The following is a 105770-nucleotide window of genomic DNA, read 5'->3' as shown; positions in this document are numbered from 1 at the left end:
ATGTTCAAGTTAGCATAGTTTATTTTGAATAGTAATATTGTAGTAAATCTTTTTCAATCATGTAATGTTATAGTATAAATTATTAATATATTGTAGTAAATCTTATTTTATTATACTAGTATAATTTTAAAGTATAAATTATTAATATAAAGTAGGGGTGGCAAAATGGGTAGCGGGTAATGGGTAATTCCCATCTCGACCCGCTACCCGCCGGGTATCGGGTACCCGATACCCGACGATAACGGGAAATGGGGCGGGATCGGATAGTGTGTTTTAGAGTTTTTCGGGTAGCGGGTATACCCACTACCCGTACGGGTATACCCGTTAGTCCCGTTAATACCCGTTATTATTAGTAGCCATATATCATTTTTAATACTCCCTCCATTCCATATTAATAGAGGCGTTTCAAATAGTTAAATTTGAGAAAACAAATAAATAGTTAAATAATAATAGCCATATACACATTCATTTTGAAAATTTAAAAATAAATAGTTAGAATGGAGAAAAAATAAAGTAAGAGAGATAATAATGTAGAGAAGAAGAGTATTTATATTATTATTTTTCCAAAATGAGTGAAGAAAATGAAATGTTTCTAAGAATTCTTTTGAAACATTTTTATATTCCGACGAACATACAATTGAAAACTCATCGGAACTAGCTATAGAGTCCCTTCACTTTTATTCTTAATCTATTCAAAGTTTACCACCAATATTAATTAAGTAAATTAGGGAACATTGACGATTATTATGGTTTTCAAATTTTTTATTCGAATTTTGGGTCGGGTACGGGTACCCGCAATGCTGGGTACGAGATACCCGACATGGGTATCGGGTAATCCCGGTATATCACGGGGCGGGTATTGGGACAACCAATTTAGCTAAAATCGGGTACGGGTACCCGACTTGTCGGGTGCGGGTATCCGCGGGTAACCCGTTTCGCCACCCCTAATATAAAGTGTTGTGGAGTTAGTACAATTAAAATGTAGGAGTATAAAAAAGTAGGCTATTATGAATTTTTTTTTTAATTTGAATTTAATATAAATGGTTAGGGATGTAATCAATTGCTAACTAATTACCAATCTCAAATTAAGATCAATTTTCAACCATTAGATTAGAAAATCTTATGGTTAATATAAGACAATGTGTAATATATTTTAAATTTAAATAATTATTAATTAAATTAAAAGGATATTAATGTCAAATCTTATACGTAGTAATTATAACTAACTGCTTTTGCTCTCCTCAAAATCATCTCAAATCTTTAAATTTACTTAACTCTCTCAATTTAAATTATTTTTTCGCAAAAATTATATCAAATTAAAGATAATTTAATAAGGATTCCAACGAGATCTCAATTGCATATGTTCCGACGATGTTCGGGTGATGAAATTTGATAAATTATATTTCAATTTTCGTACATGTTGATAAGCAGCTTTTATCAACAAATGCAACAAAAAATCTCAATATATTGTAGGCAAAATCTCAATATTATGCACGTCCAATCTCAATAAAAATATGTTGATATTTTCTTGTCCTTGTATTGAGATTCTAATGTCATATTGTTGATATTTGTAATACACAATGTTGATATAAAAAAACATCCACGAAAATTATCATATGATAACATAATGACGATATTACCATTTTGTTGATATTTTATCTACTATTTATTGAGATTTGTGAGCTTTAATCTCATCCATTCATTTTAAAATCCAATAGTAAAAATTTAGTCTTGATTTTGGATTAAGGTACTATAAGCATTAGAATAGGACCCACCATTATAGTAAAATATGGACGTAAGAATGTATACTTAAATTTTGATGCATAACCTTTCCCTTTTGTAAATTGTCATCCATAAAAAGTATTTTCTTTCCTTCATTTTTTAGTTTTCGTAGTATAGATGTATAGTTGTTTCTGTTTTCATATCTTGGTTACGTTCTGCCTATTTATTGGCCTTGGTTACACTTATTTGTAACTCTAGCCATTTATTAGTACATACCAATAAGTTATCATGTTGCTGAATTCAATCCAGCAAGAAGCTTCTCCTTCATCGATAGGGATTGGTAAAGGTAAGAGTGATAGCGGATTTTGGGCTATGTTTCCTGAGGATTTGATATTTGCTGAAATCTGAGTCTAAAGGTTGGAACTTTGAGATTTCCAGACTTTGTATTCCTAGAATGTCCCCTCCCTCCTCTGCTGCTCCCTTTTGGAGTTTCCTCCCGAAGAAGGCCGTGAAGACAGCGACCAATTCTTGAAACTTCACTACTTGCTCATGCACTACCACGTGTACGGACAGTTCATGCCTCCAAGGTTTTATTTAGACCGACCTGACCACTTAATTCCTTCTCTGCTTCCGGACAAGTGTAATCATTCCGGCATTCGAGACTGCTGTAATGGGGTGCTACTCTTAGCCTCCTCCTCCCGATATTATCTTGCCAACCCGGTCACAAAACAGTGTATTTCAATCCCAATTAACCCCCAACGCCAACACACCAACCTCAAAACTATCCATTCCTCATTAGTTTTTGACCCTCCCTTTCCCTTGACTTCAAGATTGTTGCCTTCACGGAAATTACTCTTCCGTTGGAATTAGATATCTTCTGTTCCGAGATGGGACAATGGCGTAGCCATGTCCTCCCGCTCGAGCCTCATGGCCTCCACGGCTCTGAGTGGCTTCCCCCCTCAGCTTACTTCAAACGGGGTCTCTATTCTCTCTCCTTGGCTATGTTCTTAGTGTGCATTGACAACCTCCTCCCCGGCCCTAATCTAAGAGCTTGGGCTATTGAGCTTCCGGATAAAGATGTGATCACACCTACTGAGTGTGGGTGCATAGGGGCGTCTTCAGGGTGTTTCTACTACTCCAATCGTGACACTGAAGGTTTGTGTGGATGTTGCTCTATAAAGGGAGAGATTCAGAATAGGTTCTGATGCACACCATAAGCATTGCTGATGATCTTGTTCAAAACACCATACGTGGTCTTAGACGCACCTTGTATTGGAAAATTTTCGATTGCTTTGGGCCTCGTGCCTTTTATCCCAAGGACGATACGTTGGTTATTGCAGCTCCTACAGTCGTGGCCTCATATAACTTAAAGACCAAATTGCTCGACCAGTTATTGCAGCTTACTTTTGAAGATTAGTCTATTGCTTTGGGATATCCATGATTGGGGAAATCGTATTAGTAAGTACTCCTATAAGATTAGTCAATCATGTAAAGTACCCCAAGGGTCTTGGGAACTCATCAGCTTTCGCTTTAGAATGTTATGTTCGTATTTAGAAGGTGATAGTCCATGTTCGTATGATTTGCCGCAGAATCCACATCTTCTCCACTCCAATCAAATGCTACACAACTCCTTGTGCTTTATTGATTCATTCATTTATTTTGGCTTCTTATATTTATTTTTGTTACTTACTACAATTGTTATATTTGACGTTAATTTACTACTGCTAATATTCAGACCTTGTTCAAGCTCGTTTCTCAAATCAGAGGAGCTGGTTATTAACTGAAAATGGGTGTTTGAGTAGTAAAGGATGACTTGCTAATGAAATTTTGGCATCGAAATTGGTCATAGTGGAGTAGACTGTGACAACACCAAATTCATTGTTCCCAACTATAGTAAACAAGTGTGTTTGGAAAAAGGGGAAGATCATATTGCCATGCAAAATTTAATTTCACTGAAATTTAAAACTACTATATTTATTAAAAAAAATAAAGCAATTTCCACGAATAAAGTATAGGATACTTATGATACTAGGTGAGAAATCTTTAAATGTCAATTTCCCATTGTCCTCAAAGATGAAAAGTAGTAAAATATCTCTTAAATTTTGTCATATTTTGACAGAGGACACGAGATTTAAGAAATATAATAAAAAATGAGTCATATTTATATATATTAGTTTTATAATAAAATGTGAGTTGGAATGAGTTAGTGGAACGAGGTCTACTATTAAAAATGATAAAAGGTGAAATGTGACAAATTTTGTGGTATATGTGAAAATGCAAAAATGTGAAAAAAATTAGTGAGTAATAATTAAAGCACCAGACGGTTTGTCAAAATTGCGGAATATTAGAAACTAGGGAGTAGGGAGATATTAACCAGATTCATTTATAGGGTTAACCAGATATTGACCCTAAATTCATTTATACGGAATATTAGAAATTATAAAAGAGTTTGATGGGCCAAATATGAAAATGAAAATATAACCGCGTTGTCGATAAATCTGACTTTGCTATTTAGAATTATTAAAATAAAGAATTATGGTGAAAAATTGAACTGCATTTAAATTGTAAGTAAGTATTAATTGGGAATAATTCCACAATGGGAATAACATCTGAAATTTGAGAATAATTCCACAATGGGAATCTCATTGTGTGGCTAAAAACCAGTAGTAAGTCGCTTAGTTTGTATTCCATCCTTCTGTTGGGCCTGATTTAAATATAATTCTACTTTGGGCCTAAATTTATTTCTATAAATTGATTTCAACTTTAAAGTGCTCTTATTGACAATTGGAACGAATAAGTCTGTCACACTAAAATAATCGCCGCTTTCTTTGATCGACAAATAAGCACATGTGTATGTTTTATTTATTTTTTAGAGGAAATAAGGTTTGAGATTGGTGACAGAGTGGATAAGTACTACTACGAAGCTATATATAATCACATATTCAACCAAAGCAAATTATTTGAAACATATAAGTATTAATACTAACCGCATCTTAAAGTTGACTTTGATATATTATTGAAATTAATAGCTTTGGTAATTAGTAGAAGCGATGATTAGGCAATAAATAAGCTACATGAACACGTCTATATAATTGAATAATAATAGGGATAGAAAAACATTCAATTAGAAAACAACATTGATCAAAACATTCGATTTGAAAATCTAATGCATATAGACAAAACACATAGAAATCTAATTATGCATTTAAAAGAAGAGATTAAAAATGTAAACATAGATTTAAACGACAGATCAATTTGTTCAATTCATCATGTTTCTGCCTGCCTATCAAGATCTATAAACATAATCAGCATCAAAATCAGTAATTTCCAAAATTAGTCAAGTTCCATGAATTAGTACAAGAAAATGAATTTAGTTAGAAAATTATATAGAATAAATTAGTAGATAAATATGAAAACTTCTAGAATCTTTCCACCTCACTATAACACTTGTCCAACACTTCTTCTTCCTCATATTTTGATAGGTACAGTCGTGGCCTCCATAGAGGAGGAGAACGGTGGGTTCTTAAGCTCTTTCTCCCTCTCGATTTCTCATCGCATCGTCATCCTAATTGCGTAAACTCTAATAAATCAAGTAAGTTTTAACTATCCATACTATTTTTATAGCTTGAAAATTGATACATATATATTGTGTTATGATATTAGAAAAATTAGGCCTCTTGGGGTTGGAATGATTAAACCATTTAAATTTCGATATGTTGGTGTTTACGCGACTGTGGGCCTTCGTTCACTATGATTTGATGTTTGAATTAGAAGTGGGATCACATGGTTATTGATGTGGATGAATATTGAACGTATAGGTGGCTGAATTGGTGAATTTTGAGGTGAAAAGATAGTTTTGGCTTGAATTGGATTTTAAAATACATTATTTGATGAGTTTTGAACGCTAGATCGAATCAAAATCGAAACTAATTGTGAGTTTCTTTTATAAATGAAATTCTGACTTCATAAGATCTTCTATTTGTGGATTTTTGTTGGTTAATTCCATAACGAATATGAAATCTATGTTGAAAATGAGGGATAATACGAATTTAACGGATTTCCCGACATCGAAAACCTAGTAGGGATTTATCTTAAAAATACCAATATTAAGTTTATATACTTGTGTTATAATGGAGATAATTAGGAATGGATAATCATGGATTTTGAGAAATCTAGTTAATATGTCTATGATATAAGTTATGTACCAGAATTTTTAACATCTTCTATCGGACGGTAAAGGAGGTTACAAATGCCAAATAATACTCACAATAAATAAACAAAAATTAGCCTGATTGCAAAATGCCAAGAGATCATGAAAGCATATAAAAATGTCTAATTTATAGGACAATAAATGAAAGAATACTCACAACGGTTTTGGCATTAGGGCAATCATTAGGATCGTCCCTCAACATCTATCTCAGTAGACTAATACAAATGACAGATGCTTTGTCTTGGGTAGGAAACAAATTTTGTGAGAATATATAAAACTACATGTCTACAAATTGATTCCTTATTTTTTGATAATATATATTTATATGCCATTACACTATGATATAGATTAAGTAATGTTTAATTAGCACAATAAATATTTTGAACTTGGCCCTGACCCACTTACCATCTGGGCCCGGGTTTGGACTGGGCTCATTATTTATACCAAGACCCAGGCCCGGCCTAGTCCTCCACAGACATAGGCTTGGGCTGGGCTGGGCTCAAATGTCATTGGGCCGGGCTGGGCTGGCCAGCCCACTTAACACCTCTATAAGCAACAAAGGAAGTCATACTTTACGATGATGCATGTTTTCGATTCTTTTTATGTAGTAGTGGACTGTCGATTTTCCGGCAACTGCGATGATCGTGAATGAAAATGGAATGGCATATAAGTGGAAGGGAGGAAAGGAGCATCAGGTTATTAATTGCAAGGATTTAATGTCAAGTTTTTACTTCTCCTATTTAACTTCCGGCAACTCTTATGTTTTATCGAGATTACTACTATGATGCAAATTTTAAAGTGTATGATGCAAATCGTGTTTGAAGTTTTGTGACAATCCAGGTGAAAATCTAGCGGATTAGATTAGGAGGATGTTATACACTTAGAAGTGGAAGGAAACTCTATTTGATAGTGTGATTATATTTTAATTATAATTATTTATCTACCAAAACTCAAAATTTGATTATTTAATTTTATTCAACTATAAGTGTCAATTCAGCTATTTGTAGCATTAAGACCAATTTAATCCGGCCCAAAGGGATTTGATTCAGACTTGTCCCAAATAGTAGTAGTATATTTTGCAATAATGCAATATAATGTGAGCCTAACAAATTCCAAAATTATAGTAAGTCAGGGGCGGTGGTGATGAAATTAACGGAATATTCTAATAACTCATGATATGGATATCCTTTTTATCTAATTACATTATCTAAACATGATCAGCTATACATTTTTCATGTATGAGAAAAGAGGAAACCAGGCTCTGTCAGTCAATTCTCACCGGCAGATCAAATTCCCTTCCGTAAACGCCTACATTAAAAAATTACTAGCATAATTAACCTAACTTCCAAAAGAATAAAGTGTAACTGTTATACTATGATATCTATGAAAAGTCAAAATTAAAGGAAAAGGAAATTCTTTTGACTTTGGGACTAACCGAAGGATTGGTCTACCACTCTACCCCGATCCCACTTGAATTTGACATCGATCTCAAGTCCACTAACAACACATGGAATTTTAGTAGTCGCGGACATTGAATGACAAACAAACAATAGAAATGAACCTAAATTCACTAGAGATGTACTAATAGAATTTGCCTTGGTCGTAGACTAGCTTCTAGAGCAAGTAAAGTGACGTATTTTCTAAGTGAGGTTATTGTTAAAAGATGTGATTATGTGAGTGGGGTGTGGAGGGGATGGAGATGATTTTTGGGTGAGGTCGTTTTAAAATAATGAAAGTAGATCTTGGATAGAAGAATTAAGGCGTCAGAACAAAGTCTTGTACTATGATTCAAAGTAAACCATGCAAGATTAAAGTGGAAGAAAATGTTATTCATATCGGATTAGAAAATTAACACAATTCATAAAATTTGTGATTTTCAATTGTACCACTTAATGTCAGTAAAAAAATAAAATACTCCTACATATAATAAAGGTTAACGAAAATAACAAAAAGATCAAAAAGATAATGCCAAAAAATTCTTCATCATAATGACTATATTATTTTATTATGCAATTCAAATTTCAATAACAAAAACATTTAAATTTTTTTATATTTTTTAGTATATATTAAGATAAATATTGATTTCATTGTTACACTAGCTATAACTTATTTTAGAAAATTTAACAAAAACACAAGGTATGAAAGTATAACACAAAAGACATAGAAAAAACTTAAAATTAAGCTGTAAAATGATTGAATAAAATTTTGTTTGAAAATGCATAACGTACTATATCAAGCATTCAACTTATTTTATAATAATTAATTATAACAATAGTTTTGAGTGTTTTATTAAGTACTATAATAATAATTCATTTATATTCTAAATTAATGGATTTTTCTAAAATAATAGTGTTAAATTGACATGATAAGAATTATGAAAAATTATGAAATCCGCTTAACTTTGACTTAACTTTGACGCATGAAATAATTTTGGGAAGAAGAAGACTATTGAATAATGTGTGGACTATTTGTGTTTTGGACCTGTATATTAATTGTGTTGGGCTTGCTCATTTAATTAATATGAGGCCCAATGCTGATAATAAGTCCAGCCCGGTTTTGCAGGCCTGTTACTTATTTGATGGCACAGATGCATGCCACGTAGCAGCTCCACAAGGATCGTGCTTCTGAGCCGTTGGATTAATGTGTGTGTTTGTTATGAGTCTAATGACTCTTCGGTTACACCCTAATTCAAAACCAGAACTCTCTCTCTCTCTTGCGCCTTTGCTCTGCCTTCTCTCTAACCTCTCTCTAGATTCCGGCCGCGTTCGCCGGCTGTCTTCTCCAGTCTTTTGTTCTCACCGTTGATACTTGGTTATATAGCTGTTCATCAGTTCAGATCTTGAGTGAAGTGAGACTTAGTGTATTCCTTCTCAGATCTAGGGTGTGGTCCAACTTCTGTGTTGGATTTGGTGGTGACTGGAGGTTTCTTCGAGGTTCTTGTGTTGCTGAGTAGTGATCCAAGAGTTTGGTGTTGATCCTTGTGTAAGGAGGCTACGTTGGTCGTGCACTCAGTGAAACTGAGGTTTCTGGTCCCTGAGTTCTTTTTCAACGGTTTCCCTCTTTGTGACTTGTGGTAGAAGTGAGTGGGGAGGTCCTTGGCCTAGTGAAGTCACTGTTGTGACCTGAGCCATATTGCTACTGTTTCTTTCTTAGTTGCTAAGTTTCATTCTGAATATTAGATCCTACGGGATCATTCTTGTGTTACTAGCGATTCTACTTAAGTGTGCAGGTTAACTTGAAGAAGATGAAGACTCAAGTTCTGTGTAGTACTTGATCTTAGTCTAGGGTTCTTCAATTGTATCTTCTTGTACTCGTGTAGAGTGTAATCTTAGTATCACACTTGTATTGGCTTGTATTCCTGAGACTAGCCATCTTAGACTTAATCAATAAAAGAGGTCCCGGTAATTAGCGAATCCCGAGTGGTCTGATCCCTACAGTGGTATCAGAGCCACGGGGGGATCACTTGGGCGCGCCGGCTCGCAAATTAAGGAGGTGGGCTCGTCAGAGTAAAGCTCGGCCTCCGGTATAGGCCCTGAGGTAAGACGGTTACACCTTAACGAAGGGTAACCGCTCTGGTAAATTGGCTAAACCTCTCTTTTCTGCTTTCTTAGAACCCTAGGCTTGGGCTTTTGTTGCTGGTAGTAACCGCTGGCCGCGGTCTAGGCTCGGTGCTCTTGTCTTCTTGCATGATCTTGGTGCTTATAGCTTTCTTTTCTTCCGCTGCTTGCTTGTCTTTCTTTTCTTACTCAAGGTGTGTATTTCAAAGCTCTGTTTCTGTGTCTTGAGTAAATTACCTATCCACCCTGTGCCTTAACCGCCTTGAGTGACCCCCTGCGCCCCCATATATTGGGTGATTGTGAACTGGGAAATCCTCTTGCCGGGGTACACGTGACAGATAGGGAGGAACTCACCTGGACTTGATCTTTGTGTGTCTGGGATCACCTTGAGTTGTTTTACCTGTGTGTGTGCTTGCTGCTAGCTGCATCTGTGATTATTGCATGAAAAATCTCTGCATCTTTGTTTCTAGTGGATTTTTTTACTGTTATTTGTTTAAATCCACTATCTGTGAAAGTAGAGTTGCTTGCTTTGCCCTTGGAGTGTTGAGTTCTTTTGTGTGTGTTAAAATCTTTCTCAAAATGACTCAGCCAGTTGGCATTGTCCCCTTCAATGGGAAAAATGATTTTGTTATATGGAAACAAAAGGTTAAATGTGTTCTGATTCAGCAAAAGGTTTTCAAAGCCATTGAAGGGGTCCTTCCTGAAAATATGTCTGCTGAGAAAAAGGCTGAAATGAATGAGTTAGCTAGGTCTTCAATTATCCTCAACCTTTCTGACTCTGTGATTAGAAAGGTTGGGGCTATTGAATCTGCCAGTGAGATGTGGGCTAAGCTGGATACCCTCTATACTGAAACTTCTATGTCCTCTATACATCCTGGAAAAGCTTTTTAAATTTAAATTAGATCTTTCAAAGGACATAGATGATAATATTGATATTTTTCAAAAACTGGTCCAGGACATTAAAAGGTCTGGAGATAAAACCATTGATGAGTATACCAGCATAGCCCTCATGAATGCTATCCCTGATACTTATGGTGATGTTAAGGCAGCTATAAAGTATGGAAGGGATAGTGCCCCTCTAGACATAATAATCAGTTCTTTAAAGTCAAAAGAATTGGAGCTTAAAGAAAACTTTAACCCTAAATCTTCTCAAACTAAGGCTTTGAATGTGAGAGGGAGGTCTAAATCTAGAGGGGATGGCAGTAATTCCTCTGGGAATGGTAAGAAGTCAAACAGAGGCAGGTCTAGGTCTAAAAGTAAAGACCCTAAGTTTAAAAGAAAATGTTTTAATTGTGGTGAAGTGGGTCATTACAAGGCAGAATGTAATAGACCCAAGAAAGGTAAGAATCCAAATGGTAATAATCAGTTGGAGGCTGTTGCTAATCTGGCCAGAGATGATGGTGCAGATGGTGTGTGTTTCATGAACCATGATGTTTTTTCTGTAAACTCTGCCTCTGAGTGTTTCTTTACCAAAAATGACTGGCTAATTGATTCAGGATGCACTTTTCACATATGTCCTTTCAAAGATTCTTTTACTTCTCTCAAACCTGTGGAAAATGCTTTTGTGTCCATGGCTAATGACAAGAAGTGTAAAATCCTTGGCATTGGTACTGTGCTTTTAAAGTTTGAGAATGGTTACTTGCTGCCTTTGAAAAATGTGAGATATGTGTCTGATCTGAATTACAATCTGCTATCTTGGTCTTGTCTTGAATTTGAGGGTTTTGAGGGTAAGTGGGGGCAGGGTATTATGATGATCTGTAAAGGTGTGCTATGCCTGTTTAAAGCTGTGAAAAAATGTAATCTGTATGTGTGTACTACTAAGCCTCTAACTAGTTATGATCATAGTGTAAATCTGGTTAAAATGGATAAGGCTTTACTGTGGCATAATAGATTTGGGCACATGAGTCAGAAGGGGTTAAAACTTTTGAAAAATTCTAAAATGTTGAGTGAGTTGGATTTCAAAAATGAGCTCCCCTTTTGTGAAACCTGTGTCATGGGAAAACAACATAGGGTGTCTTTTCCCACCCCTATGACTGAAAATGTTAGCCAAGCTGTCTTAGAGTACTTGCATATGGATGTTTGGGGCCCTGCCTCTGTTACTACCCACTCTGGATCTGTGTATTTCTTATCCATTGTGAATGATTTTTCAAGAAAAGTTTGGTGTTTTCTTTTAAAACATAAGTATGATGTCTTTCAAACCTGTTCAAATTAGAGAGTTTTAATTGAAAATCAAACTGGAAAATGTATCAAGACCATTAGGACAAATAAGGCCTTGAGTTTTGCAATGCTCAAATGGATTCTTTGTGTCAAAAATCTGGGATTAGGAGACATAAAACTACTCCTTACACCCCTCAGCAAAATGGTGTTGCTGAGAGGATGAATAGGACTTTACTTGAAAAGGTTAGGTGTCTCCTGTCCAAAAGTGGTTTGTCAAAAAAGTTTTGGGGTGAAGCTCTTTACACTGCTTGTTATTTGATAAATAGATCCCCTTCTGTTCCTCTTAAGGGCAGATGCCCTGAGCATGTTTTCACTGACCCAATCTGTCACACCTAAGGGTGTTTGGGTGTAGTGCTTTTATTCATTCAAAAACTGACAAGTTAGACCCAAGGTCTAGGAAGGGTGTTTTTGTTGGCTATCCAGATGGTGTTAAGGGTTATAGGATGTGGGTTAAGGATGAACCTGGTTTCAAGGTTGTAGTCAGTAGGGATGTTATCTTCAATGAAGATGACTTCCCCTGTGTTGTCCCCAGGTCCCCTGCTTCTCCATCCTCAGATGGTGAACCTCTTAGTGAGGTGGAGCAATCTGAGGAGAGGCCCTCAAGTGAGGTGGAGTCCCAGGGCAGTGATGCTTCCACTGAGGTGGAGCAGGTGTGGAACTCTTCCCCTATCAACCCAGATCCTATACCCCCTGAGCCTCTAGAAAACCAAGACCCTGACCATGAAAATGTTTTTGATGGTGAGCCACAACCCAGTAATAATCCAGATTTACACAATTATCAGTTAACTAGCGATAGAGCAAGAAGGGTTGGTAAAGTCCCTGATAGATTTGGTTCTTATGTGAATTTAGTTGCCCTAGCTTTTAATGTGTTTGAATCTGATGGAAATGAGCCTCAAACCTTTAAGCAGGCTCAAAAGTCCAAGTACTAGGATTTATGGTTTAAAGCTATGCAAGAGGAAATCCACTCTCTGTTTGTCAATAAAACTTGGATCCTTGTGCCTCTGCCCCCTGGTGCCTCTGTAGTTGATTGCAGGTGGCTGTTCAAATTAAAAGATGAGATTGAGGGGTTGAGGTACAAGGCTAGGTTGGTTGCCAAAGGTTTTACTCAGCAAGAGGGGATTGATCATACAGAAATTTTTGCTCCTGTGGTTAAGTTTACTACTGTAAGAGTGATGCTTGTCTTATGTGCTCATTTTAATTGGGAATTAAAGCAAATGAATGTCAAAACTGCTTTTCTTCATGGTGACTTGGATAAACCCATATACATGAAACAACCAGAGGATTTTGTGGACCCAAACTTTTCCAATCATGTGTGTTTGCTTAAAAAGGCTCTGTATGGTCTTAAACAATCTCCTAGGCAGTGGAATATTAAGTTTAATACATGCATGCAGAAGTTAGGTTTTATTATGAGTACCTTTGATGCCTGCTTGTATGTGAAAAACCTTGATAAAGTGCATGTGTTCTTGCTGTTGTATGTGGATGATATGTTGATTATGGGTCCTTGCATTAAGTCTATTAAACATGTGCAAAGTGTTTTATGTGGAAATTTTGACATGAAAGATCTTGGTGATGCTAAAAATATTTTGGGGATCAATATCCTTAGGGATAGGAAGTCCTCTTCTCTGGTCCTTCATCAGGAACCTTATGTGCAAAAAATTCTTGAAAAGTTTAATATGCTTGGTGCTAAAATTGCTTCTGTTCCTTTAGCTGCTCATTTTATGCTAAGTAAGGACCTTTGTCCTACAACTGAATCTGAGGTTAAAGCTATGCAAAAGGTCCCTTATTCTAATGCTATTGGCTTTGTGATGTATCTTATGGTTAGTACTGGACCTGATATTGCCTATGCTGTTTCTTGCTTGAGTAGATACATGTCTAACCCTGGGCCAGTGCATTGGGAAGCTCTTAAGTGGTTGCTTAGATATCTGAAAAATACTTCTAAGTATGGTTTGTGTTTTTCTAAGCATGATCAAGGTGTTGAGTTGTGTGGATTTGTTGATTCTAACTATGCAAATGATAGGGACAAGAGGAAGTCCACAACTTCCTATGTGTTTCAGGTTTGCAGGTCTTGTGTTAGTTGGAAATCACAACTCCAACACATTGTAGCTCTGTCTACAACAGAATCAGAGTATATAGCCATTACAGAGGCTATGAAGGAGGCAATCTGGTTAAAGGGAGTTCTCTCTGAGCTCAAGTTTATTAAGTTTGCTCCTGTGTTGTACTCTGATAGTCAGTCTGCCATTCAACTTTGTAAAAATCCTGTCTTCCATGATAGAACTAAGCATATAGATGTTAGGTTCCATTTTATTAGAGATGTTGCGGAAAAATGTGAAGTTCTTTTACAAAAGGTGCATACTGATCATAACCCTGCTGATATGGGTACTAAATGTCTCTCTGTGGATAAATTGTTGTCATGCATCAAAAAATTGCACTTTGATTTTGGTTGAGCATGTGCATTGCATGTCCCGGGGAAAGACCTTGTTGACTCTTTGAAGTCACAAGGCATGTGAAAGTCCTGCAAGACTAATTGGCCTAGCCATCTGGAGTCTTGCTCAGGCAACCTGGTTTCTCTCTTAACTAATGAGCTTTAAAACTCTTTGGTGTCTTGAGACAAACCTTGTAGGCTGTGATGAAAACAACAGTAGACTTAGGCTCTTCCCACATACTCCCAAAGTAGTCCAAGGTGGAGAATGTTGAATAATGTGTGGACTATTTGTGTTTTGGACCTGTATATTAATTGTGTTGGGCTTGCTCATTTAATTAATATGTGGCCCAATACTGATAATAAGTCCAGCCCGGTTTTGCAGGCCTGTTACTTATTTGATGGCACAGATGCATGCCACGTAGCAGCTCCACAAGGATCGTGCTTCTGAGCCGTTGGATTAATGTGTGTGTTTGTTACGAGTCTAATGACTCTTCGGTTACACCCTAATTCAAAACCAGAACTCTCTCTCTCTCTCTCTCTTGCGCCTTTGCTCTGCCTTCTCTCTAACCTCTCTCTAGATTCCGGCCGCGTTCGCCGGCTATCTTCTCCAGTCTTTTGTTCTCACCGTTGATACTTGGTTATATAGCTGTTCATCGGTTCAGATCTTGAGTCAAGTGAGACTTAGTGTATTCCTTCTCAGATCTAGGGTTTGGTCCAACTTCTGTGTTGGATTTGGTGGTGACTGGAGGTTTCTTCGAGGTTCTTGTGTTGCTGAGTAGTGATCCAAGAGTTTGGTGTTGATCCTTGTGTGAGGAGACTACGTTGGTCGTGCACTCAGTGAAACTGAGGTTTCTGGTCCCTGAGTTCTTTTTCAACGGTTTCCCTCTTTGTGACTTGTGGTAGAAGTGAGTAGGGAGGTCCTTGGCCCAGTGAAGTCACTGTTGTGACCTGAGCCATATTCCTACTGTTTCTTTCTTAGTTGCTAAGTTTCATTCTGAATATTAGATCTTACGGGATCATTCTTGTGTTACTAACGATTCTACTTAAGTGTGCAGGTTAATTTGAAGAAGATGAAGACTCAAGTTCTGTGTAGTACTTGATCTTAGTCTAGGGTTCTTCAATTGTATCTTCTTGTACTCGTGTAGAGTGTAATCTTAGTATCACACTTGTATTGGCTTGTATTCCTGAGATTAGCCATCTCAGACTTAATCAATAAAAGAGGTCCCGGTAATTAGCGAATCCCGAGTGGTCTGATCCCTACAAAGACAATATAGAGAATATTGTGACCTAACGGTAATTTAATTTTGTTAGAGCATCAGCAGCGCGGCTCGTCGCCGTCCCTATCTCGTTCCACCGAGACGAGACGACGACGAGACCGTGTTGCAAACACCATCTCGTCCCTGCCAGCTCGCCGTGTGTCTCGCAGAGAAGGGCATCGGCACGAGACAGCTCGCCACGCGCCTTGGCGACATGGCGTGCTCCGGTTCGTGCGTGACACACACTCGCCGGCCCGCGAGTGTGCGTCGTTTATATCTGTTTAAAATGTTTTTTTTTTAAATCAGGAAAATTTAAAAATAAAACAAATAAAAATATTGTAATTTTTAATTTTTGTATTTTTCAATATTGTAATAAAAATCAAAAATTAAAAAATTAAAATTAAAATAAAAAATACTCCATAGGATTTCAATTATGTATTTTCGTTTGGATGTTGTAATTTTTGTAGTTTTTAATGATTTAATGAATTATTAGTATTAATTTAATATTTTAATAAAATATTAATTGAATTTGTTGGAAATAAAAATAAAAAAAGAAATTAAATAAATAGTTAAGGGATGAGATGGTTAAGAGATGAAGGATGCAGGTGCTATTTTTTAGTTAAGAGATGAGCTGAAAAGTACAGTGAGGCCTATGTAGTTAAGAGATGAGATAGTTAAGGGATGAATAAGAGATAGTTTGATTCAGTGGGCAGTGAATACAAATTACCCCAATTTTGGTTTAGTGAAATTAATTATGATTAGTCATATTGAAAAATTATTTAATTATATTACTACAAGACTGGCTATTGCGGCTGCGACTATTTGAAAGGATAGGAATGCGAGAAAAAATTCCCTAGTCAAGGAATACTAAGTTGGCACCCTTATTTAGTATGTTACACTAACACATTTTCGACAAATGAAATATATATAACCCCAATTCTAACTAGATATATAGATTATGGAAATCTTTTAAATGTAAATATACACCATTTATTATATGAAAAGTTTGTCCCCATTCCATGTATATAATATACACCTTATATGGGGAGTGATCAATTGTTAATTCATCATTTAATTGCTAACTACAACTAATTTAAGGCCACATGATTTTAAAAAACGTGTGGTCTACAATTTGCCACGTGTAATTTTTGTTTTTATTAATTAAATCGAAAAAGATAAAAAAAAAACGCCAAATTAGGGTTTTGGATGAAAATGTCGATATAGTGTTTCGAAAATATCAACACAATGCTTTGAGAATGTCAACACAAATTTAGGATTGACATTGTATATGCTTTATATTGACATATTATCTTAGCTGCATTGACATTAACCTGTTTACGAAAAATACGAAAATTCTAGATTTTTTTTTTCAAATTTTGACGTCGGAACATATGCATGTAGTATATCGTTGGAATCCTTATAAAATTATCGTTAATTCTATATATGTTATATGAGGGATGTAATCAATTGCTAACTAATTACCAATCCCAAATTGAGACCAATTTTCAACCATTAGATTAGAAGATCACGTGGTTAATATGATGTCAAGTGTAATATATTTTAAATTTAAATAATTATTAATTAAATTAAAAGGGTATTAATGTCAAATCCTATATGTAGTAATTATAACTAACTACTTTCTCAATCCTCAAAATCATCTCAAATCTTTAAATTTACGTAACTCTCTCAATTTAAATTATTTTTTCGCAAAAAATATATCAAATTAAAGATAATTTAATAAGGATTCCAACGAGATCTCAATTGCATATGTTCCGACGATGTTCGGGTGATGAAATTTGATAAATTATATTTCAATTTTCGTACATGTTGATAAGCAGCTATTTTCAACAAAGGCAACAACAAATCTCAATATATTGTAGGCAAAATCTCAATATTATGCATGTCCAATCTCAATAAAAATGTGTTGATATTCTAATGTCATATTTTTTATATTTGTAATACACAATGTTGATATAAAAAAACACTCACGAAAATTATCATATGATAACATAATGACGATATTACCCTTTTGTTGATATTTTGTCTACTATTTATTGAGATTTTGTGAGCTTTAATCTCATCCACTCATTTTAAAATCCAAGGGTGGAGATTTAGTCTTGATTTTGGATTAGGGTGCTAAAAGCATTAGAATAGGACCCTGTTATATGAATTTAAAGTTTTGGGATTTCTTTTAAAAGTTAGTTATAACTAACTTGACATTAATATCCCTATTGATATTTTGGAATTAATCCTATGACCTTATTGACGTTTTTTGTTGATCGCATTGACATTTCGTGGTTAATGATCTAGGCCTTTAATTTAAATATCTAATGGCTATTATTGAGTTGGAGTTAGCAATTAAGCATTGAGTTAGCAATATAACACTCCCCCATTATACATATAGTTTCATCATTTCATGTTTTAAAATTATTAAATTATTTTTTCACTAGGTCATCTTATACGTAACTTAATATAAAAAAATTGATCACATCACTAATTTTAAGATATTTAGGAGATTACGTTTTTTCTTCTTTTATAAATACGAAAAATGAAGAGAATTAAAAAGTGCAATTATAACTTCAAATTTATTGGAATTAAATATACTACTCCATATAAATTAAATTAATAATACAAATAATTATGTAGTGTATAAATTAAATTAAATTAAATATATTGGTAGTTACATATAGTATAGACATTAACTGTATGAATATTATACATTCGATTAAATTATAAAAATTGTTAATAATAATAAGATAATCTAAAAAGTTAATTTTAATAATAATAATAATAATAATAATAATAATAATAATAATAATAATAATAATAATAATATGATGATGATGATGATCTAAAAAACTAATTTTATTACATTAATGAAAAAACATCATAAACAAAATACTCCTTAACACAAATGATTGTTGCATGATAAAGTAAATAAATTTAAAATTTAATGAACTAAAACTACTAGTATTGAAAAAGTGATCGTCATCCCAATTATTATATATTATGTGGGTATATATATTATTTAGCAAACTTTCCGTATAATAAATAGTGTATATTTACATTTAAAATGTTTCCATAATCTATATATCTAGTTGGAATTGGGGTTATATATATTTCCATTTGTCAAAAATGTATTAGTGTGACATACCAAATAGGATTACTAACTTGGTATTCCTTGATCAGGGAATTTTTTCTTAAGGAATGCTGCATGCATGAAGGTAGGATTTTTGGAGAGTAACTGTCACACTTATAGCTTTATATAGATCTATAGGATTATTTAACACTTTCTATTGAAGAAAAACGAGGAATCGCCTCTGCGAAGTAGACCTGTCCAAGGTTTAGCGAACCGGTGGTTAAAATCAAAACTGTAACCGTCGGTTATGGTTCCAAAGCGAAACCCGTGAGAATTTACTCGAACCAAAACCATTAATTTTTGAACCGTGGTTCGATTCCGATTCAAAAAATTTCAAACCGTAACCACCGGTTCCGAAATCGTGGGCACCTCTACTGCGAAGTAGTAATAATCACAAAACAATCGCTGTTAATGAACTGTGACCGTATACTCTTTCGAATATATATAAAGTTAGGTCCATAATATTCACTTTTTAAAAATCAACTCATAAACAAATAAAATTGTCGTTGTATTGGTTCTTTTTTCACAGTTACGTTAAAAATTAACGATCAACCGTAGATTAGTGATTAGTGAAATTTTGATTGGATTAGGCGATTTTAATTCTTATAGATAAATTTTTAATTTTTTTAATCAAATATTAAAAAATAGTATATTGTAGTATAAAAACCTGATTCACTTTATTCCTAAGTCTTCATCTTTATTTTTCTCTTTCTTTCTCCCACATCCGAGAACCCTGATTTCTCCTTCTATGCAACTTTATAAATGAACAATCATTCGTTCATATACTATTTAAATTTTTAACAATTGATCCGAACAATGCACACAATAACACAACAATTTGCTTAAATAATCATTCGTCATTCGTTCATACAAGACATAGTTTTAATAGGTTTAGATTCAAGATTAGTTGATCTACGAAACTTGATGAAATTTTATATCTTCCTGGTCTTAACTAAGATGAGTTATATTATCACAATTAAGTTAAGTTATTCTTTTATTAAAAAAAAGTATCTAATCAATTTTATTATATTCTATCACATATTTTACGTGTTCAAAAGTTTTGCTGCAACTTAATTAGGATGGGGAAAATATAAATTAACTAAGATTATACACTTTAACTTGTACTAACATTTTTTAGTATTCAAAAGTGTATATGGGTTAATGTTATTAACAACGATTGTTTTGTCATTATTATTGTACTTCGCAGAAGCCATTCCACGTTTTTCTTCAATACAAACTGTTAGTATAAAAAACCACATATCTATTTTTTACTCACAGCCCACTAAATCAAGGTTAAATAAATTAAATTATACTTAATAATTAAAATCTAAACTAAAATCGCCGCTTCGCAGTCTTCGTCCTCACAATATTCTCAAAATTATTCCCAAACTTAATTTCATTAAAGCTAAAATCATTTCTTCCTCTCGAAGGCGGCGGAGTTCCTTTTTCCGATCAGTTAGACGGAGCCCTCATTCTAGTTCTTCTCATCTTCAAGTTTGTTATTTTATCCAATTCCTCATTTCTTCGATCCTCTTAATTTGTTTATAACTTTAGCCAATAATTGTAATTTATTAATTAGTACATCCGAATAATTTATTATGTTGCTGAATTCAATCCAGCAAGAAGCTTCTCCTTCATCGATAGGGATTGGTAAAGGTAAGAGTGATTGGGGGTTTTGGGCGATGTTTCCTGAGGATTTGATATTTGAAATTCTACATAGGGTTGATGAAAAAGATTTGATTTTGCTGAAATCCGTATCGAAAGGTTGGAACTTTGTGATTTCTAGAATTTGCATCCCTAGAATGTCCCCTCCCTCCCCTGCTGCTCCCTTTTGGAGTTTGCTCCTTTTCAAGGACCCCCTTCCTCCCGAAGAAGGCCGTGAAGTCGGCGACCCATTCTTGAAACTTCACTACTTGCTTATGCACTACTACGTGTACGGACACTTCATGCCTCCAAGGTTTCGTTTGGACAACACTGACCACTTATATCCGGCTATGCTTCCGGACAAGTGTGATCATTCCGGCATTCGAGACTGCTGCAATGGGATGCTACTCTTAGCCTCCTCCTCCCGATATTATGTCGCCAACCCGGTCACAAAACAGCGTATTTCAATCCCAATTAACCCCCAACACCAACGTACCGACATCAAAACCATCCATTCCTCATTGATTTTCGATCCCTCCCTTTCCCTTGACTATAGGATTGTAACCTTCAAGGCGGTTAATCTTCCATTGGAATTATATATCTTCTGTTCCGAGATGGGACAATGGCGCAGCCATGTCCTCCCTCTCGAGCCTCATGGCCTCCACGGCTCTGAGTGGCTTCCCCGCTCCGTTTACTTCAACCAGGGTCTCTATTCTCTCTCCTTGGCTATGTTCTTAGTGTGCATTGACAACCTTCTCCCCGGCCCTAGTGATCTAAGAGCTTGGGCTATTGAGCTTCCTGATAAAGATGTGATCAAACTTAGAGATAAAGATGTGATCACACCTAGTGAGAGTGGGTGCATAGGTGTGTCTTCAGGGTGTTTCTACTACTCCAATCGTGACACTGGAGGTTCATACATGTATGTGTGGATGTTGCGCTATAATGGGAGAGATTCCAAATGGGTTCTGATGCACACCATAAGCATTGCTGATGATCTTGTTGAAAACACCATACGTGGTCTTAGACGCACCTTGTATTGGAAAAATTTTGATTGCTTTAGACCTCGTACCTTTTACCCCAAGGACAATGTATTGGTTATTGCAGCTCCTACAGTCGTGGCCTCATATAACTTAAAGACCAAATTTCTCGACCAGCTTTGCAGTTTAACCAAGTGGCACTGCGACCGGAAATCTTATCATTTGGATGGAAATTGGATATTTCCCTTCTCGCCATGCCTGCTCATACTCCCTTGTCAGAGTTTGGGAGAGTAAATCATTGTAAGTGGTTTTTCTCTAATAAAGCCCTAAGATTTTTTCCGTTTGAAAGATTCATATTTGTATGAATATCTATGTTTGAACTGCTCTGGGTTTATCCTTTCTTTGATACCATTACCACCAATGTATCATTATCGTCGGCATCTGCTTTCCTTCTTTAGAGGTTTTATTTGTACAATCACCTGAAACTCCCATGCTTCTTATCGTAAGCTGTAAAACTCAATTCTGTTCTTTTGTTCGAATTCGTAAGAGAGAATAATTGTGCTTCAAGTTTGGTTTTCTGCTCAAATACTTATAACAAAGGCTACATTTACCAAACAATATCTCACATGAATATGATTACAGGTAGCGCATTGAAAGTATGCAAACATGGAGATGTTGTGGCATAGCCCCCGCAGGTGGCTGGCGAGGATCAAGCATAATCAAGTTTGTGGTTAACAAACTCTCTCTCTTTGGGTTAATTTCATGAATGACTATGATAATTATATTGAGTAAGTTAGTAAAGTTGTAGTCTTGGTTGTGCACAAACATTAATTTAAACTGAACTTAGCTTCAGATTCAGATTCAGATTCAACTTTGCTAAAACTCTGTTGTAATTGTTTTTTTCATTTCTTCCAGAAGTTTACCATTTTCTCATTTTGGCCAATGATATGATAAATATAGATATGGTCTTCTATTGTCTAGAAACCATAAAGCATTCCCAAATATCGATATGGTTTCCTGGATCAAGTAATTGAAATTCGATGTATGTGTTGACATTGTTGTGCAACTTTGGGATGATAGAGAAGGAATTTTTATTGTTTTTGCAGCATATGAGATTATTAGCTTTTCTTGTAACTAGCCCGCTTCATTTTGAAGATTAGCCTTAATAGATAAATAAAAGTATAGGGTAATCTATTACTTTGGGATATCATATACCCTTGATAATTTCTATCATTTGAGCCAAGTTTGCTGGACTCATATCTCATTGGAGGAGTAGGATTGGAGAAATCATGTTAGTAAGGATAAGAATAGTCAATCATGTAAAGTAAACGTCCCAAAGGGGCTTGGAAACTCATCCGCTTTCGCTTTAGAATATGATGTTCATCTTTAGTTGGTTAGTTCATTATTAATTTGTTATCTAGCTTGTAGAAATGAAACTGAAACCATTTAGACCTTGTTTTGGATAAGCATAGGTTGATGCTTAGGCTAGTCCATGTTTGTATTGTTAAGATTTACTTGAAGAATCGGTCGCAAATGAATCTTGAAAATGAAGAAACTGATTAGATTGGTCCCATTTTGTTGTAAGTAATTATGCACTGGATCGATTTGCTCGAGGCCTTAAGGTAAGGTTATGCATTGGCTATTCATAAGTTTGTTTGTTAAGAAGAGATTAAGAGAATGAGATTGCTTAATGGTGTAGTTTGTTTCAACCGCTTATAGTTGTGGTTGAAGAGAATGAGAGTATGCTGAGTGATAAACCGGAAAAACTTGGGATTTCAGCAATAGGAGTGATTGCAGCCGGAATCGACGTCTTCTCCAATTCAATCATCTAGATTTTCTTATAAGAATTCTTGGTGATGCCTTAGATTATAATAGGAGCAATGTTGCAGTGTCATAGTGTGGTTTGTTTGTTGAATTAAGGAATGAAAAGTAGAAATATGTGTTTTAATTTTGGTCATGAATGAGTATGTTCATCACAGTAGAGAGTAACACAAACCTCTCATATATCATATGTTTTTGAATTTTTGACAAATGGAGTTGAGATCACAAACCTTAGTTTCCTCACTTCATCTTGTTAAGAGATCCCGCTATTTAAATTCATTAAACCACTATTTAAATCTAATGCTTTCTTAGCGGTTGAAGATGACTGTTTATGGCTTGAAGTCATCTTGTTCTGACCTTGGCGACGATATTGGTCTTAGTAGAGTAGACTGATGGTGTGTTACAACAGCAAGTTCATTGTTCCCATTTACGCTTTATAGGAGTATATGTACACGTAAGGCGTCTATTCCACCAACTTTTATCCGCCAAACATTTCTTCAAACTCGTGCCTCTAAGAAATGAGACTCCTAATGACGGCCGGAGTGAGTAACTACTATGAGTACAACATCATAAGTTTGTTTTTAATTTTCAAAAGAACTAAACAAATAAAATTTCATTTCATATGATATAAATTTAACTTTATAACAAATTTACGTAACAATTCATTTAATAAATATGATTTTAACTTGTTTATGAATGATTTATTAACTGTTTCGTATTAAACCAAAAAGTCAAAATAAGATCAATTAGTATTGAAAATTCCAATGAATATTTATTGAGCAAAAAAGAAAGAAAATGAAATTCAATTTTAAAACTCTTTTTAAACAAAATGCTAAATTTCAGAAGTCCTTTTATTATAAAAGAATTGTCAACATAAACAAGTCCAACCTACTATACTTGACACAACTCTTACACATATATGAATATTATTGTATTGTTGGTTTGTATTTTTGTGTATTTATTTAAATTTTTAGGTATTATTTGTTATATATCCAGATGTTGGATTATTATTTTGTTAGTATTGATTTATTTAAAATTATAAATAAATTCATATTAAAATTAAACATCAGTTTCGATTCCGAACCGAAATCGTCCGGTTCTTAACCGCCCGATTCTAAACCGGAACCGGTCAGATTCGGTCCCGGTTCCAATTCTGGGATTTATGAAAAATTGAAACCGGTTAACCGGTCCAGTAATATCAGAACCGGCCGAATAAGTAGGACTACTACTCGCAAATGGATCGACCTGACCATAAATAATATACATGCTTTTATTTATACATCCATCATGCCGGAAACCACCGGTTCCGATTCAATAACTAAGCAGATTTTTTTCTATTTCTCATATTTCTCTGCTTTGAATCGAAATAGATGGTTCACAGTTCTTAGGTCCTTATACTTTAGTCAAAATGTTCATTAGGTCCTTGTACAATTTTTTTCGTTTTAATAGGTCCTTATACTTTTCACAATATTTTTATCAAGTCCTCTTACAATTTATCGTTTTAGTAGGTCCTTGTACAATCTTTTATTTTAGGGACTTTTTTACATTTATCTTCGATAATAATCTAAATTTAATTAAACTTAATGAACTTTTTAATATTCCATTATTTAACTTAGCATAGTCTATAAAGATAATGTCATCTTGTTATCCAATAATCTCAATAAGTTGTAGAGAATAATAAAAAAGATTTGATGATTGAAGATTGAAATCGAAGTTTTTTTTTAGAATAACTATCCAAATTTTCAATTGATTATTTATATTTATATTGAAAATACGTTTCCCTGAATATTTATAATCATAAGATAAGTTAAATAATAAAATTAAAAGGTTCATTAAATTTAATTAAATATAAATTATTATCTAAGATAAAAGTAAAATAATATCTTAAAATAAAAAATTGTACAAGGACCTAATAAAAGTTATAATCAAAGTATAAGGACCTACTAAAACGAAAAAATTGTACGAGGATGTGATGAAATTTATGAGAAAGGTATAAAGACCTATTAAAACAAAAAAATTGTACGAGGACCTAATGAACATTTTGATTAAAGTATAAGAACCTAAGAATGTGTTTTACCATTATTTTATCCAAATAGTATTATTATGATTAAACAGTTGGGTAAATTATAGCATTAAAGTTAGGTCCAAAGAGTATTATGTTTAAATCAGGCCCAACAAAGGATGGAATACAAACTAATTGATTTAATACAATATTGAATATACTCCAGTATTCACTAGATTTTTGTCAAGCAATACGATTTCCAGTGTGGAATTATTTTAATATATTAATGAATATTGGAAATGTTTTGAATCACCTAATTCAAATTTCAGATGTCCTCGATTAAAATGTCAATTATTCACTGTAATCATTTAATAATTCCAAATAGCAAAGTCGGGTACGGGCACATAATCAAATCAATAATGTTTGCATATTTGGCCCATCAAGCTACTTTAGAATTACTATATAAATCAATCTGGTTAATGTCTGCTTTAATACGTGACAAACCGTGTAGTTTGTTTTGCCAAGCATAGGCAAGAATTCAGCGGGCACAGACCAATGTTACCAAAACGACATTTGAACTATCACTAAATTATTTCTTAGGTTTGTTCTTAAAATATACATTCATAGACTAATTGTTGCAAATACTGCGTTATTTTGAAGCATTATTCTTCCTCTATCATTTGTAATAATCGACCCTTATACTCAGGGGGTAGATTACGGTAAATCTAACTATGTTCTTCAAGAAAATGGTCCCATGGCTAGATAAAATCGTGACAAGATAATCTTGATAATAAAAGGCGCGATATATTTTAAATTTGCTTGTGGGGTTAATTTGAAATACTCCGCATTACTCTCTGCTAACATGAGTGAGACCACCCCTATAAAGCCTGTAAATGGGAACAATGAACTTGCTGTTGTACACACCATCAGTCTACTCTACTAAGAAAGCATTACATTTAAATAGTGGGACCTCTTAACAAGATGAAGTGAGGAAACTAAAGTTTTAGATCTCAACTCCATTTGTCCAAAAATTGCCATTTGATATATGAGAGGTTTGTGTTGCTCTCTAATGTGATGGAGCATACTCATTCGTGACCAAAATAAAAACGCAGATTTTGTACTACTTTAAGTTGCCTAATTCAACAAACAAACCACACTATGACAATGCAACATTGCTCCTCTTATAGTAATATTACTAAGGCATCACCAAGAATTCTTATAAGAAAATCTAGATGATTGCATCGGAGAAGACGTCAATTCCGGCTGCAATCACTCCTATTGCTGAAATCCCAAGTTTTTCCGGTGTATCACTCAGCACACCCAACACAATTACTTACAACGAAATGAGACTGATCTAATCAGTTTCTTCTTTTTCGAGATTCATTTGTGATCAACTCTTCAAATAAATCTTACCAAACAAGGTCTAATTGCTTTATACCCAGCAAGTTTCACTTCTAAAGATGAACCAACCAACAAATTAACAATGAAGCAACAAACTAAAGATGAACATCACATTCTAACGCGAAAGCTTATGAGTTTCTCGCCAGCCACAAACTTGATTATACTCGATCCTCGCCAGCCACCTGCGGGGGCTATGCCACAACATCTCCATCTTTGCACACTTTCTATGAGACACCTGTAATCATTTTCCGGTGAGATATTGTTTGGTAAAAATCAGGTAAATGTAGCCTTTGTTATAAGTATTTGAGCAGAAAACCAAATTTGAAGCACAATTATTCTCTCTTACAAATTCAAACAAAAGAACATAATTGAGTTTTACAGCTTACGATAAGAAGCATAGGAGTTTCAGGTGATTGTACAAATAAAACATCTAAAGAAGGATAGCAGACACCGACGAGAATGATACATTGGTGGTAATGGTATCAAAGAAAGGATAAACCTAAAGCAGTTCATACAAAGGCTACACACTAAAGCAGTTCATACAAAGGCTACACACCTACACATACACACACCTCCGTTCGGTTTCACGGAATTGGGCATGCGGACTTGGAATTAGAGCCTCCAATTCCAAGTCCAATGTTCGGTACTATAACATATTTGGATTTGGAATTGAATTACAATTCCAATTTCTCCCAATTCAACAATTTGAATTCCGTATGAAAAGTAAATAATTGGAATTTCAAGTAATAATAATAAAATTGCACTTTCACACACACACACAACACACTCCTACACATGCCAGCGCGCGCACACACACACACACACCCTGCACATACACACAACACACTCCTACACATGCCAGCGCGCACGCACACACACACACACCCTGCACATACACACAGCAGCCCACACACACGCAACACACACCTACACATACCTGCACATACCTGCACATACACACAGCAACCCACACACACACCCCCCTGCCCACACACATAGCACATACAGTCTCTCTCTCTCACACACACACACACAAAATTTTTTTGAATTCAAATTCTTATCATTTATCAATTTACCGAACAAAGGATTTGGAATTGAATTATAATTCAATTCTTTCAAACTCAATTCCGTATAATTCTAATTCCAATTTAATTTTAATTCCATGTACCGAACGGACCCTTAGAGAAAAACCACTTACAATGATTTACTCTCCCAAACTCTGGCAAGGGAGTATGAGCAGGCATGGCGAGAAGGGAAAGATCCAATTTCCATCAAAGTGAAGAGATTTCCGGTTGCAGTTCAACTTGGGTAAACTGTAAAGCTGGTCAAGCAATTTGGTCTTTAAGTTATATGAGGCCACGAGTGTAGGAGCTGCAATAACCAATACATCGTCCTTGGGGTAAAAGGCACGAGGCCTAAAGCAATCGAAAATTTTCATATACAAGATACGTCTAAGGCGGCGTGTGGGGCTATCAACAAGATCATCAGCAATGCTTATGGTATGCATCAGAACCCATTCTGAATCTCCCCCTTTATAGCGCAACGCCCACACATACATGTATGAACCTCCAGCATCACGATTGGAATAATAGAAAGACCCTGAAGACACCCCTATGCACCCACACTCACTAGGTGTGATCACATCTTTATCAGGAAGCTCAATAGCCCAAGCTATTAGATCGCTATCTCTTCCACTAGGGCTGGGGAGGAGGTTATCAATGCACACTAAGAACATAGCCAAAGAGAGAGAATAGAGACCCCGATTGAAGTAAACTGAGCGGCGAAGCCACTCAGAGCCGTGGAGACCATGAGGCTCGAGCGGGAGGACATGGCTGCGCCATTGTCCCATCTCGGAACAGAAGATATCTAATTCCAAGGGAAGATTAACTGCCGTGAAGGTAACAATCTTGAAGTTAAGGGAAAGGGAGGGATCGAAAACTAATGAGGAATGGATAGTTTTGATGTTGATATGTTGGTGTTGGGGGTTAATTAGGATTGAAATACGCTGTTTTGTGACCGGGTTGGCGACATAATATCGGGAGGAGGAGGCTAAGAGTAGCATCCCATTGCAGCAGTCTTGAATGCCGGAATGATCACACTTGTCCGGAAGCATAGCCGGATATAAGTGGTCAGTGTTGTCCAAACGAAACCTTGGAGGCATGAAGTGTCCGTACACGTAGTAGTGCATAAGCAAGTAGTGAAGTTTCAAGAATGGGTCGCCGACTTCACGGCCTTCTTCGGGAGGAAGGGGGTCCTTGAAAAGGAGCAAACTCCAAAAGGGAGCAGCAGGGGAGGGAGGGGACATTCTAGGGATGCAAATTCTAGAAATCACAAAGTTCCAACCTTTCGATACGGATTTCAGCAAAATCAAATCTTTTTCATCAACCCTATGTAGAATTTCAAATATCAAATCCTCAGGAAACATCGCCCAAAACCCCCAATCACTCTTACCTTTACCAATCCCTATCGATGAAGGAGAAGCTTCTTGCTGGATTGAATTCAGCAACATGATATGGCTAAAGTTAAAAACAAATTAAAAGGATCGAAGAAATGAGGAATTGGATAAAATTAACAAACTTGAAGATGAGCAGAACCAGAATGAGGGCTCCGTCTAAATGATCGGAAAGAGGAACTCCGCCGCCTTCGAGAGGAATAAACGATTGAAATAATTTTGGGAATAGTTTTGAGAATATTGTGAGGAGTGAGGACGAAGACTGCGAACTGCGAAGCGGCGCTTGTAATATGGACTACTAGATTTTAATCAGTACGTAATTTAATTTAGTTAACCTTTGATTTTGTGGGCTGTGAGTAAAATTAGGCCGATTTTGGTTTAGTGAGATTAATTCTGATTAATTTTGTCAGGTTTGGCCGGAAATCGGTAACCGGTCAAACCGGTTTAAAAATTTCAACTTCAATTTGAATGGGCAATTGTGCATGATTTGTGAGGTCCTCCTTTTAGAATAATATTCCTATACACATGCTAATTTTGCTCTCATTTAGTTAAGATGTGTTTTTTATTCTTTATTCTTTTTATATTGAAACCTGCCTTACATTTTGGATAACAGTTTTTATTTAGAAAAATATGCTCATAATTAGAAAAAATTTAATTATATTTATTATTCGGTAAATATTAATAATTTATCTATACAATTTTATTTTATCATTAACTTAATGTTATTGTATAGGAGTAAGTTTTCTTCGTATATTGTAGGATTATTGACATTGCATGTTATGAATACCATCAATTTATGCATTATAATGTTATTTTTGTTTATTATTGACATGATTTTAATTATTTCTATAATATATATGTCATTAAATATATATTATGTGTGTTATTGTGTTCTGGCTTGGCCAGTGGTTGGACCTGTTAAACCGTGAACCACTATGCAGGTTTGTCCACCGGTCCGATTTAAAACATTGACATTTAGAGATGTTAGTTTTTCGGTAACACCCTGTATTGAAGAAAAATGTGGAATAGCCTCTCCGAAGTAATAATGACAAAATAATTGTTGTTAATGAACAATAACTATACATGATACTTTTTCGTATATATACAAAATATTAAAAAATGTTAATTTGTATAATTGTTGTTAATTTTTATTTCCTTTGTTCCGACTAAATTATGCCAAAAATATTTGGGCACGTAATGTAGGTGATAGAATATAACAAAAGTGATTAAATATTTATTTTTATAAAAGAGAATGACTCAATTTATTTGTGATGTTTAACAGAAATATAATGCAACATAGTTGGGACACGGAGAGGATAAAATTCCATCCAAGTTTCGAAGATCAATTAATCTTGAATCTAAACGTAGTAAAACTGTCCATTTGTATTATTGTATAGCATAGTTGTGTGCATATCATTCGATACAATTGTTACAAAATTAAATTAACGTACTATGAACGAATGATTGTTTGTTTATAATTTTCTGAAATGATTTTTCCATCACCAGCCCAATGATTCGACAAAATAATTGTCAAGGTACCAAATAAGTTCGTCTCAATTGCTTGAGGGCCCTCTTTTGATCATTTCCCCCTTTTTATCATATATACATATTTTTTCTCTTATTTAAATCATTATACTATACTCTTGACATATGGCCATCTAAATGTGGAGTTGTTTTTATTGTCTCACTTTGATCCGGCACGGGTTTTAAGAAATATAATGAAAAGTAAATTGAAAAAGTTAGTGAAATGTGATCCTACTTTTGTGTATTAGTTTTATAATAAAATGTGAGCAGAAATGAGTTAATGGAATATGAAGTCTCACTACAAAATATTGTAAAAAGTGAAATGGGACAAATTTTGTAAGACGGACGAAAATAGAAAAATGGGACAAACTTTCTAGGACAGAGAGAGTACTAGTTTTCTTTTTAGTCCATCCGTCAATATTTGTCACACTTATTTTTAACTATTTTTAACTACTTTTTAATGCACTGACTCATTCTCACTCAAAATAGTGTCATATATTGTTTTAAAGATAATACAGGAAGGATTTAGAGCAAAACGATGATTCAACACTCACTATGAATCAACAATCGTAATCTCGATGGGTCGAGAATTAGATTGTGTAATGACATTGCCAAGGTCAATAATCACACCAATTATATCTAAAAATATAGAAGCCAAAATATTAATACACAAATAATAACAATAACAATAACAATAATAATATGATTGCAAAATATGCTAAAAAGTACCAAAGAGTGACTCTTCAACAATTTTTTTATCTGCTTAATCAGATCAATTGTTTTAAACGAATGCATAAATATTGAAAATCTGGAGTCGTTGCCTTCAGAAATCTATATTTTGGAGCACATAATAATTGTGAATTCATGATCCGTAATAGGAGTATGTACTCTATTTTTTCTTACAAAAAATGGCAAATAGTAATAACTGAACCATCCTCAATTTGGTCACGAAACTTATTTTATAATTGCGGGGGAACGTGCCTTGAATCCTAGTGTCATGCATGGAAAAATAAATAATTAAAAATTTTAGATAAATAACTAACAGATGTAATAAGGTAGGAAAGATACTCATACTACACTGACATGGAAAACACATTCAAAAGAGATTACATTGGATTTGGTTTCAACAAATTCTTTTTTATTTATAGAAAATTTGCACATGCTAAATATTTATAGACGTAGATAGATCGTATCGCCTGTAGCATGGAATCTTTAAAATGATACATCAATAATAATAATGGTTGATAGTGATATTTATGCACATATATTATTTATACTAATTGATTAGCAGTTAGTACTATTTTTCTATCCATCATTAGACTGTTCTCTTCTTTTGAATAATAGTGTAACTCATGTTTATATACATGCAACATTGGCTGAGTAACATTCATACTAAAAGGTAGTGAATGATTAGCTCTTACTTTACGTTCTATTAATTTAATGTTTAATTAAATTAATTATAGGTAGCAAATATTTAAAGTCATGCCCTAAATTTATAAATATTCAAATTATACCCAAAATTCATAAATATTTCATAAAGTCAAAACTCGCCTTTTATATATGTATAGATACACCTTACAAGAATTGGTACACATTTTTTTTGATATATAGAGAGAAGAAATTCAAATATCTATAGTTTTATCGATCAGAAAAGTACAAATCCGTGTAGGACATGAGAAATAATTATCTACGGAAGTGAATATTTAACAATTGCTGGCTACAAAAATAGTCTGTTGTACAAAAACCGCTAGGGGGCAAAATTGGATGAAATAGAAATGATGATATCTTCTTTATCCGGGTATTCGAATTCTCAGGACTCTGTTTAACAAATCAAGAGATGTATCTGCTGAGAGCCATAGTTTAGAATTAGAGGGCCCCATTGCTACCTGGTTTGATCTTAAATTTAAGAGTATTCGGTTGCCTCCTCAAAATGAATCTCATTGGATGGTTATCTGCATTTTATGCCACCTGAAGCACAGAGAATCAACTTAGGAAGTACTCCCTTCGTCCGAGCATAGGAGTCTCATTTTTCCATTTTAGTATGTCCACAAATAAGAGTCACGGTTCACTTTTGCCGTAAATGGTAATAGTGTCCCACCTTCCACTAAGTCATTTCACTCACATTTTATTTAAAATTAATACAAGTGAGGCTCCTATTCCACTAACTTATTTCCACCTGTTTTTTTAACATATCTTAAAACTCGTGTCGCCAAGAAATGAGAGTTCTAATGGCAAACGAGGGAGTAAGAACCAAGCCAACCTCAGTATACTTGAGGTTGCTAAAATTACACTGAAATTGGCCAAATATGCACCAGATTGCTAAAATTATGACTAATTCACAATTTTATAGTACTATTGAGTAACATAGAAAAATGGCCCAAGGGTTTGAACTTTTTTGCTTTTAAGCTCTATGAATGTCATATCCCTATGCAAAAGGACCTCTACAATTCTGCATTGGAAACCTATATTACATAGTATTAGCATATTCTATGGTCAATGTACATAGCATAATCATGTAAGATCTTACAAAGGAGTTGAAAAGATCCAAATAACAACCACATCACTCAACATTACACTCAATTTCCAACTATAAAGCCACTAACTAATGATAAACAGAGGTCTTTCATAAGATTATGAGCAATGAGGCAGCAAGTGGTTATTTCTACAATAAACTACGATTATTCCTTCACATGATCTCCTGCTTTCTCTTCGAATCGATTCTGCTGACTCGAATGTAATGCATAGTGACAAAGATCATAAACTGCTTTCTCCTTACAAGATCATTGAAATTTGGCTACTAGTCTACCACTAAGAAAAATGACTACTTATAGGTCAGACAAAATTGCCATTTCATTTTCTTATTTAAAAATAAATTGAGCCACAGCTTCTTGATTGGAAAGAAATTATTTTACCAGCTTAGTTGCACTTCTTTGTCGGACGAAACTGCCCTTCTTGATACCCATTTGAGAAACTAGCTATAACAAGGTCTGAACAATGGCAGACCTTGCAAGAACAAACAGGTTTTAGCCATCACCAAATACGCTTTCACCATATTTTCAAGTTCGTCACTACTAAATCTTCCCCAGTCCACTTGTCTATAGAGACCGATTTGTGCATTTCATTATACTTCAATCCTAGGTATCTTTTGGCTCCTAGACGCAGAACCATCAACGACATAGAGCATAACATCACAAGAAAGAGAAGCATGATGACAGCAGATGTAAACTGTTGGTGCAGCACTACATACAACATAGTTCCATTGTTTTCCATAAAGCTCACTCTCTCTCATCATCTCCTGATGTGAAAACTTCATTACAGATAGAGACTCGTGTAGAAAACTTTTAGCAAGAACGTTACCATGTGTGAAAATTCAGCAGTCCTAGTTATTGACAATTCCACCTCATAATTGCTAGTTGAAAAAGCTTGTGAAGACTACTGTTATTTGCAGAGATTGGAATCAATTTTTGCACATCACCTTTTTTTATGAACACACACGAACGATGACGCCCCTTGACCAAAAGAGTTGAGAAGCAGATTGGGAAGGAAGAAGACGTGACAGTAATGTCTCATTTTTTCAAGAGCATTGTCTCCCCTCTGTGGACGCGTGAAACTGCTTAATTGATGGAAGCAAAACCTCGGCCGTTCTGTAAGCATAACATCAAATGTCAGGTGTGGCTAGTTCAAGCAGAAGCCAGATGAAAGAGGTGGCTAGATGTCATATGAGGTAGCCACATGTAGCTAAATTAAGTTTGATATCATGTTTGTGCACAACCTAGACTACAACTTTAGTAACTAATTCAATCTAAACATCATACTCATTTATGAAATTAACCCAAAGAGAGTTTATCAATCACCAACTTGATTACTATGCTCGATCCTCGCCAACCACCTGCGGGGGCTATGCCACAACATCTCCGCTTGTATACTTTCAATGCAGCACCTGTAATCATATTCATGTGAGATTTTGTTTGTAAAAATCAAGTATACATCAAATATAGCCTTTGTTTTAAGTATTTGAGCAAAAAAACAGACTTGAAGCACAATCATTCTCTTTTACAAATAAGAATGAAACAACAGAATTGAGTTTTACAGCTAACAAAGCATTGGAGTTTCATGTGATTGTACAAACAAAACACCTAAAAAGGAAAGCAGAGACCGACGATAATGATACATTGGTGGTAATGGTATCAAAGAAAGGATAAACCCAGAGCAGTTCAAACATAGATATTCATACAAATATGAATCTTTCAAACGAAAAAAATCTTAGGGCTTTATTAGAGAAAAACCACTTACAATGATTTTCTCTCCCAAACTCTGACAAGGGAGTATGAGCAGGCATGGCGAGAAGGGAAAGATCCAATTTCCATCCAAATGATAAGATTTCCGGTTGCAGTTCAACATGGGTAAACTGCAAAGGTGGTCGAGAAATTTGGTCTTTAAGTTATACGAGGCCACGACTGTAGGAGCTGCAATAATCAATACATTGTCCTTGGGGTTAAAGGCACGAGGCCTAAAGCAATCGAAATTTTTCCAATACAAGACACGTTTAAGGCGGCATAAGGGGCTATCAACAAGATCAACAGCAATGCTTATGGTGTGCATCAGAACCCATTCTGAATCTCTCCCATTATAGCGCAACATCCACACATACATGTACGAACCTCCAGGGTCACGATTGGAGTAGTAGAAACACCCTGAAGACACCCCTATGCACCCACTCTCACTAGGTGTGATCACATCTTTATCACTAGGTGTGATCACATCTTTATCAGGAAGCTCAACAGCCCAAGCTCTTAGATCGCTAGGGCTGGGGAGGAGGTTGTCAATGCACACTAAGAACATAGCCAAAGAGAGAGAATAGAGGCCCCGATTGAAGTAAATTGAGCGGGGAAGCCACTCACAGCCATGGAGATCATGAGGCTCGAGTGGGAGGACATGGCTGCGCCATTGACCCATCTCGGAACAGAAGATATCTAATTCCAATGGAAGATTAACTGCCGTGAAGGCAACAATCTTAAAGTCAAGGGAAAGGGAGGGATCAAAAACAAATGAGGAATGCATAGTTTTGATGTCGGTATGGTGGTGTTGGGGGTTAATTGGGATTGAAATACGCTGTTTTGTGACAGGGTTAGCGACATAATATTGGGAGGAGGAAGCTAAGAGTAGAATCCCATTGCAGCAGTCTCGAATGCCGGAATGATCACGCTTGTCCGGAAGCAGAGAAGGAAATAAGTGACCAGTTTTGTCTAAACGAAACCTTGGAGGCCTGAACTGTTTGTACACGTAGTGGTACATAAGCAAGTAGTGAAGTTTCAAGAATGGGTCGCCGACTTCACGGCCCTCTTCGGGAGGAAGGGGGTCCTTGAAAAGGAGGAAACTCCAGAAGGGAGCAGCAGGGGAGGGAGGAGACATTCTAGGAATGCAAATTTTGGATATCACAAAGTTCCAACCTTTAGACACAGATTTCAGCAAAATCAAATCTTTTTCACCCACTCTACCTAGAATTTCAAAAATCAAATCCTCAGGAAACATAGCCCAAAATCCCCAATCACTCTTACCTTTACCTGTCCCTATCGATGAAGGAGAAGCTTCTTGCTGGATTGAATTCAGCAACATGATATGGCTAAAGTTAAAAACAAATTAAGAGGATCGAAGAAATGAGGAATTGGATATAAATAACAAACTTGAAGATGAGAAGAACCAGAATGAGGGATCCGTCTAACTGATTGGAAAAAGGAACTCCGCCGGTTCGAGAGGAAGAAACAGTTTAGATGGGGTGAAATAATTTTGGGAAGAAGAAGACTACGAAGCGGGGCGAGGGGGTTTTAATTTATTTTTAAGTTGAATTTAAATTCAAATTTAATTTAGTTAACCTTGATTTAATGTGCTGTGAGTAAAAATTAGGCCAATTTTGGTTAGTGAAATTAGTTATGATAAGTCATTAATTGATTAAATAGAAGAGTGCCTGTTGCGGCTGTGTGGTGGTTGTTTGTAAAGGTAGGAATGCTGCATGCATGATGTGGTAGGATATTTGCTCTTTTAGCTTTATAAGTACAGTACTGTATATGATTATTTGTTGTGTGGCGTTTTTAATAACGCTCAAGTATTGAAGAAAAAAAGTGGATTGGCCTCTGCGAAGTAATAATGAGAGAACCATCGTTGTTAATGAATTGTGACCATATACTCTTTCTAATGGAGTATACATGAGTTATTAACAAATGTTAGTACTAGTTTAATGTGTATAATCGTCGTTAATTTGTACTCTTTGTCTTTCCCAACCAAAATTAGCTCTCTCTTGTGAACATATTTATATATCAATGTTGACCTATTTATTGGTCAAACCTAATCGTACTATACTATAGTACTAGAATTAGTTTTTATCTTTCCAATTCATTTCTATGCACATCTTTATAATGTTTTCAATAACAAAAACAGAGTAAAGGCCAAGTAATTTAATTATAATTTAATTCATTTCGTGGGCTGTGAGGAAAAATTAGGACAATTTTGGTTTAGTGAAATTAATTATGATGAGTTATTAATTATTAATTAATTAAATAGAAGAGTGACTAATTATATAGAAATACTATGATTATTTGTTGCCTACATATAGATATGTGGTTTTAGTATCGAAGAAAAACGTGGAATGGCCTATGCGAAGTAATGATGGGAAAACAATTGTCTGTTAATGAAATCTTTCGAATATATACGAAATAGTATATGTTAGTACTGGTTTAATGTATACTCGCTAATTTATACTCTCTCCGTTCCCACTAAATTACGGTATAAGTACGTAAAATATGTGACTGAATATAATAAAAGTGTTTAGATATTTTTTTAAAAAAAAATTGACTTAATTTAGTTATGACATCTAAAAGAAATAAACTCAAATATAGTTGATACGTTGAGACTAAGAGAATATAAAATTCCATGAGTTTCGTAGATCAACTTATCTTGAATCTAAACCTACCAATTAAGACTACGCCTTGTATGAACAAATGATTATTTAAACTAATTGTTGTCTGCATAGTCCAGATACAATGTTAAAAAGTTAAATGTACAAATGAATGATTTTCTCTCAAAATTTATCACTTATTTTTATATCATAAATGTCCTTAAAAATTTGTTATATTTCATTTTTACTACTTCATTTTCGACAGTGAATCACACATTCCAATAACTTATTCTCACTCATATTTTATTATAAATCTAATGTGTAAAAACAGGATCAACATATCGCTAACTTTTTCAATTCATTTTTTATTACATTTTTTTAAAATTCATGCCGAGCCAAATAGTGACAAATTATTTGGAACGGAGAAATAATGACTTTTACTTTACCAGCCCAATTATTCGATAAAATAATTGTAAGGTACCAATAAAGTTCATCTCACTTCCTTGAGGACCCTCTTTTTAATCAATTCCCCCTTTTATTACATGTTTTTATTTTTTATTTAATTCATTATACTATATACTCTGACATATGGCCATATGTGGAGCTGTTTTTATATTTCCCCATTTTTATGTTTACACTTTCTTGAAATATTGTTACTATGTTTTAGTATCCATAAATTTGTTAAACTTAAAATCCCTTTGTCCCAACTTAAGAGCATCTCTAATGCCGGCTAGCCAACCGGCTAGCCGATTCGCGCCACTAGCTGGTCGGCTAGTCGAACCATTGGAGTAGGCGAGCAGCAAATCGGCAAAATTTTCGGTGTGGGCTAGTCGGTGGCGTGGCGCGGGCCGATGCGCTGGCCGCCATTGTGGCGGCCCGATCGGCCAGCGCCGATTTTCGATTTTTTTTTCTTTTTTTAAACCTATATAAACGCGATTTTAGTTTCATTTTCATTTGCACCACTTGTTTTAACGAGTTTTCTCTCTCTCTAACTTTCTGTACAAAAGCATCATCGAGCGATGAGTAACGCGGGTGGTAGCAGTGGTGGTTGTGGTGGGGATGCTGAGGAGTACGAACGGAGGATGAACGAGGCTATGGAGGCCTACATGAACCGCGAGATGGAGTGGTGCATGCGTAGGGTGGAACAGCAGGCGATACCTCGCCCTCCACGGGTTATCCACCGCCGAGCAGTAATTGATCGGGATCACGTAGCTGCACATCAGCGGCTGTATGACGACTACTTTTCAGAGAACCCGCGGTTTCCCGCAAATATGTTCCGGCGGCATTTTAGAATGCGCAGGGAGTTGTTTATGCGTATCGTTGACGCTTTGGAGCGTCGATATCTGTGTTTCTGCTTCAGGCACGATGCGGTTGGCAGACCCGGCCACACCCCTATTCAAAAGTGCACGGCGGCAATCGGGCAGTTGGCCTACGGAGGCGCGGCAGACATGTGGGATGAGTACCTCCACATCGGTGAGTCGACAGCCCTGGAATGTCTGAAGTATTTCTGTGAGGGCGTGATAAACATTTTCGGTGAGCAGTTCCTTCGAAGCCCTACTCCCGAAGATTGTCAAAATTTGATGCAGATGTACGGGGAGAAGCATGGGTTCCCCGGGATGTTATCCTCGAGGCCGTAGCTGATTGCCGGCTGTGGATCTGGCATGCGTATTTTGGGGTAGCCGGGTCGAACAACGACCTCAACGTCCTGAACTCGTCTCCCCTCTTCAATGAGAAGTGCCAGGGCGTCGGTCCAGCTGTCTCATTTGTGGCCAACGGCAACCGGCATGATATGGGCTACTACTTGGCGGATGAGATATACCCTAGGTGGCCTGTCTTTGTGAAGACGATCAGACACGCAAGTGATGAAAGGAAGGCCTACTTTGCGGAACAACAGGAGTCGGCGCGCAAGGACGTGGAGCGCGCATTTGGTGTGCTCCAGTCTCGATGGGCGGCAATTAAGGGTCCAACGCGTTTGTGGGATGTCAGATGCGTTTCCCAAATAATGTACGACTGCATTATCCCGCACAACATGATCGTCGAAGACGAAGGCGTACAACTGACTAGTTGGGCCAATGACGATGAAGCCGGTCCAAGCCACGGAACGGCCACCCCTAGCGTACGACGTGGGGTACCTCTCGATGAAGCCGGCCGCCTCAAGGAATTTGCCGACATGCGCCAAGTGGAAGCTCATATTCAACTCCAAAAGGATATAATTGAAGAGTTGTGGGCACGGAGGACTGCACGCCGATAGTTTTTTTTCTGTATTATGTAATTTTTTTTTTATCTATGTACCTTTTTTTTAATGCAATTAATGAATTTTCCCGTATATGTGTCGTAAATTTAATTCCGTAAATGTAGTATATTTTGAATTATTTTTATTGCGGCTGGCCTATGGCTAGCCTAAATCTGATGTGGCAGGTGGATTTTTAGTGCTGCTGACGTGGCAGGGAGATACTCTAAGTGGATTTTTAGTGCCATTTTTAGTGCCTATTTGCATTGGAGATGCTCTAAGTGATTGATTTTTTTTGTTGGTGTTTTGCAAAAATAATAAATACTCATTCCGTTCCATAATAAGAGTCATATTTTGCTATTTCGGTCGATCCCAAAACAATAATCTTATTTCACTTTTACCATAAATGGCAAGTACACTTCACATTGCACCAACTTATTCCACTCATATTTTGTTACTATAAAACTAATAGCACTATATACAAGTGGAATTCATATTTCGGTAGCTTATTCAATCAACTTTTCTTTACATTTCTTAAAATCCGTGTCATATGACTCCTATTTCTGGACGGAGGGAGTAGTTAAAATAGAAAGAAAGTAAAGTAAGAGACAATAATATAGAAGAAATCCAATTATTCAGTAGAGTAAAGGCCAAAATTGGTCTTGAACATTATCTTTTGGATTTTTTGGTCCTGCACATTGAAAATTTGATCATTTTGATCCTCCGTCAATATTTCCGTTAAAAACTTAACGGTCAACGAGTTTAATCCCAATTTTGACCAAATTAAACTTTTAATTCTGATTTTATACTCCCTAATTAATTCTCTAATTATTTTTATGAACAATTATTTCTCCCTAATTGAATTCACCATCCATTCATCTAAGCTTTCATCATCATCATATCCTCTCCAATTTCTCGGCTTTGACCACCGGATTGGCCTTCTGATGGCCTCCCGCCCCATCGACTTGAAATCAAAGCTTCAGCCGTGCTTCTCGAGGTACCTGTGGGTCTCGCAAAACGTCACACCGCACTGCACCGGAATCCGGTGCGGTGAAATTTACTTTGACCCGTTGACATTTCCGGTGCGGTGCGGGGGCGGGCGGTGCTGATTTCTTCAGGCGGTGAGTCTGCGGATCGACCTCCGGTGCTCCCTCCAGAATCACGGTAGAGGTTGCGCGGAGGCTGCGGCGCGAATTGAATTCGTGCTGGACGGATTTGGGGATTAGGAGCTTCTCAATGCCATGGATGATTCCGTCGGGGCGGACGATGTCGTCGGATTTAATAACCCTAGCCGTGCCGACGATTTTCTCTCCGTTTTTCTCGTGGATTTGAATCAATTAGCCGGCGGCGTCGCGGCAAAGGCTGGAGTGGTAAACTGGCTTCTTCCTCTAGTGATTGGACTGAATGCGGGTGGGAATCATGTGGAAGAGAAGAAGATTTTGGAGATACTTGAGATTCCGTGGCTCCAGCAGAAATTGCTTGAATTCGGGGTCCAAATCCTGCTCCAACGCCTCATTCCTGGGGGTGAATATGGAAATGTTGTGGTTGGCGACTGCGTCTTCGAGCGTTTGCAGGAGCAGCGCCTTCTCGACGAGCTCAGAGAGCTCGGTGTAATGCGAATCGAGGAGAGCTACGAGGACTGACTTGGAATTGATCTGAGCGGCGGAGTTTGCTGGTTTGGCCAGCAATGCAGTGGCGGAGGCGGCGAGAAGAGCGAGGAAGGCGAGAGAGAGGCCATAGATCTGAGAATCCATGGCGATTGATGAATTTGGTCAAAATCGGGATTAAACCCGTTGACCGTTAGTTTTTAACGGAAATGTTGACGGAGGACGAATATGATCAAATTTCCATATGTGCAGGACCAAAAAATCCAAAAGATAATGTTTAGGACCAAAAACGTAAAATGGTCATATGTCCAGGACCAATTTTGGCCTTTACTCTATTTAGTATTCTCGCTATTACTTTATTTTCTCTACAAATTTACTATTTATACTAAAATTATATAATTAAATAAGATTTACTACAATATATTAATAATTTATACTATAAAATTACATAATTAAATAAGATTTACTACAATATACTCCCTCCGTCCGCGAATAGGAGTCTCGTTTTTCCATTTTAGTCCGTCCGCGAATAAGAGTCCCGGTTCACTTTTACCATAAATGGTAATAGGGTCCCACCTTCTACTAACTCATTTCACTCACATTTCATTTAAAACTAATAGTATATATAAATGAGACCCCTATTCCACTAACTTTTTTCAATCCACTTTCCTTAACATTTCTTAAAACCCGTGTCGCCCATGAATGAGACTCCTAATGACAGATGAAGTGAGTATTAATAATCTATACTATAAAAATAAAAGGACGGAGCCAGGAATTTGTAGAGAGATAGGAAAGTTTATATACGAGGGAATTTTAAGAATTTGAGGAGAGAGGCATTTAGTGAGAAATTAAAAAAAAATTAAGTTGTAAAATACACTATATATATACTAGTATGAAAATATGAGGTGGGACAGTTGCCCCGCTGTTCTTGCATATAGATCCGCCCTGATAAAATTACATAATTAAATAAGATTTACTACAATATACTATTCAAAATAAACTATGCTAACTTGAACATATTAAATTTAAAATGCATGCTACAACGAATAATCATATAGCTCTATATGAAGCTAAAGGTATGACAGAGACTCTCTCCAAAAATCCTACCATCATACATGCAGCATTTCTCTTTTCTTGTCGCAATGGCCAGTCTTCTATTTATTTAATTAATTTTTCAACATGACCTGTCTTAATTAATTTCACTAAACCAAAATTGGCGTAATTTGTACTCACTGCCCACTAATTTGTTAACTAAATCTATAGGGAATTTTGAAGAAAATAACAAAAAATGGCATTATAAATATTACAATAAAATAACATAAAAAAGATTTAACTATAGAAGGTATCAAACGGTTTTAATTTGCAATCTTCATTCTACAATCAATGCTATTATAATTATTATTATAAATATTGTAATAATAGAAGAGAGTAGACGGTTTTCATTCTACAATCTTCATAGTGTCAATGCTAACATAGAAATAAGAAGAGTCATTTGTTGAAGCGAAGAGACTCATCTTTTCATATTACTTAATTAATACAGAAATACGTCAAATCGGTAGAAACAAAGCAAATTTCTATAAATACTCATTCGAAAAACAGCTTCTTTCAATCAAAACTTCAACAACAAAAATGATTAATCATGTAGCCAATGGGTTTTTGAGCAATGGAACTCCATATTTGCAGTTACACTGTTTACTAACATAATTTTTTGTCCGTTCCTTTGTCGTAGTAAGACAGTTTTATTGTAGCGCCAAAAACAAGCAAATTATTACTAATAAAAAAGTAAAAAATCAAATGATGATTAATACACATTTAACTCATGCTGAGACAAAGATCATCAATACCAAAGGAGAAGCCTCTATACTCATGTGCTCACCAATCTCCATTCAATATGTGTGATTGTCGCCTGAGCATGGTGATTTTATTATAATAATAAAAATTTCTCAAAAATGTAAATTTATTTTTAGTAACGATGAAATTATCTAGTTTCACAAAAATTTTCATTTTAAAAATAGCTAATAAATCTATTTAAATGCTTAACAGGTTTCTATTCAGTGAAATTATTGGTCAAATTCAATTTAATGATCTTTGATTTCATATTTGTAGAAACTAAGATAGTAATGGAATGATTAGATTTTAATTAGGATACTTAGTACAGTTACTTGAAGAACAATGGGCGAAATTGTTGTCATTTCAATAGTTTCATTAAGATGTAAAACTGCTGATTTGAATATTGAGCGATTGTTAGTGGGACTTGGATCCCTTGCTTTGAGTGATAGTTCAACAGGGATGCTGTTACACATACTTCGTATTTTAATTTATAAATTATAATATTAAAATATTAATATGTTTTATTATTGTGCACATTAGGGGATCCATTTATTCCATTGAAATCAATGCTAAATTTTTAAACCGGCTAATTTCACTAAACAATGATTTAATTCGTTTTAATTGTTATTATTAGCTGGATAAATGCATTTTCATTTCTATGATGTATGATAAAACTTGAGAGGTTTAACATTTCCATTATGTTTTTATAGCAAAGAGTGCGATCAAATTCAAACTATAAATATTATATAAACTCTAAATTTATTTTTATGTTGATTTAATTACAAGCTTATTTAATTTTATAGGAGTATTATAATTATTCAACATAGGTTTTAGTATATACAGTACAATTTTTTTATTCTTTAAACTTACGTGATATTGTTGTTATTTATTTTTGTTAAATTTATTCACAATGTTAGTAGAATGAATTTATTTTAAGCAACGCATAGCTCTGGGGTTAAAGTTAAATTAAATCTAAACTAAAAGCGCCGCTTCGCAGTCTTCGTCCTCATAATATTCTCAAATTTATTCCCAAAATTATTTTATTCGATATAAATCGTTTCTTCCTTTCGAAGGCGGCGGAGTTCCTTTTTCCGATCAGTTACACATAACGGAGCCCTTCAACCTGGCTCTTCTCACCTTCAAGTTTGTTATTTATCCAATTCCTCAATCCTCTTTCTCTTTATTTGTAACTTTAGCCAATAATTGTAATTTATCAGTACATACCATTTATTATGTTGCTGAATTCAATCCAGCAAGAAGCTTCTCCTTCATCGATAGGGACAGGTAAAGGTAAGAGTGATTGGGGATTTTGGGCTATGTTTCCTGAGGATTTGATTTTTGAAATTCTAGGTAGAGTGGGTGAAAAAGATTTGATTTTGCTGAAATCTGTGTCTAAAGGTTGGAACTTTGTGATATCCAAAATTTGCATTCCTAGAATGTCTCCTCCCTCCCCTGCTGCTCCCTTCTGGAGTTTCCTCCTTTTCAAGGACCCCCTTCCTCCCGAAGAGGGCCGTGAAGTCGGCGACCCATTCTTGAAACTTCACTACTTGCTTATGTACCACTACGTGTACAAACAGTTCAGGCCTCCAAGGTTTCGTTTAGACAAAACTGGTCACTTATTTCCTTCTCTGCTTCCGGACAAGCGTGATCATTCCGGCATTCGAGACTGCTGCAATGGGATTCTACTCTTAGCTTCCTCCTCCCAATATTATGTCGCTAACCCTGTCACAAAACAGCGTATTTCAATCCCAATTAACCCCCAACACCACCATACCGACATCAAAACTATGCATTCCTCATTTGTTTTTGATCCCTCCCTTTCCCTTGACTTTAAGATTGTTGCCTTCACGGCAGTTAATCTTCCATTGGAATTAGATATCTTCTGTTCCGAGATGGGTCAATGGCGCAGCCATGTCCTCCCACTCGAGCCTCATGATCTCCATGGCTGTGAGTGGCTTCCCCGCTCAATTTACTTCAATCGGGGCCTCTATTCTCTCTCTTTGGCTATGTTCTTAGTGTGCATTGACAACCTCCTCCCCAGCCCTAGCGATCTAAGAGCTTGGGCTGTTGAGCTTCCTGATAAAGATGTGATCACACCTAGTGATAAAGATGTGATCACACCTAGTGAGAGTGGGTGCATAGGGGTGTCTTCAGGGTGTTTCTACTACTCCAATCGTGACCCTGGAGGTTCGTACATGTATGTGTGGATGTTGCGCTATAATGGGAGAGATTCAGAATGGGTTCTGATGCACACCATAAGCATTGCTGTTGATCTTGTTGATAGCCCCTTATGCCGCCTTAAACGTGTCTTGTATTGGAAAAATTTCGATTGCTTTAGGCCTCGTGCCTTTAACCCCAAGGACAATGTATTGATTATTGCAGCTCCTACAGTCGTGGCCTCGTATAACTTAAAGACCAAATTTCTCGACCACCTTTGCAGTTTACCCATGTTGAACTGCAACCGGAAATCTTATCATTTGGATGGAAATTGGATCTTTCCCTTCTCGCCATGCCTGCTCATACTCCCTTGTCAGAGTTTGGGAGAGAAAATCATTGTAAGTGGTTTTTCTCTAATAAAGCCCTAAGATTTTTTTTCCATTGAAAGGTTCATATATGTATGATATGTGTGTATGAACTGCTTTAGGTTTATCCTTTCTTTTATCCATTACCACCAATGTACATTATCACCGGTTTCTGCTCACCTTCTTTAGATGTTTTATTTGTACAATCTCCTGAAACTCCCATGCTTCTTGTCGTAAGTTGTAAAACTCAATTCTGCTCTTTCGTTTGAATTCGTAAGGGAGAATAATTGTGCTTCAAGTTTGGTTTTCTGTTCAAATTCTTATAACAAAGGCTACATTTACTGTATACCTGATTTTTACCAAACAATATCTCACATGAATATGATTACAGGTATCGCATTGAAGATATACAAACATGGAGATGTCGAGGCATAGCCCCCGCAGGTAGCTGGCGTGGATCGAGCATAATCAAGTCTGTCGTTGACAAACTCTCTTTGGGTTCATTTCATGAATGACTATGATAATTATATAGAATTAGTTACTAAAGTTGTAGTCTTGGTTGTGCACAAACATTAATTCAAACTGAAGTTAAGCTTCAGAATCAACATTGCTAAAAGTCTGTTGTAATTGGTTTTTTTCATTTATTCTAGATATGGTCTTTCTATTGTCTAAAAACCATAAAGCGTTCCAAATATCGATATGGTTTCCTGGATTAAGCAATTGAAATTCGATGTATGTTTCATTTTGCTTTATGAATTATGCTCTAGTTGACATTGTTGAAGTGATTGCAGCCGGAATTGACGTCTTCTCCGATGCAATCATCTAGATTTTCTTATAAGAATTCTTGGTGATGCCTTAGTAATATTACTATAAGAGGAGCAATGTTGCATTGTCATAGTGTGGTTTGTTTGTTGAATTAGGCAACTTAAAGTAGTACAAAATCTGCGTTTTTATTTTGGTCACGAATGAGTATGCTCCATCACATTAGAGAGCAACACAAACCTCTCATATATCAAATGGCAATTTTTGGACAAATGGAGTTGAGATCTAAAACTTTAGTTTCCTCACTTCATCTTGTTAAGAGGTCCCACTATTTAAATGTAATGCTTTCTTAGTAGAGTAGACTGATGGTGTGTACAACAGCAAGTTCATTGTTCCCATTTACAGGCTTTATAGGGGTGGTCTCACTCATGTTAGCAGAGAGTAATGCGGAGTATTTCAAATTAACCCCACAAGCAAATTTAAAATATATCGCGCCTTTTATTATCAAGATTATCTTGTCACGATTTTATCTAGCCATGGGACCATTTTCTTGAAGAACATAGTTAGATTTACCGTAATCTACCCCCTGAGTATAAGGGTCGATTATTACAAATGATAGAGGAAGAATAATGCTTCAAAATAACGCAGTATTTGCAACAATTAGTCTATGAATGTATATTTTAAGAACAAACCTAAGAAATAATTTAGTGATAGTTCAAATGTCGTTTTGGTAACATTGGTCTGTGCCCGCTGAATTCTTGCCTATGCTTGGCAAAACAAACTACACGGTTTGTCACGTATTAAAGCAGACATTAACCAGATTGATTTATATAGTAATTCTAAAGTAGCTTGATGGGCCAAATATGCAAACATTATTGATTTGATTATGTGCCCGTACCCGACTTTTCCCTTTGTCCCAAGGAAGATGGCCTCTTCTTTGGACGGCATTGGATATTATGCACTTTTATTTGTGTATTAAGTGAAGAAAGTAAAGTAAGAGAGAGAATAAAGTAGAGATAAAGTATTTCTTTCTTAGTAATGAGTCACATTGGTTGAGACAAACAAAAAAGGAAGGTGAATCATCTTCGGTATGACAGATGAAGTTTAAGAGTCACTCTTTCACACCCTTAATATTAACCTCACAAGCAAATTAGAGGTGTAAAAAGACATCGGTCGTTTCCAGTGTCCAAGGTCTTATTGTGATAAGAGTCCCATGCCACACCATTAGCTGACAACGTATGCTAAGTTGAGTGCCATCAGGACAGCACGAATGATACACTGGACAAAACAATATTAGATGATTAGCCGAGTAACAATGCTAAGGAGTCCGACAAACGCTCGTCGCATAAGAAGACCTTCAATCCGTTTCCAAGACTACGTAGGCCGTTAGCTATATACCGTTTTACACCAGTAACTTATCTTTTGTAATAGGAGTAGAGAGTTGAGGGTACTTATAAACTCCATGTAGAATTTACTTTGTTGGTTCTTTCCCAATATGCAAAGAGATTATTTTGCGGACCTCCATAATATCACAATTCATTTGTATTTATCTTACTATGAAAATGTTGATAGTTATTTATATAAATATATTTGGTTGAATTCTATTTAATTTATTTGAACTCAAAATACTAAATTATTATTATTTTTTAATTTTCTCAACTATTACATTTATATACAAAATGTCTTCTTTTAGTGAAGTTAGTGTTTAATTAAATATTTTTTAAAGTGGTTGAGACTTGAGATCTAATGTTGCAAAGTAAATAAATCAATTAGTGTATTATTTTGATGAACTCGCACATTCGGAGGGCATGCTACCTAGAGATGCCCACGGTTCCGGATCCGGCAGTTATGGTTCAGAATTGTCGGTTTCGGTTTTGGAAATTGTCGAACCGGAATCGAACTGTGAGGGTATATCACGGTTCCGGTTTTAAAACCGGCGATTACGGTTCTGGTTCGGAACCGTCGGTTTTTCGATGGTTTTCGGAGGTTCTTTTAACGTTTTCATGTTTACGAACCGCCGGTTTCGGTGGTTTTTGGTGGTTCCGGCTCGGTTTCACGGTTTTTCGGTGATTTTTCGCGGTTCCAGCACGGTTTCGGTTCTGAAATTTTGAAACACGAACCGAACAACGGTTCAAAAGTGACGATTTCGGTTCAATTTAAATCTCACGGTTCTGGTTTGACGTTAACTGCCCGAATCGTAAACCTTGGGCATTGTAAATTGCTACCACCTCATCAGTTTGATCATCGTATTCACTTATTACCGGACTCGAAGCCAGCGAATGTACTTTCGTACAGATCTTTTCAGAACCAAGAAATCGAGAAACAAGTCGGGGTGACGCTCGACCAAGCCAAAGTCCTTTAATTTCTCTTCTCCAGTTTTGCTGGTTAGGAAGAAGATGGTTTATTCTATTTTTACATTGATCACAGAGCTTTGAACAAGAACCGTCACAGGATCACAATTCCAGACCACTTTCCAATTCGATATACAATAAATTTGCTCTATTATAAGAGCATCCCCATCCGTGCTCTTAGCTAAGAGCACGGAAGTGGGCCCGGACCCACTTTTACTCCTTGTCCTTAGCTAAGAGCACAACATCCACATCCGTGCTCTTAGCTAAGGACAAGCTCAAAGGTCCCACCATTCTATTATTCAATTTAAATACTCCAATTATTAAAAACATTTCTACATTATAAAAATACATTCAAAAATAAAAATTACATAATTAAAATCCTAAAAAATAAAAATTACATAATTAAAATCTTTAAAAATAAAAATACATAATTAAAATCCTAAAAAATAAAAAAATACATAATTAAAATCTTACAAAGATGAGAATATGAGAAAAAAGATGAGAGAATGTAGATGATAAAAAAAAGATGAGAGAATGTGATTTTTTTTTTTTGTTGAAGTGGAGGTATTTATAGATGAAAATGTGAATTTTGGGGAAAAAAAATTGAAAAATAAATTAAAAGTGGGTAGAAAACGAATATAATTTTTTGGGAAGTGGAAAAATATTTTTTTTTATTTAAAAACATTTTTTTAAATAAATTTCGAATTTAAAAAAAATAAAAATAAAAAATCGAATTAGCCGTTGGCCAATCAGACGTTGCCACGTATGAGTGCTCAGCGGCACGAACGTGCTCTTAGCTAAGAGCATGTCCGTGCCGCTGGCACGGACGAACGAGCTGCAGCGGCGGACGGACGACGGGTGCTCAGCGGCACGGACGGACGGACGGTGCTAAGAGCACCGCTGCGGATGCTCTAAAACCAAGTAATTATATGACCAACAAAAGTTTATGTATTGGCATTGGTATTTTTTATTTAGTCATACTCGAATATAAGATTGAAACCAGAGTCTAAGATTAAGATGGTTGAATTGACGTGTTCATCAAAAATAAATGATTAAAGAGCCTAATCAATATTCGATTAATAAAGAGATGGGATCATGGGCTAAATCTATTCAAGTTTACTTTCAAAAGATATACACTTACTATGAATCTATGACGTACAAAGTCCAAATACATAATAACACTGCAAATTTTGCAATTTTTTTCCTTTTTGATATTCTTACAAAAATAAAAATATTATCATTAAACGGTTTGATAAACTAATACTATTACAATGCAAATTGACTTGTGATCCTTTCTATCAATGTAGTATTTGGAGGTGGCACACTGATAACCATTCAGCCACTTATGTGCCGAAGCGTATAAAAAGTACTGCTCCTCCGTCCTTAAAAAATAAAAACATTTGAAACGACATGAATTTAATGCACAATTGGTAAATTAGTAAGAGAGAATAATTGGTGAAATGAGAGAGAGAAAAAGAAAAATGGATGATATAAGAGAAGAAGAGAGAAAGTAGTCGAAGTAGTATTAGTGGAATGTGAGAGTCCACATCCTAAAATAGAAAATTTAAAAAGTTTCTTTTTTTTAAAGAATGATTCAAAATAGAAATAATTTCTATTTTTAAAAAAGAGAGTTAAAATACTCTCAATCAATCAATTATATAAATAAAAACGTCGCTCACTATCGTAAATATGAGTAGTAGGAACACAAAGTTGAGTTGCAAGATATAATTATAATTATAATTATAATGTTCAGTCCCAAAATGTTACAAGTACTAATATCAAATGTGGGCATGCAAGCAGTGGCGGATCTAGGATTTTCGGTTTGGGAGTACGATAAATATCTATATCAATTGGGAGATTCAAAATCGATTAATTATTTTTTTTAATATGTCATTGTTTTTTCGATAAAACGCTTCATTATCTTCTATTTGAATGATTTCCTCAGTCTAAAATGGAAATTCTTTTATTTACATACTAGGAATAATTTATTTAAACTTTTGAAAAGTGCATTCTTTTTAATGGCAAAACATCTTTGGGCTTATTTAAGAAAAGTTTCAAGAATTTTAAAAATATAAAAAAATATTAGCATTAGAAACACAAAAAGTAAAAATATGATATGCATTAGAAGAAAATTGAAATTTTGTGCAAAACAATTGAAAAATGATAAAATAAGTAAAATAAAAGTATTAAAAAAGAATTAAAAGTACTCTTAAAAAATTAAATGCATTACATAAAGAAAATTTTTTAAAAATACAAATGCTAAAAGGATTAAGCGTGAGAACAGTGAAAAGATAAGATAATATATTAGTAGAAATTTCAATGTTTTATAAGAAAAAATCAAAGCATTAAATATTTTAATGCACTGGTAGTAATAAAAGGTAAAAAAAAAACGACAAAATTCGGAAATGCCGCCTAGGATGTTTCGAACGCGCGACTTATGCTAGAGTAAACCAGACCATTTACCATTGGGCCACCAGCCTCAATTATTTCCAAGGGAATTCTATATAATGTTATTGTGATATTTTGGGGGTACAACATGTAGATCCGCAAGTGCATGCAAGTACTTTAGTATTACTAGCATTTAATTACATTGACCTATGCCTAAATTATGTTTTCCCGCTGTATTCTTGCCTATGCTGGGCAAAATAAACTAAACGGTTTGTCACGTATTATAGCAGACATTAACCAGATTGATTTATATTAGTGATTTTAAAATAGTTTGATGGGCCAAATATGCAAAGTTATTGATTTGATTATGTGCCCGTACCCGACTTTGCTATTTGGAATTATTAAATGATTATGGTGAATAATCGAAGGACATTTTAATCGGGGACATCTGAAATTTTTATTAGGTGGTTCAAATTTGGCATTTCCAATATTCATCAAAAATATTAAAATAATTCCACATTGGAAATCGTATTGCTTAACAAAAATCTAGTGAATACTGGAGTATATTCAATATTGTATTAAATCGATTAATTTGTATTCCATCCTTTGTTGGGCCCGATTTAAATATAATACTACTATTTATTGTTTAATCATAATAATACTATTTGGGTAAATTAATCTAACATTGCAAACTCAATCATAATAATGACCTCATACGGCCTCAAGCTTTTCACCTTTCCCATTTTAATTGAGATATACTAGGGCTATTTGTGTCCAATTACATTTTTGACTTGAATAGAATAATTTATCATACCAAAAATCCACACATATATGTTACACTATTCATACAAAACTAAATAACTAATTTATTAACTAACATGACAAAACTCTAGCATGCTTCAAAGCAAGTTTTGATACATTCCTATAACGGATTGAACATTTTCATGTTGTCTACTCAATGAAGTGGAGGCATGCTTTCGAGCGGGGATGGGGTCAGTAGACAGTGGCGGAGCTATATGAGAACAAGGGGTACCATTTAGATATATACTCTATTATTAACTCACATACTTGGTCCAATGGTGTTGGTCCCATCTTTCGCAGCAGAACTGATTTTGAGACCCATCAAATGCGCATACATGTTCTTTTGGCATCTTCAACTCTTGTGCTTTGAAGTTTTGTTAATTCAAATAGTAGTTTTTAAATATTCTAATATGGATTCCAAAATAGAAACCCATCTCATGCACATATCTTTATTTTTCTGTTTTACTAAATCTTATGCAATTTTATATTTATCATTCTAATATTCTAATGCATTTAGAACCTACACAATTTACATGTATATTTATTTTTTTTTACTGTTTTTTCAAATCTTTGAAAACATTTTTTATACCTTCATTATTTTAGCTTTTTAAAAATGTTCTAATGCATTTTAAACCTACTGAATTCACACATATATTCTATGTTATGACATAATTGATATAATTAGTACATTCGGAACAAGAAGTGTTTATTTTGACATCTTGGTACATGAGTTAGAAGATGGTGTGTATTTTTAGATTTTTATTTAAATTCTTGCTCAATACCTTCAGTAGTTTAAGCAATTTGTTTTACTGCGTCACAATTAAAAGATGTAACAGTGAGGTCCATGCGTTTTGGTTGTCACTTTTTTTCTTTTCTTGTATCCAAAATTGGATCGACTTGCGCATTCTTTTTTCTCAATTATTAGGTTGTCCCTAGTTATGAACAATAAGTTGTTATGATGCCATCACATTTTCTTTCGCAAAAGGTAATTTAATTAGTTATTGTTAATTTGTTTACTCCATGCATTTCATATTTTTCTTCCGCATTCAAAGACACTACCAGAAAGCCTAGCCAACTTCCATCCAAATCCAGATATCTTGGATTAATTGCTCGTTAATTATTATTTTTAATAAGCCAACCTCCCTGAATAAGACCATTTTCTTGAAATCACCTTCTTAGTATAAGGATTAATGGGATATGATGGGAAGCTCATTCAAGTTATTAAAAAAATTAACATATGAATATACTCTAATTTGATCTTTTTCTTTTTAAAAAAAATACAAAGTGACATGAATATTGCAAAGTTTGGATTAAAAATATACACTAATTTCATCATCTTCATGCGCTATATTTTAAAACAGAAGGATGTAATACAAAATTTAAAATATTTAAGTAGACATAAAGACTATAGAATAAATGGTCTTCAAGCAACATGTTCAGAGTTAAAGAAAATCCACATGATTACAGCTGTATATACTTTTCAGTAGCATAATAGCATTGGTAGTGAGTAAACTGCATGCAAAATCGGCTAAGTTTCAAAATAAGTTTTCTTGCCCCCTCATAGTTCTAATCAAAGATTCACAATGTCAGTAAGTTCCTCCATCTCCATTCTCAGTCAAATGGAAATCAACCAGTAGCTCCTCAATGCATTGTCTCCATCTCCATTCTCTGTCAAACAAATTCTGTCCTTTATAAAAAATGTTTAATCTATCTATAGAAACATAAACGAAGAAGAAGAAGAATACTCACAATAGATTTTGCATCAGTGCGGCATTTAGGATCGTCACTCAACATAACCTCCAGCTGAGATATGCAGAAACGCGAAACTCTTCCTTGGTCAGGAAAGTCTTTAGTAGACTTGATGCTCATCAAGAAGGGATCCCTTTCCATATTTGTGCTCATGGGATACATCAGCTCGATCATAGCCAAGGCAAGTGCATATAAGTCACTTGCCTTGGTCACAACACATACCTGCTCATCAATTGGAGTCCCTTCACGAAGCCATTTATCAACGACATCTTCCAGTTCCGGGGCATGGTAGAGGGATACACCCCCGATAGGATGAGGTATCCCTTCATCCGAAACTTAAGAGAATAAAAAGGAAAGTGAGAAAGTGAATATGGTGAATAAAAAGTGATAAACAAAAAGTATTAACTTACCACATCCAAAGTCACCCAATTTTGCTGTCCCATATATGTCAACAAATATGTTGTTGGTTGAGATATCACCATGGACCAGATTTTTGGAGTGTATATACTCCAAACCTTTTAGGCAGTCAATGAAGATTGACTGAACATCAAAATTCTTCTTTAGGTGGAGTGAAGCCAAGTTGCTGAAAATGAAAATGGAGTATTAGAAACAGGCAGTTTAAGTCAATAAGCAGCATTAATTAAATACTTACCCTTCACACTCCTCCATGAGAAGATAGAGGAAGTGTGTGGGAGTCTCTCCACATTTTTCAAAGTCATAATCCTTATGGATGCGTGTCAACAATGTGGTGGGTGCAAAATCAGGGGCAGATTTCTCTACCCATGCCTTGTAACATCTTAAGATGTTGGGATGAATTAGAAACAGTGACCTAGTCTCACTGTAAAACATATTAAAAGAAACAAAAATTAAACTAGTATTAGAAAAAATGTAAAAATAAGAATGAAGTACTTACAAGAAGACATGTTTTTCACATGTATCACATAATGGGATAATTTTGATGGCATATGGTTGGCCACCATCTTTGGTCACACAGCTGTGGACTGATCCACCACCTCCATCACCTATAAAAATTAACTTAAAACAATAAATAAATCATACTAAAACCAACTAATATCAAATCCTAAATAGTCTGCATGAAATCAGGGGCAAAACACGAATGTAAATAAGAGGATAAGAGAGAAGATGCAGGGGAGGAGGAGGCAGGGTGGTGGATATATAGGAGGAGATGAGAAAGCAGATGAGGGAGAGGGGGAATGAGATGTTTAAGGAAAATCAAGCAAAACACACCCTAGCTAGGAGGGAGGAGAGGTGAAGGTTAAGATGCAGTGGAGTGTGGAAGAGGGGAAACAGAGGCAGGGGAATCTATGCTAAAACAAAATCTATGCAGGGGAGGAGGGAGAGGGGGAATAAGATGTAGGGGAAAATCAAGCAAAACACACCCTATCTAGGCTCAAGTGCAGGAGGGAGAGGTGAAGGTTAAGTTGAATGCAAGAGTTTTACAATTCATCAACAAACTATTAGGCTGAAGTAAATGAGGTATGGCAGGATGGTGCAAGAGGATAGAGGAGGAAAATCACACACTAGGCTAACTAAAATTCCATAAGGGGAGGGGAAAATAGGTGAAGGTTATGATGCAGTAGAGTAGGATGAGGGGAAATAGATGCTAAACAAAATCTATATATAGGCAATAAATCATGTTAAAACCTAAAACTCTAAAAACACGGATCCAAATCATTCCTAATGCAACCAATAAATCATGCTAAAATACTACTATTAAAATAAAACTCACGCTGATTTAGGGCTAATAACAGATCCTAAATATTAAAACCCAAATTCGTGGAAATCGAAGCGATCATATCATGCCAAAACCATAAACTCGCCGATTAAATATTAAATTAGTCAAAACAATCATGCTAGAATAGGCGCAAATATCAAATCCTAACAAAATCAGCGCAGATATACCAAAATCATGCTAAAATAGGCGCAGATAATCGTAAAAAAATCAAGCTAGAATCATCGCAAATATAAAAAAAATCATCACTAAGTCATTAAATCCTATAAATACGACGGAAATATCAAATGCTAGTAAAAAAATCATCCTAAAATAGGCGCAAATATCAAATCATAAAAAATCAAGCTAGAATCAGCGCAAATATTAAAAAAACCAACACTAATATGATCAAATCCTATAATCATGACAAAACCACAGTGATAATATCCCTAAATTAAATCTACTAAAGTTTTGAAGAATAGAAGTAACCTAATTCCTTGACGTGAGTGAATGCCGCTATTTCACTCGGAAATGCCATTTCCAAACTTCTGTGTGTGATGAGTAGAAAACTAAGAGGTGAAGTGTATTTATATGAGCTGCATTTTCTACGTAATGTTTTAATTTTAATTTTATTAGGTTTAAAATGTAATAATCTTTACTTTTGAGACAATGTCCTATAGTACTCTTATCTCTCTTATTTTCATATTTTTTGGACATGGTACTGTTCCAAGTTCTAACAATATTTCTCCAATCAGAAATACACTTTTATAACTTATCTACCAACTTTTTTTTTTATCGTACATAATTAATGTAGGGATTTTAATCTTCAAAATAATCTTGAGCTGTGATTTAAATCTTCAAAATAATCATACGAGACTTCGTTTAGATGCCTTAATTACTCTACGACTACTTGTACATCTTTGGTGGATTTAGGTTCATTTCTATTGTTTATTTGTCGTTCAATGTCCGGTGACAACCGTCACACCATCTGTCTACAACTTCTTCTTTTTTTCTCTGTTTTTGCTAAAATTTCATGTGCTATTTGTGGACTTGAGATCGATGTCAAATTCAAGTGGGATCGGGGTAGAATGGTAGACCAATCCTTCGGTCAATCCCAAAGTTGAAAGAATTTCCTCTAATTTTGACTTTTGATAGATATCATAGTATAACATTAACATCTTAATTCTTAATTATGCTACTAGTAATTTTTTAAGGTACTGTAGAATTTTGTCGGCCTGTGGGAATTGGCTGACAGAGACCGGCTTCCTCTTTTCTCATATTTTAAAAAATTATGCTGATCATGTTTAGATAAAGTAATTAGAATAAAAAAAAGGATATCCATACGAGTTGTTAGAATTTTCCGTCAATTTCACCACCACCGCCCCTGACTTACGACTATAATTTTGGAATTTGTTAGGCTCACATTTCATTATAACAAAATACTACTACTATTTGTGACAAGTCTGACTCAAATCCCTTTGGGCCGGATTAAATTGGTATTATTGCTACAAATAGCTTAATTGACACTTATTTGAATAAAATTAAATAATCAAATTTTGTGTTTTGGTAGATATATAATTATAGTTAAAATTTAATCAAACTTTCAAATAAAGTGTCCTTCCACTTCAAGTTTATAACATCATTCTAATCTAAACCGTTAGATTTTCACCTGGATTGTCACAAAACTTCAAATGCGATTTGCATCATAACGCTTTAAAAGTTGTATCATATTAGTAATCTCGGTAAAACATAAAAGTTGCCAAAAGTTAAATAGGAGAAGTAAAAACAGGGGCAAATCTAGTCTTGTAGTACATGGGGCAAATGCCCCTCGTCACCATTTCTTCACCTTTGTACATCTATTAAAACTTTTCAAATATATATACATATATATATATATATATATATATATATATTTATACAAAATGCCCCTCCTCAAATATATATAAATTTTCTACATATAATTTTGCCCCTTCTATAATGAAATCCCGGCTCTTATGTTAAATCCTTGCAATTAATAACCCGATGCTCCTTTCCTCCCTTCCACTTATATGCCATTTCATTTTCTTCGATTTAATCTTGCATGGTTTAGTTTGAATAATACAAGACTTTAATTTGTTCGACGCCTTAATTCTTCTATCAAAAATCTATTTTCATCATTTTAAAACGGTCTAACCCAAAAATAATCTCCATCCCCTCCACACACCACCAAGCCGCACATAATCACATCTTTTAACAATAACCTCACTTACAAAATACATCACTCCACTTGCTCTAGGAGCTAGCCTACGACCAAGGAAAAATCTACCAGTACATCTGTTGTGGATTTAGGTTCATTTCTATTGTTTGTTTGTCGTTCAAAGTCTGCCACAACCGTCACACCATTTGCATACCACTGCCTACAACTTCTTTTTTTTTTTTCACTTGCTTCTACAAACAGTGGACTTGAGATCGATGTCAAATTCAAGTGGGATTGGGGTAGAGTGGTAGACCAATCCTTCGGTTAGTCCCAAAGTCAAAAGAATTTCCTCTAATTTTGACTTTTCATAGATATGATATCATAGTATAACAGCTCCACTTTAGTCTTTTGGATGTTAGGTTAATTATGCTAGTAATTTTTAAATGTAGGCGTTTACGGTAGGGAATTTGATCTGCCTGTGAGAATTGGCTGACAGAGCCTGGTTTCCTCTTTTCTCATACATGAAAAATGTATAGCTGATCATGTTAGAACAATGTAATGGATAAAAAAGATATTCATAATTAAGTTGTTAGAATATTCCGTCAATTTCACCACCACTACCCCTGACTTGGAGTAGTATAGTATTGCAATTTGTTATGCTCACATTTCATTATTGCGAGAGTAGTACACTATTTGGGCAAGTCTGAATCAAAACCATTTGGGCCGGATTAAATTGGTCTTATTGCTACAAATAGCTGAATTGACACTCGAGTATGATACTTAATACATTTACATTACAAAAATTTGTGCAACAACTTGGGTAAACAAAAATGGGAAAAATCGACAGAAGGCGAGAGCTGTTAAGTCCCTTGTATTAAAATGAGCTCGAATTCGTCGAATTTAAATTGGCCACGAGTATTCTACTAATATTTTTATATTATAGTAGTAATAAATTTTATCATATTATAATACATACAAATTAATACTATTTATTTACAAAATTATTTACCCTTACAAAATATGTGTCACGTCTCTTAATTATGCCATTATTTGACAATTTTTTTTGTAATTAAACTTTAAATACAAATCTCAGCACTCCGCTTTCAGTTAAAAATTAGAATCTAACCAAGTAATATAGCTTGTTAAATTGATTATACTTACAGTAGGAATTTCTGGGCTCTATTAAGACGAGTATACTATTAATGTCTGGTTTGTTTCTTCTTCCCAGAAAGGATAAATGGCAACTGTCCTGATGTCCTCTCATTTGATCGGTCACCCACCGCTCAAATTTTAATTTTTTTTTATATTAATTAATTAATGTATGGTAATGATTTCGCCGAGTCTGCATTATAGTAGTGTTTTTTTGGGACATATTTTACCATAAGGGTGTGTTTAAATTGAATTTTTTCTTTTATTTTGATAAGAATATAATGATTTTATAGCATTAATTTTCTTAGGTTTCAATTTTTATTTGTGGTGTATTTTTTAACGTGAGCATATGCAGCTATTTCATTTGGAAAAACCATTCTTAAAGTTTTGTGATGAATAGTAGAAAACTCAGATGTAAAATATATTTATATACCCACTTCGTCCGAGCTGCATATTTTTTTTCCAATTTTAATTTTGATAAGTTTGAATTGAATTATTGCAAACAGTAATGATTTTAGTTTTTGAGCTAACCTTGTACTCTTATGTGGAGTAATTCTTTTTCATATTTTTTGACCTGGTGTGTATAGTTTCTAACATTTCTCTAATCAGAAATACAAGTATAACTTATCTACTGAGTTTTTCTATCGTATAAGTAATGTAGGATTTTTAATCTTCAAAATAATCTTGAGCTTGGTTTAATTATGCAATATTTTTTTACTGACATTAAGTGATACATCATACAATTAAAAATCACAAATTTTATGAAACTGAGTTAATTTTCTAATCCGATATGAATATTATTGGTGTACTTTGAATCATACTCATACAAGACTTCATTCGATGCCTTAATTCTTCTATCCAAAATCTACTTACATCATTTAAAAAGGTCTCACCCAAAAATCATCTCCTTTAGTATTGTACATATTTGTTATTGGTCCATCCATAAAATACTATTCACATTTAATTTTTCCATTTTTGATAGGTGGAGGATGAAATTCAAAACTAAGCGAGTTTTTTTAGTAGATTTTTATCACGCAACGAGATTTTCAATGTGAAATTATTTTAATGTATTGGTGAATATTACCATAGGTCCAAAGCTATCAAGCTTTCAATCCCGTGTGAATTAGCACTATCACGAAAATTATTCAGAGTATGTTGATTTGGCCTTACATTTCTAACTATACTTTATTATCATTATCGTTATCATTATCATTAATTTTGTTTACCCTCGCTTCAGTCATTTTCAATAATATCTCAAACTCACCATATTATTTATAGCTTGATAGTAGTGTACTTATCCACTCTATCAAGGGGAGAGATTACAACGCAAATCTCATACTCACATTTCCTCTAAAAATAAATAAAAAGTAAATTAAACATACACATGCACTAATTTGTCGATCAAAATATAGCTGTGATTATTTTATTCTGATGGCTTATAATGATATGGAGTAGTGAGCCTTCTTTTGTGAAATTAAAGTTTAAATCAATTTTAAAGAAATACTAAGACAAAGCTATTCCAAACCGGCCCAAATGTGCATGACCTTTTTGTGTAATTAAATTTTGTATGAAAATGTTGGTTAACTTTTTCTACCTCTTATTACAATAAAAAGAAATATTTACCCACTAAGAAATAATATCCATATTTATCATTTTGGTCCGTCCATAAAATATTGTCCAATTTAATTTTTTTTATTTTTGATAAGTAGAGGATGTGATTCAAACTAAGCAAGTTTCTTCAATAGATTTTTGTCACGCAACAAGATTTTCAATATAGAATTATTTTAATATATTGGTGAATATTACATTTTCCAAATGTGGTAATATTTTAATATATTGGTGAATATTGCGTTTTTCAATGTGGAATTATTTTAATATATTGGTGAATATTGGAAATGCCAAATTTTAATCACATAATGCAAATTTCAGATGTCCCGAATTAATACAACTTAAATTAAATGTCATTCTATTTTTCACCATAATCATTTAATAATTCGAAATAGGAAAGTCGGTTTACCGATAATGCTGGCACATAATCAAATCAATAGTATTTGCATATTCGGCCCATCAAATAAGTCACTAACGTATAAATGAATCTGGTTAATGTATCCTTTAATCAATTAATACCGTCTGCTTTAAGTAGTACTCCTAGAGTCCAAGTTTATTTTGCCCAGCATAGGCAAGAATAATACAGTGGGGAACCATAATTTAGGCACAGATCACTATTACCAAAACGACATTTGAAGTATCACTGAATTACTTTCTTAGATTTGATACTAAATATACTCCACATTCATACATATCGCTTTTTTAGATTTGTTAATAGAATTAATAAAGTAATTATTGCGTTATTTTCTGTAACTAGTGCTACCCACCCATGCTATGCATTGGCCTTACATTTTTGTTTTAATCTATCAAGACTAATCTTCAAAAGTAAGCGGATAGTTTCAAGGAAAGCTAATAATCATATATGCTGCACAAACATACATACAGTGGGGTGAGAGATGAGGCAGTCAACAACAGAGGCCAGAGCTGGAGCTACCAGCATAGCATCTCCGCCAATGGCTGCTCCTACTCCACTTGGCACTCTCATCACACTACCCTTACACCGCAATTAAGATCAGCTTCAGGAATATCAAAATCCCGAGTGCAATTATAATCCCAAAGTTGTTCACCAATGTCAACTTTTAGAAGAAATGAAAAGAACCAATTATAACAAACAAGTAGCAATGTTGCACTTGAAGCTAACTTCAGTTCGAATTCATGTTTGTGTACAACCTAGACTACAACTTCAGTACTAACTAATTCAATATAAATATCATACAGTACTCATTTATGAAATTGATCCAAAGAGAGTTTGTCAACCACAAACTTGATTATTATGCTCGATCCTCGCCAACCACCTGTGCCACAACATCTCCACATTTGTATACTTTCACCTGTAATCAAATTCATGTGAGATATTGTTTGGTAAAAAATCAGGAACACATCAAATTAGGGGTGTGCATTCGGGTTTCGGTTCAGTTTTTCGCCCAAACCGAACCGAACCCGAAAAACCGAATTTAGGCTAAAATTGAAACCGAACCGAACCAAACCGAAAAAACCGAAATTTCAAAACAAAACCGAAAAACCGAAAAAAATAGTATATTTTAATATATCTAATTTATTTTATTTTATATATACTAATAGAATGTAAATATATATAATATAAAATTAATATAATATATAATATTTATTATATAAAAATATATTAGAAGAATATATATTATATATATGATATAATATACTAAATTAATAAGATAAAAATATATAATAATATATTTAAAATATAATTCGGTTTTTCGATTTTTTTTTTTTCGCCCAAACCGAACTGAACCGAAAAACCGAAATTTTTGTATTTTTAAAACCGAACCGAACCGAAAAACCGAAAAAACCGAACCGAATTTCAAATTTCGGTTTGATTCGGTTCGGATATTCTGTTTTCGGTTATTTTGCTCACCCCTACATCAAATGTAGCTTTTGTTTTAAGTATTTTAGCAAAAAACACAATCATTCTCTTTTAAAAATAAGAGAATGGTATCGTGTGATTGTAAAACAACAGAATTGAGTTTTACAGCTAACAAAGCATTGGAGTTTCATGTGATTGTACAAACAAAACACCTAAAGAAGGAAAGGAGTTTCATGTGATTGTACAAAGAAAACACCTAAAGAAGGAAAGCAGACACCGACGATAATGATACATTGGTGGTAATGGTTTCAAAGAAAGGATAAACCTAAAGCAGTTCATACACACATATTCATACAAATATGAATCTTTCAGTGGAAAAATTAATTAAATAATTTTGACTACGAATATTAATCGATTAGTTTAATGAACTAATGGTTTAAATATGATTGTGAAATCTTTAAATGATGTTATTGTAACATGCATGTTGGATAGTGATAAATGCAAACTCATTTATTGTACAAACTCCAAATTATGATTTAGACTGTTAAAAAATATTAACAGATGTAAAAATAGTAGCAACAGAAAATGTCAACACAGTGTCAATACAATATCAACTGTTGACACTGTGTTGACATTTTCTATTGCTACTATTTTATCATCTATTGATATTTTCTAACGGTCCATTTCATAGTTTGGAGTTTGTACAATAGTTAGAATTTGCATTTGATCACATCCCAATGTTCAATTAATTTTCAAGTTAGTTATTTTTCGAATATATGGTTGCATACCTATATAATCTTGAGCTAGTAGTAACAAAATCACTGACAAAATAAAGATAAGAGTAAAAGTTTTCCTTGTTTGCATGCTAGAGGCTCTAGAAGCGTACAATCTGAGTTGGTGGACAATTGAATTCAAACAGTACTAGTGGTCAATTTAATTTTGACAAATGTGAGCTCTTTTGTTTTTGTTGGTAAAGTAATGTGAGCTCATTTTAATAGTACAAAGAGACTTAAAAACCTCTCACTTCTTTAATTTGGTATAGCATGCAGTATGTCCCTATAATGATTAAAATTAAAACCAATACTAGTATTATAACATCAGTAACAACAAAATCGCATCTTTAATTAACATGTAAATCATAATGATTTTGTTTTGTCATAAACAACATTGTTTTGTTATCCTACCATATTAATTTTAATTTTAGTTACTAGGGGTCAATTGAGAAAATTTGAAAAGTTAGAAACCTAACCATAATTAACAAAATATTGAAGTTTAAATACTAGGTTATGTCGTCTAAAAATAATACTCCGTATATATTCATTCGCTATTTACTTACCACAAATTTCATTTTGATTAATAAACCTTTTAACCTCATCCCATTATTTCTATTAAGTGTCATGTTGCATTCGAGTAAAAATTTAGTAGTCAATCCTCGCCAAGGTGTCATTTCTATTTGGTATGCCCTACTAATAGAGATTTGACAAGTGGAAAATACATATAATCATGTTTCCAACTAGATATATAAACAATGAAAACATAAAATTATATGGAAAATTTCTTTAGATTCCATGTATAATAAATACACTACATATGAAAGAGATATTCATTATTCTATTTATTTAAACAAATAATCATCATCACAATTATTGTCAAGTCATTTTATACGTAAATATACAAAAATGGTAGCTTTATATTAGAACATTATTTGTTTTATTTTATTATGAAACCATGGTGATATTTCATGTATGAACTATTATCAATTAACTTTGATAAGATTAAATTTTTTAATTGAGGAAACTTTTATTATAGTAGTTTTAGTTTTTTATAATTTTAAATTTAAATGTTATACGTGGAAATTTTTTGTTTATGGAATTTTTTGATTGTATATTGAAAAGGACAAAATGTACTAGTATTAATTTTTAGATCATCTTATTATATAACTATTGTTATAATTTAACATGACACTCTGTATATAATATTCATGCAATCAATGTGTAATGAAAATATTAAACAAAAATCAGTTATATAATTAGTCATATAATTAATTTAATTTATACACTTTATAATTCTTTATATTTTAATTTAATTTATAAGTATTTAAAGCTAATAAACTTGCATTTATAATTACATGTTTTATTTATCTAAACTTTTGTATATATAATAAAGAGAAAAAAAAGTAATCACCAAAAATTTAAAATGGTGACGTGATCATTTTCTGTATTTATGTTAACACTACTATATATTTCAATATTTAATCAATTTTCATGATTATTGTCTGATCATGTATATTTACGTATAAAATGACTTGACAATAATTGTGATGCTCATTAATTATTTAAATAAATAGAATAATGAATATCTCTTTCATATGTAGTGTATTTATTTATTATACATGGAATCTAAAGAAACTTTCCATATAATTTAATGTTTCCATTGTTTATATATCTAGATGGAAACATGACTATATATATTTTTCACTTGTCAAATTTCTATTAGTAGGGCATACCAAATATGATTGACACCTTGGTGAGGACTGATCACTAAATTTTTACTCGTTGCATTCACCACAAAATTTACACACAACACATTACAAACATCCTTATTCAACTCACAATAATTTCTACCAAAATTAGATAATTTGAACTTCTAATCTATTATATTGATCAAAGAATAAATATACATCTAAACGCATCTTTTGGTAGGGTTAGATAACTCATCTAGAGATGAAATTTTATGAGAAAAATGAAACACGATAAAAGCTTTTTATTAAATGACAAACATGAAGCAACAAACTAGACAAAGACACAACATAACACACATGGATTATTCATTAATACACACAAATATAAGACAATCAAAGACCAAGTGAGAAGGGGAAGCCCGTCCCCTGCAGCCACTCCCCGCCGGCGATAAACTCTCCGGCTGTAAACGGCTGCGCCTCATTGGCTTTCGTCAGCACATGGAACCCTTTCCACTCCACCCGGCCACTGGTCGCCGCCCCTTTCCCCGTGTTCTTATACTCTGCGTAAAACAGAGTGTCGAGCGCGAAGTCGCTGTCGTTCCAAGGGTGCCACCCAGCCGGAACGATGACATCACTAATCTCGTTCTGCATAACAACGGTCCTCGAATACTGCTTCCACGGCCGCCCGAGGAAGGTCGGGTAGCTGTCCTGCACGGGCTCGAGGTCGTTGTTGGCGGTGATGGTGCTCTTCTGGATCACGATGCCCGTGTTCTGGTTTGGGTCGGTGCGGCCCTGGGCCGTGACCATGTTTTTCTGGCCGGGCTTCCCGACCCGGGGCTTGATGTTGCAGTTTTGGAGGACGGCGGCCGCGTTCCCGAAGATGAAGTTGACGGTCCCAACGATGTTGCACTGGGTGTAGAACTGGCGGAGGGAGTGGACGTAGAGGGTGTCCTGGTACGCGAGCATGCTGCAGCGGTAGAAGGCGGTAAAATCTGCGCTCACGCGGAGGGCAACGGCTTGTTCCTTGTATGGCCCGGCCGTGTTCTGGAATGTGATGTCCCGGGCGAGGAACCCGCTGCCCTGCACCGCTGCGATTTGAAAATAGCTCTTATAATTTTTGGTCATTACAAAAAGTAGTAAAAAGTAAATACTTCAAACAAAACGAAAAAAAGACTTGAGTGAGACAGTTGATTGTGGATGTTGAGAGTACCTATTAACTTATTTAGTCATGCCAATATAAAGACTTTGGCATAATATTACTATAATCGTTCTTCGCTGTAATATTATTTGTCTTCATTACTCAACTAAAATCGTCTAATAACATGTCAAAATCTCTGGATTGATATAATTGACAATAATTGAATGAATCTTCCTATCAAATAAATGAAAATTAGCTAGCAAATTTAACACTTGTTATTATTGTTTATATTATTAATTAATTTCTCAAAAGTTATGATCGGACAAATTTAACACTTTTGTTAATATTGTACTATATTATTAATAAATGAAAATTTAGGTTATGAATTGAAACTCACTCGAAGGTCTAATTATAGATTATGACCTTTTTTATGTTGTGAATTGATTACTCCTTTACTCAAAAGTTAATGTTAATTGAGGTGCATTAAGGCTTATATTGCTTAGTAGTGAAGCGTGCCACGACTAATTACCTACGGTGGCGGAATTGTAAGTAGTGCTGCCGTCGACGACGTTCTTGCTGGCGGTGATAATGGTGGTGAGCCGGCCATCCCCGACGAACATCAAGTTTTTCTTGTTACTCGGAATCGTCACATTCTCTCTATAAACACCTGCCTGTATCGCAATCACATACCTCTGACTGCTCCCCGCCGGCGGCGCCGCCACCGCCTCCGCCACCGTCCGGTAGTTCCCGCTCCCATCCGCCGCCAACGTCACGTCGGCGTTCACCTCCGTCGCCTGGAGCATCATCCTATCTCCTTCCGACAGCCACTCCGGCCACTCCTCCCCTGCCCGAGACTTGAGCCGCGGTGCCGCCTCGTCAGCAGCGTATGACAGATTCTTGATTATCACCATACGTTGCTGACGAGGCGGAACACGTGCTTGTGGCCCGCGACGAGCAGGTGGCGGACCTGCTCGTCAGCGCCGTCCAGACAGGTGCCCTGGTTGGTCTGGGCGGCGCTGAGGTAGGTGAAGAGGTTGTCCTTGTGGGCAGCGAGGGAGTAGCCCTCGGACCCGAATCCCACGAGCTCCGCCTCAGAGAGGTGGAGCATCTCCAGCGTGGCGTCGGCCATCTGGAAGCAGTCGCGGAGTGCGGCCTTCTGGCGCATGGTCAGCGACTGCCTCAGCCGGCGCTTCACCTTCTGCACGGTAATGCGGTTGCGCACTGCCGTGGAGATGGAGGAGTTCAGGGAGGTGATGAGCACGTCCCTGCTGGTTTTGGCTGCGGCGGCCCCAGGGGCCACCGCATCCAGGGTGGTGAGGCAGAGCTCTGGGTACAGAGTGGTAGAGAGGCAATGCTCTGGGTAGAATATGGCGGCGCATGCAGATCACAGCAGTCTGCCTGCGTCGCTCGTGTGGTGGTTGGCAAAGGGGATGGATGCGGCCACCACCACTAGTAGGAATGCGGATAATATCACGATTTTCCGTTTATTTTTGGGGTGGTTTTCCAGTTGCATATTCTCCATGGGTGGTGAGATTAGGGTTTGATTTGTTGGTAAGAGAACGAGAGTTATATAGAAAAAAAATGGTTGTTGGTTGCATATCATTAACTCTTTGCAACAAAGAGAAACGTGCGATTTCCAGCCAAGCAAGAAAGAGAGTGCTTTTGTCGCCATTATATTAACGGCGGGTAGAGATAGCTATCATCGCCAATCGCCATTATATCAACATGGACCATCTACTCTATCTAGCAATGTGTAGAGGTAAAACTTTGATGTAAATGTACATATCAAAAATTGAAGATGGCCACTAATTTATTGACACGCAAGGAGTGGATCATGCGTCGAAGGAACTCGACACGCGACACGAAGAGTTGGGCCGATTGAGTCGTTGGAGGACCCGACGCCCTTGGACCATGAAAGACATGGCCCATTATACGACAACACGGCCCAGGATGCAGCCTAGTAAGGAGAAGTAGCCTTGGTAGGTGTTGGATATTTGACACACAAAATATAGGAACACTCAATAAAGATGAAATATGGAGGATAAGTATTTATAGACTTCTCATAAAAGGATTACAAAATACACAACAAAAGTGCTTCAACACTACAAAGCTTTCTTCTCTCTTTCTCACTTGAGCTACGACTCTTTTCTCTCCAACTCACTCACTTTTTTTTCTTGATTGATTTTACAATGAACTACAACTACCTATTTATAGATTTCAAAGATAATAAAGTAGTCTACTATGTATGGCTAACTATTATACACATACATGCTACGTCACCTCCTCATAATCATTCTAAGAGACAATTTACTTAGCCATGAAGAGATTAAAGATTGATCACTCATCCCACCGCCACGTGACGTAGAGAGATTGTGGCCTTCTCTTAAGCCATGAAGAAACAAAATTTCATCCACATAATAAGTAGGTGATGCACCTACTTCATCACTTCCACCGAGCCTTTTCTTAATATTGAAGTAATTGAGTTTAATAACTCAACATCCTCCCTTAAGCTCAATTCTTCACAGTTTTCATGTCGAGAATAAATTCCAATCTTCTGATTGTATCCTTTCGCCACCAACCTTGCCCTGTATCTTTGCACTTCACCATTGACATTTTTCTTTGTTTTGTACATACATTTCACACCAATTTCTTTTCGGCCTTCTGGTAGCGTTGTCAACGACCAGGTATCACTTTTCTCGATCGCATTGATTTCTTCGTCCATTGCAATCTTCCATTTCCTATCTTGCGCAGCATCTGCATAAGCAACTGGATCAACATCCATAAAAAAACAAATAAGATTCACATTTTCCTCTCCAGCTCCATCAACTTCTTCAGTAGCTTCATATATATCATTCAGATTGCGCATTCTTCTTGGCCTTCCGACTGGACCTTGAGATGATGTTGGTGAATCTGGCTCTTCTACTTCACGTGCTTCTTCTTGCTGATCAGATACAATTTCTGACGAGCTTGCAGCTTTATTATCCTCCCAGCTCCATGTTTGATCTTCTTCAAACACCACATCGCGACTTATGATCACCTTCTTTGTGAGTGGGTTATACAATTTGTAACCCATTACTCGATCTCCATATCCCACGAAGATACACTTTTCACCTTTGTCATCAAGCTTGATTCTTCGAGCTTCAGGAATTTTGGCATAAGCAATACAGCCAAAAACTCTCAAGTGTGCAAGACTGGGCTTGAACGAACTCCATGCTTCTTCAGGCGTCATGTTGCGAACACTTTTGGTTGGACATCGATTCAAGAGATACACTGCTGTTGCGACAGCTTCAGCCCAGAATTCTCGAGGTAAGTCTTTCCCTTTCATCATACTTCTCGCTATATTAAGAATTGTTCGGTTCTTCCTTTCAGCAACACCATTCAGTTGAGGAATATATGGAGGAGTAAGCTGGTGAATGATTCCATGCTCCTTGCAAAACTTTTCGAACAGATCGGATGTGAACTCGCCACCTTGGTCGGATCTGAGAACTTTAATATAGTGCCCACGCCGTCTTTCAACAAGAATTTTGAACTCTTTGAAAATATCAAACACCTCCGATTTCCTTTTCAAGAAATATACCCAAGTCTTTCTGGAATAATCATCAATGAAAGTCAAAAAATACTGATTACCTCCGGTAGAAATAGGCTTCAGAGGACCGCAGACGTCTGTATGAACGATCTCCAACGGGTGTGATGCTCTCCATCTCATTTCTTTAGAGAAGCTTGGCCTATGATGTTTGTCAAGTATGCAACCTTCGCAAACTTCTTCAGGATGATCAATATGCGGCAAACCTTTCACCATATTCTTTGTAGACAGCAGCTTCAAACCACCAAAATTCAGATGTCCAAGACGCAGATGCCATAACCATGACTCATCTTTAACAATGGCATTCATGCACTTCAACGTATCATGTTTTATATTCAATGGAAATAATCTGTTTTTGGACATCTTCACACCGGCAACCAAATTCCCAGTAGCATCATTGATAGCAAGATAAGAATTCTTGATACTAACATCAAATCCTTTCTCCGGCAATTGACCAAGACTCAAAATATTATTTTTCATGGCAGGCACATAATAGACGTCATATATAAAACCATGATTTCCATTCTTCAGCTTAATCAGGATGTTACCTTTTCCTTGAACAGCAACTTTTGAGGAATCTCCAAAGGTCACCTCCCCATAAGATGTCTCTTTCAGCTCCACGAAGAGTTCTTTATTCCCGCACATATGATTGCTTGCTCCAGTGTCCAAGTACCACATGCTGCACTGATCACCTTCAAGTCCTTTGTGAATAAAAAGAGAGGTTGAAATTACCTGCTCATCATCGTCTCCACCTTCGGCATAATTGACTTGTTGATTGGTATTTCCGGCTACTGGACACTCATAACTGTAATGCCCGAATTCGTGACAAATATAGCACTCGACATTTGCTTGATCAAACCCTTGTCGATTGTAGGTTTGAGAATAACCGCCTCTATACTGACCTCTTCCTCGTCCTCGTTGTCCATAAGAATTTCGACCTCTGCCTCGATAGGTGAAATTCTGTCGTCCTCCCTCGTTTTGATAATTCTGGCCTCGTCCTCCTTGGTTATGGTAATTCTGTCCACGTCCTCCTTCATACTGGTAATTCTGGTCGCGTCCTCCTCGACCACGATAACCTCGGCCTCGGCCTCAATCTCGGTTGTATCCACCACGTGATGTCCCAGGCTCAAACTTCTTGTCTTCTTGGATTGACATCTTTGCTTGTAGCATATGCTCAAGTGACGGAGTGGTCTTTTTCTTCATGCGTTGCTCGTGGACTTCCAAGATGCTCTGCAACTGGTCGATAGACATGGTGTTGAGATCTTTTGATTCTTCGATAGCAGCAACGACGTGCTCAAATTTCGACGTCAAGGAACGAAGAATTTTCTCAATGACACGAACATCTTCAATGTTCTCCCCTTGCCTTTTCATTTGATTTACAATAACTAATGTTCTTGTGAAATAGTCTGAAATGCTCTCCGTTTCAGACATGGCCAAACTTTCAAACTCACCACGTAGGATCTGCAGTCGAACTCGTATCGCTTTATCAACACCGGTGAAAGCATTCTTCAGAATCTCCCAGGCTTGTTTTGACGTGGTGGCGGCACTTACTTTCTCGAACGTAGTTTCGTCAATACCTTGATAGATATTGAATAACGCCTTCTTGTCTTATTTCCTAGCGTCTCTGAGAGCTTTCTTCTGGTTGTTCGTCAAGGCATCTTCGGCTTCTTGGGATGCAGGTTCGGTGTAGCCGTCTTGAACAATATCCCACAACTCTTGTGATTGCAAGAAGACTCGCATCTGAATACTCCAATTTCCATAATTGTGTTTCTCCAATTTGGGAATTTGGGGCTGGACCATGTTCAACGTTGCCGCCATAGGTAGGATCGAGTGGCTCTGATACCAGATTTGTTGGATATTTGACACACAAAATATAGGAACACTCAATAAAGATGAAATACGGAGGATAAGTATTTATAGGCTTCTCACAAAAAAATTACAAAATACACAACAAAAGTGCTTCAGCACTACAAAGCTTTCTTCTCTCTTTCTCACTTGAGCTACGGCTCTTTTCTCTCCAACTCACTCACCTTTTTTTCTTGATTGATTTTACAATGAACTACAACTACCTACTTATAGATTTCAAAGATAATAAAGTAGTCTACTAAAGCTTTCTTCTCTCTTTCTCACTTGAACTACGGCTCTTTTCTCTCCAACTCACTCACCTTTTTTTCTTGATTGATTTTACAATGAACTACAACTACCTATTTATAGATTTCAAAGATAATAAAGTAGTCTACTATGTATGGCTAACTATTATACACATACATGCTACGTCACCTCCTCATAATCATTCTAAGAGACAATTTACTTAGCCATGAAGAGATTAAAGATTGATCACTCATCCCACCACCATCATCCCACCACCATGTGACGTAGAGAGATTGTGGCCTTCTCTTAAGCCATGAAGAAACAAAATTTCATCCACATATGATAAGTATGTGATGCACCTACTTCATCACTTCCACCGAGCCTTTTCTTAATATTGAAGTAATTGAGTTTAATAACTCAACAGTAGGAAGACCTCTTGCGTTTATAAAAATAGGGTTTCCTGGATATGAATATGTAGTGCGTGGAGTTTTCTTGTTCGTCAATTTAATTGAAAACAGTGGAGTATTCATTTTCTGGTTTTTCTTTGTCAATTTTTTTATTTGAGTTGTATGATTATACGAAGAGAGTTTGATGATACTCGAAATTTAATCTAAAATTGAAAGTATTTGCCTGGAAAATTGATTTATACTAATACAAAAGTAGTACTACTCCAAATCTATACAATTACAAATACACTTATAAACACAATTTTTTTCCAATAGAAAGTACTCCAAAAGCAACATCTTAAGATTGTTAGCATATACGTAGTGTTCTCTCCCGTTCCATTATAATTGTGTCCTATTCTATTTCTGACCATTTCATTACAATTAAGTCATTTTTTCTTTTAACAAAAATCAACTAATGTAGTCGCTCTTACTCTATTTTCATATATTATACTTTCCTTCTCTATAATATGTTTTATTCTCATATATACTCTCTATTCACTCTTCAGATATCTACTTACCCTTACACTGGGAGGGGGTTGTAGTTTTTATTGGTGAAGAAGAACTTGAACTCAGCAACATAATAAATACAAATGAAATTAATAAATAAATTCTGCTATTAAGAGGATTGAAGAAATGGGAAGAACCAGGACGAAGGGGTCCGTTAACTGATCGGAAAAAGGAACTCCGCCGCCTTCGAGAATAATTTCGATATTTGAATTTATGTTTGAATGTGATTGTAGAATGTAGTATATTGTAAAGCATTTTGGCCATGTTTGGTTGCGGGAAAGTAAAGTTGGCAAGGAAAATGATTCCTGGGAAAATGAATCCCGGGAATATGATTCCTAGTAACTTTGCTTTCCTGTGTTTGGAAAGTATCAAGATTTTAAATTTATATTTAATTTAAACACCAAACTAAAAATATACTTATTATTTTTTATTTATAAAAAAGAATAATAATATAAAATTCTTAATAAACTATTAATTAAAAATAATAATAATTATATTATTATATTTATTATTACAATGGATAGTTTAAATATGGATTATCTATCACAATATAAAATAATACATATAATTATAGTTTGAAATATTATACTCATTTATAATAATAATAATAATGATAATAATAATAATAATTAGTATTATAATTATAATATTTAAGGATGTTAGTGAATAGATTTAATAAATGAAAATTACACTATAACTTTATTGATTAATTATTAATTTATAAAAATAATTATTATTATTTATCATACGATTTATATTATATAATTATATTTTAATCATTTAATAAATTATTAATTATTATTATGAATTATTATAAAATAAGTTATAATTATGATAATTTTAATCTTAGTTATTTATTTTCTAAAATTAAGTAGTATGATTTATATTTTTAAATTATTTTTAAAACATTCTAAATAATAATAATAAAAAAAATGCTATATTGCATTATATAGGTAAGAATCCTAAAACTGGGAAAAAGAATAACTAAGAAAAGCTAGGATTCAGAATCCTGGAAAATTGTACTAACTTTCCTTGTTCTCGAATTCTGATTATTTTCCCAGTTTGATAAAAAACTGAGACAAACACAGGAATTTAAAATTTAAGGAATCAAATTACTTTTCCAGACAAAATCCTGACAACCAAACATGGCCTTTAAGTTTCAAGTTAGTATAATTTATTTTGAATAGTAAGTATATTGGAGTAAATCTTGTTTAATTATGTAATTTTACGGTATAAATTATTACTCCCTCTTTTCTTAGAGATACTTCTTTTCGGTACGGAGTTCAAAAATACTGTGTTAATGGATGGTGAAAAAAGTAAGAGAGAATAAAGTAAGAGAGATGAAGAGAGAATAAAGTAAAAAGGAGAATTACTTTTTGCCAAAAGTAAAAATGACTCAATTAACTTGGAACTTCATAAAATAGAAAAATGACGCTATTAATATGGAACGAGGGAGTAGTATATTGTGTTAATCTTATTTAATCATGTAATTTTATAGTTGTGAGGGCAAACAATTCCCACATTGGAGAATGAACAATAGTTGCAAGTGTATAAATGGGCTACCCCAACTTCATTAGTATAAGGCCTTTGGGGAGTACCCCAATAGCAAAACCATGAGGGTTTTGCCCAAAGCGGATAATATCATACTAATGTGGATTTCGGGTGTGCGCCACCGAGACCAAACAGTATGAAAGAAGAATCCATTCCCTGTTTGTTAATAAGACCTGGACCCTTGTGCCTCTGCCCCCTGGTGCCTCTATGGTTGATTGCAGGTGGCTGTTTAAACTGAAAGATGAAATTGAGGGGTTGAGGTACAAGGCTAGGTTAGTTGCAAAAGGTTTTACTCAGCAAGAGGGGGTAGATTATACAGAAATTTTTGCTCCCGTGGTTAAGTTTACTACTGGGAGAGTGATGCTTGCCTTATGTGTTCATTTTAATTGGGAATTAAAATAAATGGATGTCAAAACTGCTTTTCTTCATGGTGACTTGGATAAACCCATTTACATGAAACAACCAGAGGGTTTTGTAGATCTAAACTTTCCCAATCATGTGTGTTTACTTAAGAAAGCTTTGTATGGTCTCAAACAATCTCCTTGGCAGTGGAATATCAAGTTCTCCAATGTCTCTGCGTGAGCTCGACCAAGACCTGTGGTGACCGGGTGACCTGTAACATGAGGCACACATGTGGTCTTGGTCCGGTGGTCTTGGTTTGAGGGGAGGATTGTGAGGGCAAACAATTCCCACATTGGAGAATGAACAATAGTTGCAAGTGTATAAATGGGCTACCCCAACTCCATTAGTATGAGGCCTTTTGGGGAGTACCCCAATAGCAAAACCGTGAGGGCTTTGCCCAAAGCGGACAATATCATACTAATGTGGAGTTCGGGTGTACACCACCGAGACCCAACAGTGGGGCCCTGGTTCAGGGCTGGGCCTGTGTGGCTCGGGGTTCGCTGGTTGCGCTTGCAAGTTCTCCAATGTCTCTGCGTGAGCTCGACCAAGACCTGTGGTGACCGGGTGACCTGTAACATGAGGCACACATGTGGTCTTGGTCTGGTGGTCTTGGTTTGAGGGGAGGATTGAGAGGGCAAACAATTCCCACATTGGAGAATGAACAATAGTTACAAGTATATAAATGGTCTACCCCAACTCCATTAGTATGAGGCCTTTTGGGGAGTACCCCAAGAGCAAAATCGTGAGGGCTTTGCCTAAAGCGGACAATATCATACTAATGTGGAGTTTGGGTATGCTACACCGAGACCCAACGATAGTATAAATTATTAATAAAGTGTTGTGGAGTTAAACGTGCAATCGTATTATTAAATACTTCTATATAAAGTATATTGTAGTAATCTTATTTAGGTATTTTATTGAATATATTGTACTGACAAAATAAAGATAAAAGTTTTCTTTATTTACATGCTAGAGGCTCTAGAAGCCTACAAAAATAGTGGTCAGTTTAATTTCGACAAATGTGATCTCGTTTATAAGTGCAAGGAGACTTAAAAACTTCTTGAACTTTTTTAATTAGGTATATCGTGTATGCTCCTATAAATTGATTAAGATTAAAACCAACAGAATCATAAAATCAGTAACAACAAAATCGCATCATTTATGTTGGCACTGGCGGACACACATTAAAATGGGGAGGGCTTAAGCCCTTATCCAAAATATTCTTTTGAATTTTTTTATTTAAAAAATGATTAAAAGTTTTGAAATCCATCTTCAATCCTCACCAAATTAACGTTATTGAAGACTAAATTATCGAAAATTGAATAGTAAAAAAGGCTAAAATGAATCAAGATGTCAAAATTTACATAATATAAAGCGAAAAACAATGGCATTTGAAAAAGAGATGACTGCAATAATTTACTACCTCCGTCCCCCAAAATTTGCTACACTTTGACCCGACACGGGTTTTAAGAAATGTAAAGGAAAGTGAGTTGAAAAAGTTGGGGATGTGTGTCCTACTTTTAAAGTATTAGTTTTATAATGAAATGTGAGTAGGAATGAGTTAGTGGAATATGAGGTCCACTACCAAAAATGATAAAAGTGAAGTGTATCAAATTTTCAGGGACGGACCAAAATAGTAAATTGTATCAAATTTTCAGGGACGGAGGTAGTAATATTATAAACTTCCTTGTTAAACGTGTCAAGGTGGGTGCTTTCTAAAAACGGCTGGTTCTTTAAATATTTTTAGTTAAAACTTTCTTTGAATTTAGGGAGCGTAAACGAAATTTCAATTTAATAATTTGATTTTCGATTAATGAATTTAAATTATCGTCTCCTTTATAACTCTTTCCAAATAACCGATGCAAATTCAAATTTTATTTTATTAGTGACTTAATCCAGAAATTAAATTTTTGGACTTTTTTCTTTCTAATTTAATTTATGTAAAAACTTATAGTATTTTTACTATATATTATTATTTCCTCCGTCCACTAATAAACATTCTATTTTGTCATTTTCGTCTATCCATCAATTAAAGTTCCATATATTTTTTACAATTTATGGTAATGGACCTTACCTTCAACTAACATTATTCCATCCACTTATACTATACTCCCTCCGTCCCCAATTAACAGTCACACTTTTCCATTTCGGTCTGTCCCCGATTAAGAGTCACACTTCATTTTTACCATAAATAATAAGTAGGTCCCACATTCTATTAACTCAATTCACTCACATTTTATTATAAAACCAATATAAAAAAATAGGTCCCACATTCCCTAACTTTTTCAACCAACTTTTCTTTACATTTCTTAAAATCCGTGCCCGGTCAAAGTGTGACTCCTAATCGGGGACGGAGGGAGTATTTTTTACCTTGTGTCATGTCACACGTGGACTTATAATCATGGACGAAGAGAGTACATCCATTTACAAAATTAGTCTAATTTTTTTTATTTTGGTATATTTTAAAAATAAATATTGTTTCTATTTATAGAAAGATTTCCACCAATTTTTCTCCCCTCCTATTGTACTTTATAACCGTTTTTCTTTATCTTTTCTGATACCAATACGGATTAAAACTTGTTTCGTTCATAGATCTATTTTTACTAGATAATGAGAGTATATATAGTGAAGTCTCTAGTAACAAAATTTCCTGCTTAATGTTGGCATCTTTAATTAACACGTTAAGTATTGATTTTGTTTTATCTTAAACAACATTGTTTTGTTATCCTACCATATTAATTTTCATTTTAGTTAGTAGGGGTCAATCCAGAAAAATTGAAAAGCTTCTAAAAATAATACTCCGCATATATTCATTCGCCATTTACTTACCACAAATTTCATTTTGATTCATAAATTACTTTTTAACCTACATCCCATTATTTCTATAATGTATGTCATGCTGCATTCACCACAAAAATTTACACACAACACATCCCCAACATCCTTATTCACTCACAGTAAAAGCTTTTTTATTACTCCAAAACACAAACATGAAACAACAAACAAGACATAGACACACCATAACACACATGGATTATTCATGAATACACACAAACATGAGACAATCAAAGTCCAAGAGACACGGGGAAGCCCGTCCCCTGCAGCCAGTTCTCGTCATTGATAAATTCTCCGGCTGTAAACGGCTGCGCCTCATCGTCTCTCGTCAGCACATGGAACCCCTTCCACTTTACCCGGCCACCGGTCGCCGCACCTGCGCCCGTGTTCTTATACTCTGCGTAAAACAGAGTGTCGAGCGCGAAGTCGCTGTCGTTCCAAGGGTGCCACCCAGCCGGAACGATGACATCACTAATCTCGTTCTGCATAACAACGGTCCTCGAGTACTGCTGCCACGGCCGCCCGAGGTAGCTCAGGTAGCTGTCCTGCACGGGCTCGAGGTCGTTGTTGGTGGTGATGGTGCTCTTCTGGATCACGATGCCTGTGTTCTGGTTTGGGTCGGTGCGGCCTTGGGCCGTGACCATGTTTTGCTGGCCGGGCTTCGGGACCCGGGGCTTGATGTCGCAGTTTTGGAGGACGACGGCTGCGTTCCCAAAGATGAAGTCGACTGTCCCAACGATGACGCACTGGGTGTAGAACTGGCGGAGGGAGTGGACGTAGAGGGTGTCCTGGTACGCGAGCATGCTGCAGCGGTAGAAGGCGGTAAAATCCGCGCTCACGCGGAGGGCGACGGCTTGTTCCTTGTATGGTCCGGCCGCGTTCTGGAATGTGATGCCCCGGGCGAGGAACCCGCAGCCCTCCACCGCTGCGATGTGAAAATAGCTATTAGTTTTTTTATCATTACCAAAAGTAGTAAATAGTAATTGAGACCCTTAACTGTGAAATGAAAAAAGACTAGATACACTACAAAAAAAAAAACACGGCTAAGGACGCTTTTTAAGTCGATTCGGGACGCTTTTTTTTGTTTCTAAATATTTCACCGACGCTTCAAAAAGTGTCCTTACCGGTGGTGTGCCAATTAAAAATAAGGACGCAAATAGCTAGCGTCGGTGAATTACTTTGGGACGCTTTTAAATTGCGTCTCCAACATATTTTCCGACGCAATTCATAATAGCGTCTCAGATTTCACATCCATCCTAACACCAAGACGCTATTAGAGCACTCCCAATGGAGTTCCCTAAAAACTCCCTTATTTCTCCCTAACTCCTGCCACATCAGCGCCACATCAGCACCAAAATTTATCCCCAGTTTTTAGCCAAGTGCTACATTGGTTTCTCCCTTATTTCTCCCTTATTTCTCCCTAACTCAACATTTCATTTTTACATCATTATTTTTTATATTATTTAATTTTCCCTACAAATGTATTTAATAAATAGACTAATAATGAACAATTCATCGTTGTATTAATCATTGGAAAATATAATACAACGAGAAAAAAAAAACTACAAATAAAAAACGCAAATAAACAAAGATTTAAAAAAAAAAAATCTAAGACGGAGGGGCCGGAGGGGCGTCGGGATCGAGCCCCAGCGTACTCTGCAGGTGTTGGATGCATTTCCAGAGGGCCGCCTTTTCTTCAGGGGTCCCGCCGCCGGTGAAGTACAGCGTGTACATCTGGGTCAGATTGGCGACATTGCTCGAATAAGTGGCTTTTTCTAAGTCGATGACGGATTCCGACGCGACTTCCGACGTTGCGCCCTTCCCCTTCCGCCTCCCCTTCGCCTTCTTCACTCCCTCCGGGCGCTCGTGCGGACCATCCCCACTCAAGTCGATGTGGGCCGCGCTCCCCTCGCTCTCCGAAACGCTAAGTCGCGAGCGCACCGATTTCCCGTGCAGCGCGTCGTGCATTCCCGTCCGGAATTTGGGGAGATCCTTCAGCTTATCGTAGATGTTCCAATACTTGAAGCCCTTCGTCGACAAGTACTGGCTACTATACATCCGGATGGCCTCATCTCGGACCATGTGCTCGTTCTGGCCACTCGTCATGTGAGTCATCAAGTTAGAATAAATACCGTTGAAGTGCCCGCAGTCCCTCATGAGGCGCTCCCAATGCCGACGGATCGCCTCGCTGCCATGGTCCTTCATTGAGGCAGTCTTGTGGCTCCTGTACTTCGCGGCAATCCGCTCCCAGAATATGATCTCAGTCTGGTAGTTGCTGCGCTCCGCGTCCTGTGACGTGTCCGCCCAGCAGTCGGCTATCAGCTCGGACTCTTGCAGAGTGTAAGTAGTCCTTACCCGCTTCGGCCTCTCATCGGAACCCGTATCAGTCGCAGCCGACGACGCCGGCGCCTTCCCCCTCCCGCTCCTAGAAGGCGGCTCGGTGGGCGTTTCTTCCACCTCGAAGTCCTCCGCGCTCAGTGTCGCGGCCTGAGATTCTTGGTCGCCTGGGGTTGATCCGGGGGTGTCGAACTGGGGCCGATACACATCGTCGGCTGGAAAGGGCATTCTGCCGGCAGAGTTGAAGTACGGAGAAAGTCTCCGCGCCGGAGGAGTCTGCAAAGGAGACGGACCCCCGTATGGAAGTTGGCCGGGAGGAGAACCCATCGCCAACAACGACTGCATCCACTGCTCGTTTGCTTCATCCGTGTTGGGAATTTGTGAACTCGACTCTTTCCCCTTACCCTTATCCTTACCCGATCGGGAACTTTTCTTCCAAAAGCTCATAATTTTGATGAAAATTGAAGATTGGGAGAAGAGATTGAAAATGGAGAGAATGAAGATTGTGGGTGATGAATGGAGGAAGTGGAGGAAATATTTATAGGGGTGGAATGTAAAATAGCCGTTGGGTTCAAAAAAAAAAAAAAAAAATTTTAATTATCGCCGATTATCGCCGAGCGTCGCCACAGTGGCCGGCGATCGCTCGGCGATAATCCGGCGTTAGAACGCCACTCGGCGAAGCAACGGCAACATTATCGCCGAATTATCGCCGACTTCGCCACAATGGCCGGCGATAATTCGGCGATAACCGGCGATTTATCGCCGAGAATTCGCCACCTCCATTGGGAATGCTCTTAAAAAGCGTCCCGAAGTGCATTTAAAAGTGTCTCCAATTATACATCCTAACACCATGACGCTATTAAAAAGCGTCCCAAAGGGTATTAAAAAGTGTCTCCAATTATACAACCAAATATATTGCCATTATATATATCTATATATACACATATAATATACATATTATATTTTGAATCCAAACAAAGACAAGTAGAAGTAGACAATTGTTGGTATCTCAAAAGTAATTCAATAGAAATCTGTAATGAGTCATTGAAGAAAAACGAATCTGACTTCATATTTGTGGGAATTGACAAAGACAACTATACAGGCTAATTAACTTGGTTACAATTTGCAAATGAAGATTACAAATACACATCTAAACTGCTCCTGTCATTCTTAGTCATTGATACTTCTTCTTTATAAAGGCCCCTGTTAAAAAAGAACAATTTTCATAAATATATTTGGTACTAACATATAAGTATGCCTTATAACATAAGAAATAAGTTGAACTTTCTTACCCACGAGCTCGTCCTTTCACCAAAACTTGAACTTATACAACAACATAGTTCAAGATAGCCACGAAACAAAAATCAGCAAAAAATTAACCAAAACAACACTTCAAACTCTAGAACCTGAACTTACAAAAAAATTGTTGTTGTAACTTGCATAGAGTAAAAAACAAACTTTTATTCAAGATTAGTACTGTTATTCTTTTGTTCCAGACTATTTTTGATGATTGTGTTGAGCACGCTGAATTTCTCATGCTGGACGAGATACATTTAATTAGAACAAAAAGAACGGCTAAGGACATTATGTGATGAATTTTCCCACAGATCTATTATCGCTTATTCTTCATCTTTATTCCAAGAAAGAAACATTAACTGAACGTACCACAAGTTGTTCGGAAGCTTGGTTAACAAAAGCCCCATCCTTATGTTTGTGGATTATCGAGTACCACTCGAGTGGAGCTGGATTCCTTTTATATTTCTTTTTATGCAGTGAACAATATTATCATTAAGCATTGAATCCATATGTATATGAACAGCTAACAAGGATCAATATAATATGTAAACGCGAGATTTCATACAAATTTACGCTTCTTCCTTGCAAAACTTTCGGATCCCGAAGTGTGAGGCGCCACTTGCTGCGCACGTGCTCTCTTTCCTATTTCCTAACCAATCTAAAACAGAAAATGAACAATTTAAGCATAATTTTCAAAGAACCTAATTTGATAATGTCAACTACATATATCCATTACCTTCCCTTTATTAGAAAACCAGTAATGAACTAAATGAATCCATTGCTGCAACGGAATTTCTTCTAGCGGTTGTCTTGCAATCTCCTGCTCCGTCATTCCATCAATCACATATTTACCTTTCAAATAAGATTTATAACTTCTCCATTTCTTCGACGTTGATTTCAAAATCTATTTCTCAATACCATTGTTAGAAGGAAGAAGAAATTTATCATGTGACAGAAATTATTATTAGTATAACTAATATATGAAAAGAGTAATACATTCAGTATTTAATAAATAATAAAGAAATTCTTTACTTTGGCTAAATCAGTCACACCCTTCTTGAAAGTTAAAGGCATCTTTATCCATGTATGGTAGTTAAGAAGACACAAGTTTGGTCTTCGAGCAACTTTACCCAGCCAACCACCTAGAACCCTACCACCTCTATTATCTGGCTGATTATGCTCATTACATTCGACAACAATCCGATCACCATTTCTCAAGTTCCACACATCTTTGGAACAAAACAGTCCTCTCTTTACCCTTGTGCTTCCGTCAGTCCCTTCGATTATGTACATATCAGCAATGGACAAAAACAAGTCACACAAATGGCAAATTTCTAAATACACTTACTTTGAATTATGAGATTATCGTCATCGTCATCTTCACTATTAAACTGCATTTCATCTTCATAATTGTGCTGTGAGACATCATGCTCATCCTCCATGGTTTCTGAAGTAGAAGAGCTAGCAAAAAGTTTCCATCAGAATTGCACGAAAATATTTACAGCCTTGTCACTTGTCCATAAAAACAAAGGCTGCAAAAACACCTCCATTCATTATGTTCATGATAGCTTGTTAGGGCACTCATTATGAGATTTATACTCAACTACTCATGCTAAACCAATTATTATCAGCCAATAACTATTAGCTTTATCCAAAAAGCAACCATGGTAACAAAACAACTAAATGACTAGCTTCACAGGGATTATATCATTAGATAATTACTTCAAGTAAGTAAGAGGGGACATTCTTGAAAAATAATTTAGTCAGAAATGTGCTCAGAATACCAATTATATAGGAACTAAATGAAAACACAATGCAGTTAAAACCTATAGAGAATCTTACCGCTGATAGAGATTGTAATCTTTGATCTTCTCCTCTACACCTTAGGCTGAAACAGACACTTGATACATCCAATTATTAACAAGAAATGAATATTTTTGATACAAGAAGTATCATTCATGCAACTCTCTTGTACATAAACTTTGAATGATCACAAAGAATATAATCCATACTTCAACTTTCCCCATAATCATTGGTTGGAACAGTTTTTTGTTTCTTGGATCTTGAACATACACGTGGAGACAAATGGGAAGCACGTTATTTTTCAAAGAGACACATAACTTATTTACATAAGTAGATATTAAATCTGTCAAATAGTAAAAAATATGTACCAACGATCATAGTTGATGCAACAGCAAAACCATTCAGAAAAATGTGTTATGTGTGCTCTAAAAACAACATTCATTCACATACATGTAACTGTATCATAACTAAGATTATACCCCAAAATATGGATTCATAGGAGTGAGGATAAAACCATAATGAGCAGCCTAATATATATCTCTTCCAGATGCAAAAGAAATGATGATAAATTACATGTTGATGCTTTGCCATTTAAGATTAATAAGTGATGATCTTTACAAAGTGTTAACAAGTATTTACAGTTATTAAGTGTGTGTAGAAAAAAATGGTTGAGACATTATCAAAGTGGCAGCAGGGCATGTGTAGTATACATCTTCATATATATATATATAAGAAAACATGAAATTTTTTCAAGCAATTCATCTATAGTCACAAAAACATACAAATGACTAAAATTCCTTCAACCAACAATACCTCAGACTGCCTAAATTGAGGGTGAATGATGAAATTAGTTTAACATGTTAACAAAATATTTCAGTTTATTGAGTCCAAAATGAAACCTAACAAACAGAGAGAAAACCCATATAATAAAAAAAATACTCAAATTCTGGATAATTTAGGAGTCAATCTTAAACATTGATAAAACTAAGCATAAGCAACAGGCGAATAGATTACAGATCGAGCTTGAATTCCAGATAAGCTTCTTAATCTATGTTTACATAAGCTTCTTAATCTATGTTTACCAATCCAGACCTATAGAGAAGACAATTCAAGTATTTCGGCTTGGTTTTCTCATGATTACAGATGTAAAATTGAGAATCACATGATTTTAGAAATGCACAGCTCTTCAACTAGCAGACATGCACTTGATTGAAAATAAAAGGAAGAAAACCAAATAGCGAACAAGCAATGCACAATTCATACGGTTTGCAATTTCTAGCTCCGATTGTAATATAAATATCCTAAATTGTGAATCCCTAGACCTCTAAACTCAATAAACATGGAGAAACAATGAGTGAAGAAATCGAACCTCAGTGAATTGATTGGATTTCTTCGACTGAAGATATTCCGATGAGACCGGCGACAAGGGAGACGACGATCTCCGCAGCAGGAAATCGGAGCGGCGAGCAGAGAGAGAGAGGCGGAGATTTTAATTTTACCTTTTTTGTTTCAATAAAGATATACTATTACTCCTATTAGTTAAAAATGTTTCAATAAAGATACGTATTAGTTAAAAACTTAAAATTTATCTAATTGAATTACTTGGAGACGTATTTACTAACGCGTCCCTAACTTAGAACTTAATTTAAGACGCTTATATTTAGCGTCCTCAATTTTGACTATTTTTAAAAAATCCCAACGCATGTAAATGCGTCCTAAATTTTATGTCCTTATATAATACATTTGTTGTAGTGATAGTACTCATTAACTTATTTAGTCATGCCAATATATATATATATATATATATATATATATATATATATATATAAAGACTTTGGCATAAATACTACTCTACAATGCTTTAGTAATGAAAATGAATTTGGCAAAAATATATACTCCCTCCGTCCCGGCTAAGATGACACATTGCTTAGCCGGCACGAGATTTTAGGAGTTATTGGTTAAAGTGTTTAATTGGAGAGAGAAGGTGGGTGTAAGTACTAAAGTAGAGAGATAAAGAAAGATGAATATTTTAATAGGAGTGAGAAAAAGTGGTTGAGTGTATTAATTGGAGAGAGAAAGTTACCAAAAAAGAAAATGTGTCATCTTAGATGAGACAAACTAAAAAGGAAAACGTGTCATCTTAAGCGGGACGGAGGGAGTATTAGTACTATAGTCGTTCTTACCTGTAATATTATTTGTCTTCATTACTCAACTAAAATCGTCTTATAACATGTCAAAATCTCTGGATTGATATAATTAGGGGTGGGTCGATACGATATATCGTATCGAAAACGTTGTATCGTGTATCGTATCGAAAATATCGATATGAAAGAATTTCATATCGTTATCGTATCGAAAGTTTCGATATAAAAAAATTTCATATCGTTATCGTATCGATATTTCGATATATCGTACCGAAATTCGATATATCGTTAAATATCGATATATATCGAAAATATCGATATATCAAAAATTTTCGATATATATCGTTTTTCGATATAAAACGATATATCGCGATATAAGGAAATTCATATCGTTATCGTATCGAAAACTTACGATACGATATCGTATCGTATCAAAAATTACGATATATCAAAAATTTGATATTTTTTCGATATTTTTCAATATGATATGAGCGATATATCATTTTTTCGGTATTTTTCCCCAGCCCTAGATATAATTGGCAATAATGGAATGAATCTTGCTATCAAATAAATGAACATTAGCAAGCAAATCTAACACTATTGTTATTATTGGAGTACTATGTTATTAAATAAATGGAAAATTGAGGTTATGAATTGAATCTCACTCGAAGGTCTATTTATAGATTAGAACCTTTTTTTATGTTGTTAATTGATTACTTTTTTACTCAAAAGTTAAAGTTAATTGAGGTGCATTAAGGCTTATTGCTTAGTAGTGAAGCGTGCAACGACTAATTACCTACGGTGGCCGAATTGTAGGTACTCCCGTCGTCGATATAGTTCTTGTTGGCGGTGATAATGGTGGTGAGCCGGCCATCTCCGACGAACATCAAGTTTTTCTTATTTTTCTCAATCTTCACATTCTCTCTATAAATTAAACACCTGCCTTTATCGCAATCACATACCTCTCACTGCTCCCCGTCGGCGCTGCCACCACCGCCTCCGACACCGTCCGGTAGTTCCCGCTCCCATCCGCCGCCACCGTCACGTCGGCGTTCACCGCCGTCGCCTGGAGCATCAGCCTATCTCCTTCCGACAGCCACTCTGGCCACTCCTCCCCCGCCCGAGACTTGAGCCGCGGTGCCACCTCGTCTGACAGGTTTTTGATTATCGCCATCACGTTGCTGACGAGGCGGAACACGCGCTTGTGGCCGGCGACGAGCAGGCCGCGGACCTGCTCGTCGGTGCCGTCCAGACAGGTGTCCTGGTTGGTCTGGGCAGCGCTGAGGTAGGTGAGGAGGTTGTCCTCGTGGGCGGCAAGGGAGTAGCTCTCGGAGCCGAATCCCACGAGCTCCGCCTCAGCAAGGCGGAGCATCTCCATAGTGGCGTCGGCCATCTGGAGGCAGTCGCAGAGTGCGACCTTCTGGCGCGTAGTCAAGGACTGCCTCAGCCGGCGCTCCACTTTCTGCACGGTAATGCGGTTGCGCACTGCCGTGGAGATGGAGGAGTTCAGGGAGGTGATGAGCACGTCCCTGCTGGTTTTGGCTGCGGCGGCCCCAGGGGCCAACGCATCCAGGGTGGTGAGGCAGGTATAGAGTGGCAGCGCAAGTGGACCTCACCACCGCTGGCGTGATGAAAGAGGTAGAGAGGCAAAGCTCTGGGTACAATATGGCGGCGCAGGCAGACCTCAGCAATCTGCCTGCGTCGCTCGTGTGGTGGTTGGCGAATGGGATGGATACGGCCGCCACCACTAGTAAAAATAGGAATGTGGAGAATATCACGATTTTCCGTTTATTTTTGGAGTGGTTTTCCGGTTGCATATTCTCCATGGATGGTGAGATTGGGATTTGAGTGGTTGATAAGAGAAGAGAGTTTATATAGAAAATAACATGTTGTCGGTTGCATATCATTTAGCACTTTGCAACAAAGAGGAACGTGCGATTTCCAGCCAAGCAAGAAAGAGAGCGCTTTTGTCGCCATTATATTAACGACGGAAAGAGATAACTATCGTCGCCAATTATCGCCATTATATCAACAAGGACCATGTATTCTTTCTAGCAAGTATAGAGCTAAAACTTTGATGTAAATGTACATATCTAAAATTGAAAGATAGTCACTAATTTATTGACATGACACGCAAGGAGTGGATCGTGCGTCGGAGGAACTCGACACGCGACACAAAGATATGGGCCGAGGTGTTGGAGGACCGACGCCCTTGGACCTTGAAGACATGATCCGTTATCCGACGACACGAGCCGAGATGCGGCCCTAGTAAGGTGAAGTAGCCATGGTAGAAGACCTCTAGCGTTTATAAAAATAGGGTGTCGTCGATAAGAATATATAGTGTGTGGAGTTTTCTTGTTCGTTATAAGAGTATCCATTTTCTGGTTTTTCTTTGTTACTACCTTCGTCCCCCAAATATTGTCCCACATTGACTCGACACGGGTTTTAAGAAATGTAATAGAAAGTGAGTTGAAAAAATTAGTGGATTGTGAGTCCTACTTTTATATATTAGTTTTAGAATAAAATGCGAGAGGTATGAGTTAGTGGAATATGGGGTCCACTACCAAAAATGGTAAAAAATGAAATGGGAGAAACTTTGGGGGACGAACGAAAATGGAAAAATGGGACAAACCTTCAGGCACGGAGGTAGTAATTTTTTTCTGAGGTACTCCCTCTGTCCGCGAATAGGAGTCCCGTTTTTCCATTTTAGTCCGTCCACGAATAGGAGTCCGGGTTGACTTTTACCATAAATGGTAATAGGGTCCCACCTTCCACTAACTCATTCCACTCACATTTCATTTAAAACTAATATATACAAGTGAGACTTCTATTCCACTAACTTTTTTCTACCCATTATTCTTAACATTTCTTAAAACCCGTGCCGCCCATAAAAGAGACTCCTAATGGCGGACAAGAGGGAGTATATTACTACCTCTGTCCACCAAAATTTGTCCCATTTTTCCATTTTCGTCCGTCCCCCAAAATTTGTCCCATTTTACTTTACCATTTTTTCTAGTGGACCTCATATTCCACTAACTCATCCCTACTCACATTTTATTATAAAACTAATATATAAAGATAGGACCCACAATCCACTAACTTTTTCAACTTACTTTTCATTACATTTCTTAAAACCCGTGTCGGGTCAAAGTGAGACAAATTTTGGTGATCGGGGTAGTATTATACGAAAAGAGTTTGATGATACTCAAAATTGAATCTAAAATTGAAAATATTTTCCTAGAAAAGTAATGTTTACTAATACAAAAGTAGTACTCCATATCTATATATGCACAATTTGCTTAAATCTAATATTCAAAAGTAATGTCGAAAGATTATTGGCAGTTTGGCACAATAGATGAATAGAAAGTACTCCAAATAACTAAATTTTCCACCTAAATTTTGTTTCCAAAAGCAACTATCTTAAGATTGTTAGCATATAAGTAGTATTCTCTCCCGTTCCATTATAATTGTGTCCTATTCTATTTCTGACCATTTCATTAAAATTAAGTCATTTTCCTTTTAACAAAAATCAACTTATTTAGTCCCTCTCACTCTATTTTCATATATCATACTCTCCTTCTATACAATATGTTTTATTCTCATATACTCCATTCACTCTTTCAAATATCTACTTAATTCTTCATCTGATTCTCTCTCTTGTATGTTAACATACTAAACATTCATTTCTAAAGTTGCGTACAAAAGAAATATCTCAATTATAGTGCGACGAAACAAGCTCGACACATCGATTCATTATTTTAGCACAACAACCACGGAAACAAAGAACAAAGACACAACAAAATACAATGGATTATTAACGAAAAATACACAAATATGAGCTCAATCATAGCCCAAGAGAGAAGGGGAAGCCAGTCCCCTTCAACCAACTCCCACCGCCGATGAACCTCCCAGCCGTAAACGGCTCCGCCTGGGCCGAGCTCGTCAGCACCCGAAACCCTCCCCACCTCACCCTTCCCTCCGTCTTCGCCCCGGCCCCCGTGTTCTTATACTCCGCATAGTAAAGCGTAGCAAGCGCAAAGTTCCCATCCCACTCAAACCACCCGGCCGGATGGATAACATCGCTGATATCCGTCTGCATCACAACCGTCCTCGAGTAGCGCTTCCACGGCCGCCCCAGGTAGCTCGGGAAGCTCCCTTGGACTGGCCTGAGGTCCGCGGTGGCGGCGATGCGGCACTTCTGGATGACGATGCCGGTGTTCTGGTTGGGGTTGTCGCGGCCCTGCGCGGTCACCATGTTTTTCTGCTTTGGATTGGGGCGGCGGGGCGTGATGTCGCAGTTCTGGAGGACGGCGGCGGCGTTGCCGAAGATGAAGTCGACGGTGCCGGCGATGGTGCAGTGGGTGTAGAACTGGCGGAGGGAGTGGACGTAGAGGGTGTCCTGGTACGCGAGCATGCTGCAGCGGTAGAAGGCCGAGTGGTCTGCGTTCACACGGAGGGCCACGGCTTGGTGCTTCGACGGCCCTGCAGCGTTCTGGAATGTGATGTCCCGGGCGAGAAATCCGCCGCCGACCACCGCTGCGGTAAATATTGTCGGTCATGTCAATACGAAGATTTTGATTGTAAAATGTTAGTAGGATGTGGAAGCCACGTGCAAAAATGAAAAAAGTAAATAACTTTTTTAATTGTGGACAACCTCCAAAAATAACAAAATGGCCTTTAAATGAATGGACGAGAGAGTAATAATAGCCATTCTTTGCCTTTTGGTATAATTTATCTTTATTTATCACCTAAAATTGTTAAATAACAACGTACTCATTCTATTCTAAAATTGTAGTAGTAGTCATTCTCTGTCTTTTCGGTATAATTTTTGTCTTTATTATTTGACTAATAATGAGTATATATTAGTCCATTCATCTCTTAAAATTTGACACCATTTGACCAAACACTAATTTTAAAAAGAGGGAACATCTCTTTTGGTCCACGAACTTTGCCAAAGTATCATTTTAGTTCCGTGAACTTTGAAAATATCATTTCAGGTTCATCAACTATGGGTTAATATCATTTGAAGTACTCTTTTACTATTTTCAAATTTTTTTGGACAAAAATACCCTTGATACCTTAAAGGGTATATATTTTTAATAATACTCATATTTTTTTTATAAATATCTTTACTATATATTTTTGATGATTTTTCTAAATATAATTTGACCTTCAATATTATCACTTAAATTTGTGACATGCAAGAATAGATCCTTATTTAATTTTTTATTATTAAAGAAAAGTTCTTTATTCAATTTTAAAATTCTTTAATATAAAAAATTAAAGAAAAACAATTTTACTTGCATGTCACATAATTAAGTGATAATATTGAAGGTCAAATTATATTTAGAAAATTTGTCAAAAATATATTGTAAAGATATTTATAAAAAATATGAGTATATGATAAGTTTATTAAAAATATATACCCTTTATGTTATCGAGGGTATTTTCGTCCTATAAAACTTGGAAGTAGTAAAAAAGTACTTCAAATGATATTAACCCATAGTTGATGGACCTGGAATGATATTTTCAAAGTTCACGGAACTAAAATGATACTTTGACAAAGTTCGTAGACTAAAAAAGATGTTCCCTCTTTTAAAAAATGTACTACCTCCGTCCCCCAAAATTTGCTACACTTTGACCGGGCACGGATTTTAAGAAATGTAATGAAAAGTGGGTAGAAAAAGTTAGTGGATTGTGGGTCCTACTTTTATATATTAGTTTTATAATAAAATGTGAGTATGAATGAGTTAGTGGAATATGAGGTCCACTACCAAAAATGGTAAAAGTGAAGTATATCAAATTTTCAGGGACGGACCGAAATGGTAATATGTATCAAATTTTTAGGGACAGAGGTAGTAATAGAAATGAGTTGGAAAAAGTTTTAAAATAAAAATATGGATCCTACTTTTATATATTAGTTTTAAAATAAAATGTGAATGAGAATGAATAGTGGGATGTGGGGTCCATTACTAAAAAAGGTAAAAGTGAAAGGTGACAAATTTTTAGGGACGGACGAAAAAAGGAATAAGTAACAAATTTTTTAGGGATGGATGGAGTATATTCTTTAGATTTAATAACTAGTACTCCCTCCTTCCCAAGATAAGTGACTCATATTCTTTTTTGGGACGTCCCAAGATAAGTGACTCATTCTTTTTTTGGTATTCTCTCTTACTTTTTCTCTCTATTTTATTAACTCTTTTATTTTATTCACTTTCCACTTTACTAATAAAACTCCATTTCCTTAAATCCCGTGCCTAGTAAATAAAACTCCATTTCCTTAAATCCCGTGCCGAAAAGTTTATAGTCACTCATCTTGGAATGGAGGGAGCAGTACTAATTTTTTTGTTCGTCAATGTACAATTTACATATATGAACATTTTATTTTGGTTGGGAATGGATACATTCACGGCCACAAAATTTATAGCATTGAATTGTCGTTTTGAATCTCATAATTGGAGTACTTAGTTGTGAATACTGTAACGACTAACCTACAGTGGCGGAATTGAAGGTGGTGCTGCCGTCGACGACGTTCTTGCTTGCGGTGATAATGGTGTTCATCCGCCATCTCCGACGAACATCAGGTTCGTCTTCTTCTTCGGTATCTCCACATTCTCCCTATAAACCCCGGCCTTTATCCGAATCACATACCTCCGGCTCGTGCTCCTCCCCTCCGGCGCCGCCGCCACCGTCCGGTGGTTCCCGCTCTCGTCCTCCGCCACCGTCACGTCCGCCTTCACCGACGACGACTGCAGCAGCCGCCTATCGCCAGCCGACAGCCACTCCGGCCACTCCTCCCCCAGCCTCCTCTCCTCCAGCCGAGCCTTGAGCGTCGCCGCCTCCTCAGCGTCCGACAGGCTATTGATTATTGCCATCACGTAGCTGACGAGGCGGAACCCGTGCTTTTGGCCGGCGATGAGCGCCGCCTGGACCTTCTTGTCGGCTCCTCCGTGGGAGAAGCCGTCCAGGCACGAGTCCTGGTTGGTCTGGGCGGCGCTCAGGAGGGTGAGGAGGTTCTCCTTGTGCGCCGCGAGGGCGCGGAGCTCGTCCAGCGTGTCGCCGATCACCTCGGCGCAGTCCCTGAGGGCGCCCCGCTCGCGGGGCGTCAGCGACTGGCGCCGCTGGCGCTCCACCTTCTTCACAGTGAGGAACTCCCCACTGTGGAGATGGTGTAGTTGAGGGCCGTGATCAGCACGTCCCTGCTGGTCTTGACTGCGGCGGCTGGGGCCGCAGCCAAGGTGGAGAGGCAGAGGTCGGGGTACAATGTTGCGGCACAAGTGGACCTCACCACAGTAGAGGCGGATGCGGATCCGCCTCTACTGTGGCGATGGCCAGGGGGATGGATTCGGCGGCGACGACTAGTAAAGATAGGAATGAGGAGAGGATTAGGATTTTTCGTTTGTTTTTGTGGTGATTTTCGGGTTGCATATTCTCCGTGGATGGTGGTTGGATTTTTTGGAGAAGAGAGTCACAATTTTAGTGTGTTACATAGAAATTAATGATTATCCGTTGCATATATGATATATACAGATATGTGGCTTTGGTATAACGTAATGTATTACAAAGTAGACACTGTATTGAAGAAAAACGTGGAAAGGCCAGCGAAGTAATAATGACATAACAATCGTCGTTATTAAAACGGGACCATATACTCTTTCGAACAAAATCTATTGCCAAAATTTGATATAAATATATACGAAATATTAAATTTTATCACTACTCACTAGTTTAATTTGATCTTGAATCTAAACTTACTACTCAACCATACGTAAAAGTTGACTTTGTTATTGTGTTGATCATATTCATTGGGAAAATGAATGATTATTTATACGGTTATACCAATTGTTGCATGCATAGTTCCGATAAATTTATTAAAATAGTGTTTGAATGAATGAGTATTTATTTTATATATTTCTGAAATGATTTTCCTCTTAAAGATAATTGTCATAAAATAGTTTTCCAGAAAACAAGTTTGTCTCAACCTCTTGAGGGCCCCTCTTTCGATCACCCCCACCCCCCACCAATCATGCATGTTTTAAAATTTTTATCATTATATTAAACTCTTATACGGCAATCTAAACGTGGAGCTGCTTTTATTTATTTACTACACCTTGTCAATTTACAATCTGTAAAAGTACTACTTTGCATTAGATTCTTTTTATATTTACAGCATAAGTTATGTGATGTTTGAAACCATAAAAGTTTATAAATAGCTATAAATTTTTTACACTAATAATTATATCAAGTATCCAACTTTATTTCTTATACATATAAAAAAGTAATATGTTGAAATGCTATAATAATCTGGTGAGAAAAAATTATAACATTTTAAACATAATCCAAATTTAAAAAGTTAGTTTTGACTCAATCAAAATCGGAAGCTTTCGCTACATCCATACTTTCTTTTGAACCCAACTAATGCCACTACATGTTTGCTTGTAAAACTTCGATTTATAAGGGCTATTGATCATAATAAGTAAGTACTAAAAGTTTTGACAAATTTTGGTATTAACCTTAGAACTTTAAAATTGATTTTAAAAACTATAAACTTTTGAATATATACAACTTTAAAAGTCTAGTCTTAAATATTTGACTAGAAAATTGATCTACAATCACCAATAATACTAGAAAATCACATATTTATTACAATTAAAACTGTAGGGATCAGATTAGGGACGGATTCACTAATTACCAAGACCTCTTTGTTCTTCATTAAGGGAGCTCAGTCAAACTCCAACCACGCGACTGATATGTTTAACAGATTACAAAGAAGAAGCCCACACAACTATTACAATGACAGTAACTAGTTCTAGCTAGGGTTCTTGAGTAATCTTGACTCCTTGACACACCTACACACTCAAGAAGATAGTTAGTATAACAACACAAGATCCTTGCAGATCTAAACAACAACTAACAAGAGGCAGTAAAGAGAAACAGAAAAGATCACATAATATGGCTCAGAGCCCGCCACATAACCCAGATCTATTCAACTAGAACTGAATCCAAGGGAGCAACGATGAATCAACTGGAGTCTACCCTCACACCGTCACTACCTTCACCGCACCGTCCCTTCACACCGGATTAGGTCACTGTAACCGCCTCAGAACAGAAACCCTAGTTATCACACTACAAGCAACCGAAGCAGTTGGCTTCCAAACGACTCAGAGATCAAATATTCACACAAGGATGGTGGATATTCTCTAGAAATCAACCGGAGAGGCAATCGGAAAGTAGAGAGAAGATTGAGAGTCTCAGAGAGTAGAGAGAGAGAGTGTGTATCGAATAATGAGAGAAGACAAACCGGCTAACATCTCACATAAACAAACACACATCACAAACCCTCAATCCAACGGCTGAGGAGCACAATCCAAGTGAAGAGACACGTGGCAGCATCTGGTGTGAAGGAGAAGCAGCTGGGCTTCTGGGCCAAGTCCAAAGAATGGATAAAAGGCCCAGACACAAATTAAATCAGGCCCAAACAATAATAGTCCACGTATACTCAACAAAAACCATAACTTGCTTAAATCTCATGTGAAAAAGAAGCACTTAAAGACTATTTGCAAAAAAAAACTACTCCCAGTTCCATCCTATATTTGGATAACTCAAACTTCTACCTATATTTGTTTCAAAAGCAGCATCGTACATAGTATTCTCGGACTTGGATCCCAATAGGGCACTCCCAGTCCTATCCTAATATTTTATTTATATAATATAATATTAAAATATTATATTTTTTTTAACAAAAATTGATATGTTAGTGCACAGTGGTGGCCGCTCACGTGATTCTTCCATAGTAGGGGATCCAAGTCTAGTATTCTCTCTGCTAGTTGAGTCGTATTCACGTTCTGATCATTCCATTATACTCCCTCAATCCACATTAGGAGTCATTTTAACTTTTCTGCACTCATTTTATAAAAATGATAATACATAATTAAAATGAAGAAATAGTAAAGGAAGATTCTCTCTCTTACTTTAACATTTATCATATATCATTTTAACTATTTATTAGTAATATCTACTTAGTTCTGCGTCAGAGCACTCTCAACGCTGTCGGCGATAGAAACCGGCGTTAAAACGCCGGCTATCGCCGAGAAATCGCCGGCGTTGGGGGCTTTTCGGCGTTTTTTCCGGCGTTAATTCTACCGAATTAACGCCGGTTCCTGATTTATCGCCGAGAGATCGCCGGAAATTCGCCGGCCACTGTAGGCGTTTCGGCGTTATTTCGGCGTTTTTTTTTTTTTTTTTTTTTTTCTAAGTACCCAACGGCTATGTACTCCCCTATATATAATTCTTCCTCCTCCTCCATTCATCACACACAATCTTCATTTTCTCAATCTTCTATATTCAATCTTCAAAATTATGAGTTCAAATAGGAAAAATTCCCGAAAAAGTAAGGGTAAGGGCAAAGAGTCGAGTTCGCAAATTCCCAACACTGATGAAGCAAATGAGCAGTGGATGAGCTCGTTGTTGTCGATGGGTTCTCCTCCCGACCAATATCCATACGCGGGTCCGTCCCCATTGCAGACTCCTACGCCACGCAGACTTTCTCCGTACTTCGAGTCTGCCCTCAGCATGCCCTCTCCAGCCGACGATGTGTATCGCCCCCAGATAGTCACATCATTGTTCGACACCCCTGGATCAACCCCAGGCGACGAAGAATCTCAGGCCGCGACGTACACAACGGATCCGACACTCAGCATGGACGACTACGAGGTGGAAGAAACGCCCGCCGAGCCGCCTTCCAGGAGCGGGAAGGGGAAGGCGCCGGCGTCGACGGCTACGACTAATACGGCTTCCGATGAGAAGCCGAAGCGGGCAAGGACTACTTACACTCTCGAAGAGTCCGAGCTGATAGCCAACTGCTGGGCGGACACGACGCAGGACGCGGTGCGCAGCAACTACCGGACGGAGATCATGTTCTGGGCGCAGGTAACGGAGAAGTACACGACCAACAAGACTGCCTCGATGAAGGACCATGGCAGCGAGGCGATCCGCCGGCATTGGGAGCGCCTCCTGAGGGACTGCGGCCATTTCAACGGTATATATTCTAACTTGATGACGAACATGACGAGTGGCCAGAACGAGCACATGGTCCGAGATGAGGCCATCCGGATGTATGGTGGCCAGTTCTTGTCGAAGGGCTTCAAGTATTGGAAAATCTATGATAGGCTGAAGGATCTCCCCAAATTCCGGACGGAGATGCACAGCGCGCTGCACGGGAAATCGGTGCGCTCGCGACTTAGCGGTGGGGAGAGTGAGGGAAGCGCGACCCCCATCGACTTGACTGGGGATGGTCCGCACGAGCGCCCTGTGGGAGCGAAGAAGGCGAAGGGGAGGCGGAAGGGGAAGGGCGCATCGTCGGATGCCCAATCGGAATCCCCGTTCTTACAACAAGCCACGTTCTCTTCCAATGCCGCCACTCTGGCGCAGTTTTACACGCTGTACTTCACCGGCGGCGGAACCCCAGAAGAGAAGCAGTCCCTCTGGTCGACCATCCAAAATATGAAGATCAAGATGGGCCTCTCGCCGGACGCTCCTCCTTCTTAGTTTTTTAAATCCTTGTTTTTTATGGTTTTTTATTTGTAATTTTTTTTTTCTCGTTGTATTATATTTTCCAATTATTAATACAACGACGAATTGTTCATTTATAAATCTATTTATTAAACATATTTGTAGGGAAAATTAAATAATATTAAAAATGATGATGTAAAAATGAAATGTTGAGTTAGGGAGAAATAAGGGAGAAACCATTGGAGCAGTTGGCTAAAAGTTGGCTAAAAACTGGGGATAAATTTTAGTGCTGATGTGGCGCTGATGTGGCAGGAGTTAGGGAGAAATAAGGAAGACCATTGGGAGTGCTCTCATACTCAATTTTCTGTTAATGCACTAAACATTCAATTTTAAATTTGTGTTCGAAACAACGTAGCGGGACACATTGATTCATTATTTTAGCACAACAACAACGGTAACAAAACAACAAAGAAACAACGTAGTACAAGTGGAATGTATATGAAAAACAACACAAATACGAGAATCAGAGCCCAAGAGAGAAGGGGAAACCCATCCCCTTAATAACTCTAACTGCCGAGAAAATTCCCGATCGTAAACGGTTCCACATCCTTCAGTACCTGAAACCCATTCCAGTTAAGAGCAAATTTCCCCTTCCACTTAGACCAACCAGGAGGATGTATCACACCACTGATTTCAGTCTGCATCACGACGGTCCTCGAGTACTCCCCCCACGCCCAGCCGAGGTAAGTCGTAAATTTTCCCTCGGCGTCTAGCTCGGCGGTGATGCGGCATTTCTGGATGACGATGCCGGTGTTCTGGTTGAGGAGCTCGCGGCCCTGGGCGGTGATCTTGTTTTTCAGGCCGGAATTGGGGGGCCGGGCCTGGATGTCGCAGTCGAGGAAGAAGGCGGCCGCGTTCCCAAAGATGAAGTAGACGGTGCCGCTGATGGTGCACTTTTTGTAGAACTGGCGGAGGGAGTGGACGTAGAGGGTGTTCTGGTAGCCGATCATGTGGCAGTTGTAGAAGACGGCACGGTCTGCGTTCACGCGGAGGGCGACGGCTTGTAGCTTCGATGGCCCGGCCGTGTTTTTGAATGTGATGTCAAGGGCAATAAAACCGTCTCCGGCAACCCCTGTGTTCACCAAAAATAGTCTTTTATGGGGGTGTTCGCTGTGCAAGATTGGAAACGAAGTTAAATTTGTAGTGCGTTTGCATCATGAGATTCAACCCCACAACTCATTTCTAGACGGATAATCATGGGATAATTAGTCATAGCTAACCCCCCTATGACTAAAATAATCTCACAACTCAATCCTTGACCGGATGGAGTATTAATTACTCCCTCCGTCCCCCATTAAGAGTCACACTTTTCCATTTCGGTCCGTCCTCAATTAAGAGTCACACTTCATTTTTACCACAAATAGTAAGTAGGTCTCACATTCCACTAACTCAATTCACTCACATTTTATTATAAAACCAATATAAAAAAATGGGTCCCACATTCCACTAACTTTTTCAACCAACTTTTCTTTACATTTCTTAAAACCCGTGCCTGGTCAAAGAGTGACTCCTGATAGGGGACGGAGGGAGTAATTAACTTTATCATTCATGTTAATATGGAGATTTTGCATTATTACTCAATAATTTTGATTTTGATTGAATAATAAGAATCGACATGGTAAAAAATTGTAACAGTGGTTGTTTTCTCACTCTTTTTTGGATAAAACTTACTGTTGCCCGGTTGAAAGTGTTGAGTTAGTACTTACTAGTACTATATAAAATCTCGTGCATATTTAATAGGATGGGGAGTACTTAGTTTATAGCAAGGCTCAAGAAAGACAACTGACCTACGGTGGCAGAACTGAAGGAGGTGTCGCCGTCGACGACGTTCTTGCTGGCGATGATAAAAGTTTTGTCGTAGCCATCTCCGACGAACGTCAAGTTCGTCAGCTCCATGGGTATCACCACGTTCTCCATATATTCTCCCTCCTTTATCCAAATCACATACCTCTTACCACTCTTCTTCGGCGCGTCCTCCTTCGCCTTCGCCACCGCCTCCGACACTGTCTGGTAATCCCCACCTTTCTTCGCCACCGTCAAGTCCGGCACCACCTTCCCCGCCGGATCCTGCAGCAGCTTCCTATCATCGATAGACAGCCACTCCGGCCACTCCTCCCCCATCCCACTCTTCACCGGCTGATCCTTGAGCTCTTTAAACGTTTCATCGGCCTTCGACATCAAGTATTTGGCTTTTCTGTACAGGTTACTCAGGAAGGTTTTGAGGATTTTCGCCTGGATCAGCTTGTCGGCTTCGCTGTGGGAGAAGCCGTCGATGCAGGTGAACACGTTGGTCTGGGCGGCGCTGAGGAGGTTGTAGAGTTCCATCTTGTGGGCGGCGTCCGGGGACTCTGAGTACTTGTTGAGAATGTCCTCGCTGTCCCCGATCTGTTTGGCCGTGTTGTAAATCATCACCCTGCAGTCGTGAAAGGCGCTCTCATCGCGGCGCGTCAGCGACTTCTGCTGCCTCTGCACAATTTCCAATCTCTCGATGGCCACTTTTATTGTTTCGGAGGAGAAGGTTTTTAAGGACTTTTTCAGCTCAGAGATCCCATTTATTTTGAATGCGCTAGCCTGGAACGCCGCAGCCGAAGTGGAGAGGCAGAGGTCAGGGGACCGTGTGGCGGCGCAGGAAGACCTCACCGCAGCAGAGGCGGGTGCATATTCGCCTCTGCTGTGGTGTTTGTGGCTGTGGGCAGCGGCGGCGCCGTCGACTAGTAAAGATAGGAATGCGACGATGATCAGGAATTTTAGATTGTTTTTGTTGTGTGTATCTGGTTTCATTTTCTCCATGGATGGTGGTAGGATTTGTGAAGAGAGTCACAGTTTTAGACTCTTATATAGAAATCAGTAATCCTACACGACCGGGTTTACGGATTACATCGAAAGTTTCCAAACGGATGATAGGATTACTCGTGACCTCAAGATCATCACAGCTCTGCATCGTCAACTGTACTATACTCCGTTGGTAGCTCATTTCTAATTTTAATAAAAAAACCAACATACTTCTTACTCCCTCCGTCCCCTATTAAGAGTCACACTTTTCCATTTCGGTCCGTCCCCAATTAAGAGTCACACTTCACTTTTACCATAAATGGTAAGTAGGTCCCACAATCCACTAACTCAATTCACTCACATTTTATTATAAAACCAATATAAAAAATGGGTCCCACATTCCACTAACTTTTTCAAACTAACTTTTCTTTACATTTCTTAAAACCCGTGCTCGGTCAAAGTGTGACTCCTAATGGGGGACGGAGGGAGTACATCACAACCTAGTTGATGCATCGCTTGCAAGATTTAATAAATTGAAATTAAAAAGTTTAGCTTGAGAAAAGAGAGAGGATAATTTAAAAAAAAAAAAAAACGAAATGAAGCAAATAGCTTAGGACCACTTTAGATAAAATATAATGCGAGTAGCTTGAGACGGAAGAAGTATTTACTCTCTTATTTTTATTATCTCTTAGAGCATTTTCGGTGGCGCCCTTCCCCCTAGGACTTCCCATAAAAACTTCCTGCCACGTCATCATTAGGACTTCCCATTCCACTGCCACATCACTAGGACTTCCCACTCCACTGCCACATCACTAGGACTTCCCACTAGGACATCCACTAGGACTTCCCGCAATAAAATTAAAATTCACAATTATTCAATTTAAGGATTTAAAATTTACGGAATTAAAATGTCGACACGGAATACGGGAAAATTTGAATACTTCATTAAAAAAATTACATAATACTTAAAAAAATTACATAATTTAAAAAAAAATTACAAAATACTTAAAAATTAAATAATCATAAAAAGTCGAGAAATACAACCCTCGGCCCTCACTCCTCCTCGTCCTCGTCCTCGTCCTCGTCCCCGTCGCCCGTGCCGCTGCCGCCTCTGACGTCCCCGCCCCCAATCTCGACGCCATAATCATCAATGGGTGGCATTCCTAAATCGCGCCGACATGCATCGATCACATCCTTGCACATCCTTTTGTACACAGGATCGTGCGTGCTAAACCACGTATTCATGCTCTGCATCAAGGTCTTCGTTAGCTGCGGGCGGGCGAGACGGTCGTTTACATCTGGGCCTTCAAGGGCCTCCAATTCGACCTCGTAGGACCCGCTGCGGCTGCCCCTCGCCATCCGCTGCGCAGCCTTTTGCCCCATCGGACGACGACGGCGGCGAGAGTCTGATCGTGGTAGCGGGGACACTTCCTCGGCTTCGGGGAGCTCGTGCGAACTAACACTGCTGCTGTACTCACTGGAAGAGTTGATCTTCATCCGCTTCCAGCCCGAGTCGACACCCGCACAAAACTTTTGCGAATCCCTGATCACGAGAAAGGCATCCCATTGGTCAAACTCTTTGAACTTCAATTCTTTGTCGGGGTACTGGGACAAGGCCCGATTCTTCACATCCTTCTCAGACATGCCGATGGTTGGCATGCGCAGGTTGTTTTGGTAGAGGCCGGCAAAACGACTGAGCTTAAGCCTCAACCGATCCCACTGTTTCCAACATTGCTCGGGAGTGCGAGGCTTCGCCCCAGCCAGTTTGAGTGTGAGGTATGCATCACTAATGCGATGCCACAATCGGTCAATATACTGGTTCGCCCTGACATAGGGATCCTCGACTACACCGACCCAGGCCTTCGCAAGCGCGGCGTTTTTCCACACGGTCCAGATCGACCTCTTGTCACCCTCCTCCTCCTCCTCCTCTGCCCCCGTTTGCGAGGAAGAGCTCGGGGCTCGCCAGTTGCCCTTGCCCCTACCCCCGCCCCTGGCATTGCCCTTGCCTTTGCCCCTGCCCCTTGCAGCAGGCTCCGCCTCATCGGGAGTCTCACGGATCGGCGATAACCCCAAGTCCTCAAAAGAGAAAGTCTCGATGCCAACGTACTGAGTGTCCGGAACAGTACTAGGGGAATCATCGGCCAACAAATCTATATATGGGCGATAGACAGATTCCATAGGTGTCTGAGGGCTCATTTGCTGCATCGACCCACCCATCCTCGACATATTTGGCGTCATACTCCTCATCCTCGCCATATTTGGCGGCATACTCCCCATCCCCGCTGCCCCAGGCATCATCCCACCCATCCCTGCCATATTTGGCGGGGAACCGCCCATCCCCGCCATATTTGGCGGCATACCGCCCGCTGCCCCGGGCATCATCCCACCCATCTGACTCATCCAATTATACATATTGTAGAACATTTGGAGAGTAATCCCCGCCATCCCTGCCATTTGGGTATTCATCCCCGCATTAAAGTTTTCCTCCGTTCCGGCGGGAAACGTGGGTGTGTTTCCTCCGCTCGTGGTGGGGGAGTTCCTATTGTACTCCATTTCCTCCGTTCTAGTAGAAATGAAACTTGTAGATTTTAGAGAGAGAAACTTGTCAAAACAAGTGGTGTGAATGAAATGAAGTTCAACGAGTCGTATTTATAGAGTTTTTTTTTAAAAAAATAAATAAATAAAAATAAAAATAAAAATAAAAACTCGGACGTCCGAGCCCATCCGACGGGCGCACGGGACGGGCGTGTCCTACCTTTTCGTTCACAGCGGCGGACGTCCGGTCGGACTTCTGCGACGTCCTACCACGACGTCCACCGTTGGAGATGCTCTTATAATTTACTCACTCTCATGCTTTATTTTTTTTCTTCTCTCTCTTTTCTAGCTTAAAAAATATTTTTTTATATATCTTAGGCTAAAAATATGGGGAGTTTGATTATTCGTTGCATATATAAAGATATGTGGTCATGGTATGTTTTAATATAATTACAAATGGCCAGCGAAGCAATGATGACGTACTATAATAATCGTCATATGGAATAGGGACGTTATATTCCCTCGAATAATATCTAAATCCAAAATTTGATATACATATTTACGGAGGATAGTGTGATAAATTGAAACTCATACATTGTACAAACTCTAAACTACGATTTGGATCGTTGAAAAATATCAATAGATGATAAAATAGTAGCAACAGAAAATGTCAACACAATATCAACACAGTATCAATCGTTGATATTATGTTGACATTTTTTGTTGCGACTATTTTGTCATCTGTTGATATTTCCTAATGGTCCAAATCATAGTTTAAAGTTTGTACAATATTTAAAGTTTGCATTTGATTACATTCCTATTTAGGGAATACTATTACTTAAATATTGCCACTAGTGATAATTTGTATAAAAAAAATCCATCAAATTTCGAAGATCAACTGATCTTGAATCTAAACCTACTATTCTACTATGCGTAAAATTTGACTTAGATATTGTGTTAGATTGTCCCTTGTATTTTCGACGAATGATTGTTGGCAAAAGAGGTTTTTGTATTAATATATTTTATTTTAACGGAGTCTTCTACATGTTTTAGGTTTTTTATCAATATACTTTATTTTATTATCCTCCCTTGATTCTGAAAAAATAAGAACATTTGAAATAACACGAGATGTAATGCATAATTAGTAAAGTAAGAGAGATGAGAAGAATGATAGTTAAAATAATATTAGTGGATAGTGAAACCACATTATTATTAGTGTTAAATGGTTGAGCCAAGCGGTATGAGTTGTAAATAAATTGATATATATGTAATCAGTTTGAGAGAACTTTCTATAAATAGAAATGAGATATTTTTAGTGGAACGGACGAAAAAGAAAAAAGTGTATATGGCTTATAATATTTTATAAAATTAGAAAGTGCATATTCTTATGGACGAACTACAAAGAAAAAAGAATGCATACTTTTATGAGCAAGAGGAAGTATTGAATACTCTCTTTGTTTGTTGACTAATTTTCCCTTTTAGTCTTTCTATAAAAGTTATTGATTTTCATTTAAAAAAAATATTAATATTTACTTTTTTTATATTTTATTATCTCTTTTTGTAATTCTCTTTATTATTACATATTTTACTTTTTCTTTAATACTCTATTTTATTCTTTCATTTATTTTATTCAATTACCACTTAACTCCATAAAAAATCGTTTGTTTAAATTCCATGCCAAAGAAATCATTCACTTGTATGATTATCCGTTGCATATATATAGATATGTGATTTTAATATGTTTTAGGGTCCATATAGCCATATAAATAGGTCTCTCTTTTTCCATTGACTAATTTTTAAAGTGATTGATTTTCATTTCAAAAAAATATTAATATTTACTTTTTTTATACTTTATTTAATTCTCTTTATTATTTCTCAAATTTTACTTTTTATTTAATACTCTATTTTCTTCTTTCATTTACTTTATTCGATTACCATTTTAATTAACTCCATAAAAAAATGTTTGTTTAAATTTACTTTATTCGATTACCACTTTAATTAACTCCATAAAAAAATGTTTGTTTAAATTCCATGCCATAGAAATCATTCACTTGTATGATTATTCGTTGCATATATATAGATATGTGGTTTTAATATGTTTTAATATAATTACAAATGGCCAGCGAAGTAATAATGACATAATAATCGTCGTTATTGTACAGGGACCATATACCTTTTTTGAATAATATCTGGAGATAAAATTTGATATAAATATATACGAATAAATATTGTCACTAGTTATAATTTGTACTCCATAAAATTCCATCAAATTTCGATGATCAACTGATCTTGAATCTAAACCTACTAATCAACTGACTTTGTTATTGTGTTGACTGTTGATCATATGCCTTTTATGAACGAAAGGTTATTAGCAAACCACGTAAAGAGGTTATTGCATTAGATTCTTATACAACATATTAAAACATTTTAATTTAAGATGTTTTTTAGTTGAATCTTTATTTACTAGACTTCATAATTTAGTTAATTTTTATCTTAATTAAATTATTATTTTTTTCTTATTTATTTTAAAATTAATACAATTGCAACAACGACTTAATAAATCAATAAATTTTTTATTTATTCGATGATTTTTGAGTCAATATTGCATATGAATAAATATCAAGATATATACGAGAAAAAACAATAGTCTCTCCATCTTTATAATTTTGTCACCATTTGATTCGGCACAAGTAATAAGCAATGTAACAGAAAGTTGGTTGAAAAATTTATTGGAATATAAGTTCTATTTTTTATATTAGTTTTATTTATAATAAAATGTGAGTGAGAATGAGTTAGTGGAACGTGGGTTCACTACCGAGTGAGTAATAATTTACCTAGCACAAGAAAGTTAATTAAAATCAGAAGTCAGTTAAATAAAAATTCAAAAAAATTAAAAATAAAAATCATATATCAAAATATATATTATTTATAAGAATTTAATTAAACAAAACAAAAAATTTTAAAAGATCTTAATGAAATAAAAGGTATTTATACAGTAACTTCTATTTTAACATTATTATTTATACCAATTGTTGTGTGGATATATATAGTTCCGATACAATTGTTAAATAGTGTATGATTATGAATGTATGATTACTTGTTTTATAATTTTCTTAAATGATTTTCCCCTCATCACTTACCAGCTCAATCATTCAACAAAATAAATAGTATTAGTAAATCATAAAGATGATGTCATAAATTATACTCCAGAAACAAGATTATAATTAAGTTTGACTCAACCTCTTGAGGGCCATTTTTTTTTTATCATTTCCCCCTTTTTATCAATTATCATACATGTTTTTTTATTGAAATCATTATTAAACCCTGACATATGGCTATCTAATCTAAATATGGAGCTGTTTTCATTTTTTTCCCATTCATTCTGTCTTGAAATGTTGTTATGTTTTAGCATCAGAAAAATGTTAAACATAAATACTAGTCCTTGTCATAAAAAGACTAATTAGGTTTAGATTCAAGATCAGCTGATCTTCGAAATTTGATGGAATTTTATGGAGTACAAATTATAACTAGTGACAATATTTAATTGTATTCGTATATATTTATATCAAATTTTGGCTCCATTAGCCGGCGCCGGACCAGTATTCTTCTTGGCCGCCACTGTAATGTGACTGTGTGAACAATGATGGACTCAGAAAATTCAAATCGTGGGGTCGAAAAATAATTAATAAATATAATTATTATATTAGTAAAATTTAAATATTGCATTATTTTTGTTTGGCAAGGTAATTAATAAATGCGAGTAACATATTTTCAAAAATATAATAAACACATCAAAAACTTTATAAAATTTAGTTGTTTAGACTGTTATATTTTTTTTAATGTTTCTTGTATCATTTATATTATGAAAATATGTTTTTACTAACTGTCTAAGTTTTAATACTATTTAGTTTTATTTGTAATTTTACAAATATTATTATTATTTGCAAATACTAATTAAAATTGAACTCAAAATCAAATCAAATCAAATTAATAATCATACTAATTTAGTAGTAATTGACAATTTTAAAAATATTTTACACGAATTTACACTAATCAAGTAATCCACATATTATCTTATTACACTTGAACAAAGAAATAAAATTACGCCGCATTAATCAATACTTTCTAATAGGAGTGTGCATTCTTTCCCTTTTAGTTCGTCACATAATGATATATATTTTCTAATTTTAAAAACTATTTTCTTTCTAACGAGATGAGACATATTTATATAGTCATATGCACTCTTTTCCTTTTCGTCCGTCCCACTAAAAATATATCATTTCTATTTATAGAAAGTTCTCCAAAACTGATTACACA

The 105770-nt window shown here is 36.4% G+C and overlaps 7 protein-coding genes, 1 long non-coding RNA gene and 3 pseudogenes across 40 annotated transcripts; 3 read left to right on the top strand and 8 right to left on the bottom strand.

Moving 5' to 3' along the window:
* The first annotated feature begins 5174 nt into the window (after positions 1-5174).
* LOC125212951 (uncharacterized) lies at positions 5175-6730 on the top strand. Its single transcript, XR_007174803.2, has 2 exons — positions 5175-5314; positions 6541-6730. It is a non-coding gene; the product is annotated as an uncharacterized LOC125212951 (long non-coding RNA).
* A 13151-nt stretch (positions 6731-19881) lies between these two features.
* Positions 19882-22077, top strand: LOC125215486 (uncharacterized). Its single transcript, XM_048116910.2, has 2 exons — positions 19882-21444; positions 21787-22077. The coding sequence occupies exon 1, from the start codon at positions 20122-20124 to the stop codon at positions 21436-21438; it is 1317 nt and encodes a 438-aa protein (XP_047972867.1). The 5' UTR covers positions 19882-20121; the 3' UTR covers positions 21439-21444; positions 21787-22077.
* A 3982-nt stretch (positions 22078-26059) lies between these two features.
* LOC125215485 (uncharacterized) lies at positions 26060-29102 on the bottom strand. Its single transcript, XM_089066921.1, has 2 exons — positions 27567-29102; positions 26060-26603 (listed from the first exon to the last, which is right to left on the bottom strand). The coding sequence occupies exon 1, from the start codon at positions 28875-28877 to the stop codon at positions 27573-27575; it is 1305 nt and encodes a 434-aa protein (XP_088923047.1). The 5' UTR covers positions 28878-29102; the 3' UTR covers positions 26060-26603; positions 27567-27572.
* Positions 29103-33585: 4483 nt separating this feature from the next.
* LOC125215484 (uncharacterized) lies at positions 33586-36066 on the bottom strand. The gene is made up of 3 exons (XM_048116907.2): positions 34638-36066; positions 34203-34284; positions 33586-33988 (listed from the first exon to the last, which is right to left on the bottom strand). The coding sequence occupies exons 1-2, from the start codon at positions 35958-35960 to the stop codon at positions 34273-34275; spliced, it is 1335 nt and encodes a 444-aa protein (XP_047972864.2). The 5' UTR covers positions 35961-36066; the 3' UTR covers positions 33586-33988; positions 34203-34272.
* Positions 36067-43901: 7835 nt separating this feature from the next.
* Positions 43902-46160, top strand: LOC125215483 (uncharacterized). Its single transcript, XM_048116906.2, has 2 exons — positions 43902-45458; positions 45817-46160. The coding sequence occupies exons 1-2, from the start codon at positions 44136-44138 to the stop codon at positions 45826-45828; spliced, it is 1335 nt and encodes a 444-aa protein (XP_047972863.2). The 5' UTR covers positions 43902-44135; the 3' UTR covers positions 45829-46160.
* Positions 46161-53120: 6960 nt separating this feature from the next.
* Positions 53121-55778, bottom strand: LOC125216667 (eIF-2-alpha kinase GCN2-like). The gene is made up of 6 exons (XM_048118426.2): positions 55698-55778; positions 54390-54498; positions 54129-54314; positions 53887-54059; positions 53477-53811; positions 53121-53395 (listed from the first exon to the last, which is right to left on the bottom strand). Exons 1-6 carry the CDS (start codon positions 55744-55746, stop codon positions 53369-53371), a joined length of 879 nt encoding a protein of 292 aa, XP_047974383.1. The 5' UTR covers positions 55747-55778; the 3' UTR covers positions 53121-53368.
* An 8941-nt stretch (positions 55779-64719) lies between these two features.
* On the bottom strand, positions 64720-67102 carry LOC125215840 (pectinesterase-like; annotated as a pseudogene).
* Positions 67103-77104: 10002 nt separating this feature from the next.
* On the bottom strand, positions 77105-84155 carry LOC125215083 (pectinesterase-like). 32 transcript variants are annotated; one of them, XR_016136858.1, is made up of 8 exons: positions 83801-83967; positions 82471-82516; positions 81977-82089; positions 81661-81905; positions 81365-81532; positions 81194-81286; positions 80998-81093; positions 80352-80738 (listed from the first exon to the last, which is right to left on the bottom strand). XR_016136858.1 is itself a non-coding variant. In XM_089067919.1 (7 exons), the coding sequence occupies exon 7, from the start codon at positions 77796-77798 to the stop codon at positions 77226-77228; it is 573 nt and encodes a 190-aa protein (XP_088924045.1). In that variant the 5' UTR covers positions 77799-77920; positions 80998-81286; positions 81365-81480; positions 81661-81905; positions 81977-82089; positions 82471-82516; positions 83801-84092; the 3' UTR covers positions 77105-77225. The 32 variants fall into 32 exon arrangements, 21 of the variants coding, with proteins under 21 accessions (XP_088924045.1, XP_088924040.1, XP_088924046.1 ...); XR_016136859.1 differs by having other exon boundaries at positions 80352-80655; XR_016136860.1 differs by having other exon boundaries at positions 80352-80535.
* A 1351-nt stretch (positions 84156-85506) lies between these two features.
* LOC125215082 (pectinesterase/pectinesterase inhibitor U1 pseudogene) lies at positions 85507-85968 on the bottom strand (annotated as a pseudogene).
* A 2299-nt stretch (positions 85969-88267) lies between these two features.
* LOC125215081 (pectinesterase-like) lies at positions 88268-92080 on the bottom strand (annotated as a pseudogene). Its single transcript, XR_016136849.1, has 2 exons — positions 91067-92080; positions 88268-89111 (listed from the first exon to the last, which is right to left on the bottom strand). The product of XR_016136849.1 is annotated as a pectinesterase-like (transcript).
* Positions 92081-96498: 4418 nt separating this feature from the next.
* On the bottom strand, positions 96499-98962 carry LOC125217032 (pectinesterase-like). Its single transcript, XM_048118856.1, has 2 exons — positions 97934-98962; positions 96499-97218 (listed from the first exon to the last, which is right to left on the bottom strand). Exons 1-2 carry the CDS (start codon positions 98934-98936, stop codon positions 96653-96655), a joined length of 1569 nt encoding a protein of 522 aa, XP_047974813.1. The 5' UTR covers positions 98937-98962; the 3' UTR covers positions 96499-96652.
* Positions 98963-105770: the final 6808 nt, after the last annotated feature.

The sequence above is a fragment of the Salvia hispanica genome, chromosome 3 (genome assembly GCF_029641045.1).
Source record: "Salvia hispanica isolate PSC_SH4W2 chromosome 3, Shi_PSC_v1, whole genome shotgun sequence".
NCBI lineage: Eukaryota > Viridiplantae > Streptophyta > Magnoliopsida > Lamiales > Lamiaceae > Salvia > Salvia hispanica.
The sequence above is the reverse complement of the archived record's forward strand: the minus strand, read 5'-3'. Positions and strand labels throughout refer to the sequence as shown.

Excerpts from the sequence above, each read along its gene's own strand:
- LOC125215486 (XM_048116910.2), top strand. The coding sequence starts at position 20,122 with ATGTTGCTGAATTCAATCCAGCAAGAAGCTTCTCCTTCATCGATAGGG.
- LOC125215485 (XM_089066921.1), bottom strand. The coding sequence starts at position 28,877 with ATGTTGCTGAATTCAATCCAGCAAGAAGCTTCTCCTTCATCGATAGGG.
- LOC125215484 (XM_048116907.2), bottom strand. The coding sequence starts at position 35,960 with ATGTTGCTGAATTCAATCCAGCAAGAAGCTTCTCCTTCATCGATAGGG.
- LOC125215483 (XM_048116906.2), top strand. The coding sequence starts at position 44,136 with ATGTTGCTGAATTCAATCCAGCAAGAAGCTTCTCCTTCATCGATAGGG.
- LOC125216667 (XM_048118426.2), bottom strand. The coding sequence starts at position 55,746 with ATGGCATTTCCGAGTGAAATAGCGGCATTCACTCACGTCAAGGAATTA. Across the intron at positions 54,060-54,128 it reads CTCATGGAGGAGTGTGAAGG|CAACTTGGCTTCACTCCACC; the intron begins GTAAGTATTTAA and ends TTTCATTTTCAG. Across the intron at positions 53,812-53,886 it reads ATTGGGTGACTTTGGATGTG|TTTCGGATGAAGGGATACCT; the intron begins GTAAGTTAATAC and ends TATTCTCTTAAG.
- LOC125215083 (XM_089067925.1), bottom strand. The coding sequence starts at position 77,798 with ATGCTCGCGTACCAGGACACCCTCTACGTCCACTCCCTCCGCCAGTTC.
- LOC125217032 (XM_048118856.1), bottom strand. The coding sequence starts at position 98,936 with ATGGAGAAAATGAAACCAGATACACACAACAAAAACAATCTAAAATTC. Across the intron at positions 97,219-97,933 it reads CTTCAGTTCTGCCACCGTAG|GGGTTGCCGGAGACGGTTTT; the intron begins GTCAGTTGTCTT and ends TGGTGAACACAG.